We start from the raw sequence: 140,005 nt of genomic DNA on the forward strand, positions 1-140,005 counted from the left end.
TAGCTGTTCTTGGCAAAACATTTCCCACAAATGGGACAGGGATACAGATTTCCATCTGCGTTCTGTGGCAGAAGGTCCAGTCGGTCGCTGGGAGTTCTGGTTTTCTTTGGCTTCAGTGCCTCCTGGTTCTGGTTCTGGATCACTGGGCGGTTCTGGTAGAGAAGCTGGTAGCTGCTTGGTTCAGGTTCGTCATCGTAGTCCACAGTCACCATGATGGCCTCGGTCTCCTGCTTCAGCACCAGCGCTCCGTCCTGCCTGGAGCAGACGTCGTCAGGCGCCGGTTCTGGTGCGTCCCGGTCCGGACTGGAACTGCTGTCCCGATCGGCGGGAAGCTCCTCGCTGAAGAAATGATGCTGGAGCTCTGGAGGAGACCAGAGGAACGCCGACATTAATGATGTCACACAACGGCTCAAACCACTAATACATAGAAATGCAAATGACTACAGTTGGTGATTAATCAATAACTAAATTAGTTGATTATTTCAATAATCGATTCATCGTTTCAGCCTTAGTTGATATAGGTATAATCTGATGCTACAAGCTTAATATTTTCTGTGTTTGACTTCTAGTTCATAAATACATCCCAGTCAATAATAACCAGTAGCTTTACCACAGTGAAGTAATTCTGTTCTTCCTGCAGAACAACTTCTGGGTTTAAGTTGTATTTAAGCTTTAAATACAGGCTTAAAACCCAACTGCATAGAGCTTTGAAAAATAAATTCACTTTAGTCTGGATTAAAACATATCATTGTTTCCCTTTATTCTGCCAACTTAATGTAAAGTGTTTGATTTTCATTTTCATCGTGTAAAGCCCTTTGCCTCGTTAGTGAAAATGTGCTACATTAATAAACTGGCTTACTTGGATGTGAACAGGACAGTGTGTAAGTTTGTCTGCTTGTGGTAAACAGCGATGTTCCAGTAAACAAGAGTAATTTAAGCATAATTTTCATCTGTGGCAACAGAAATCTGCTCCTCAGAGAGGATTCAGAACATTTTGCAAACCGTTTTCGTCACACTGGCAGTATTTTTGATCAGGCATCAACGCAGCCACCTGGCCTTTACAAACAGCCGCGTGGATTTCATCAGTTGATCTGGGCACCAGTTGATCTAACACACCGGAAGTCACCAGCAGCCGCAGATATAAACTATTTTTCAGTTTATAACGAGTCTTTACGGCATTAAAGCAGAGACTCGGTGAACTGAACCGGTTCTATTGGTGAACATGATTCTTCACTATCAGACTTAAACAATGAGCGGATATGCGTCACTCTTACTGCTGACAGCAGTTAGCATCACGATAACACGGGAATCTCGCTGATTTCTGAACGTCAGGTGATGTCTGGAGTCACGGCTGCTGTCAGGTCGGACCCAGCCGGACCTACCTGCGGGGTTCGGCTCGGTTCGGGGTCTCCAGGTGAGGTCCAGCAGTCTCCGCTGCCGGTCGATCTCCTCCTCGTACTGGACGATGGTTTTTTCCAGCTGGGTGAAGATTTCTTCAGCAGCAGCAGTTAGTCTCTCTCTGATAAACTCTCTCAGAGGCTCAACGGAACACATTGTTGCTGAACAGAACCAGAAAACTCCTGAAAACTCTGACACACACCAGAAGCTAACTCAGCTAACCGCTACACCGGAAGTGACGACACAATTTACTTTAAGCAGCTGTGTATATTTCCGCCCCCTGCTGGAGGAAAGTGGAGCCCGAATGCGACTGAATGCTAATTAAAAACATTTTAAAAATGTATTTCTGCCTCCTGAAATAGAGAAATAACTTTTAATGCTTTACATGTGTTATTGGTACGTTTAGAAATTATATTTAAAAATCTAATTCTAATATTTTTCTCTTGAAATCCAATTAAAAAATAATTCATTCATTCTAAAGAGAAGTTAAATGTTGTCGTAACTCATGTCTTAAAGGATCTTCAAAGAAATTGGTGGATGGTGATGCTGCGGGCAGGAAGGATCTCCAGTAGCAGTCCATCTTGCAGCGAATATGAACAGGCCTCTGACTGAAGACTGTTGCTGTGAGACGATCTCATGACCGTTCCATGGTAGCATGTCCTGGATGACCATCAGCTGTTAGCTCGCTATGTGAATCCTCATCAACAACTCATCCAAATAAATCTCTGACAGATTCTCTTATCATTTAGGCTTTTAGTAAATACATAATTCTGGTGATTCTGACCTGAAACAACAGAAGTTTGGTCTGATTTAACTTCAGACAAGGAGCAAAAATAGTGAAAGTGTTTTTGTTTGCTGTATGTAAATTTCTGGTTTCAACTGTTTGCATTAGAAGCTCCACATTTATTCATGGACATCAAACCCAGAAGGAGTAATGGTTCTTTTTCTTTATTTGCAGTGTTAATATTTTCACTTTTATCTCCTAACATGTTTAAATGGAAAATTATGAACAAAAGGAAAAACTTTCAAACTTTCCTACAGCGTCTGTAATTATTGCCGGCTTGAATGTCTCGTTCTTAAACATGACATCAGCAGGTGTAGATGAAATAATTAGATAAAACTTAGATAAGATTTATTTATTTATTAAATTGTACACAGGAGTTTCAAACTGAGAAAAAACTTTTGTCTAACTTTAAATACTGGTTTATTATGAACACTGCTGTATTTTCCAATACACAATTTATTTCTCATGTCCATGAATTCCTTTCTTTCTCAGGATCGGTCGACCTGAAAATGGCACCGGTCTATATTCTGAGTATATTCTACACATACTTTAGTGCATCATTTTCACTTTGTCAGGATATTTAAACAAACTGAAAACAAAAATTCTGTGTGATGGGTACAGAATCCTGGCTGGAGCTTTCCTCATTCCTCCCGGTCCAGTTAAAGCCCGCCTTACGCTGCCCCCGGTGGCGACGTGAGGCTAGTGTTCAGAGCACTAAGTGTTTGACATGAGAAAAATGAGAAATACATAAAGTAAATCAAATGGGTTAACAACGGTGAAATCAGGAGAGATTCAGAGACGAGGCAGGAACTATCCTCCAACGGTCAAATTTATTCCTACAGCTGCATTTTTACACAAGGAAATCAGAAACACAAAGAAAAAACAACAAAAACCTTGAAAACCCAGAAATCCTAATGAGAAAAAACCTGGTAAAACAGCCATTAAACATGAGACAGCAGTAAGAGACGGTGTTGTGATGCCAGTAGCTCCTCTCTAATCGGACCGAAATCAGCGTTTCTGTTTCCTGTTTACACAGGAAGTCCTTAAACTCTGGTCATGTTGATAAATGACAGTAGAGTCGAACAAATCACGACTTCCTCACATAATTCCAGACTTTAGGTGACGTCAAGTTTAAGGACAAAAACCAAACACTGGAAGGAAAGGAGATGGCATTTAAAGCCTAAAAATATTATTATTATTACTATTCATTTTAATTCATGTTAAATACTTAAACAATTTCATCGTTTCTCCCACACCAACACAAAGAGGAAAGGTTTGGTTGTCACCATAATAAAATATTAAATTTAATACAGATACCAAGAAAAATAATCTACCATTTTTAATAGTAATAATTTTAGCAGAACAAAACATACAAATAATTATAACATTTTCACTTTTCATAATTAGGGTAAAACTTAGAAGTCTGGGAGAACTGAGCCCTATTTCTAAAAATATCTGATTTAAAAATCTCCCCTCTGGTAAAGAAAACAAAGCATGAACGTTAATAATCTTTATGAAAGTGTTTACCTTTGATTCAGTTATGCAATTATTTTATTTTATAATAGCCTATATTTACTTTTTCTTTTTACATTTCTCTGTCAATTTATTGTTGATATAAATAAATTTTTACCACTGAGGGATGAATACAGGATCATTCTAGACTCAAATAAATTAATTTTCAAAACAAACATGAATCATACGCATTCAAAACATGTTTTTAGTGTAAACAAGGCCCTGGTCCATGTAGATCCAACCAGCAGCAGCTCTGTTTCATTTCTGTCTGAATATTTTCTTCAGTGATTAAGTACAGACTCTTCAGGATTTTATGATTTTTATGGCAGTAATTTAGAAATATTTGCAAGGAATTTTGCGATATTTGTAGGAATGATTGACGGCAAATGTGACTGACTCACCATATCAATCAGGGACCATTAATTAAATGCACATAATGACTTTTCTTCTGGATGTTGTTTCCCTGTTAGGAAAACTTAAAACTTCCAGCAGCTTATTGGGGAGGGACGGATGTAAACAGCTGCCATTGTGTCAATTCTCAGGCAAACAACTGATACAAATATATCAAACAACCGATTATTTTTGACAACCCTAGCAGGAGGAATGGTTCAACGTACCAAACAAGAGCGCTTATAATGGGCTCCTTCTTTTCCTCACTAAATGATATTAGCAACACCTATTACCACAGTAACTCCAATCATATTGTAAAGGAAAAGTTCATCCCAGTCACCATCTATCTGCTGCATGTTTGCTTATTCTCAAATGTGCCGATGTCTGAGAAAGAAACAAGACGGACGTTTAACGTTTCTTGCCTGTGTGAGTTCTCATGTGAACATTCAACAGATCTTTTCTGCTGAACTTTTTTGGACAGGTTTGACATGAGAATGGTTTCTCACCGGTGTGAGACCTCATATGATACGTCAGATGACTTTGTTGGTTGAAGGCTTTTCCACAGGTTTGACATGAAATATGCTTTTCGCCCGTGTGAATTTTCATGTGACGAGTCAAACCATTTTGCATGTTGAAAACCTTCCCACACGTCTGACATGAGTAAGGCTTTTCACCTGTGTGAGAAGTCATGTGAAAATTCAAAGAATTCTGGTGGGTAAAAGTTTTTCCACACATCTGGCATGAGAAAGGTTTCTCACCCGTATGAATTCTCATGTGAACTGTCAGCCGAGCTTTAACGCTAAATTTTTTTTCACATATTTGGCATGAATAAGGTTTCTCACCAGAGTGAATTCTCATGTGAAGAATCAATTGGCTTTTCAAACTGAATTTTCTTTCACAGGTCTGACATGAGAAAGGCTTCTCACCTGTGTGCAAGTTTATATGGAGACTCAAGCTACTTTGCCGATTAAAAGCTTTTCCACAAGTCTGACACAAGAAAGGCTTCTCCCCAGTGTGAGTTCTCATGTGGTCCCTCAAAGTGCTCTGCCTGATATAAGCTTTCCCACACGTCTCACATGAAAAAGGCTTTTCACCTGTGTGAGTTTTCATGTGGTCCCTCAAAGCACATTGCAAGGTGAAAGTTTTTCCACAAGTCACACAAGAGAAAGGCTCACCTGTGTGAGCTTTCATGTGGTATTTCCATTTACTTTCCACAGTGAAAGCTCTTCCACAGAACTCGCATGAGAAAGGCTTTTCTCCTGTGTGGGTTCTGACGTGGCCTAGCAGCTGACTATGCCACATGAAGGTTTTTCCACAGGTCTCACATGAGAAAACCTCACCAGTGTGAGTTCTCATGTGCTGCCTCAATTTGCTTTTCTCGGTAAAAGCTTTCCCACAGGTCTGACATGAGAAAGGCTTCTCCCCCGTGTGACTTCTCATGTGTTCTTTCAGTTTACTTTGCCAGAGAAACGTTTTTCCACAAGTCTGACAAGAGACCAGCTTTTCGCCCGTGTGAGTTCTCATGTGGTAATTCAGTTTACATTTGTAGAGAAAAGTCTTTCCACAGATCTGACATGCTAAATCCTTCTGACCTTGGTGAGAACTCATTTGAAGAACTAAGTAAGCTGGAGTCAAACCGTACATGAGGCAGACCCCACTGTCCGCCTGTTTTAACTGCTGAGGTTCAGATTCATCCTCTTCATTGTTGGTCTCTGCAGTATCTGGTGTCTTCTGACCCAAACTGGAGTTCAAATCCTGGTTTTGTCCTGAAGGGATAAAAAGGCTTGTTACTGAGAATGTAATAACTCAAACTTTTCATTCAATTAAAATTTAAATGCTTTGGAATGCACAAAAGTAGAATCAAACATTGTCTCTTTGACCTCATTTTAAAAGAACAGTGTTCATCTTGACCAGAAATATGACCAACAGAGACAATTTCACTGAACTCCAATCCAGAATCGCACGGCATTCTGGGGGATGTAGGCAGAGGGAAGACTTTTATGGCTCAAAAACACTGAACGACTATAGACCCATTGCTCTGACCTCTCGCATTGTGAAGGTTATGGAGAGGCTGGTTCTGGTACATCTGAGGTCACAGCTGGATGCAGACCAAGACCCTCTCCAGTTTGCATACCAGCCCCATTTAGGAGTGGATGATGCAATTATATACCTGCTGCAGAGGGCCTGTTCCTCCCTCGACAAACCTGACACCATTGTCCGCATACAAGGTGGCACCTTGTGGTACCAGTGTTTTTCAGTCTGCCTGCTAGCTTAGTGTTAGCTTAGCTTCCTCCTCCCTGCATGAAACGCTCCTTCTTCATGAACATTTCCTCTCCTTTAGCAGCAGCAGCAGCAGCAGCAGCAACAGCAGCAGCAGCAGGAGCAACAGCAGCAACAACAACAACAGCAGCAGCAGCAGCAACAGCAGCAGCAGCAGCAACAGCAACAGCAGCAGCAGCAGGAGCAGCAGCAGCTGCAGCTGCAGCAGCTGTTAACCTGAACTCTTCCTCAATCTGTCCCTGGTCACGTCTCTCTCATCATCCTCCTCTGACCATAATGAATCCCGCAAACACTAACTTCCCCTCCATCTCAGCTCCAGCGGGTAAAGTTTGTGTGATAATTAACGGAACAAACCCTCCGCCTTCACTTTGGAGAGCCAGCTGTTTACATTTTAAACCAGTTCTTTTATCAGCCAACAGTCTGATGAGCTTTTGTTGCTTTTTCAATTTGCGGTGTTGAGAATGTTAATGTTACCCTTTATAATGTTCAAAGCAATCTCACACAAAGTTTGAAGGTCGGTTGAGCAATGTGCCAGAATATCTTCATGTTTGAGGAGAAGCATCCTTGTTCTGCCTTCAGACATCCTGACTAGTTTCAGGCAGACATTCCCGTTCTCCTGTAACGTTCTGGGCAGGTAGGAGTGAGATCGATGATAAAAATGACATCATCCAAAATGACCAAGAGGCTTCGATTCACTGGAAAAGGATTTTCAAAAGAATGAGGTATTCCTTCAACAAATTTTATATTTTTATTCATCTTCTACAATTCAGGATACATATGTTGAAAAAGAGTATAAATCCAAACAATGTCATCCGGTACAACATCCATCACAATTCAGTTACAATTCAGTAAAACACAATGAAAGTTTTTAAAGACCCACTTGCTCCCACAATCATACATGAGACAGGTTTCTTCAATCTACAAGATTTCTCTTTGTTTTCTTGTTAAAACCTTAAAAACCAAAGGGTAGAGTTGATCCATCAGTAAAAACACTTCTCTTATCAAACTTAAGAAATGCTGCGTATTTTAACAGGAACTCCTCTTCTTCCTGTTTGCCGGAGCCTTCCAGCTCTGATGCTGTCAGAATCCACCGATGCCGTGAAGTCAGATCACCTCTTTCTTTTGTTTTCTGGTTGGTTCAGCAGTTTTTTTGGTTCTGTTGCCATAAATCCCTGAGATGTGCCTCCCAGCTCATCAGTTAAATCCCTGAGGTAATTCCCAGGTCTAGTTTTCATTTAATGCATTTTCTTGACTATCAGGAGAAGCTGGAGGTTGATTCACACAAAGAGCCCATTCTGTTGGTCTAAAATAATCTGAACAGCATCAGGAATTTCTCTTAATTCTTCTACAACATTTCTCATTTCATTTGGATCAACTCTACCCTCTTGGCCTCCCACACTTAGCAGGTAGAATCACACGAATCCCTTGAAATGACATTCAGGTCACAGGAGACGCTGTGTAACAGAGTCCGAGTCGCATGAAGCAGCAGAGTGGCCTTTGTTTTATCAAAACTATCAAGATGGCGGACAGCGTTTCTTCTGCGCGCTGAATGTCTTCCTGGAGTTTTCCCCAACAGCAGCAGAGACTCTAAAAGATAGAAAAAATTACATTTAAATACATTAATGCAATTAAACCTCCAGTAGCTATGACTTCTGATGTTACTAAATAAAATAAATTGAAATAGCACACCTGAGATTAATCCATTAATTAACGACAGTCTCCTGTGCAGTTTCCGTGCTCTCTTCCTCTTTTCCACGGACCTGAAAGCTGAGAAACATTCAGAACTTTTATTACACAGGCAGGAAGGTTTTATGTAGAAACAGCTTTAGCTAAAAGCATCGCAAAGTGGTAACAGCCTGGAATTAACATAAGCAAAGCAGTTTCTATTACACACACACAGAGACACACACACATCATTCCCGGTTACAGTTAACCTATTCATTTATTCTTTACTTCGTATTTCTGACTGTGATGATAACTAGTATAAAAACGTACTCCGTAGAGGAGCGCTGGTTCCAGCTGCTGGCCGGTTCGGTCCGGCTGGCGGTGCCGGTCCAGCAGACGCCTGATTGGCTGGAAGTGCTGCTGGGTTTCCAGCCTCCTCAGCGCTTTCATCACAGATTAAATCTACAGCAAGACAAAAACACAAACAATAAAAATCAGTTAGTTTCCTGAGCAATCCAAATAATTTGTTTCCTGCCATCAGTAATAAATAACAGTTTTACACTTACTCTGTACTTCAGTATGAGATGCATACATGTATATATAATTTGAGGGATTTATTTTAGTAAGAACTGCCACTTACTGTTGATAGTGCAGAGAAGTCCTAAGAATCAACAGATGAAGACCTACTGAAATTAGCCTGCTTGCCTGGAGAGTTGGATATTATTCAGAATGATGCTGCTTTTGCAAATGAAATAAATTAAACCATCGGCGGTACCGGAGCAGACATTGTCCTGTGAGTTGTGACTCCTCAAGACGCGCTTTTTGTTGGCTCTAGTGCCCTTTATTTAAAAGTAGTTTGACAGGAGAGAGGGTAACGAGAGAGAGGGGGGAAGACATGCGACAAATGTCGCCAGGCCGGGAGTCGAACCTGTGACCATCGCCATGAGGACTAAGGCTCAATACGTGCGTTGTGCTTTGCCCCCGACGCGCTGTGCTTTTAATCACTTTTTAAACGGATGAAGGAAATTACAAACTCGTAGTCGGCACTAACTAGTTGTACATATCTTACATTAAATGCTTATTGTTTAACCTTTATCCTGAAACGATTGTTGTTTCTTTCTATGGATCCCCTACAGAAAGACATCACGCACACTAGAGGTCTAGTGTGTGTGATCCCTCCTGCTCTTTGTCGCCTGCAGGAGGACAAAAAGCTGCTAGCTAAAGACGACTAGCATTGGTTTTAGCCGTTATCAAAAACTTATGCCTGATATGTAAAAGGGAAACAGATGCAGTTCTTTGATGCTAATTGTCAAAACTACAACTAGATTAGATCAGGAAAAAGTTAAATCAAGAGAAAAAAATATTAAGGGAGAAATACGTAGCTCATTTAAGCTAGCTTGACTATGACTACTGTAACATGTAGATGTGATGTGGAATTCAGAGTGTTTCAGTTCAGTTTAAAAAAATGTAAAATGGCGACCCACACAAACTGACAGATCAGAAGAGCAGGTGTTTAAATGAGCTAACCAACCACCACTATGTTAGCCTAGCTAATAGCAGCAGTAGCTAATCCACCACCGCTGTGTTAGCCTAGTTAATAAGATAATTGCAAAAACATAACGCCTGAAAACAAAACTGTAACGGACTGAGTGTTCTGTTCTTTGTGTGGAAAATGTTTTGAGTGATTTTGGTGTTTAAGCCTGATACATAAAGTGTTGGTGTTGTCGGTTGCTATGGCAACGAGTCTCTGTGTATCATAGCTGACACAGAGAGTGCAGCAGCAGCATGGAAATGAATTGTCTTGGTGGCCTCCAGCATTGTGCGCGTGCACAAAATTTCCAGATGTAAACGATAACATGCAAAGGTCCACAGAGGTGTGTGTGTGTGGGTGTGTGTGTGTGTGTGTAAGCAGGGCAGAGGTTGTGGCCTGGGGTCGCCTCTCCCCCTCTAATCCTGTTGTGTTTAAAGCCAGAGGTCATTAGAAAATCCCAAAAACCTCTAAGGGAGGAAAGGTGATCTTTGTTGATCGACTGAATCTGTTCCAATATCAGGCAGAAATAATCCGAGTCGAACTGCAGTGGATGGCGACGGGCCGCCGCTCTACAGCACTAATGTCAACGCTCTGACCAACAGGCTTGTTTTTACAGCGGAGCGGACACTGGTAAATCTGGACAGGTTAGCGGTCGGCTCCCGAACTGGTTTTGAAACTCTTGATGGTCTGAACCCAGTATGAACCCAGTCTGTTTACCAGGTCTCTGTTAGCACAACTAGAACTCATGGTGGAACCCCCAGCTATCTGACTCTAGTTAGTTAGCCCCAGCTAACAGTGAGTTAGCTGGGGCTAACGCTAACTGACTAGCAGTCAGTCTAGATTCCTCAGATGTGATTAAATGAGAGCAAAGAACTCTGAGAAAAACCGTTACCTCTGCTGGATCCTGAGCCTTCATCGTCACTTCCTTCCTGCTTAATGTCGAGTTCCTCCTCTTCCTCCTTTATCTGCACCATTTCTTCCTCTTCCTCCTTTATCTGCACCATTTCTTCCTCTTCCTCCTTTATCTGCACCATTTCTTCCTCTTCCTCCTTTATCTGCACCATTTCTTCCTCTTCCTCCTTTATCTGCACCATTTCTTCCTCTTCCTCCTTCACCTGCAGCAGAGTCGGTTCCACCAGATCTTCCATCTTGGATCCAAACTGCAAATTGCTGCTGGAGACAAACCCTCGTTAATAACTATCTGAATACTTATTCAGTCATTTTAAATTGTTTAAAAATATGAAAACTAGCATACTAGTTCAAATTCAAATAATCTTGAATTTTGTAGCACGGGAGCTAAATTATTTCATCTTATTTTGCAGCAGATCATCAGACTGCTGAGCATCAGGGCCCAAAACGGTAGGAACGGCCCTGACTTTCTATTTAAGATTTTAAAAAACATCAGATTCATATTTTTCTGCTTTGGGTTCAATACAAAGCTCCTTTACGGATCGAGTTCAGCTTAAAATAACTTGAATATTAAAATTATAGTTTCAGAAAATGAGTTTCATCAGGTTGAAAAACATCTGCAGATCAGAGATTTTGCTCTGAGATGTTAATTAAATATTCATATTTACTGTTTTATCACACATAAATCATGTTAAAGCAGAGAAATAGAGCCGAGGCGTCTCACTTTACCGCGCAAAACTCTCGATGGTCAGCCGAACAAAGGAGCTCTTTGTTCAGTTGATGGTTCCGTTCGGTTCGGTTGATTCGATGCGGCTGGGTAGCAGTCACTGCTCGGTGCTGGAAGGGAGAAGTTGTGTCACCAGAACCGGGTCAGGAAAGCTTCGGTTCTGAGGAGAAGAAAAACCTGGCGGTTAGCTGAAGGCTAGCGGACTGTTAGCTCACATCAGAACAAAGATCAGGCTGGAAACTAACTTCCGGTCGGTTAGGTTCCGATTTAACGCTCCAAAAGTAAAGATTCAGAGCCAGAAAGTTGCCTCCAAAAACACGAACCTGAAAGGTTTTCCTCAGCAGACCCGCGCCACACGCTGCTGGCCAGAGAGCTAACGCAGGAAGCTCAAGTCTACTTCCGGTCTCGTGAGAAATTCTGCCCCCCTGTGTCGGGAGTGCGCACTGCAGCCAGAGAGGCGGATCCAACCGATTCACGGCGTTTCTGATCAATTTATCGGTAAACGAGCTATATGATCATGTTGTTGTTGTAACTTTCAGATTAATCGATAGCTGTTGTTAAAACAATGATAAATCTGGTCTTCTGTGGGCTTCTTCTTACACAGTGGCTTTTGTTTTAATCACCAATTAGTCGTTTTCTTACTTTTGTCATGTTCACTTTAGCCTAACAAATATCAGTAACCAAACACATCCAAAATATTGTGTGTATCTATAATTTCTTTTTATTGCTGATATCCTAGGATGGAAGTTAGCTGATAGCAGGACACGCAAAATTTGACTTCCTGAAAAGACGAGACTGTAGGCTTTCTGACAAATGCCGTTATTTGAACTGTCTTGTTGCTGAAAATGTGCTATATAAATACAATTACCTTACCTTAATATAAAATATGACACATTACTGGATGAAAAGTATTTATAGTTGCTAATTTTTTAAATGCTTAATATCATTTATTGGTCTAAAATAATAAGTCATAGCATTTGGATTAAATAATTCAAAATACTTATGATTCTGAGATGTAAGAGAACATAATGCTTATCTTTTCAAATGAGAAAATTAACTTTCTTTCAGCCCGAAGCTCACACTTTGTAATGTTTTATTACTCCATGCAACCAAAATTAACCAATCATCTTGAGATTTAGGTCACTCAATCCTACCATCACACACAACTTGAGGATTTGGCCCTTCGGCCAACAGAGAACAGATCTGACTGCTTTGCATGTTCTCTCTAGGTTTGTGGCTTTGCTCAATGTGGAAACCAGCCCATCCTCCTGATGCGCTTATAAGATCCATACCTTTGTAACGTTCTTAAAGATTAAAGAAATATCCCAACAAAACAGGTTCAAATTTATGACCCAATAAAAATAATGATCTCAGTAATTATTGTTTCAACAAGGTGTTGCGCAATTCGGTTTCCATTAACAACAACAACAGAAAAAGGAACTCAAAGACCGACTGACCATCAGAGCAACATCAGCTCACCAGCCTCCGCTGTGTTCAGGGAGCGTGGATTAATAATCTCTGATTAATAATCGCGGATTAATAATCTCTGATTAATAATCTCTGATTAATAATCGCGGATTAATAATCTCTGATTAATAATCGCAAAAAAAATATCAAGCCTGAAAACCTGGTATGGTGACAGACTGTTTTGTTTTTAACGTAATCTCTGCTCGGCTTGCGGGCGCAGGTGGTTGCCACGACAACGGGTGTGCTAAACGACAAAGAGTAAAAAGGTCATCATGGTTTAGAGCTGATCACCTGTTCAGGTGGTTCTGTTTACCTGTGGCGCGTTCAGCCGCGTTCAGAGTTTCTGAACGTTCAATAAACGACAGACTTGGACTAATGACCTGGTTCCTTTGTGAGTTTATGGCACAACAAACATCAAATAGGACAAATATATTTCATTAAGTATTTAACAAACAAATGGCTCCTACGGCGATAATTATATGAAATTAAATTGTCTAATTTTTTTTTAAAATAGTTTGGTGTTCTCTGGCGTCTTGCTTTGAGCTCAGAGCCTAAAACAGGGGTCCCCAATGTGGGTCCTGGAGGGCCGGCATCCTGCACGTTTTAGTTCTCTCCCTGGTTTTAGTGACAACCTTTTCAGCATGTCAATGTTCTTCTTAGGCCTTCTAACGAGCCACCATTGGATCCAGGTGCGTTAAACCAGGGAGAGACTAAAACAGGGGTCCCCAAAGTTGGTCCTGGAGGGCCGGCCTCCTGCATGTTTCAGTTCTCTCCCTGGTTTAACGCAGCTGGATCAAATGATGGCTCGTTAGAGGCCTAAGAAGAACACTGACATGCTGAGGAGGTTTTTGGTGCCACCAGGGAGAGAACTAAACATGCAGGATGCCGGGCCTCCAGGACCCACTTTGGGCTCCCCTGGCCTAAAAGGAGCGTTATTGGCTTTTCCTCCATCAAACGATATTTATTTTCGTCTCTTATTTAGTCAAAATATTGATGTTGATGAGACTTTATCCAAAATGACAAAGGTTATCAACCTTTATAGCTCTGCTGCTGAAAATGAGGAGCAACATTCACAAATGACATTGAAATCAAATCCAGTCCAACATCTGAGCTGATTCCTCTGGATCCTGTTGGAGGAAAAATATCCCAACTTCACAAGATGTGCTTTAACCTAACAGAGCTCTGTGGTTCCTCCTGTCAGTCTGAAGTTTCTCATATTGAGGTCAAAGTTCAGATCTACCATAACTGACTGACATCTGCTGCTCTCAGGTTTGTAACCAGCTTGTGACTGAGAAACCAGTAACCTGCTCCCAGTGTCAGAATCTCACTGAGGAAGAAACTGCATCAGGTTTTCTATCACTTTAATATTTCTGCTATAACTGATGGATATGTGCATATAAAATAAGACAATACAGTTTCAATGACAATATTTATATCATCATGTCATGAGGTAGATCTCACCCGGCTGGCGAGAGAAAGTTTTTGCACCCCTGGTACAGTTGATGTGGGATGTTCAGCCAATCGGGTTAAAAATTCAAATTGGATCCAAAAGTGAAAAAAAACATTACAGCAGGCCTTAGTAGATTTTATTTAGCATTTTATTTTAAACATATTTGTTTGAAGGGTTTGAAAATTATTTTTATGGATCTGGTGTTTTAGTTACATTCAACCTGGTGATGGATATGATAAGTATGAGAATGTTCTGGAGAAAGAAGACGTGGAGGAGACAGACCCAACCTACTGGGTTAACCTGCCGGGCCACAAACAGAATCCACTGGCCGCCTGCCACTCAGAGAAAAGATTTTAAAATGCTTCTGTTAGTTTGTAAATCAATAAACGGCTTATAGCTGTTAGGTACCAGGCTGGTGGGTTCTTTTCAGATCATCCACCAGAGGGCGCCTGATGACAGCTGGTTCTTGGAGGGTGTGCCGGCAGGTCCTAACCAGACGCACCTGTGGGGAATTGCCATCTCCTGGTGGAGTATATGAGCAGCTGACTGCCAGCACATCTTCGCCAGAGTGTTTGCCTGAACTGGAAGCCTTCAGGTGAACTCGAGTCATCCCTTCTTTGGAAGGAAACCTCCAGAGGCGCTGTGAAAGTTCTAACTGGGAGCCCGAGCCTCACCATCACCTTCCCAGTTACTTACCGGTGCAGTCCTCAGTTGGCAGTCAGCTCCATTACTTCTCCGTGCGGTCTAAGCACAACCTGTCCACCCTCCGACTCTCTGCCCAGCTGTCGCCTTTGGACATACCCACCTCCTGGTGCCTGGCCTTCCTCCTCCTCTGTTCGGACCCCGACTCCCACAAATAAGAGCTTCATAACCAGTTCAACGGAGTTGATTCGCTGATCCTGTACTCACCATATCTCTCTCCCTCAGTGAGTGGCTGAACCCGGAACCCTTTATTGATGCCAAGTCCAACTACCCGTTCTGAGTTTTTGTGAATAAGGAAAATAAATCCTTTTGAACTTTTACACCAGTCTCTCTGTGAGTGTTTCTGCATGTGGGCAAAGAACGTTAAACCCAACATGACAATAGCACCAAAATACCTTAAAGAATTGCTGTTATAACTTCCAGACTACGCGGGTCTTCTGGTTCTGGTATGCTCTGCAGAACCAGAACCAGAACGAAACAAGGAGTAGCAATATTCAGCCAACCTGAAGAAGACATTATCTTTGTTTTTATTAGGAAAATACGTCCAGTAAAGTGTACATTTCTGTTCATGCTACAATAACAAAGAATAAAAAGCCCAAAATGAATATAAACTTAGCGGGACAAATTATAAATACAGCAAAGTGAACTATAAACTAAAAATATGGATGAAGAAGACGAAGACGAATCTAGGCTCACCGTCAGATTTCTGAGTTTGTCTCCAGCACTGGGCGGTGGGGGGCGCTGTTTCTAACCGGAGCAGGAAGTAGCCCTGTCACTAACTTCCGGTTAGCATGGTTAGCCGTTTCCCAGAGAGTTTCCAGGTGTGTTGTGAGTCTGCGCAGCAACAATGTGTTCCGTTGAGCCTCTGAGAGAGTTTATCAGAGAGAGACTAACTGCTGCTGCTGAAGAAATCTTCACCCAGCTGGAAAAAACCATCGTCCAGTACGAGGAGGAGATCGACCGGCAGCGGAGACTGCTGGACCTCACCTGGAGACCCCGAACCGAGCCGAACCCCGCAGGTAGGTCCGGCTGGGGGAGCGGGCTGCTACTGGGCTCAAGTTAGAACCGGGCTGAAAGGTTCGAGGGACGAAGATTTCCGATTTTACTCTGAAGGTCAGAAAGTTTCACCAGAACCACGAGATGTTCGGTCCAAACACAGAAAGCAGATCAAAATAACTGACTCATCATTTCACATTTTGACTGATTTATTGATGTTCATCTGCATTTAAAGAGAAATATTTATACCAAAGTATATTAATACCAAAGTATATTAATACCAAAGTATATTAATACCAAAGTATATTAATACCAAAGTATATTTATACCAAAGTATATTTATACCAAAGTATATTTATACCAAAGTATATTATACCAAGTATTTATACCAAAGTATATTAATACCAAAGTATATTTATACCAAAGTATATTAATACCAAAGTATATTTATACCAAAGTATATTAATACCAAAGTATATTATACCAAAGTATATTAATACCAAAGTATATTTAATACCAAAGTATATTATACCAAAGTATATTTATACCAAAGTATATTAATACCAAAGTATATTTATACCAAAGTATATTAATACCAAAGTATATTAATACCAAAGTATATTTATACCAAAGTATATTTATACCAAAGTATATTAATACCAAAGTATATTTATACCAAAGTATATTTATACCAAAGTATATTTATACCAAAGTATATTAATACCAAAGTATATTTATACCAAAGTATATTAATACCAAAGTATATTAATACCAAAGTATATTTATACCAAAGTATATTAATACCAAAGTATATTAATACCAAAGTATATTTATACCAAAGTATATTTATACCAAAGTATATTAATACCAAAGTATATTTATACCAAAGTATATTTATACCAAAGTATATTAATACCAAGGTAATAATTCTAGTTGTAAACGACACGTTCAGTAAGAAACATCAGACCTGTTAGATTATACTCGCTCACATTTCTGTGTTTTAAACATACAGTATATCTGCAACAAGTTAGTCGATGAACTATTAGGTCCAACTAAGATTTTTTTATTTTTACTTAACAGAATAAAGTCTAATAAATTTTCAACGTGTGTTTGACATCATTCACACTAGAAAGAGAATAAAGTTGTCCGAAAATAAAGTTGTTCAAAAAAGTCATAATATGAAAATAAAGTCATAATAATTTTAAAGTCGTAATAATATGAGAATAAAATAATATGAGCACAAACTCGGAATAATACAAGAAAAATTGTAATAAGTGAATAAAGTTGTAAAATACGAAAATAGTTTGACAAAGTCTTGATCATACGAGAGTAAAACAGCAATTTCCTGAGAACTTAAAAAAAAAAAGAATTACAAATTAAAATGAGCAATGTTTAGTATCTTATACATTTATTCTTGGGTATATGTGTTAAAAGAAAAAGGAAATATTTTATTGTTTAACATGTTTCACGTCTCCAGCTGAGGGTCATTGATGCAGGAGATTCCAGAAGAGCCAGAAAGTTAAAATCAACCAAAGTTTATTAAAAATACAAGATATATCTTTTAGATCCACTCACACGTCACACATGCATACAGATACCTAAAGGCAATCCCAGGGAGATCTGAGACGGATCCAGGACTAGTTGAACACGTTGGCCTTAATGTGTTCTAATTTTACTACAAGCTAAAATATAGCTGTTTGGTTTACGCCAAAACTCATAATTACTTTAAAAATGTTCATATTTTGTTATATTTGTTACCGATGGAGGTCGACATTTTTTCACCGATGGGTTGATGACGTCATCAGGTCCGTTCTGAACCGGAGTCTACAGAGGAAACACAGCAAGGCTAACTTTATCTTAGCAGTTGTTCATCATATGGAGTTTGACTGCTGTCATTTTAGATAATGCCACACTGTGTCACTATCAGCTGTAATTAAAAATATAAAATAAAATAAAACTTGAGACGAATCTGTATAATTTCCCACATGAAAGATAGGAGAGCGCAGTGCGAGAGCCGGAGAGGAACAACAACGAAGGACCTGATCTGGACCCTGGACATTTCTATACAGCACTTTGAGCCATTTATACCAGCAGAACCAACAAGACTCTAACAGGTGATTGTTACCTTAACTAGCTAAAAATAAATGCCGTGCTGCCGCTGAGACAGGCAGAGCTGGAGGCTCTTTGAGATGCTAACAGGAGCTATACTGCCTGGGTACTGACATCACCGATCCGACCAGATCCATGGAGGTTCTGTGTTGCTGTTACCACCACACCGGACTCTACACAGCTGATGATGCCGAACCGGATGCAGCGCTAAAAACGCTGGGAGAAAAAGACAAGCAGCGCTAACGGAGCTGTTACTGCTGGAAATGCTAACAGAGTTATTACTGTTGGAAATGCTAACAGAGTTATTACTGTTGGAAATGCTAACAGAGTTATTACTGCTGGAAATGCTAACAGAACTATTACTGCTGGAAATGCTAACAGAACTATTACTGCTGGAAATGCTAACAGAACTATTACTGTTGGAAATGCTAACAGAACTATTACTGTTGGAAATGCTAACAGAACTATTACTGCTGGAAATGCTAACAGAGCTATTACTGCTGGAAATGCTAACAGAGCTATTACTGCCGGAAATGCTAACAGAGCTATTACTGCCGGAAATGCTAACAGAGCTATTACTGTTGGAAATGCTAACAGAGCTATTACTGCCGGAAATGCTAACAGAGCTATTACTACTGGAAATGCTAACAGAGCTATTACTACTGGAAATGCTAACAGAACTATTACTGCCGGAAATGCTAACAGAGCTATTACTGCCGGAAATGCTAACAGAGCTATTACTGCCGGAAATGCTAACAGAGCTATTACTGCCGGAAATGCTAACAGAGCTATTACTGTTGGAAATGCTAACAGAGCTATTACTGCCGGAAATGCTAACAGAGCTATTACTGCCGGAAATGCTAACAGAGCTATTACTGTTGGAAATGCTAACAGAGCTATTACTGCCGGAAATGCTAACAGAGCTATTACTACTGGAAATGCTAACAGAGCTATTACTACTGGAAATGCTAACAGAGCTATTACTGCCAGAAATGCTAACAGAGCTATTACTGCCGGAAATGCTAACAGAGCTATTACTGCCGGAAATGCTAACAGAGCTATTACTGCCGGAAATGCTAACAGAGCTATTACTGCCGGAAATGCTAACAGAGCTATTACTGTTGGAAATGCTAACAGAGCTATTACTGCCGGAAATGCTAACAGAGCTATTACTACTGGAAATGCTAACAGAGCTATTACTACTGGAAATGCTAACAGAGCTATTACTGCCGGAAATGCTAACAGAGCTATTACTGCCGGAAATGCTAACAGAGCTATTACTACTGGAAATGCTAACAGAGCTATTACTACTGGAAATGCTAACAGAGCTATTACTACTGGAAATGCTAACAGAGCTATTACTGCTGGAAATGCTAACAGAGCTATTACTGCCGGAAATGCTAACAGAGCTATTACTGCCGGAAATGCTAACAGAGCTGGATCACTGGTACTGAATGTGAAACCACCACCAGTAACAGCTGTTGCCGAACCGGACACAGAGCTATAGTTCTTACCGGACCACACAGTGACCAGGTGAGTCTCTTTCATTGTTTCATTATGAACCTGAAGGCAGCAGCAGCTGCTACAGCCAACTCTTCCTCTTCCTCTGTTTGCTCCTCCTCATCTTCATCACCTCTTGTTATTTCTAGTTCTGATCGGTTTCAATTCGCTCCGGTTCAAATTAAAAAGGCTTAAAAATGTTACTCATCACTGTTTGGCTGGAGGAGCCAGGCAGTTGGACCATTACACGTCATTTACCCAGAATGCATTGCAGCGTGAACAACATGGCGACATTCCTGTGAAAATATTTTATTATAATTTATAAAAACTAAATTACCTACAGTATTATAAGTGTATTGTTTTACTTGTAACTTAAATATTTCCCAAATAAAGTTGATAGTTACAAATAATCAGGATCCCTTGAAGTCCTTTGTGTGTCTCCTCTTACATAACAAGCCCCGTTTGTCTTGCTCTGCTCTCCGCCTCACCCAGCCTCGCTCTGAGACCAGGCTCATCCAACCCTATTGTCCAAGGACTGCGGTAATAAAAAATAGTTATTGAGGGCTATAGAGCAAAGATGTTGCTTTGATTTGTACCCACAGATTCTGTCCTGGGATGAAGTTATAAAGCCAACTACCATTTGGTCCGTCTCCCCTTTCATCCTCTTTTACTTCCTGTCCTGTAGTTTACTTTGTTGTCCCCCTTTTCATGGCCTCTTAAATCTGTAAATGCATCTTAGAGCCGATCATGGCCAAATGCAAGCAGAGGGCGACAGAACGCAGAACAGAGCAAGGCCCACTTGTGTTTTCCATGTAAGTAACAAAGTAAATGTGTGATTATGCATCAGTATAACATTCAACAAAGATCATTTAATAATATATTCTCTACACACCTGAGCATCAAATCATTGAGTGTATTTAGATGAAAGAAATACAGACTTGCCCTCACATCAGATATAATGTGTTTATTAATATTAATTCATGACTTTTAAGGAAATAAAAGCTGCTCTAGAAGTAAATGCAACTAATCTGATTAACGGGTCAAACCGGTTCTGATGAGATCCAGATGTTTTTCTTCTCTCCTTCAGGCCTCCAGCAGCATTGTCTCTGCAGTCAGAAGGACGTTTCCATCCAGAACCAGGAGAGGATCTCTGGACCGGAACCTCTGAATGAGGAACCAGAACCTCTGCAGATCAAGGAGGAGCCAGATGATGAGTGCAGCAGCCCGGATGAGGTGCAGGTCGTCCTGAAGGAGGAGGCTGATGCCAGTGAGGAACCGGACCTCGTTGATTTGAATCCAACCAGAGCCCAGAACCTCCCTGGAGTCATTCTGGAGGCTGAAGAACAGGAAGGAACCAACAGGAACAAAGAGCGGCATCCAGGTAGGGAGGCTAGAACTCCCAAAACGAATCAGAACCAGCACTTCTGTAAAACCTGCTCTAAGGGTTTCAGCCAGAAGCGCTATCTGACCAAACACATGAGGGTCCACGCCGCAGAGACGCCCCTCACCTGCCCCACCTGCAGCAAGAGCCTGAAGAACCAGCTGAGCCTGACAGTCCACCTGAGGAGCCACTCAGGTGAGAAACCGTTTCCCTGTGCTGCCTGCGGGAGGCGCTTCGCCCACCAGCTCAGCCTGAGTCTCCACCAGAGGGTCCACTCAGGTGAGAGGCCATACAGGTGCCAGGTGTGTGGAAGGAGCTTCCTGAGCAGCAGCAACCTGACGTGTCACCTGAGGACGCACACAGGGGAGAAACCCTTCCAGTGTCTCACCTGTGGGAAGTGCTTCAGCCAGAGGGACAACCTCAAGAGACATGCGAAGATCCACCGTGGAGAGAAGCCTTTCTGCTGTCCCACCTGTGAGAAGAGCTTCTACCAGAAAGGTCAGCTGACGGCCCACCTGAGGACTCACAGCAGCGACCGGCCGTTCCGCTGCGCCGTCTGTGAGAGGGGCTTCTGCGACAGCCACGATCTGTCCACTCACATGAGGACCCATACGGGTGAGAAGCCCTTTGAATGTCTGACCTGTGGAAAGCGATTCAGTCAGAGAGGGAATCTAACCATTCACCTGAGGACACACACAGGTGAGAAGCCCTTTGAATGTCTGACCTGTGGAAAGAGTTTCTGCCAGAGGGGCAACCTGACGGCCCACCTGAGCACCCACAGCAGCGCCAGACCCCACGCTTGTGATGTCTGTGGCAAGGGCTTCAGCGAACACTGCGACCTGTCCACTCACATGAGGACCCACACAGGTGAGAAACCCTTCCAGTGCCTCACCTGTGAAAAGAGCTTCAACAATAAGTTCAACCTGATCGCCCACATGAGGACGCACACTGGAGAGAGACCCTTTCAGTGTGGGACCTGCGGGAAGAGCTTCTGTCAGAGAGGGAATCTGAACGTTCACATGAGGACACACACAGGCGAGAAGCCGTTCCTATGTCTCTCCTGTGGAAAGCGCTTCCAGAGGAAAGGTAACTTAATGGCTCACATGACCACACACAGCTAGCCGAGGACTTTAGTATCTCCTTGAACACTCTGCTCCGCCTGGAGGCGTCTTCTTCAGCAACACCTGGAGGTGAAATGACTGACTGGACTGATCTATAGGTGGGTCTCCAGGACCTCAGCATGTTCCCATGTCTCTGTGGTTCAGAGATGGACTAATTGTCAGGTTCGGGGGTCTGAAAAGTTTTTTCTTGTAGCTCTCTGGGTGCCTATAATCCATAAATAACAAGATATACTGATATATGAAGAATTGATTTCTCCTGTTTCAGCATCTTTAGTATAAAAAGTTTTTTTTTTGTATAATTGTATTTGGAGTAATTTCAAGGTTGCTTTATCTAGCTGTTAGCTTCCTTTTAGCTCCAGCTTGTTAGCTTCCCGTTAGCATCAGCTAACTGATAGCATCCTGTTAGCTTCAGCTTGTTGGTTTTTTGTTAGCTTAAACTAACTGTTAGCTTCCTGTCTGAATTAATTAAAGTAGTCTTCTTAACAGAGACAAACAGTTATAATATAAACTTTTAGAGGGTTTTATTTAGTTCATACGTCGTTGGAATCTGTTTCCTGCTTCCAGTCAATTCATCTCCTTGTCCCAAATGTCCTGACTCGAGTCCCAAATAACAAACTGGAATTACTTTTGAAGCGATGATCAGTTCAGTAAAACTGAAAGTGTTAAACTGTTACGGTTGGTGTTACGGTTGGTGTTATCCAGCTGAGCTGAATGATTCTTCGGGATAAGCAAAGTGTTCTTAGCTGAACTTATGATAACCAGTCAGCTGTGTGTGTGTGTGTGTTGATCATTTGCATCTGATGATTAAAGTTAGAATTCAAAATCAATAAATCATCAGGTCTAACCACATTAGGTCTCATCATTCTTATGAACATGGATGTGAATTGTTCACCTGCTTCTTTATCCATGTCTTCATTAGTTCTGCAGTGTCAGCAGCAGCAGCCTGGAGCCTCTTTCACTTGGATGTTTGACAAAGTTGAACATCCTCTGGTAAAATGCTTCAGACGGCCTGCGGAGGGCGCTACAAGGCTGCTGCATCGCTGACTGTTCCCGACCGTCTTTAGTGACGAAGGGATGATATCCAGAGTTCAACCCTGACTGGATATTTCTCTCTCCTCTCACAATAAAACTGAATCTTAGTATCGACATATTGATTCATTGATTGATTGGTTTCAACTTCTGTTGACGTAAGCTGATTAGTTTTCCTCCCATGCACTAACAACACATCAGGAACGGATGTATAGAAGACCTGAAACTGACACCAATATTTAATTTGAGGGATTTTATCATCAATCCCACCAAAATTTCTGCAGCAGTCTAATGGTGACCTCTGACCTGTCTCCACCTGGATCTTCTGGGGTCATTTTCCAGATGTTTCCACCTGGTTCTACAGAGAACTGGTGCTAAATGTCCCAGAGGAGGCCCATCTGTCTGGTTTCCACTGGCTAACTGGACCCTTGGTACCGCTCGAGGCCGGCCCGACCCGCCTCTCAACCACAGAGGTTCAAGGTCATCTGACAACTTCTGTAACTGGAATATAGACTTCCTGCTGAGTGTTTGACACTCCAGTCCAGTAGGTGGTGGTAAAAACAACCAGAGGAAGGTTTTCCAAGTTGCAGCAACCTCATGTCAGATTCTGCCCCGTGTCGGGAGAGCGGACTGCAACCAGATCCGATTATTTTCACAAAGCTTGTGATTGATTCCTCGGTACAACGACTCAGATAGTCCCGTCAAGGTTGCAAGTTTCATTTCCACCAACAGCTGCTGTTAAAAACAACAACAATAAAACTGTAAAGTAGATAAATAAATAAAACTGGTCTTGTGTTGGGCTCTTCTTACAGTTTTGATTTGTTGCAGTTTTTTATTGCCAAGAGAATCCGTCTTTTTCCTGCATTTGTCATGTTCACTTTAGCCTGACAAATATCAGTCACCAAATACAGTTTTCTAACACATTGTGTGTATTTATATTTTTTTATTGCTGATATAAAAGGATAGAAGCTAGCTGATAGCACGAAAAATTAGACATCCCGAATTGTCATTGAAACTGTATTGTCTTATTTTATATGCACATATCCATCAGTTATAGCAGAAATATTAAAGTGATAGAAAACCTGATGCAGTTTCTTCCTCAGTGAGATTCTGACACTGGGAGCAGGTTACTGGTTTCTCAGTCACAAGCTGGTTACAAACCTGAGAGCAGCAGATGTCAGTCAGTTATGGTAGATCTGAACTTTGACCTCAATATGAGAAACTTCAGACTGACAGGAGGAACCACAGAGCTCTGTTAGGTTAAAGCACATCTTGTGAAGTTGGGATATTTTTCCTCCAACAGGATCCAGAGGAATCAGCTCAGATGTTGGACTGGATTTGATTTCAATGTCATTTGTGAATGTTGCTCCTCATTTTCAGCAGCAGAGCTATAAAGGTTGATAACCTTTGTCATTTTGGATAAAGTCTCATCAACATCAATATTTTGACTAAATAAGAGACGAAAATAAATATCGTTTGATGGAGGAAAAGCCAATAACGCTCCTTTTAGGCCAGGGGAGCCCAAAGTGGGTCCTGGAGGCCCGGCATCCTGCATGTTTAGTTCTCTCCCTGGTGGCACCAAAAACCTCCTCAGCATGTCAGTGTTCTTCTTAGGCCTCTAACGAGCCATCATTTGATCCAGCTGCGTTAAACCAGGGAGAGAACTGAAACATGCAGGAGGCCGGCCCTCCAGGACCAACTTTGGGGACCCCTGTTTTAGTCTCTCCCTGGTTTAACGCACCTGGATCCAATGGTGGCTCGTTAGAAGGCCTAAGAAGAACATTGACATGCTGAAAAGGTTGTCACTAAAACCAGGGAGAGAACTAAAACGTGCAGGATGCCGGCCCTCCAGGACCCACATTGGGGACCCCTGTTTTAGGCTCTGAGCTCAAAGCAAGACGCCAGAGAACACCAAACTATTTTAAAAAAAAATTAGACAATTTAATTTCATATAATTATCGCCGTAGGAGCCATTTGTTTGTTAAATACTTAATGAAATATATTTGTCCTATTTGATGTTTGTTGTGCCATAAACTCACAAAGGAACCAGGTCATTAGTCCAAGTCTGTCGTTTATTGAACGTTCAGAAACTCTGAACGCGGCTGAACGCGCCACAGGTAAACAGAACCACCTGAACAGGTGATCAGCTCTAAACCATGATGACCTTTTTACTCTTTGTCGTTTAGCACACCCGTTGTCGTGGCAACCACCTGCGCCCGCAAGCCGAGCAGAGATTACGTTAAAAACAAAACAGTCTGTCACCATACCAGGTTTTCAGGCTTGATATTTTTTTTGCGATTATTAATCAGAGATTATTAATCCGCGATTATTAATCAGAGATTATTAATCAGAGATTATTAATCCGCGATTATTAATCAGAGATTATTAATCCGCGATTATTAATCAGAGATTATTAATCAGAGATTATTAATCCGCGATTATTAATCAGAGATTATTAATCCGCGCTCCCTGAACACAGCGGAGGCTGGTGAGCTGATGTTGCTCTGATGGTCAGTCGGTCTTTGAGTTCCTTTTTCTGTTGTTGTTGTTAATGGAACCGAAACACACAGAATTGCGCAACACCTTGTTGAAACAATAATTACTGAGATCATTTTTTTTGTTAACGTTTTGGACCTCAGTGAATATTTCGGTAATCATCAGAAGGACCGGCTGGTTTCCTAACCGCCGAGATCGACGTATTGAGCATCTCTGAACTGTACCAACTCTGATGAAGTCTTGTTCAGATGTTCTTTGCTATCAAAAGTCTATATGTGCTGTAACATATATTCTATGTAAGAATGGACTAGTTGAAGTCCAAGCCTAAAATGAACTGAGAATGACCAGCTGATCTGGTTTAATCAACTTCCAGCCCAGAGACAGAGACGACTGTCCTCCCTGTTTTCAGCAGAATGAATCGTCCTCCTGTTGAAAACACGCACCACTCCTTGCCTTGGTTCTGAACCAGAACCTCCACCCTGACCCTGCCCTCCTGCCTTAAAAAGGTCAGGAACAGACCACCCAACCCATTCATGATCCCAATGATCAAATAAAAGTCCAATCTTCTATTCTTGTCTCAAACTTTGGAGAAAGGTCATTGCTGCTGACCTTAAGGACCATCTCTGACAAAACAACTCTGGTTTCCACTCTGTCCACTGCCCTGAAGCAGCTCTGCTGGGAGCTGTGGACCACAACACCCTCTTTCATCTGCTTCACCATCGGATACTCTTTTTCTTTGGTTGGTTTATGCTGCACCTGTAAACTGAGCGAACACACCTGCCTTGGAGAGAGACTAGTGGAGTCCCTCAGGGGTCACTTCTCATCTCTTTCCAAAGCTACACTGATGACAGTTGTACAGTATATCTGTATATGTCTGCAAGAGAAGATGTGGCTCTGCCACAACTTTCTGCAACAGAAAACCTCCAAGACAGCAGCCATGATGGCCGCCACCCCGCTCCTAACCCTGCCTTCAGTTATCAGCATGGAAATGCTGCTCCTTACCTTGGAAGAGGCTCGTACCTATTGAGCAGCGGTTGCTACCTGGAGGCGTGTGCTGTGTTGAAGTTTTAAATTTACCCAGTTGCTAACATTTGTCCATGATGGGTTACCGCCAGAAATTGCCTACACTGTAAACGAGAAGAGCCGATCCAAACGAGGCGGCTGCTAGTGTCAATTCAGTGTTTGGAAACATGACCAACACGGACTGAACGGCTTCCTTCTCTTCCGCCGCTGCCATCGATAAAACTACAGGCAGACTACAATTATAAAACAAGAGAAAATCAACATCATCATTCACAACTTCTTCTGTTTGCTGGTTGAAATTCTACTAGAGGAATCCAGGTCAATCGGACGGACCACCGAAGGGACGGTTGAATTGAGTACGAAGAAAGTGGCCAGGCTGGTTTTGACCCCATGACCTCTAAAACCAGCCAGACACCATGGAGGACGGAGCTTTCTCTGCTCCTCATCTCTGGAAAGTCACTCCGATACTTTGAGGAACCAGAAATAACCACCTGAATCTTTTACATACAGTTTATATTATTTATACTTTAAATGTTTTTTCTCTCAGTGCAGCACAAATAAAATGAATTTTTATTATGAATTAATGAAGAGGAAGCAGACAAGTCTGTTCTGGCCACCAGGGGGCATAAATGAGGCCTTCAGAAAGGAACCAGAGAATCTGATGGTCAGTTGGTGGATGAAGATCAGGAAGCCTTCACCACTGATACATTCCTCGGTTCCTGCAGCCGATCTAGAACCCGACCAGAACCCAAAGACTTATATTGTCCAGATTATCATCATTAGTTTCCTCCTGGCGGATCTTCCTCCTTCTGCTTTAAGGTTCCTCCTGAAGGTTGGTCCTCCTGATCCACTGGAGCTGCAGAGCTTCCAGAGTGGAGGTCCTGTGTTGCACCATCAGGGACGGATGGACGGGAAGCCTCGTTCACACGTCCTCCTCCGTCCTTCCTGCCCCTGGTTCCTCTCCGTCTCCTCAGGCCCAGACGCAGCAGGCTGCGGTGAACCGTCCATTCAGACATCTTCTTCTCAGAACCGGCGTTGACCTCCTCTGCAATCTGAGCCACGGTGGCCTTCCGGTTGGACTGGACCAACTGGGTCAGCCGTCGCTCTCCGCTTTCATCGATGAGTCTCCTCCGTCCATGACCCAGTCTCTGATTCACCAGCTTCCCCTCTTTGGACCACTTCTGGAAGGTGCTGACCACCGCGGCCCGGGAACATCCGACGATGGACGCCGTCTTGGAGATGCTCTGACCCAGACGGCGCGCCATCACGATCTGACCCTTCTCAAAGTCGCTCAGATCCTTCCCCTTCCCCATGTGTGCCTGCGGGTAGATGGACCGGACCGCTCCTTATCCACCCCGTCCAGAACCAGGCGCCATGGCAGACCCTCTCCCTGTGTCTGCTGCAGCAGGAAGACTTCCTGATGTTCTGCAGGGCTCCAGCTGCACGTTCTGCAGAGAAACAGGAACCAGACATGGAACCAAGAACATTGGATATCTGCTAAATGTCAGAAAAGCAGCGAGAACATTTTCTAGAGATTTTTTGTATCTCTCTTCAAATTCAGAAGTTAGCAAACATGTCCTCAATGTTTAGTAGCATTGTCTTTAAATTGTATGTCTTGTGTCAAAACATTTGGGTTTCCTTCCTCAAGCTTCTCTTCATAGTGTACTGGAGTTCTGCTCCATTACTTCTGACAGAACAGGTAGAACTGGGTCAGGTTTGTAGGCCATCTAAGATCTGTCCACAACTTCTCCACAGGACTGAGATCAGGACTTTGTGACGGCCACAGCAGGACATTGACTTTCCTCTTCTTAAGCCACTTTCTAACCACTCTGCATGATGAGGGTTGTTGTCCATCCAGAGTTTTAACTTCCTACTGATGTGTTTAGATGTTGCCTTAATATTTTCACATTAGGTTCTTTCCTCTCGATGCCACCTAGTGGATGAAGTTCTCCAGTTCCTCTCGCAGCTTCCCATCATGCTGTGACGGTTCCACCCTGATTCTTCACAGATAAGATGATACAAGTAAAAAAATGTTGTTTTGTAAAAATGTAACCATGTAATGTGTGGGCTGATTTTTGCTGAATTTCCCACTGAGTCGAACCAGGAAGCAGAGTTTTCCAGGTGCATCATTAAAATACATCCAGAGGTAAACGGCTAACTAACTCAGTGTCAGTTAACCTATCAGAGGTTTGTGGAAGACAACCCAAAATATTTGACCCACATCAGACAAATACTGAGGAGATTTATGCAAACGTACAAATAAATGTTCTCACTTCATTTTCTGACATTTACAAAAATAAATCATTTTGTTGATTCTGATCTAAAACAAGAAAATTTTGTTCTGATTTAACTTTTTGCGTCTTTTACTGGGTTTATGTAAACTTCTGGATCTTTGCTCACCTTCTTCACCATGAGGACGAACCTGGAAGAAAAGTGGCGTCCTGCAGGAACTACGGCATCCCTGCAGGGACAAACAGACAGAAGCTCACTTTTACATCAACATGGACAGAGCAACGCCTCCGTCTAGAGGACTTTACAGGTATCCACCTCACACGTTTCACCTGATGTCTGGATTATTAAACTCCTGGTATCGGACCTCGTGTTCATAAGGAGGACATTTAGCAGAAACATCTAACATCCTGAAGACAGCTGGACTTCTGGAGCCTCCAGAAAGCAGAGAAGTGACGCGCTGACCTCTAAACTCTGAGGACTGTCCTCCTGAGGGACCACAACCACAGCTTCAGCCACACTGTAGTTAATCTGGTGAGTCACTGAGGGACACTGTCCTCTTTAGAAGACACATCTGTGTCCAACCTTCAGCTTCCTGGCTGATGTCTTTAGATGTGGATTCAATCATTCGCCGAATGGTCTTTCCTCACGGTAGCATCTATGCTGTCGTTCCTGCTGTGAAGCAGCCCCACAGCATGATGCAGCCACTCCAAGGCTTCACAGGTTGGTGTCCTCAGACTCTTAAAAGCGGTCATTAAGGTCAAACACCACAGATCACAGGGCCTGTCTCAATTTCTACACCTGATCAACGTCTCTAACTCAATTACTGCTCAATTCTAAAATACAATATAATTAACAATGACTCCATTCATTTGTATAAAACGTATATTACTAAAACAGAGATCAATAATATTAAAATATAATATTTACATTTTTCTTACATTATACATGTAGTAGCGCGACGTGCCACCAGGGGGCTTTGCGTTAAATGTCGTTTAAACTGGCTCCACAAAAACCGCTAATAAAACTGATATTTACCGTTAAAATGGGAAATGAGCCGCCCCGACTAGATAATAAAGCAAACCGTGAACATTTCAGAGTGATTGCTAGAAGATAAATGGAGACACTTAGAAAGAAAACAGAGGAGGAGCAGCGGAGGCTCCATATTGAACTCACCTCTCAGCAGCAGGAAAAGGAAAGGGAACTACGGGAGCTCAGAAGGCACAAGCGGAGCGAATCTCCTACTCAAAACAAGTTGTTATAGCTAAACATCCCGAACTTTACAAAAAGGGGCTTTTAGTTATTGATTTGATCAGAATTTGTTGAATTGTATGTAAATGTGACTCATTAAAGGGACAGTGCTGACTTTTTATTTTAAACTAAATAAAAAGGCTTCAAAGCATTTACAATAATTAGATTTCCCCTCTTTATTCTGAAAATGTTTATCACAGATTTGAAAAGTTGAAAAATTCCTCTTCCATATTTCTTATCAATCTTATCAATCAAAAATGATGCAAAGGAAATCAATTTTTGACCTCTTTATTATAGATGTCAAATAGTATCTTGATACATTCTCAGATTCAGAGAACAACAAAAAACAATAAAGACGAAGAAATATTTGTAATATGTACAATTTAAATGTATTTATATTTTTTCTTATTTCAGGTTTTTATCATTTGCTGTTTTTTGTTATCTCTTGGATGTGAAATACTTTTTCAATGTTGTTGTAATATTGGAGCTTAATGATCCAGACATCAGTGGTCATAATGTTCTGCCAATAAGGTGAAACATCTGAGGTAGTTATGTGTAAAGTGAAGGATATTGTTTCTCTGGATCAGAACCAGAACGGGCCTACAGCTCTCGGACCTGAGGGTTCTACTGGAGGTTCTGGATGATGAGACTCGGGTTGAATGTCCTTAATGTCTCGGGTTCAGCCCTTCAAGAACTTCAAGAGAAACAGCTCATGGTTGGCCTTGACCTGTCGGGTCCAGGGATGCTTTAAAACAAGGATAGTTGTTTGTGCACCTTTTCCCTCCATACTTTTTCCTTCCACTAAACTTTCTATGAATCACCTTGGATGAGCAGCCAGTTTTTTAAAGGCTTGTGCTTCTTGTGTATTAGTAACTGCAGAACCTTGTGGTTCTGGAGAACAGAACATTTTACAGTCTTTGGTATAAAATGATTTAACTTGTGTTTGTTTAAAGCTTATAATTTAAATAGTAAATAAAAATAATAAAAAAGTTAAAAAATTAATTAATTAAATGCTGGTGCCTATCTTCAGCTAACGTTCCGGGCAGTTCGCCAGTCTATCACAGGGTTTGTTTTTTTAATTAAAATATTTACGTCTCTGGGTGATTTTTAAACCGCTACGTCACGGCGCTTCCAGTTGACGTCATCTCTCCGCGGCAGCTCCAGAGCTAGCTAGCATAGCGAGGTTACTCAGCGCGGCTGACGTCGGGATTACCTGGCGGTTTTTCACCTGATTCCCGGAGACACCAGGTAGGAACCACCCGCAGATGTCTTTCTGGCTCTGAACCGGAACCAGAACCGTGTTAGTTTGACGGCAGAACCAGAACTTTGATGGGACCGTTAACTTTGGGGGCGATAGCACCGTGAGCTGGCGTTCGCGCCGAACTCCACCTAAAAACAATAAAAACTCCGCGGGACAGAAAACTGCGCCGAACTAAGAATCCATTTCCTCCTCCGGTTCAGACATCTGGACCTGCTGCTCGGTTCGGCGCGTATTAGAGGCTCTGGAAGTTTTCGGATGTTCACATCTAGAGGCTCCAGCTTATAGAAGAAGGTTAGCCAACCTGGAAACTGGGTCTGGCTCAGTACCGAACTCCTTCAGAACCGAGACACCTGCGGGTGTCGGTTCTGCTTCAGCTCAGAGCCAGCAACTGGTTCTGGATCATTAGCTGGGACCAGATGCTGATCCCGGGTCCGGTGGTGCCAGAACATTCTTACGGCTAATCGATGTGCGTGGCGTGGAGCCCACTCAGAACAACCCACGGAAACAGAATAAAAATATCAAATAAACCCACCGAGAGTCAGAAACTTGATGAAACAGCCGCTTTTAAATCCCAGCAGACTGAGCGCCTTAGTGCCTTGCTCTGAGGCAGATCAACGTAAAGCTGGAATCAAACCCACAACCTTTCAGTTGGAAGATGATTTCTCTCCCCACTGATCTGTCGTAATTCTCCTTTAGATAAAATCTGCTGTTTTGACATTAAATTGCTGGGTTTCAGATGACGTAGCACCGACGTCACCCAATGCAGATGGAGGGCCGGAAGTAAATGCAGCCCATTTATTTCTGTTGATCCAGCATCAAAATGTCTAAAGTCTGAGTCCTGTACGGTTGTTCCAACCGTTCTGATAGAGAGAAAGATAAACGTTATTTTCGTGTTTCGAATGTAGTGGGTCACAAGGGAGTTAATTTTAAAGAACTTACCGAAAAAAGAGGAGGAGAGTGGATCAACGATCTACAGTTAAAAACAGGAGGTGCAGAAACTAACAATGCCAGTTTGCAGCGCCGAGTTTCTAACAGACAAGGATCGCATCGTTTAAATTTTATTTTCAGATATTTTACTGGACAGTTACTAAGAAAGACAAGCATTCATATGTAAGGTAAGATATATTATTTCTATGCCTTAGCTTTGTTGTCCTCAGAATGCTAATGTTGTTAGCAGCTAGCTCAGTGCCGAGTCCCGGACAGAAAATATGTTTATTCAATGGGACTTTCATGCTAAATAAAAAAAAATAGCTACATAAATGAAATGTAACCTCCCCAGCCGTACAGCCACAGTGAGCTGGGACTGTTCCCCCACATGGTTGGTGTCCAAACACGAATTGTTGACCTACATTGGACCTGAATCCTACAACCACTCAACATTAACCTACAACTTCTGCATGAATTTGGTTTACAGAAGCTAAATAAATTATTTACCAGGAGATCCAAGCTCGTAGAAATAGCATGGGTTAGCTAACCGCGGAGTTAATTAAGTAATTAGTTATCATAGACTGATTACTTAAAAGTGATGACATCACTGGTGATGGAGGTTGTGATTTGAATACTGATGCGTTTAAAGACAGAACACGGTGGGAATTCTTAGCGAGTCCTTGATTAAATGTTCTGTGTTTTTTATGATCATGAGAAATGGTCACTTGATTTCTCATTGGGCTTAGCTTCAGAGATCCTCATCCACATGAGGCCCCGTCCACACAGAAACACTGCTGTAGTTACGCCCCCTCGCCTGTAGGTGGTGCTAGACATAACCAGGAAATTAAATATCATCAGAGTTGTTGATGGTGATCTCCTGTAGCAGTCAGTTTTGCAACAAATCTGTAGAGGAATCTGACTGAAGACAGATGATTTTCTGCAGCTGCCAATCTGCCTGCTATGCTCTCGTCAGGAAGTCGGGCAGAAAGCGCAGGTCAGATCCTTTCTAGAATTTTCTTCAGTTGCAGCTCCAACATGGGAGTCTGTGATTGTTTTTCTGTTTGGGGTCATAGGTCAGGTTAGAGGTTGTGCCAGCAAGGCAACATTTACAAAAAAACCCTGCTGTTTCCATGGAGACATGTTCCCGTTTGGATCAGCTCGATCCACACCAGTGAACTAACCCATTAGTCCTGTGATGAAGGCGCGTCCTCTGTCCCCTGTCCAGGTGTGGCTCCAACAGACCGTCCACCATGACGGACAGCAAGCGCCTCGCCTTCTCCATCATCCAGTTCCTCCATGACCAGCTGCAGGCCGGAGACCTGACCTCCGACGCCCAGGAGAGCCTGGAGGGTGAGTCCTGAGCACAGCCGGAATCAGGTCCAGACCGGTTCTGCTCCGGGTCTGCTGTCTGACATCTCCATGTTGTCTTCTAGTTGCAGTCCAATGTCTGGAGACGGCTTTTGACGTTTCTACGGACGACCAGAGTCTGGCTGTTCCCATGACGCTACCAGAGATCTTCGCCTCGGTCACGGCCAAGGTCAGTTCCTGCTGCTGGAGGAAGTCCAGAGGAACCTGATGGTTCTGATGGTTCTGTGTCTTCCAGTTCCCAGCCGAGTCCCATGCCAACAACAACACAGCGCCGAGTTCTCCAACAGAAGAGCAGAAAGCCGAGGCGGAGCGGCTGAAAACTGATGGTGGGCTCAGGTTGTGGTTGTGGTTCTGGTTCAGGTTGGTTCTGGAGGATCTGTCTCATGCGGATCTGTTTTCTTGTGTTTTCTGCTCTGCAGGGAACGACCAGATGAAGGTGGAAAACTTTGCAGCAGCTGTGGAGTTCTACTCCAAGGCCATCGCCCTGAACCCTCAGAACGCCGTCTACTACTGCAACAGGTGGGCCAGAACCCGGTCCAGCCGGACCTCCAGCCGCCCGGTTCTGACCCATGTCCTGCTGTGGTTTCAGGGCTGCGGCATACAGCAAGCTGGGGAACTACGCCGGCGCCGTGCAGGACTGTGAACGGGCCATCAGGATCGACCCGAACTACAGCAAGGCGTACGGCCGGATGGGGTGAGACCAACAGAAACATCTACATTCATATTTCAATCTAAGCTTTGAAGCAGCCGGATAGTTTACTTTGTAAAAGTGCAAAAACTAAATCTCATGACAACAATCTGATGCTATGATTTGAATCTTTCTGTTTGAGCTCAGTTTGTTCATCTATACATCCCAGCACATAATGACCAACTATCACTCATTGGTTTTAAGTTTGAATAATTAAGCCCCGCCCCTTCTCCCAGGTTCCACCAAATCTGTATCGAAACTCTTAGTGGTGCTGATATTTTAGCAGGAAGAGCGCTGTGTGAATGAGATTCCAGTTCAGGCCCCCCAACACCGGAGGTTGGCCACGGTCACATATAAAAGTCAAATAAATTTAAAGAAAAATGACCTAAAATTGACAATAAGTCTTTGTATGCTTAACTAAATATTCTTTGGGTACAAAATAATTTTTTGTATTAGTTTTCTTTGTTTAATAATGTCAGCAGCTTGGCGCCATATTTAAATTTTCTGGTTATTGATTCAGTTGAATTCAGAACTATTGAGGAATAACACGTGGCTGGGTTTGGGGCTCATTTACATAAACTTGATCAAGTTACAGCACAGACAGAACATCAAGTAAAGCCTGGCGGCCCATCAGGCTGATGATCCACTGGAGGAAACTCTGGTCGGTTGAAGCCAGGAGTTCTTCCTCAGAACCACTTTGATCCGTCCAAACATTCAGATGTTTCAGATAATTTCCGCTCAGTTTGAAGCTCCGCCTCCTCAGCCATGTTTCTTCCTCCTGACTCGCCCCTCTCTCTCTCTCTGGTTCTGGTTCTGGTGTCAGTTTGGCGCTGGCCAGCCTCAATAAGCACACAGAGGCAGTGGGTTACTACCGGAAGGCTCTGGAGCTCGACCCGGATAATGACACCTACAAGACCAACATGAAGATCGCCGAGGAGAAGATGGAGACGTCCAGCCCGGTAAGAACCGGACCGGGTCCGACCTGGGCTGGTTTTGTCTCTGCTTCATTCTTCTTCTTCTTCTGTTTCAGTCGGCGGGTCTGGGAGGAATCGACCTGGCTGGGTTGCTTAGCAACCCCGGCTTCATGAACATGGTGAGCTCTGACGGACCGAACGCACAGAAGGAAAGAAATGATCAGCTGATCGTCTGCATGCATGAGAGCAGGAAGACCTTATAGGGTCAGCTGGTTCTGGCCGGATCTGGTCTGGATTCTGGAGCGTTATGACGCTTTACATCTGAAAAACAAGATGAGTTCAGCCATTCTGACTCGCTCATTGGGAAGTGTTTGAATTGTTCTTGGAAAGGTAGAATAATGTAACACACAGAACCGTTTCTGTGACTGCCTCTAGTGGGTCGGCGCTGAACTGCAGGGATGGAGGGAAATGTAAAAACGCTGAGAAAAGCAGTAAAAATGAATTCCAGCTGAAGAGTGCAAGACGAGGAGTTCAGAGCTGCAGCCTGTTGATGACGAGGATGAAGGATTTCACAGTGGTTGAAGCTTGGGACCATGTCGATGCTCGGCGTTCATAATCTGAGGGAAGGAGGAAAAAACAGCTGCTGTCTGGTTCACACACTGGAGAACTCTTCCTCCTCCCGGCCGAATCAACGATAATAAATCTGAGCCACATAGAGTCACACCACACCAACATTAAGATTTCAGAAATCTTACAAAACCTCTCAAGATCACACGTGAGTTCAGAGTAAACAAACATGGCCGACTGCTAAGAAACCATGGCAACAGTTTGGGAACTTTGTTAACAGAAAAAATTATCCAAATTTTTCTCTGGCTGTTCTCCAACATCCACTGGACTTCCTGGTCCATCATGGCAGCTGTTTGGTCTGATTGGCTAACGCCACCTTCAACAGGCTGCGCTCTGGTTTATCTTCCGGTAACAAGATGATCCACCATGGGGAATATTCCTGATCCTGGACCAGATCAGTCTGAACACGCGGCAGGAAGATCCACTGAAAATATCTTTAGAGCTGATTTCCTGATTCTGAAATACTCGGATATTTCTCATGTCAAAAAGATGAGACTGGTTTCCTTTTAAAGCGAGGAAGATGATGATGAGCTGTGGAAATGGGAGTGCTTCAGCCTTCATCAGGATGAAAACAGAGCCAGCTCCATGTTGGCTCACATGACATCAGTTTATGAATTTCTGTCAGTGCCATTGAACTGACCTTGAATGGTGTGATGTGTTGACTGATGCTGCTCTCTCTGCAGGCGTCGACCCTCATGAACAACCCTCAGGTTCAGCAGCTGTAAGTTTCTCACCTTCATCCCTCCTCCTCCTCCTCTCCACCCCTGATCCGTTTCCATGGTTTCTCTCAGGATGTCCGGGATGATGTCAGGCGCGTACGGAGCGACTGGAGGAGGCGGGGGGGTCGGCGGCAGCGGGGGGGTCGGTGGCGGTGCTGGAGCGGGAGTAGGAGGAGGAGGAGTAGGAGGTGGAGGTGGTGGAGGAGGAGGAAGAGGAGGAGGAGGAGGAGTAGGAGGAGGAGTGGGCGGAGCCTCAGCAGCTCAGGGACCCGCGGATCTGTCCGGCCTCATCCAGGCGTGAGTTCCTGCTCCTTCAGTCAGGCCTGAAGGTCGGCACTGTTGTTGACTGCAGTCTGTTGCTCGGCCTGCAGGGGGCAGCAGTTCGCCCAGCAGATGCAGCAGCAGAACCCCGAACTCATCGAACAGCTGAGGAGTCAGATCCGCAACCGGACGCCCAGCGCCGGGAACGAGGAGCAGCAGTGACGCTTCTGAACGGTACGCATTGATTATTACTGATCAGATTATTATTACTGACCCTTAAGATTTAATTACTTTGAATTATTCAGTCCCACATCATGATGGTGCCACCACCAAGCTTCAGTTTTACTGCTGCCATACAAGCTAACTATTTAACTTGCAGTTTATTTTGAAGCTACAGATTTACTTAGTAAGTTTGAAACTGACATTTGATGAATACATAAAAAGGCAAAACATTAATTCTATTGTTTCTCTCTAAATAACCCAGATTCCTGCTGCTGGTATGGATGTGATGGTCTGATTCTCTCTGTCTCTTCCAGGTTGGACAGGTTTGGTGGAGGCAGCATCTGGTTTGATTTCCTTTCTGATTGGACTGTAAAACCCAAAGGACTTTAAGGAAATGTTTTGTTTTCCAATAACTGTGTAATGGCAGCATGAGCGAGTGTCGGCTTTGTTCAGGAACACCAACCCCTCTCTGCTCCTGCAGCTCTGTGTGTCTCTGCAGGGCAGCGTTTTCCACCATCACACCTTCCACAGCTTCAAATGTGTTTCATTTCCTCTGAAAGCAGCAGACTGTATCTGAAGAAGCATCTCTGCCTGTTTCTGGGTCTCTGGCTGGCTGAGAGGCAGTTTGAGCTCCGCTGTAAATGAGAGCGGCTCCTCCACCTGGAGCTGCAGGAGCCAGGCTGTTTGACACCTGTATTAAAAAGAGCATCTCACCATTTTACTCCTCTTCTTGTCTGCGGTCTGCTTGTTGTTTCCATGGTAACCGAACAGGCCGAAGGTTTCAGCGTCTCCCTCCTGGTTTGGTGATGACTGCTGGAAGCCATGATGGAGGAGTTTAAAGATCTGGAGCGAACCTGCAGGTTGGTTCAGACAGAAGAAGGACTTCATGAAATATAGATTTCTGTTTGTTGTTTCATCGCCTCAAAACTTAGAAGTATGTCGTTGCTCTTTTCTTTTGGGCAGTTGCTATAATGCGTAACCATGGCAACAATGGAGATATTTACAACCGGAAGCAGCCGATTGACATTTCAACAGCTCAAATAAAATGTAAAGTAAAATGAAGTTAAAATGCAGACCTGTGGAGAACGAGGACGTTCAGCATCAGAACAGGAAGCAGAACGCAGGTCTCTGGATGAGCAGCAGATTGTTTCTGCCTGGTTCCTGAATGTATGAACAGTTTATTAAAGAGGAGCTGCAAAAGCCAAGGAGGTGGATCAGCAGGGATCTGAACAACAGATGATGATTGTTCCTCTTGGTTTCTGTCTGACCCAGCTGGAGGATTCTGAATGCCGTGTTTCCGCTCAGCGGTTCTGTTTGGTTCGGTTCCGAACCGATCCGTACTGCTCAGTGGAAACAAGGCAAGACTCCTCTGGAGTTTGACTAGCCGGTGTGTTGGCAGGACATCAGGGTTACAGCATTTCCTTCAAAGTATTTCAAACATATTTTGAAAACCAACATTTAAAACGTATTTTCCATTTAAGTTAAATCTGCCTAATCAGCAGACAGTTTACTGTTACAAGAGGAGCAGATGTTCTGAAGTCTTTGTCTTGGTTTCATCGCTTTGCATCAAAACCGCAGGAGCTTGTTGCAGAAAATGTTCCAACTGAAAGAACCATTTCAGGATCCGGCAAGAAGAGGCCAAGCATTTGATTGTAAATGTTTGTAAAAGAGAAAAAAGGTTTTAATAAAAATGTTGAAGTAAAAACTTCCAGTTCTGCTTTAATAACAAAAGCTGGAACAAAATGACCGTCAAAACACCCATTTACGTTTTTAGGCGTAAATACAGGAAAAAAACCGCTTTAGAGCGGGGTTCTACGTCACTAGGAACCCACCAATCAGTGTGCACGTTGAGTCTGACGCTGAAACGGAAGTGTTTTGATGCACCTGCCAGAGCAGAGGACAGATGTTCGAGCAGGTAAACACGGTGTGGTTCTGTTTGGGGTGGAGCCGGTTCCTGTGGTTCTAAAGATGCTCCGTGACCTTCAGTAACTTGGTCCAGAACAGCTATTCTAACCCAGCGGACCGGTTCCGGGCCTGCCCAGTTGGCTGCTTTAGCTAGCTACTGTTAGCAGGACAGCTTACCGGAAGTAGGTTGTTGTGACGCTTTTAATTAATCTGGACTTTTTTCTGGACCGAAGAGCGCTGAACCAGCACCAGATGCTAATTCACCAGAACCTGCTCATTTGGACCAGAACCTGCTGCTGACAGGAAATAAAGAACAGAAATGTAACCAGTAGGTTCTGGGCTGGTTCTGTTCAGAAACATTAGACCTGGACCCGGAGCAGAAAGTGACAGCTCAAAGCTACTGAACACTCCTGCTGGGAATAAATCAGGAAGAAACCAGGAAATATGAATAAATCAGAGAAAAAAAAAAACAGGCTAACTCGGGATTAACACACGAAGTACCAGAGAAAGGTCATTTGACATTTCTACCTTTGGAGCCCAGAGATGGGTCGATTGACCTGAAGGATTTTATCTAGCAGGTGCTTTTGTTCTGTAAATAAGGCCATTACCTTATAAGTACCCTGGTAACGGCCTCAACGCATCTCACAGTTGCACAATTGTTCCTTAGACTTAGACTGACTTTGTTGTCATTTTGCATGCACAGGGTGTATACAGAACGAAATTTCGTTGCATACGGCTCAGGACAATGTTTGAGGTTCCAATGTTGTGAGTAAAATAAAATAGAGTATAAAATATGAATATAAATATAAATATAAAATATAAAGTGCAGGACTGACAGTAAAATAGAAGTTATTTAGCTCTGTACATGTGCAAGGTATGAAGTGGAGACCAGTTTTTGAGTGCAGTCCAGTTAAGAGTTCAGCAGTCCGAATTTCTCACCGTATCTCTAAGGGCGAGCCCAGACACCCTACGGGGAAAACCAATTTCGCTTGTATCTGTGGCCTCATTCTTTTCATGACCATAGATGAGCGTAGGAACGTAGATTGACCGATAAATTGAGAGCTTTGTTTTTTATCTCAGCTCTTCACTATGACAGATCGGTACAACGCTGCGCCGATCCGCCTGCTTTTTCCCAGTGGTAACTACAAACAACCAGTCAGAGCCAGGAGGAGCATCTTAGTGCTGTCAATCACTCTCTGCTAGGTGCTGCTGTTCCCCCCTTTGTTCTCTGCTAAGCTGCGGCTAGCATAGCCTGTCCTGGATACTAGGCTAGTTAGCATGGTTACAATGATGGCGGATAAATGGCTTTCCTGTAACAGTAAGTTGTTTCTTCTCCATTAGCATATTGAGCAGCAAGTACATGAGTTGATTGACAGTGCTAAGACCTGCCTCCTGGCTCTGATTGCACCAAATGTTTTTGGTGCATTTCTTCGGAAAGCAGCTCACGGAGAGGGTGGAAGTCAACGATCTTTTCACACATTATCTGGCTCATATCAACCTGTCACAACATGGTGACAGTTTGAAGAAATATGGAAAATATTTCCTATAAAAGTTACATACTGCAGCTTTAAATAAATAAAGCAAGGAAAGGTGAATTTCCTGTAGTCGATTCACTTCTTCCTTCCTATTTTGGACATGAAGGGCAGGAATTACATCACTTCCTGTTTCTATGTTCTATGTGTTGAGGTGAATCAGTATTAAAAATGTAAAGAATAAATACATTTTTCTGTTTATTATTTAATGGAAACTTTGAGGTTGTGCTTCAGTTTAGACCCGTTGGTTCTGGTTGTGACCCAGAATAACCCAGTAATCAGCTGCTTTGTGTCTCCACCAGTTTAACCTGTAGAGACGCTGCAGCTCCTCCACGCCCACCACACAGGAAGTGATGTCACTGTGCTGCTGGTAGCGTCTGCAGCTCAGGATGCAGCTCCTGGTGGTGAAGCTGCTGGGCCTTCTGGGCCTGTCCGCGCTGATGCTGGCCGGCATCCTGGTGCCGGTGCGCCTCCTGCTGGCCGACAGCGAGAAGGCGGGGCGCTACCATCGGGGCCTGGCGCTTGGCAACTGCTTCGGAGGAGGCGTGTTCCTGGCAACGTGCTTCAACGCTCTGCTGCCGGCCGTCAGAGACAAGGTACACACACACGCGCACACACACACACACACACACGTTTGCGCAGCTATCTTTTCGGGGACTTTCCATTGACTTCCATTCATTTCTACAGCCTAAACCTTACCTTTACCCTAACCATTACATACCTAACCCTAACCAAAACTCAATTCACACCTTAGTCCTAAATCTGACCCCTGACCCTAAAACAACGTTTCCCCTTGTGGGGACCAGACCGAAGTCTGGTCCCCACAAGGAGCAGCGGGTCGTAGTATATGTCAGGAAAATGGTCCCCACAAGGTATTAGAAACAAACGCACACACACACACACACACACACACACACACCAGCTAGGAGAAAATGGTTTCATAAGCAGCTGATTTCAGTAAGATATTTAAAGGGACGGTGTTTTCCAGGCACGTTGGGCCATTTTAAGGCACTATCAAGTAACTATTTTACCTTTAGCTCTAATAGAAATACTATGTATATCAAATATGACTTCAATATTTAACGCCTTGAAATTGGGCATCTGTCCCTTTAAGAACTCCTGCTCTTTCTGAAGCTCCGCCTTCAGGAAGTCGTCACAGCAACATTCCTAATAAAGCCAGTTTTGTTTTTTAACAACATTAATGCAGTTAATAAATGAAAATTCTAGTCATGATAAGAAATGTTCACAATAAATGATAAAAGATACAGTAAATGAACAGTTCCTCGTGGCCCCTTTGCTTCATAATGTGAAGATAATCCTCATCAAAAATCATCTGGAGTTTTGCCTCGACTCTTTCATGCTTCTTTACTATTTTCTCCAGTGTTTGTTCCACAAATATTGGTAAATTTGAAAATATGATTAATTATAGTTATTTTAGTGGTAAAAATCAACCTTGGCCCCTCCCCCTGCAGGCGGCCGGCGTCCTGCAGCAGCTGCAGGTGGGCAGCGACTACCCGCTGGCTGAGACCATGATGATGGTGGGCTTCTTCATCACGCTGTTTGTTGAGCAGGCCGTCCTGACCTTCAGGAAGGAGAAGCCGTCCTTCATCGCCCTGGAGACGTTCAACGCCGGCGGCTCGGAACCCGGCAGCGACTCGGAGTACGACGCCCCCTTCCTGGGCGGCGGCCATCGCCACGGACACTTCGGACCGGGCCAGCTGGCGGGGGCGGGGCCTCTGCGGCTGGCAGGCCTGGTTCTGGCGCTGTCGGCCCACTCGCTGTTCGAAGGCGTGGCGCTGGGCCTGCAGGAGGACGGTTCCAAGCTGGGCGGCCTGCTGCTGGGCGTGGCCGTCCACGAGACACTGGCCGCCGCCGCGCTGGGCGTCAGCGTGGCCAAGGCGGCGCTGGGCATGAAAGACGCCGCCAAGCTGGCCGCCGCCGTCGCCATGACGATCCCGCTGGGCGCGGCGGCGGGGATGGGCGTGGAGGCGGCGCGGACGCTGGCGGCCGGCGTGGCGTCGCTGCTGCTGCAGGGCCTCGCCGCCGGGACCTTCCTCTTCGTCACCTTCATGGAGGTCCTGAGTCCGGAGCTGGAGCAGAGGAACGACCGCCTGCTCAAGGTGCTCTGCCTCGTCCTGGGATACGCCGCGCTCGCCGCGCTGCTGCTCGTCAGGTGGTGACGGCCGGGGCGGGGCCCGCAGGATGGGGCGGGGCCACTCTGCTCTCTCCAACCGCTGTGGAGAGCAGGAACTACAACTTGAATAAAAGACCTCATGAGGGAACCCCTATTCCTGACCTTTGACTCCTGACTGTAAGACCTGCAGGTATTGATGGCGCGGTGCCTGCTGCCTCCTGCGGGTGGCGCTGGGCGGTGAACCCCGAGATGTTCTGCTGTTTTATTAATGTTCTAGATTAACATTTTAATTGAATCGAATGTTTGACCCTGAACCTCGTCTGGCAGGCTCAGAACCGTTCTGCAGGTTCTGACCAGAATGGATCAGAACTGGTTCCATATCTGAACCAGAACCTGAACAGAGCCACTGAGGGTCCCTCACCATCAGAACCAGGACCTCCACCCTGTGTGACATCACTTCCGGTTGTCCCTCCTGTAGATCTGTTTGAGTTCTGATCGGTGCTGATTTGTGCAGTGTGAAGTAATTGGATCAGAACCAGACTATGATGTGCGATCTGTCAGAACCTGGAGGTCCGGTCAGATTCTGTTTAATCCAGAGATGATCTCTGGTCATGTTGAGGTGTGTGATGAAATCATTCATCCTGTTGAGATTAGCAGAACAATCTGTTGAAGTTTTTCAGATTAAAGTTAGTGGTTTTGTTTTATTGTTTTAACAGGAGCTTGGAGTCCAGAACTGAACCGATTTATTTAAAGGGCCAGTATCGTGTAAAATCAACTGTTTTTAATATTTTTATCATGTTACATTATTATTCCCTGGAGTGTTGCCTTGATTCTTTCATGTTTGAGGAATCCTTTAATCTCCATGGCAACCGTCCAGCTGTTAAAAACACCTGGTTGGACCTAGCCCCGCCTTCGAGGTGAAGCTCCTTCCCCACTCAACTCCTTCAGACTAGCCAGCAGCAATTAGCAAACAGCTGCTGAGCTCATTATAGGAGCTGCTGCTCAGAGCAGCGCTGGTAGAAACGTTAAAGGGTTAATAGAGGAGGCATGTTGGGACGACTTCCTGGAGGCGGAGCTTCAGAAAGAGACAGAGGCCCAATTTCAAGATATTAAATCAGAAAGTAAAAGTCATATTTGACATATATAGCATTTTTGTAACAATTGAAGGTAACAGAGTTACTTTATTAAGCTACAAAATGTCTCTGTCTCTGGAAACTCATGATGCTGGCCCTTTAAACTGGGTGAGCAGGTCCAGTCCAGACTGTGTTTAGCCAGAGCATCGTCTGCTAGCATCAGCGCTGAAGCTAATCAGCAGAACCCAAATCACCCATTTCTGTTTCTCTATTTACTATAAAATAAAACTACAACGTTAAGAACAGATCAGCATGTTGTCATGTTTTTTGATTTTTACATGTTTCTACATCAACTTGCTTCACCCTGCCGTTCTCTAACTGTCATCCAGGACCGCACAAACTCACGTTGAGGGCCGTGAACAGCCCCGGCCCCCCCTCTGGGCCCCCTGGTTTGATTTAAGGTTTTCTTGCAGGAACCTGGAGACCAGAGTCTGGGTCACAGGACGTGACATCACTTCCTGTTGGTGAGTTGAGCTGTTGCTGAAGGAGTCGGTTTCATTGGCCTCTGATCACCTTCCTGAAGGAGTGAAGAGGAAACGCCGCCCCCCTCCGGTCCACCTTAAGCCTCTTAAGGCGGTAAGCCTCCCGCAGCCTGCTGTTGTTGATTGTTTCTCCCTCATGGAAGAGGCCGGCTGCCCCGCGCCTCATTGCCAGGACGACCCCACCACCTCGGAGGCCATGGACGAGCTTCTGCTGCCCGGCGGCGGCGGGGAGGAGGCCCGGTCCGACCCGGCGGGCCGGGTCAGGGCCTGGCTGAGGGCCCTCGTGGGCGGGGACTTCTGGAGGAACCTGAGGGGCTTCTGCCGGAGGAACGGGCTGCTGACGCTGTCGGTCATCGCCGTGGTTACCGGCTGCACGCTGGGCTTCATGCTGAGAGGAACCGAGCTGTCCACACAGGTACGGAACCTCCAACCGTGCCGGAACCAGAACCTCTCTGGACCCAGTGAGTCTGACTGCAGCTCTGCTTGGCCCAAACAGTTCTGGTTCTGCTGCAGCTTTACTGGATACTACACCGATCAGAACCAGAAGACTGGTACATATCTGTCAAAATGAAAATTATTCACAAAATGTTTTTCACTTTGTAACTCGTTACTTTCCAAACGTCTACAGTACTGAATATTTAGTTTATAAAATCTAAAAATGATTCAGACCTGATTTGGCAGGATTTCCTGACCTCTAAACAAAAACATTCTGACCTCTAAACAAAAACATTCTGACCTCTAAACAAAAACATTCTGACCTCTAAACAAAAACATTCTGACCTCTAAACAAAAACATTCTGACCTCTAAACAAAAACATTCTGACCTCTAAACAAAAACATTCTGACCTCTAAACAAAAACATCCTGACCTCTAAACAAAAACATCCTGACCTCTAAACAAAAACATTCTGACCTCTAAGCAAAAACATTCTGACCTCTAAGCAAAAACATTCTGACCTCTAAGCAAAAACATTCTGACCTGTAAGCAAAAACATTCTGACCTCTAAACAAAAACATTCTGACCTCTAAACAAAAACATTCTGACCTCTAAACAAAAACATTCTGACCTCTAAACAACTCTTACATTAAGTCATGTTGGTTTCCGTAGCAACCAGGGAGACGTTCCTGGAAGGACTGAATACTTTAAACTTTTATGTCATCTGAGCCCAAATAATCAGAAGAATTTTTTTCACTTCTCAATAAATAACTAAGCTGACCTTTGACCTCTGACCTGCGTACCGGCCCACTGAAAGCACAGCTTCAGCCTCAAACAGCAAGCTGACCCGGTTCAGAACCAAACAGGTTCCTGACGTTTCTGCTCCAGAACCAGCAGTCCAAATGAGCAGGTCATCAGCAGGAACCTGCAGAACAGGGTCAACTCCAGAACTTGGAAAGAAGTTCTGGAGCTGCTCCAATTAGAACCATTCCTTCTGACACTGACCCAAAAGTTCTGATGGAGTCCAGAACAGGAACCCCGTAGTTGTATTAGGAGGACCAGAACTTTAGCAGAACAGGAGGTTCTGGAGGCCTGAACTCGGGTCTGAGGACCGGACCAGAACTCTGGACCTGTTCTGATGTTGATCTGGTTCCTGGTTGGTTCTGTTGGACCTTCACCAGCAGAACTCTGGGTTTTGGGACTCCACAGGTCCGATCTGGTCAGAACCTTCCAAGGGGTCAAAGGTCACCTGGTTGTCCATCGTCTCCATGGTTTCTGACCTCTGGACGTTCTCCTGAAATTCTCTGATTAGCAGAACCAGAACCTGTACTGGACTGTGGACTAGAAGGTCAAAGGTCATTCTGTTGGATTTAACTGGGATGAGGGAACTGGATCCGTCCAGAATCTCCTGGTTGGATCCGGACCCATCTGGGTCCAGGGAACAGTTGGACCTCAGACCCGGATCGCCCTCACTTTCTGTTTTCGTTCTTCTAATTGGACCATCAGAACCGTTAGCGGTGGCGGCTAACAGGAAGCAGCTAGCGATGATGCTGAGTGCAGAAACCCGGGTCCATTCCTCATCTGGAGCAGGTTCTGACGGTTCTGGTGGGATGCTGGTTACCTGCTGGTTCTGTCAGGCCCGACCCGGTTCTGGTTGGATGTTTTGTTGATAAAATGACAGCAGGAGGATTAAAGGGGGATAAATGAATTACATCATTAGAAGAAACAAACTGCAGATCTGGGGCAGCGTTGGTCCTCTGTAGTACGGGGTTCCTCAGGGTCGATGTTGCCGCCTTGTATCTGCCGCCTCTGGGTTGCATCTTTAAAAAGCACAAAGTCTCTTTCTGCTGCTCTGCAGATCCGTTCAGATCTTTCTGCCTCAACATGACCTCCAGTCTGCTGGGCCGATGTTCCAGGATCGTCTTCAGGATGTTCAGACATTTTCTGGACCCAAATAATAAAAACTGAGATTGTATGTTTGGTCAGTGCCGTCCTCTCCTGGACGTGACGGTGTGGTCGGTCCCCCGTCCTCCTGCTGTCGTCCATTTGTGAAAACTCTGGGTGTGATTGTTGATCCTGTGTTAGAGTTGATTAGCATGTTAGCGCTGCTATCAAAGCCAGTTTCTTCCAGCTGAGGATCCTTGCTAAGATCAAATCTGATCTTCCTCTGCCTGATTTTGATCCAATCATTCATCACATTTAGATTATTTAACTCTTTGTACTCAGGGTTGCAGCAGAGCAAACAAAATGCTGCAGCTGGTCTGCTGACCAAAACCAGGAGGAGTGAATCTGTGGCCCCGGTTTTACAAACCCTTCGCTGGCTCCCTGCTGCTTTAGGATCAAATTTAAGGTCTTATTGATAGTTTTTAAGTGTTTTGGGTCCTCGGTACTGAAGTGAGCTCCAGCAGCCTGCAGCCCACCAGAACCCTGAGCTTTTACCGTCTGTCCCTAAAGCCAGGATGGAAGCAGACAGAGAATCTGTGGATCGTCTCCCTCTGGCTGAAACTAAAGAGAAAAGGAGGGAAAACTCCATAATCTTTGGTTTTTATTCACACTATTAGCTTTTGGAATCTGACAGTTTAATATTTGGCTTATTATTTTTACTAAACTTAATTTTATTTCTACTTTTTCATTTATCTACGATGTTTGTTGTGAAGCGCTTTGGTTGACTGAGGCTGGTGGAAATGTGCTACAGAAATAAACTTTGACTGAAGCTCTGAGGATCTGGTTTTGATCCGGTTTCAAAGTCATAAACAAGACGATTCGGTTTAACCTGGAGGTTCTGAAGGGTTAGGGTTCTGAAAACTCTGAAAATCTGACCCGGTTTCATCTGCATCGCTGTGATTTTTCTAGAATCGAGTTTTAAAAATGTTTAAATCGTGATGTTGCGTTCAGTTGCCCCCCCGTTATTTTGATACCTCATCAAAATGAGCCGTAAGTTTAATTTTAGTTTGTGCCTCTGAAAGAGACAGTGTCACTAGGAGAGATAGATCTAGGTCACATAGATCAGAGCAGGAAGTCTATAACTGTTTCCTGCAGGGTCAGCTAGCTACTGTTAGCTTGAAGAACACTGTCGGGTAGGTCAATGAACTATTCATTTCTTCACTTCTTTAACTTCCTGTGAGGTTCTTCCTGTCCCTGTAAAGGTGAGTGACCTTCGACCTCTGCCAGGACAGGCTGCACCTGCCAACCGCTGAGCTTTAACAACACTCAGTCCAAATCCAGCATCAGTAATCTGTCCCTGTAAGAGGCAACTGTGTTTTAATTGTGGAGCATGTTTAGCACACAAGGCTAACATCAGCGCTATGCTAGCATGCAGGAATTAATATGAAAGAAGAAGAAATGGATCAGAACTGGATCCTCCTGCAGCAGGTCCAGCTGAACACTTTACACCAGGTTGTTATGTTTTAATACAATAATTCGTTCAGTAAATCAAAAACAATCTGTTTGTCAGAGATTCAGGGAACATTTCCTCTAATCCTGGAAATCATCCAGCTGGTAGGAAAACCACTTTTCAACCGTCTGGAGGTCAGAGGTCAGAGGTCAGCCTGATCTCTAGCTTCCAGCTGTAATATGAAATGAAAAAATGAAGCTGTGCATTGACTCTAGATCTATGACTGTAGATCTATGACTCTAGATCTATGACCCTAGATCTATAACTCTAGATCTATAACTCTAGATCTATAACTCTAGATCTATGACTCTAGATTGTTCCTCTTTAGGTCCAAACATACCAACTTCAGTTTCTGTTCAGCTGCAGAAAGTTTCGTCTCATCCACATATTTATGTTTTGTCGGCATCTGTTCAGTGATTGAATGGGGTCAAAGGTCACCTGATGACATCATAATGTAGAGCTGTGTGTCATCTGCGTTGTCATGGTAACTGATCTTATTTCCTGTTAACCTGAGTCAGTGGGAGCATATAGATATTAAATAAGAGGGGTCCTAGGATTGAACCTTGGGGAACCCCACATATGACCCCTGACCTCTTTGATGATAAATTACCTATTGACACAAAGAAGTCCTATTGTTGAGGTTGGACTGGAACCAGTCCAGTACTGGACCAGAGTCGGACCCGCTCACTGACCATCAGAGCGAATCGTAGATGATTTATGAAGCATAACCTGAGCTGCTGGGATCACATAGATGTAAATAAATAGATTTGAGGAACCGCATATGATTTGTGTCTCCTTTCTAATTGTAGAAGCAGTCTGTCTATGTGGTTGGTTAACATTCAGAGGTTGCATCATTGTAGGAAAGACTTCCACTGTGATGCATTCATGTACCGTCCGAAAGCCTGAACTTCTATCAACTACACTAAAACATTTTCCACAGGGTGTATATTTTCCATTTCAAAGCATTTTCTGTGATAATTAGATATTTGTTAGCTGAAAATGTGTTTTTATCTGCAGAAGAAGAGTGAAACATGATTATGGTTTGTTTAATTCAGAGCTGATTAGAAGGTTTTACTTTGAGTAGACCCATGAAACACTCCGTCTCCGTTTTGTCCTCAGGCCAAGATCTACTTCTCCTTCCCTGGAGAGCTGCTGATGAGGATGCTGAAGATGCTCATCCTTCCTCTCATCACGTCCAGGTAGGAGCGAGCAGAACCGGCTCAGCAATCTGACCCAATGTTTAAGAACGGTCCAGTTCTGGTTCTGATCCGACTGCAGGCGCTGATGCAGGAAGAACCAGAACCTTTAGGACCGGTAGAACCGGGAGCCCAAACAGCTGGCAGACGATCCAGGCTGCGATGATGAATCTGTCCTGACCTTTGACCCCATAACCCTCATCACCATCCCTCCACCTCCGTGCTCCACACACGCTTGGAGGTGTTTCTGCTGTTCTGTCTGTCATGAGAACAATGGACTTCAGATGCTCTGGGGATGACCTTTGACCCTTCCCAACGTTAGCATTAGAGGGGCTGATGACCACCATGCTGAGGCTGCTCATCCTTTGCTTCATGTTCTTCCTGTGCTGTAGCGTTAGCTTTTGATGGGCTAGTATTGGCACTGAATAGACTAACAGCTAGCATGCCTAGGCTACCACCAGTGACTTGTGTTTTTTCCTTTAAAGGAAACTTTAGAAAGACAAATGTTTGGATACAGAAGCATTGGCAGTTTGTTCTGATAGTTTACTGTAATCAGCATAATGCATCTAAAAATGGCTGAAGGGCGACTCCACATACCTTTTCTGTACCTTCAGCATCTTTAATCTGTCGTAGTTTAACTACTTCAGTGATCAGACTCTTCAAAGTTAGACTAGATTATTCAATATTAAATCAGAACATATAAAACAGATTGTGATTCATTAAACCGATTTTTGATTAGTGGAAACTCAGTAGAGGTAATATTAGTGCATTCTTAAAGTTGGTCAGGTGACCAGCCTAGGCATGCTAGTTAGTACCAAGCTAATGCTAGCCTATTAGCCTAATGCTGCTACTATGGCTACGCTAGCCTATCTAAGCACGTAGCCATGTCCTTATCAGTCTATCTAGCTTGGTCTATAGCAGGGGTGGCAATCCGCTCGAGGGCCGCTATGCACTTTTAGATGTGCCTAACTTCACACACCTAGCAAAATGAGTCGTTAGCAGGTGAGACTTGACTGTCCTTAGGAGTGATCAGCCATGATTCAGTGTGTTGATCAGGGAGACATTAAATTGCAGGACACGCCTTGAGCCAGATTAGCCCCCCTGGTCTATAGTCTCCTGTGGTAAGGACGTAGCCACCGCTAGGTAGACTGTAGTCTTCATTTTGGCACTAATATCGTTCTGTAATTTAAGGGCTGATTTGGTGCGGAAGCGTTCCTGAGGCTCCACAGGCTGCATAACGGTTGTGTCCTCCTGTCTGTCCTGCAGCTTGATGTCAGGCCTGTCGTCCATGGAGTCCAAAGCGTGCTGCAGGATGGGCGTCCTCACCGTCACCTACTACCTGTGGACCACCTTCATCGCCGTGGTGGTCGGCATCGTCCTCGTTCTCATCATCAAGCCCGGCACGGGGACGGAGATGGAGAGCAACCGTCTGGGCGGCGGGCCGGTCATGACCTCGGCCGACGCCCTGCTCGACCTGATCAGGTGAGGGAGGTCAAAGGTCATCTTCATTGTGTGGAGGAGGTGGCATACTTTGTCTGAGTGATTTGCTTTCCAAGCATTGGAGGCCAACCTGTGAAGTAGACCGTTGTTTACAGCTTAAAGTCTTAAATATGGTGGAATGTTTTGGTGTTCAGCCATCTTTACTCTGATGCCCTGGAATAAAAACCCATTTTGAAATGATCTAATCAGCAAACAGATGACATGGTGGCTAGTTTTAACTTTGTCTTGTTTGGGATGTAAAGAGACATTCGTCTCCCTTCTAATGTCCAACCAGTCAGTCACCAGTGTTGACGATGTAACCTAGCAACCTGCAGCTGTATGAATGAAGCTGAGCTGATCAGTTTTATCCAGAAATGATGAGTCCAACAAGGGTCAACAAACCGTAGCAGCGCTGCAGCTCTTCATCCCCTCAGAGCTCCGGCTCATGGCGGTATTTTTAGTAATCCTGCGGGATGAGAGGCAGATTAACCGAGTCACTGATCTCTGCCGCCGCACGTTTGCAGACCTGGTCTGACAGGAGCTGCACGCGCCGGTTCAACACTTCACCGTCATCCTGGTGACCTCTGACCTCTGAGCGTGCAGCAGCCTGCCGCCTGTTTTTGTTGTGCTGTAAGAACTTCCTGCAGTTCCAGAGAGCAGAGGAAGCTCCTGCAGTTGGTCAGGACTCTGTGGGACATGGCTGGCCTGCAGGGGGCAGCACACACTGAAGGGATCTAAGAGAGGACAGCCAGAGAACCCGGGCACAGAGCGACACACAAGGGTCAGAACCGAACCGTAGAACAGTGGAACAAGGTGTGTTCTGATGGGAACCTCTGGGTCCAACATTGATGTGGACAGGACTCTGACCAGCAGCACCAGTCTGGTTCCAGTAATTCATGGACGCCTCAGGAAATGTAGTCTCTGCTGGGCTAAGGAGACGAGGCGGGGAGTGGACACAGAGACAGATTATTGTCCCTCTCTGGCCGCCGTACTTCATGTTTAACTTCAGGATGTTTTGTTCTGTGTAGTATTGAGTAAGAAAGGTAAAGAGCAGGGGAGCGAGCACACGGCCCAGTGGAGCTCCAACACTCATTGTGTCTGATGAAGATTTTCTGTTTATTTGCTAGCTCTTCTCTCCTTCATCCACAGAAACATGGTTCCCTCCAACTTGATTGAAGCCACGTTCCAGCAGGTAAACCTCCTCACAGGTTTGAAGCTTGTCAGTTCTGCTCCGTTTCCTTCCTCTAAACACCTGATTCTGCTTCTGCAGTACAAAACGGACCTGATCCCCATCCTCAGAGTCTCAACCAAAACCATCCAGCCTAACTTTGTCTACGTTGTCCCCGACGACAACGACCCTAAAGGACGGACCGTCTACCTGGAGCTGACTCCGCCCCCAGACGTCATCTACAAGACGAGTCCCGGCAGCAGCCAGCAGATGAATGTCCTCGGCATCGTTATCTTCTCCGCCACCATGGGTGAGTATGGCAAGGCATTAGGGCCAAAATGCACAACCAGCAGTGGCAAGAGGCTACGCCCATTCTGAGCTACTGATCTGATTAATCATAGATCACCACCGGTAACTTAGCAACCAAAAGGAGAGTACTAGCTAACGTTAGCATTTAATAAGCTAGCGTTAGCCTTGGCGTATACTTTGGAGAGGTTAGCAACTAGCATGCCTAGGCTGGTCACTTTATTAGATATTTATTTTTTTGTTTTCAATAAACCTGCTTGACGTATAATATCTGTAACGTGTTAGATGGACTGTAACTGATTTCAGCCTGGCAGTAATCAGATTACTAGCTGGATTCAGAATATAATCTGCTGCGCCACGTTTCCACCGCTGGGTGTGCAGTAGCCTGGATCTTTTTTCTGGGCTCTGACACAGACACACCCTGAAGTTTCCTCCCTCAGATGGAAACAGTTTTCCAACTTTTCATCTGTTTTCTGAGAAATGTAGAAATTTTGAAGCTGAAGTTGCTCTGATGATTGGCCTTCATCATGTCCAGATCAGAAGCAGCAGAGATAACCAAATGTTTACAAAGCGGACCTGTTCCAGAGGAACTTCAGAGAGTAAATGCTGTTTGGCTGCTGTGCAGGTCTGCTGCTGGGCAGGATGGGAGAACGTGGCGCTCCGCTGGTCAACGTCTGTCAGTGCATCAACGAGTGTGTGATGAAGATCATCAACGCTGCTGTGTGGTGAGTCAAAGAGTCAACCAGGATCAGTGGGTCCAGGCTTTCTGAGCTTCTCCTTGGACTGAGTCTAGATGTAACCAGAACTTAACTCAGGAGCTGAACCTGATCTTTGGTTCTGTTGTTACCACGATTTGTTCCCTTTCTTTGTCTGAATCTGAAAGATTCCCAAGAATTTCAGCTCCAATAAAACGATTCTCGGTCTTCTGAGGTTGAGCTGATCTGGAAAGATGCAATCTGTGATGTCACAGACCCGTCCCTCTGCAGGACTCCGCCCTTTTTGGCTCCGCCTTCAGGACATCGCTGTCTCCTCAGGTACTTCCCGTTTGGGATCATCTTCTTGGTGGCGGGGAAGATCCTGGACATGCAGGACCCAAGCACGCTGGGGAAGAAGCTGGGCTGGTACGGCATCACCGTCCTCACCGGCCTCTTCGTCCACGGCCTCGTCCTCCTCCCTCTCTTCTACTTCCTCCTCACCAGGAAGAACCCGTTCAGCTACATCCGGGGACTTCTGCAGGCCATGGTCATCGCGCTGGCCACCTCCTCCAGGTCAGTGCCGCTCCAGCCTCCTGCTTCCTCCTGAGCTCTGATAGAAACGGAGTGAAACCTCCATGTTCCTCAGCTCTGCCACGCTGCCCATCACCATGAAGTGCCTGCTGGAGAACTGCCATGTCGACCGGCAGATCGCCCGCTTCGTCCTGCCAGTCGGAGCCACCATCAACATGGACGGCACGGCGCTGTACGAGGCTGTGGCGGCCATCTTTATCGCTCAAGTCAACGATTACGAGCTGGACCTCGGCCAGCTGGTCACCATCAGGTGAGGAGTCTCACCTGGCCTGAGCAGAAACAGTTTGCGTCTCCGTGCAGACGAGGCGATTCGCCCGTATGCAGACGATTCTCTCATTTGTTCCTCCAATAAGCAGCTGGACTCTGACCGTCTCCCTCGTCTTCCAGCATCACGGCCACAGCCGCCAGCATCGGAGCCGCCGGCATCCCTCAGGCCGGATTGGTTACCATGGTGATCGTCCTCACCTCTGTGGGCCTGCCGCCCGATGACATCACACTGATTGTGGCCATTGATTGGATCCTGTAAGTGCTGAATATCTGTAACTATCGTTGTGTCAAGCAGAGACGGTTTCTTGTGTTTTGAGTCTGACGGCGCCCCCTTCTGGACCCGCAGCGACAGGTTTCGCACCATGATCAACGTCCTGGGCGACGCCCTGGCCGCAGGCATCATCGCACACCTGTGCCGAAAAGATTTTCCTCTGAGTGAAACAGGAAAGGTAAAAAACATTTATTAGCATCAGTCAGGACACGTAAAGCAGGGACCAGAACTTTTTACTGACCGGGTCCAGTCCAACCGGGTCCAACCGGGTCCAACGGGTCCATCTGGGTCCATCTGGGTCCATCCGGGTTCTGGTTGTTTTTGTTTCGGTCGTTCGGACCTTTCGTTCAGCTGTTTCTGATGGTTTCCTTCTCCTTTCATGTCGTCTCTGGAAACACAATCTGCTGACTTCCTTCATTGGTTCAGACTGCAGCTTAAGCTCCGCCCCTTTCTCTGCAGGAAGGGGCGGATCCGTTTATCCTCAGTCAGAGCACAGACTGATGCTGCAGACAAACTGAACTGGTCCTGTAGAGGAAACTTTGTGCTGGTCCAGATCACCAGGAAACTTCCTGCAGAGTTTAGAGGCTCCACAAAGTTTTAGTCAGAAAAACTAAAAAATCAGCAAAGATCAGATATTCCTTCACGTGTTTCTGCATTCAGCTGAATTTATGGAAAACAGAGAAATCAGCAGGAATGTTGTTCCATCCTGACCTTCTGAGTTCTAACCGGTTCTGTTTCCCTGCAGCCGGTTCCGTCGTACGGAACCCAGAACCGCCACAGCAACTCCTACAGCATCAGCGTTCCCATGACGGAGATCCACTGCCACCGCGACCCGCCGGGCGACCCGCCGGGCCCCTGCCGGGCCCACACCGTCTACTACAACATCTGCCAGGTGTGATGGACCAGAACCGGGTCAGGCAGCGCTCCTCAGACCGCCGGGTCTGGGACCGGAGAAGAACCGGAGCCGGACTCTCCGTTCCGCTCTTCGACCGGCCGGTCCTACTGGAAGTGAGCTCCAGACGGGGTCAAAGGTCGCTCAGACCGAAATGATCCGCCTCATCCTGCTGGTTGGGGGCAGGTTGTCTCTCCACTGGAACTGGGTCAGAACCTGACAGAATCCCTTCATGCAGACGGATCTTCTTTGTTTTTGTGGCTGAACAAAAAACAATGATCGACTCCGAAGCCGGGAGGATCTCCAGAACCGACCGGATCCAGAACCGAACGGGATCCAGAACCTGCAGGGATCCAGAACCGGCCGGATCCCGATTTGGGATTTAAACCTTGACCTTTGACATGCAAGGAGACTAGATCCAGAGTTCTGATCCGGATGCTTGTGTCAGCAGAACGGAGCGACCTGATTGGCTGGCGGTGCTGGCCCCGGTCAGGGGTCAAAGGTAATGAATAAGTCCAAGTGCTCTTTGTCGCGGCGCTCCTCTTCCTCGGCCGCCGTGCTTTAACTGCTCCTCTTGGTGATGTGAACGGAGAACTGAAGGATTCTGGGAATCTAACCGACGTTTCCGGCTCAGAGGTTCTGATTCTGTTCATGGGGACTCGGATCAGAACCTGAGGCGGTTCTTCGGTTCTCAGATGATTCAGCTCAGAGATTTTAATCTCATCGTATTTGAAGAGCGATTCGTTTCCAATGACTCTGACCCGCCTTAACGTGACCTCTGACCTCTACGTTCCTCTGCCAACTCTCAGCAGGCAGCCAGTTTGTGTCACATCTATGTTTTTATATCTGTGCTGGTTTTTATTGGATGGTTATGATGATGAAATGTTGTTTTTAAAGCCTTAACAGTTTAATTATTTCAGCACTAAACTTCAGTTTCTTTTTAAAGGTTTTTGTTTTTTATTCCTGACCATAAAGTTAATATTTATGTGTTATTTTTCACATCCATCTCTCGCCTGGAGGCGGGTTTTGTCTAGGACGTTTTGGTGTCAGAATATTGGTTCTGATGTTCAGATGCTCAGGTTTGAACTTTTCCATATTTTCTCCTGGTTTCTCTGACCAGCCAAATTAAACCTGAAATAAAAAGTTTTTTCTCTTCATTTGCTGATTTTCTACATTAAAACATTTTATTACAAAAATGTAACAATTTAATATATTCTCAGAACCAGAACTGACCTGAGTGTTTATGGGGACACACCACACTTTTCAGATTTGAACCATGTATTATTTTTTGGTTGGTTTCTCTGATAAACTCCAGCAGAAGGCCACAAGTATTCATACATAAACCGTTTCCATGGCGATGGGCTCGTATAAAATACAGGATCAATGAGACACGAGGTTTCCCATCATGCATCCTGACTACACACACACACGCGCGCGCTGGTCGACCCTGAGGTCATGAATCCAATAAGGCGTGTGACGGCCGCCTCCCGCAGCAACATGCTGCCGCCGCAGGTGATCCTGCTGCTAATCCGCCTCAGATTATAGCAGAACAGGTGGGATTAGAGAGGAAGCGGCCTGAAGAAGACCGGAACCCCGACAGGTCAAAGGTCACACTTTAAAGTCCTGAAGCTCTGAGATGAGAAGGAACCTCAGAACCTGGTTCTGTTTGGTTCTGCTGAGTCCAGCCTGCAGAGACGAAGCTGATCATCATCATCATCATCATTCCTCAGTGAAGTCAGCGAAGGCGGGAAACCAGAGCCTCTCCTTCCTCTCCTCTGCCCGGCGACCTTCACTGACCTTCTGCCTCCGTCGGACCCGGTGGATCCAGGCCGCCTGCGCTGCGGCCAGACCCATCATGCACACCTGCAGGAGAGAGCGGGAGGTCAGCGGGAGGTCAGCGGGAGGTCGCTCGGCGGCGGTGTCGGTACCTCCAGCAGCAGCAGACCGGCCGTCAGCCCGGCCACCAGCAGCAGGTTCTTCTGGGCCCACAGGACGATCCGCTGCAGGCAGCCGGCCGTGAAGATGTGCTGCCGGGCCGCCGCTTCCTGCTGCTGCTGCATGCCGTAACCACACATGGTGTTCAGCACCGTCTGCAGGGGCAGGAGCAGGTGCAGCACAAAGGTGCAGCACAAAGACAGAGATTTAGCAGTGAGTCTCTGTAACCTGCAGAATTCTTCTCAACCAGATAAATCTGTTTTCTCCAAGATGCTCTTATTATAATCATTAAACACTTTAGATCTGAATGCAGTTCAACATTAAAACTCTTCCAGTCAGTTTGGGTCAGGATGAAGAAACATCAGGAAATGTTTTGGGTCAGAACTGCAGGAATAGATTTACATGTTTATAGATATTCATTACAAGAACAGTTCAGATTAAATTTATTGGTAAAATCTCTATGATTTAGCAAAACGTCATTACTGTCCATTAAGTCAGAGACAAATAAAATACCTTTCTCATACCAGTCAGTTTTAAAAATAGATTTTCTATTTACCAATATCGATCTATTATTGATTTGTTATTGATCTGTTATTCTACACTATGGATCCATGTGGGGTAAAAGTACGGGTAAATATTTTCCAAAAATGCAAAACTTGTTTGTGAAAATTAGACAGCAAAATATGAATCTTGGTTGATTCATAATCACATTTGCGCAGGAAATCCAGGCTTATTAAATAAAACTTTATGAAACCACGTCGACAAAAAGAGACAAATTTATTCTAAATCAGAGCCTCAACATCTAACGCTCCATTTCCTCCCTCATCATCATATTTCATACGTGCAGTACGACTTAAATGGTGAGTTTTGTTCCTCCACATCTAAAGATTATTGAATATTGAATCTTAATATTATTGTCAGAGATAAAAACAGAATAAATAGATGAATTAATCTGGACTCTATTTCCGCTTTGGATAGCAGTTTGTCCAAAAATATTCAGATCTCTAATCGACCAGCGGCTCCAAACATCGTCCAGTGTTTCCCTCTGATAGTTTTATTTTCAGATCAATATTCCAGATATTTTAATGGATGAGCAGAATTCATAGTTATTAATACTGAGAGACCAGATGGGAAACATTAAAATGGATTTCAGAGTTATGTCTCCCAGAATTTTATCTCTTCGAAAATTGTTGTATTGTCAGCAGATTGACTTATCTTGAATTCCTTATCAAAAGTTTTAACACCATGCAAATGAGATTTTTTCATAATTAGTAAGGTTAAGCATTTGAGTTGTTAAAATAAATAATTGTGGTGAAATTGGTCGGTTCTGCCCGATTCCTCTTCGCAGAGAAACTGAGCTTCTTATTATATCGCTATAAAATAACCTGATTATATTACACAACTTCTCCCCTACGGCAAAATATTTTAAGGTTTTTATAATAAAGCAATGTTCCAACAAATCAAAGACCTTAAAGAAATCCAGGAATAAAATAAAACTGTCGCTATCAATGAAACAATCAATCATGTCAAAAATCAGTCTAGCACGGTGGTGATATTTCTTCCCTTTGATTGGCATTCATTAATAATCATAATAATCCACTGCTTAAGCGATTAGCATAAACAAGAGCTAATAGTTTATAATTTGTACATCAGAGTGACGGGTCTCCAACTGTCCAGTGATAAAGGATCTTTGTTGCTTTGGGGATCAGAGAATCAGACGTTTCATGGTGGGAGAGATTATTGAGCCTCAAATGATATTTTGTGTAAATATTTCCAACAGAAAGCATAAATTCAGCGGCTGACCCGTCCAGGCCGTTTGTCTTCCATTCTTAAGTCGTCTTCCAAAAGGTTTTAAAATCAGGATTCATTTTTTCAACGGATTCCTGAAGTTCATCAGAAAGGATTCAGAATACTGAGAACAATAAAGATTTCTATAGAAATTTCTAATTGCTATATGTATTAAATCCAGGTCTTCAGTGATGCTACCATTAATAATTAGTTTCTGAATCTTCTTTTTGGACCGTCTCTCTCTCCGTCCTGGAGCCAATGAAAGCCCCGTTTGATTTATCTAGAACAACTTGATCTAGTTGAGATGTGAACCCATCAGGCTGACTCAGCTCTTCAGACGATAAAACTGATTTTGAACTTAGAGATTTAATAAGTTGGGATTGTTTCCGTCTCCTCAGCTTTGAAGCAAGTTTGCCTCTTTATTGCTGCTGTCCGAACATTAAATTTAAACCACTCCCACTTATTGATCCATTACTGAAACATGAGGTTCAGGACTTGTGCACAGTCAACCGTTCACGGCCAGCAGGGGGCGCAGCTGCTGCTACTTACAGGGCATAGAAGTTTATTTAGCTTTGTTCCTACTGAATAAAGTTATATACTCGCCGATTTGGCGGCTGGACGACACCAGCTCATCGGTTACATCCCCGGTTTTTAACATAGAACAACATAAATGTGCCACGTTAGCTTTCGATGCGGAGCAGCATCAGTTTCTCTCCATGTTTTAGACCGAGCATGAAGGAAAACTCCTGTTAGCCACTGTGCTAGCCTTCTTTATGCCTGCACGTAAAGCCCACTACCGCCACCTCCTGGACATGAAGTTATCACGTTTAAGCAAGATAACTATCACGTTCATACAATTGATCACGTTATAACGTGATATCGCTCGAAATGTTTCCCTCCGTGACACCAATATGCTTCCGTAGAGTTTTACTTCCTACATGTTGCCGTTTTATTTTGGTTTTCCGTCCAGGTTTGGACTCTGAGGCTTAAGAAACAACCAAAACCTGCCCGGCGTTTCTGAGGGAACCGTGAGCGGAGCCGGTCTTCTGTGAAATTCTGCCCCTCTGTGAAATTCTGCCCCCTGTGAAATTCTGCCCCTCTGTGAAATTCTGCCCCTCTGTGAAATTCTGCCCCCCTGTGAAATTCTGCCCCCCTGTGAAATTCTGCCCCTCTGTGAAATTCTGCCCCCTGTGAAATTCTGCCCCTCTGTGAAATTCTGCCCCTCTGTGAAATTCTGCCCCTCTGTGAAATTCTGCCCCCCTGTGAAATTCTGCCCCTCTGTGTCGGGAGCGCGCTGCAGCCAGAGAGGCGGTCTGCCCGTTTCCACGGCGCTTCTGATTGATTTGTCGGTAAAACAACTCATATAATCATGTCGAGGTTGTAATGTTGACATGATTATGTCAAAATGGTCAAATAAGTAAATAAACTAGGAAACCTGTTTGGTGACTTTTAATTGTCAGGCTTAAATGACAAAAGTTGGAACCAGACTGATTCTCTTGGTGATTAAAAACCAACACAAACGGTGTAAGAAGACCTAGTTTATTTATTTATTTGACCATTTTGACATAATCATGTCAACATTACAACCTCGACATGATTATATGAGTTGTTTTACCGACAAATCGATCAGAAGCGCCGTGGAAACGGGCAGACTGCCTCTCTGGCTGCAGCGCGCTCCCGACACAGGGGGGCAGAATTTCACTCAAGACCGGGTCCAGTCGGTCTGACCTGGTTCTGCAGGTGGATGCAGCAGGAGAAGGGAACGCCGCAGACTTCCAGGCTGGGGTTGCTCTCAGAACACTCGAAGTAGACGTTCCGGGACCAGTCCTTGTAGTTTTCCACGCCGCAGCACTGGAACTGGAACACAGCAGCTCTCCGTTAAATCCACGCCGCACGTTGAGCTGCTTTGGTCGTCCAGCTCACCTTCTTCTGCACAAAGTCGATGGCGTTCTCCAGGTCCTGATCCTCCCTGTAGCGGACGACGCCCTTCATCATCAGCGTCTCCGTCCTCTCCATCACCTGCACAGCATCAGAGTTCACACCGGATCTCAACGTTCTGCGTTCTGCTGCTGGTGTTCTGTTACCAAGTCGGTAAAAACGTAAGTCACAGCTCCAGCAGCGACCTGCAGGACCAGAACCACAGCCAGGATGGACAGGAACTGCAGGAGGAAGCAGAGAGGAAGACACGTCAACAGGAAACCAACAGAAAACCAACAGGAAATCAACAGGAAAAAAGGAATAGAACAAACAGGAAATCAAACACAAAACAAACATGAAACCAACAGGAAACAACAGGAATCAACAGGAACAAACAGGAAATCAACAGGAAACACAACAGGACAAAATCCAACAGAAACAAAACAGGAAATCAACAGGAAACAACAGGAAATCAACAGGAAACAAAGGAAACAAACAGGAAATCAACAAGGAAACACAAGAAGAAACCAATCAAGAAACAACGAAACAACAAGGAAACAACAGGAAACAAAAACAAAGAGCAAACAACAGGAAATCAACAGGAAACAAACAGGAAATCAACAAGAAACAAACAGGAAATCAACAGGAAACAAACAGGAAATCAACAAGAAATCAACAGGAAACAAACAGGAAATCAACAAGAAATCAACAAGAAACAAACAGGAAATCAACAAGAAACAAACAGGAAATCAACAGGAAACAAACAGGAAATCAACAGGAAACAAACAGGAAATCAACAAGAAACAAACAGGAAATCAACAGGAAACAAACAGGAAATCAACAAGAAACAAACAGGAAATCAACAAGAAACAAACAGGAAACCAACAGGAAACAAGCAGGAAATCAACAGGAAACAAACAGGAAATCAACAGGAAACAAACAGGAAATCAACAGGAAACAAACAGGAAACCAACAGGAAACAAACAGGAAATCAACAAGAAACAAACAGGAAATCAACAGGAAATCAACAAGAAACAAAGAGGAAATCAACAGGAAACAAACAGGAAACCAACAGGAAACAAACAGGAAATCAACAAGAAACAAACAGGAAATCAACAAGAAACAAACAGGAAATCAACAGGAAACAAACAGGAAATCAACAAGAAACAAACAGGAAATCAACAGGAAACAAACAGGAAACCAACAGGAAACAAACAGGAAATCAACAAGAAACAAACAGGAAATCAACAGGAAACAAAGAGGAAATCAACAGGAAACAAACAGGAAACCAACTAATAGCAACGTTCCGCTAGGTGGCGCTCTCATGCTGCTCTCACTAACTCCTAGTTTCCAGTTCTGCTAATGCTCTATTAGCAACACTAATTTTTTATTTTAAATTTTACTCTTTTTGCTAACTGTGTCTAACGAACTAAATGAATTTTTCCGGGTAAGTTCTAAAGCAGATGTTTAGTAAACGTTCATTTGATCTGTGTTTTAACATCTGTGTTGACGTTTTGATTATCAACTGAATTCTTAGACATTTTTAACCATATTTAAGAGGCGTGTAGAATATGTAAATTATAATATCAAAAATTAAATTGGTGCTCAAGAGTGTGAGTCAGATATAATTTAAACTTAAGTTGGAGCTTTAGCATTAGCTTCCCCTAAATACTGTTCAGGTATATTGCTTTAGCTTTAGCATTAGCTTCAGCTTGAAGCTGGGTCCATATAGTCTTTTAGCATTAGCTTCCCCTAAATAATGTGTTGCATTTTGTGTTAGCATTAGTGAAACTAATGTTTATGACTAATGCTTTGGATTAGCACAGCTAACGTTTTAGCTGCTTTTCCATTTGTAGAAGGAGCTACAGAAAGATTTTGGCGATTCTCAGACATTCAGGTCAGCTGAAGGTTTTCATTCCTCCAGAATAATTTTGGATAAAAATTCCTTCAGAACAAAGACAGAGAGTCAAACCCAGACTTGTTCTGTTGTCAACACAGAGACTCCAACTGGATTCTGAAGGTTTTCTCTGCTGACTCCCCGTCGCTCTGGATAAAACGATAAATAATTACAATCAAGACAATCAAATACCGTCTTCAGCAGGCAGGTGGCGTTCCGCAGCGCTCCGAAACATCCCAGGAAGGTGATGAGGAACATCAACAATCCGACGACAATCAGCAGCAGCGCTGGATCCACGGTCAGAGTGTCGACTACATCTACACACACACACACACACACACAGTAGGTGTTTGCATGGACTTCCATTTATTTCTGTTGGTTCCCATGGAGACGGAAACCTCAGCAGGTAATTGGCCGACTGTTTCACCATCAGCAGGAAAAGTTGAAACTTGTCTGGATCTGGATCGTTTCCTGGTTTCATCTTCAGGAATGTGATCAGCAGAATTTCCTGGAAACGGACCCGGATGTTTCAGGGACGCTTTTCAAACCAGAAACCGTTGCTATGGAAACAGGACACAAACCCTGTAACGGGTTTAACTCTGTGCTGCTGCAGCATCCCTTCCTGAAACCTCCAGAAGTCTGAACCCGGTTCTAACTGGGTCGTGTTGTGAACAGAACCAGGAAACCAGCTGCTGCTGGAACGACCTTCACTGACCTTTCTCCTTGGCGACCTTGGCATAGATCCCGACGGCGATTAGGACGGCACTGACGACCTGCAGGGTCACACAGAGAGGTTCTGGTCAGGAACTGGACCTCAGAATTCTGCTGGTTCAGACACACAATTCTGGACTGGACCGACTGGTTCTGGTTGGCAGATGAAAACTTCACAGGTCAAAGTTCAGCTTTAACAACCAAACAGCCACCAGGAGGAGAAAGCGGCTGCACCGCGTTCCGCGGGAAAACATTCAACCCGGTTCTGAAGCGCAGTTTGAAGGTTCTGGAGGTTCTGTTTTACTGGACCAGAACAAATCAAACCTCCAGCGGCTGTTCTCCCGTTAATCCATCAGTTTGTGACCTAGAACTTTCAGTCCTCTGACCGGCCGTCACGGGTTCTGGTCCCGACCCGGTGACCTTTACCGCATCTCCATCCTGACTTCCTGTCGCCTCACTGACATACAGGAAAAACAAAACTACTTCCTCCTTCCAGCTGACATCTGGACCGGACCGGACCGGCTCGGACTTACCCAGAAACAGTAGCAGAAGAAGAACAAGGTGTACTTGACGCCGCGGTATCCTCTCATGGTTTCTGTCAGGAACATCCTGCTGGTTCCTGATCGGCAGCGAGGCTTGTGTCGACCTGCTGCGGCATTCCAGCTGCAGCATTCCAGCTGCAGCATTCCAGCTGCTCCTCCTCCTCCTTCACACCTCACACCTGCTCAGCCGGCCAGCACAGCGCCCCCGGCAGGCTGCATGTGGAGCAGCACCTTAGTGTGTTTTTAAAACGTTCCGTTTTTTAGAACCTTAGGTGGGCAGAGAACCCAAAAATGAAACTAACGTAAAAAAGTGTAGCAACATTTATATTTTTCAAAAAGTTACTAAACTAAATGTAATTCAGTACATTTGTAATTCCATCCTTGCTGGCCTGCCTGCTGAGCTGGACCCTCTCCAATTTGCCTACAAAGCAAAGAGGTCCACAGAGGACGCTGTATCCACTGCACTTCATGCTGCCCTGACCCACTTAGAGAAGCAGGGGAGCTACGTCAGAATGCTCTTCGTGGACTTCAGCTCAGCATTTAATACCATACTTCCCCAACGTCTGGTGTCCAAGCTAGCAAACCTTGGGCTCCCATCAGCCACCTGCAGTTGGATCCTGGACTTCCTAACCGGTCGCTCCCAGAGGGTCAGACTGGGCCCCCACACCTCCACTGCTCTGAGCCTGAACACCGGATCGCCACAGGGTTGCGTGCTCAGCCCACTTCTCTACACCCTCTACACTCATGACTGTGTCTCCAACCACCTCAGCAACAAGATCATAAAGTTTGCAGATGACACGACTGTTGTTGGTCTCATCTCAGGCGGGAAGGGGGAGCTGGAGTACAGGGATGAGGTGAAGCGGCTGTCAGAGTGGTGCAAAGTCAATAACCTGCTCCTCAACACCTCCAAAACAAAGGAGCTGGTGATCGACTTCAGGAAGAACAAAACGGACATCCAGCCTCTCACCATCAGTGGGACCTGTGTGGAGAGGGTCCCAGTGTTCAGGTTTCTGGGCATGGAGTTGGAGGACAAGCTAACCTGGAGCACCAACACCAAGGAGCTGTTGAAGAAGGCACAGCAGAGACTGTACTTTCTGAGAATACTCAAGAAGAACCGTCTCCCCTCAGACCTGCTGCAGGCCTTCTATCACTGCTCCATAGAGAGCGTGCTCACGTACAGTCTGTGTGTCTGGTATGGCAGCAGCACATCCGCGGACAAGAAGGCGCTCCAGAGGGTTGTTAGGGCAGCAGAGAGAACCATAGGCTGCCCCCTCCCCACTATGGAACAGATTTACACTTCCAGGCTCCACAAGAAAGTTTTGGACATTTTAAATGACTCTTCACACCCTGGCCATGGTCTCTTCCAGCTGCTGCCATCAGGCAAGAGATACAGAGCAATAAAAACCAGGACAAATCGCCTAAAAAACAGTTTTTACCCGATGGCAATCATGGCACTAAATTCAAAGGCATAAGAACTTCTGCTCTTGACACCACTTTGTTAAAAATGTCAATTCTGTTGAGACACCTCCAGGCGCTGCAACCATCTTCTGATGTCTATTTATTTCTCATTTTGTACTATTTATTTCTTTATCTTTGTATATTATGTATATACACATAACCTGCATCTTAACTCGAGTCGAGCAAATCTCAATCTGTAATCTGTTGATGACAATGACAAATAAATCTTATCTTATCTTATCTTAAAAGTAATTAGTTGCTACCCGGCTCAGAACCTGTCCAGGTTTGTGTTGCCTCGGATGAAAAAGTTCAGCTTCAATATAAACAGTCAGGAGCAGCCATGAACCTGGCAACCTGACGGACAGAAAACTAGAGAACAAACAGTTCTGTCAGAACCAACCGGATCCAGCCTGGTCTGACGTCATACATTACGTACCGCAGAACCTCTGACTTTCTGTTCCACCAATCAGTTCTCTAATAAATGACCAGGAACATCTCAGGTTCATGGAACCACATCGCCCCCTGCTGTTTTCTCCAGATGCTCCGATCAGATCAAATAATCAATTTCAAGCTCAAATTGACTTAAGCTGCGTGGCAGCGGATTAAACACTAAATCCCAGCTTCACTGTGACATAGTTTGGATTATAAATAATGTTTAGTGATGACCGCAGTGAGATTCAGATGCTGCTGGCCGCTGATGGTGAGGCGGGCTCCCTCTGCTGGCCAGGGAAGATTCTACATGCTGCATATAATTTACCGCAGCTGACATCTAGAACAAATAATAAATTATTTAAGGATAGATCTAAATGATAATTAAAATATAGAAATATTATTTATATAATGTAAAAAAGAAATAGCAGATTTCGGTTCTCAAAATAATGAAGAAAATAAATCACAACAATACATTTGAGCAGAAGAAATACATTTCTAATACTTACAGTAAGTAATGTACATATGTTAAAATATAACAAAGTACTTCCAGTGGTGATATATAGTATTTGTTTACTGTATGTAATGTCTCGTCCAGGTCAGAGGACAAAAAATACAAAAGGTCTGATTGTAACATTCATGAATCTCTCTGGTACATGTTGCTTGTATTGTGTTCTTACTTGTATCGGGTTGAGGGTCCAGAAATGGTACTCAAGTAAAAGTAGTGTTATCTTACAATAATGTTATTCAAGTACAAGAAAAATATATCGTGTTACTCAACAAAAATTTTCTCAAAAAGTTCTCAAATACAACCAGTTACTGCCCATCTGTGGTCATGTTCTCTGGTTTTTAGACTTTTAAAACAATTTTCTTACTGTAGCAGTAAAGTTTCACTCTTAGTTGTAAATAAAACCATTTAGGTTACACATTATGTTTGAAACAGAAGCAAAAACAAACTAAACTCCCTCTGGAAAGTTTCCAGCTAGAGGCGGAACTCAAGGGGCGGTCAGTGTTCCTGGTTGAACGCCGTTGAACGTACATCCGGCGGAAGTAAATAATATTGCGCTAGCAGCGTTAGCCTCTGTCTATCGTGTTTTTTGCTGCTTGAACTGAATCTATCAGTGTACTGGACTCTTGGGAAACAGGTGGAGAACCGAACCCGGTCCGGAAGAACAAGGTGGTTTAATTGCGGGCGGTTCCGATGAGCTAACGGAACCGAGAGGAGGATCAAGGATCTAGTTACTGCTGCGGAGGAAACAGAAGGTATCCGTGTTTATTGCCTTTTCTTTCCTTTTTTTACTGGGATAGAAATGAAAACTGCAGATACATAATCAGAATAAATAATAACCCAGCAGATGTTAAAGCAGAAACAGGAATATTTCAGCTTCGCCCCCAGGAGGTGTTTCAGATCTACTCCCTATCCTCTGCGCCTGAGGCCGATGTTTGTAGAAGCTAGAAAGATGCCTGATTAAAACACAAGGCCGATAACTGAATTTATTATATAAAAGGTGGGATTGTGTTATTTGCAGGGAAAATATTAAATTTTATTGATAATTCAGTTGTGTATTTGCAGTACTGTGAATATTTTTCCGTTCTTGCTGTTTTCTGTAAGTTACAAGTTTCTGTTCATTTAACAAATTGTAGCAAGAGAGAATCCGGTTTAAAAGATGGCTTTAGTACTATCTGGGGAAACGGCTGCCGTACGTAAGTTCCCATCATACTAAGTCACAATTTTACGGCAGAGACTTTAAAATAAGATAATATAAATATCTACAGCAGAGGCCACAAGTTTACATACAGCCAATAAGAAACGCGTGCACCTTTTTCCCTCCCCGCCTGAAGTGAAATCAGATCAAACGTCTCTTGTTTTAGCTATAAGGAGCAAAATGTTTGGGACTCCTGACTCCATCCATGATGTTTTTAAAGAGGGCTAAATAAAAGAACAGATGGGAAGCAGGACTGTAATTAGTTTTATAAAAATGAATGACTGACAACATGAAGGTCAAACATGGATATAAACATAAATACATAAAACACAAATAATTCAGACTAATTTTTAGTCTGTTTGCTTTCTTTTCTAAAGCTTCATTGTGTAACTTTTTCATTTAAAGTGTTTTCACAAATATGAAAAGTGTCATCACTTTGTGACAGTATCATATGAGACAGGTAATATGTGGGGGGAAAAATTGTTGGCTGTCAATCAAGCTCATGTATGCGCTGCTAAATGTGCTCGGACGAGAAACAATTTACCCGTCCAGGAAAACAGTTTATCCTCCGTCATCAGTGGCTATGCTAACAAGCTGTAGCATTCATGACGGGCTCTGTTGTAGTGAACCAGCTGTAGCATAGCTTAGAGAAGAGAGAGAGGGGGTGGGGGTGAGCAGCATGTACATGTGAGTTATTAACAGCGCTAAGGCCCTCCTGGTCCTGGTTGGTATTTCTGCTGTTAGCACTGGGAGGAGGCAGGCGAGTTTGATTTCCTGTCAGTGTCCTCTTCAGAAGCTGGAGCAGCGAAATCCTTTCTGCCATTTTTTTCTCTCCCATCCAGGGTCTTTTGTGTCCCTTATATGAAAATAGGCTGACAGGAAAGGAGGAAGGAGAGGGAGGAAGACATGCAGTAAATGTCTCCGGGTCCGGGAATGGAACCCGCGACGGCCGTGTCGAGGACTCAAGGCCTCCAAACGTGGGTTGCGCTAACCTTTCTGCCATTTAAAGAGCAAATGTTATTAGACACTACAGTACCCACAACTAAATAATTAGAAATCTGCAGCATGACTACATTGTCCTACATGATCCAAAAATGAGACACTGCTCCCACAGAGCCTGCAGCGCCTTCAAAATAAAAGCATGTTTTCAAATATGAAAGCAACATATTCAGATTAATGAGTATAAAAATTACTTGAGGAATATTTGGTTTGTAATTTCCATATTGGCTGTTTGAGGGAAAATAACGGACTGGATTCTCCTGACACTCCTTCATTTTGAGCTTATTGTTGCCACCAGTGATAAAACAGGCTCACCTCATCACTGTAAAACATTCCTTATAAATATTTCTACCTGGCTTGTTTGTTGAACTTTTTGACATTTTGTACTTTCCACAGGATCCTGTTAACAAGAAGAACTTCCTGTGTCTGAACATCAACTTCCTGTGTTTTGAAATGATCTAAGAAGAAAAAATCCCATCTCAGGTCTTTATGTTCACTAATTCACTTAATAAATGTTCAGAATTAGATGCAACTTTGAGGAATTAAGACAACTGAAAAAAAGAATAATAAAATTATTTCCCCCCAGAATTCTGACTTTAGTCTTATAATTCAGATTTTTTTTCAGAGTTCTGACATTAAAATATCAAAAGAACTTAAACTGAAATATTCTGAGATAGAAGTCTAAATTTTAAGATTAAAGCCAGAATTCAGAACAAAAGCCTAAATTCTTTTTTAGTCCTTTTGTGTATATAACAGCAGATTATTGTTTCTGTGATCTGCAGTAATAAAATGTTAAGGTTGCAATTTTATTTTCTCATGTCTTCCTGTGATTCAGCTCTGAGAGACTCTACTGTTGACCCAAAGATCCCAGATGACCAGAGATGAATAAGGAACAGGAGGAACCAGAACCACAGCAGACGAGGGAGACCAAGAAGGAACCAGAAGCTCAACTCAGTGAGGAAGAAGAGGATGAAGGGTTGCTTGTAGTGAAGCAGGAGAGCAGCAGCTCTGTGGTGAGCCCTGCTGACCTGGGAAAAGTCCATATGGATCTGGAACCAGAGCAGACGATGGAGATGAAGGAGGAGCTGGAGGACATCTGCTGCTATCAGCAGGTTGTGGTGAAGGAGGAGACCGAAACCTTCATGATACCAGTCCATGACACCATGGACCCAGAACCAAACCAGAACCAGTTCTCTCCTGAAGCCCACAACGCATTCAGAGCCCAGACAGACCAGAACCCACCTGAGAGATGTTGGACGCCCAGGAGTCATGAGGACAACTCAAAGTCAAAGAGACGTAAGGCAGATGTGTCCTGTGATGTGTGTGGTAAAAGTTTCAGGCAGCACAGGTACTTGATTGCTCACCTGAGGACTCACACAGGTGAGAAGCCTTTTTCATGTCAGTCTTGTGGGAAAAGTTTCCTCAGGCAGCCGGACCTGACTCTGCACATGAAAACCCACACCGGCGAGAAGCCCTTCCAATGTCCAGTGTGTGGTAAAGGTTTCATCCAGAAAACCACCTTAAGTTACCACATGAGAACGCACACAGGAGAGAGGCCACACAGCTGTGAATTTTGTGGAAAATCCTTCATACAGAGGAGTGATTTGACTTGCCACCTTAGGACTCACACAGGTGAGAAACCGTATCAGTGTGAGGTGTGTCAGAAATCTTTTGGACACAGCAGTGACTTCACTCGTCACAGGAGGACACACATGGCTGAGAAACCTTTCTCATGTGTGACCTGTGGGAGAGCCTTTAACAAGCAATCTAAGCTGAGTTGTCACCTGAGAGTTCACGCAGGCAGTAAGACGTATTCCTGTGAGTCGTGTGATAAATCTTTCAGGCGGAGTTGTGACTTTGTGCGTCACCTGAGGACTCACACAGGAGAGAAACCATTTAACTGTGAATTGTGTGACAAATCTTTCAGACAAAATGGTGACCTGACACGTCACATGAGAACTCACACAGGTGAGAAGCCATCTTCATGTTCAGTGTGCGGTAAAAGCTTCAGTGAGTACAGCAGCATGCTCAGACATATGAGGACTCACACTGGGGAGAAACCGTACATCTGCAAAGTGTGCGGGAAGCTTTTCCGCTTCGGCGGGCATTTGACCGTTCACTTGAGAACCCACACAGGTGAGAAGCCGTGTTGCTGTAACGTGTGTGGTAAATCATTCAGTGACTGCAGCAGCATGTCCAGACACATGAGGACTCACACTGGGGAGAAGTCGTATGCTTGTGAAGTGTGTGATAAGTCTTTCAGGCAGAGGAACGATTTGACCCGTCATCATAGAACTCACACAGGAGAGAAACCTTTCCAGTGTCTGGCTTGTGGTAAAGGTTTTGTCCAGAAAACAACCTTGAGGTATCACATGATGACCCACACCGGAGAGAAGCCTTACCCCTGTCAGCTATGCAGCAAATCCTTCAGACAGAGAAACGATCTGACCCGTCACCTTAGAACCCACACAGGAGAGAAACCATATAGCTGTGCATTATGCGACAAGCCTTTCAGACAGAGTAATGACTTGGCTCGTCACATGAAGACTCACACAGGTGAGGATCTAAGCCGTGTGGTTGATCAGTCAGATTAAGGTGGACTGATGTGTGAAGAACTGAACCTAGAGATGATCTGGAAACTTCAAGATAAAGACCATTTATTATTATTAACAGCTGAAAGTCAGTAGTGCGCAGCAGCTACTGTCGTTAGCGTAGTTGTCCTTGGTTCAATTCCTGGTCTCTGTTTCTTCTCCCTGTTTCTTGTCCACCAACGGTTCAATAACCAGAATCAAAATATCTGTAAAAGATTTGAATTTATGAACTTTCTCTTTCCACAACTGTCCTGAAATTGTCTAAGTACAGCATTTATGATTTCTAATTTCTATTTAGACGCTAGATTAATCTTTCTCCTGCCAGATACAGTACTGTGGCTTAGTTTAAAATCATTCCAATCTTTTATAAAACTCCTTTAACATCAAGAAGCTGTGGCCCAGGAGTTCAGAGATGAGTCTGATCCACTTTAATGTCTCAGAATGATAGTTTTTCTAACTGGTTAAGGTCAGGAAACCAGTGTGACCAGCAGCCAGTCTGGCCAGAGGCCGACTTTACTGGGCCGGGCTCCATGTGTCTGAACGGGACCTTCTGAGGTTCAGGCTGCTGCATTTGATGTTTATTCTGGTGTCTTCACTTTATTAATCCATGAATTAAATAAGTGCTTATCAACAGATAATCGTCTGATGTAATCATTTCATTTGTTGATTTAGTGTTTTTTAGATTTTAAATATGTTCATAAATACATCATCCTTTCATCAAGTTTGCAATTTCCCTGAGTCAGGAACAGCTGTCAAACATTAAAGATGGATTCATATATATATATATATATATATATATATATATATATATATATATATACAGTATATATATATACTGTATATATATACAGTATATATATATACTGTACAGTATATATATATATATATATATACAAGACTGGCTACGGATACCGACTCAAAAATGGGGCCAACATCAGCCACCTTCTCTACATGGATGACATCAAGCTGTATGCCAAGAGTGAGCGAGACATCGACTCACTGATCCACACCACCAGGATCTACAGCACGGACATTGGGATGTCATTCGGACTAGAGAAGTGTGGTCGGCTGATCACAAAGAGGGGGAAGGTCATCCGCACAGAAGGGGTCTCACTCCCAGAAGGAACAATAGCAGACATAGAGGACAGTTACAAGTACCTAGGTATACCACAAGCAAATGGCAACCTCGATGAGGTCACAAGGAAAGGAGCCACAGCTAAATACCTCCAACGAACAAGGCAAGTCCTGAGAAGCCAGCTCAATGGCAAGAACAAAATCCGCGCAATAAACAGCTATGCCCTGCCAGTAATCAGATACCCTGCTGGAATAATTAGCTGGCCAAAGGAGGAGATAAAAGCCACTGATATTAAGACTAGAAAACTACTAACAATGCATGGAGGATTCCATCCCAAATCCAGCACCCTGAGACTGTACACGAGCCGCAAGGAAGGAGGCAGAGGACTAGTGAGTGTGAGAACCACAGTCCAGGACGAAACAACTAAGATCCATAAATACATCAGGGACAAAGCCTCAACAGACAATGTGCTCAGTGAATATCTCAGACAACAGGGAACGGAGGTTGAGGTGCCAGAGATACCATCATGGCAGGACAAGCCCCTACATGGGATGTACCACCAGCAAATAACCCAAGTGGCTGATATCAGTAAATCCTACCAATGGCTGGAAAAAGCTGGACTCAAGGACAGCACAGAGGCCCTCATCCTGGCCGCCCAGGAACAGGCCCTAAACACCAGAGCAATAGAGGCCCAGATATACCACACCAGACAAGACCCAAGGTGTAGGTTGTGCAAGGAGGCCCCTGAGACAGTCCAGCACATAACAGCAGGGTGCAAGATACTGGCAGGGAAAGCGTACATGGAACGACATAACCAAGTTGCAGGCATAGTGTACAGAAACATCTGTGCAGAATATGGACTGGAAACCCCGAGATCAAAGTGGGAAACACCCCCAAAGGTGGCGGAGAACGCCAGAGCTAAGATCCTGTGGGACTTCCAGATCCAGACAGACAAAATGGTAATGGCGAACCAACCAGACATTGTCGTAGTGGATAAACAACAGAGGAAAGCCGTTGTGATAGATGTAGCAATACCAAGCGACTGCAACATCAGGAAAAAGGAGCACGAGAAACTAGAGAAATACCAGGGCCTCAGGGAGGAACTGGAGAGGGCCTGGAAGGTGAAGACCACAGTGGTGCCTGTGGTCATCGGGGCCCTCGGGGCAGTCACCCCCAAACTGGACCAATGGCTACAACAGATCCCAGGAACAACATCAGACATCTCAGTCCAGAAATGTGCAGTCCTTGGCACAGCCAAGATACTGCGCAGAACCCTCAAGCTCCCAGGCCTCTGGTAGAGGACCCGAGCTCAGAGGATAAGAACCACCCGCGGTGGGTGAGAAGGGAATTTTTTTATATATATATATATATATATATATACTGTACACACACAGTTGGTGACAACACTGAACATTATATACATAAGCTAAATTATGGAAAATCAGTTCATATATAAAATGTTTTTAACCATTTTATTGGCGACGTGCCGACAGGAGGAGCATGCTCTCACCAAACAGCAGCCAGTTCAGTTAGTGAGAGGTTGATCAGTCCAGGTGAGGATCAGCTGCTGCTGCCTCACCTGCTGCGCTTCTGAGTATTTGAATGGGAAAATGCGAAAATTCAGCGATTTTGAAGAAAAAATCATCAAAATCGGCTAAGCTAAATACAAAATAAATATTTCATAGTACAAACCACAGGGAGAAAATAGCAAGATAAATTATTTTATCATTATATATCATTTTTCCACTGATGACAGGTGAGACTCTGCTTGCCTCACCTGTCCACACCTCACTAATCTATACAGAGTTTCCCCCAGTGTTTTATAAGCCTGGCAGCCCGCCATGCTTTACTAGCCCCCCCACCAGGCCAGTTGGTGCTTGTTTTTCTTTTTAGAAAAATTAATAATCCAAAAAATGTACTATTATTTTATTATGTATTTAATCCAGATTGCAAGCTCCTCCGTTGCTCTGAGCGTTTCGTATTCCTAAAAGATACATTGAGTTTAAGCATCTGAAGCCGGGAGAGCGGACCAGTGGCGCAAAGTGGGTATGCAGTGCATGCAACGCAGGGGGCCGCTGCACTACAGGGGGCGCAAAAATGATTTTTTTTCCTAGTCACCATTTTATGTATTTAACAGCTGTTTGTGTATGAAATGATCAATAACAGAGGAACAGCACTGATTAGGCGTCTCGCCCATACAGGCAGCTTGGGCAGCGTCCCTTCTAGAATGGCTGTGGTTTTTTTCTTTTAAATTTGAATTGTAGTAAAGCCTCGACAACAGGGAGCTAAAGATGGCAGAAAAACTCTGGGGCACAAAACAGAAAACTGAAGAGGGGGGAGGATAAAGATGTTGGAGAGACGAAGAAAAACTTTTCAAAGTGGCTGAAAGACAGAAGGTGAGTAAAGTCAGAGTATCAACTAGAGAGTTGTAAATATTCAGGTTAGCTTAAGCTAGGCTACAATGACAGGTTGTTGTATTGAACCAAAACGGGACGCGATTTATTCCGTGTTGCTATAATGTCTGACAGACACACCTATCACACACACCTCAACAATAAGTGTAATAATAATGACCAAAACAAAACACAGGAAATATTAAGGTTCCGCCATTAAGCTAAATAGAACCCCGCCCCCACGAACTGACGCTGTTGTCATGGTTACCTAGAGACGGTTGATGCGCAGCCGCAGTGAGCTGCTATCAACCCGCGTCTTTTCAAAATGTCCACCGATAGAACACCGTCCTTAAAGTCAAACACAGACGGTGGTGGGAAGAAACAGGCTAAACAACCACAGTGACGTTTAATAGGAGCATTAAAATAAATGTGTGTCGATATTCAGTGGGTTGTTTGATATCAGACAGAATGGATCAGGAGAGGAACCGCAGACCCGTCAGAACCTAAAGAACCAGAACATCAGTCTCTTCATCCCTCAATCATTTCCTGAGACCGAAAACAATATAGATGGCAATTTATCGAACAAATCATACAAATAGATTAATAGTAAATCAATAAATATTGTGAAGAGATCATTTGTTAGGATTGTGTAGGAAAAATGTTGATATCTTTTATAATTCAGTGTTTTGTGGTCAATATTATTTCACCATTTTATTAATGTGGGTTGCCAGTTTGGACCAGGTTTCCTATCAAGCTATAAGAATGATAGAAAACATGCTAACAAAAAGCCTCAGACCTGCAGACACAGGAGGTTCTAGACAGGATAACAGACGAGGCTCTTTGGCTCAAATATATTCAATGATGCAATATTGCAGTTTTTTGTTTCATTCTTTTTTAATTGCCCTGTAGGCAGCAATTTATTCACATATATGTACATTTATTATTATTGATACTTTAATTAAAAATGAGTTGTACAAGTTTACCAGGAGGAAGACCCAGGACACGCTGGAGGGACGATGTCTCTCTGCTGGCCTGGGACGCCTCAGGATTCATCTGGAGGAGCTGGAACAAGAGGCTGGGGAGGGAAGACTGGGCCTCCCTTCTGAAGCTGCTGACCCCAGATAAGAGGAAGAATATGGATGGATGGATGGATGGATGGATGGATGGATGGATGGATTGTACAAGTTTATGTCATTGGGGAATGGGGGGGAGACACCAATAACATGTTCACATACACCTCAGAAAGTATGTAGTTGCGCCCCTGGGCAGGACTGGCACTTGAAAGCAGCACTCGACACCGGCCCACTACTTTGTGTGAGAAGGGAAGGGAGGCGCAGACAGCTGAGCGAAGCAGTGACTGGATGTAAATAGATGCTCTAACTGGGATGCACTCCCCTCCCAGTGTGGCGGAGGTGATGGGGCTGAGGAGAGAGAAGAGATGCGAAAGATCTGCTGTGTCTGCCCTGAAAATTCGACCTAGATTTCACTACAACACCACATCTACTTTTAATTCCTGGCATTTTAGGTACACGAGATTAGATCAGGCTGTTCCTGGTTTATCAAGGAGGGAGTTTACGGAGGCTGCAAGAAAAGCAGGCGCAGGAATACTCCACCCATGACATCATCGACTTTTGCAAGTTCAATTTCTCCCCAGCTTGGGGAACTAGCTGGTTCTAGCTGGTTATGATTACTCCAGAAAAACTGTTTTTGAAATTAGCTATTAAAATCTTCAGGTAAAAACATTCTTATGTGCAAATTGATTAGGAATCAATAGAAGATTCTGATGTTTTTCTCCAGTTATAGAGACGACGGTAGAATTTGTATGTCAAAAATATTTCATTTCCTCTTTTCAAGTACATTTGTGAGAAAGGTGATGACCAGTGAGGCATTTCTTATAAACTCGAATTTGAATGTATGTTACAATTTAAAAGAATTTAAACTCAGACTGAGATGATGTTCAGACATTCTGCTGGTAACATCTTTCCTTCTGAAAAACGTCCCCTGACATGATGCACAGCAGATTTATTGAGGACGACTTTGTAGGAATCATAAGAGTCTCTTTGTGTCGACTGTGTCCCCCTGTCCTACAAACTGCTGCCATTCTGCATCCTGTCTCTGCATCCTGTCTCTGCATCCTATCTCTTCTCCTGTCTCTGCATCCTGTCTCTGCATCCTGTCTCTTCTCCCGTCTCTTCTCCTGTCTCTTCTCCCGTCTCTTCTCCTGTCTCTTCTCCTGTCTCTGCATCCCGTCTCTTCTCCTGTCTCTGCATCCTGTCTCTTCTCCTGTCTCTTCTCCTGTCTCTGCATCCCGTCTCTTCTTCTGTCTCTTCTCCCGTCTCTTCTCCTGTCTCTTCTCCTGTCTCTGCATCCGTCTCTTCTCCTGTCTCTGGATCCTGTCTCTTCTCCTGTCTCTGCATCCCGTCTCTTCTCCTGTCTCTGCATCCCGTCTCTTCTCCTGTCTCTGCATCCTGTCTCTGCATCCCGTCTCTTCTCCTGTCTCTTCTCCTGTCTCTGCATCCCGTCTCTTCTCCTGTCTCTGCATCCTGTCTCTTCTCCTGTCTCTGCATCCCGTCTCTTCTCCTGTCTCTGCATCCTGTCTCTGCATCCCGTCTCTTCTCCTGTCTCTTCTCCTGTCTCTGCATCCCGTCTCTTCTCCTGTCTCTTCTCCCGTCTCTTCTCCTGTCTCTGCATCCTGTCTCTTCTCCTGTCTCTTCTCCTGTCTCTTCTCCCGTCTCTTCTCCTGTCTCTGCATCCTGTCTCTTCTCCTGTCTCTTCTCCCGTCTCTTCTCCTGTCTCTGCATCCTGTCTCTGCATCCTGTCTCTGCATCCCGTCTCTTCTCCTGTCTCTGCATCCCGTCTCTTCTCCTGTCTCTTCTCCCGTCTCTTCTCCTGTCTCTTCTCCTGTCTCTGCATCCCGTCTCTTCTCCTGTCTCTGCATCCCGTCTCTTCTCCTGTCTCTTCTCCCGTCTCTTCTCCTGTCTCTTCTCCTGTCTCTGCATCCCGTCTCTTCTCCTGTCTCTTCTCCTGTCTCTGCATCCTGTCTCTTCTCCTGTCTCTTCTCCTGTCTCTTCTCCCGTCTCTTCTCCCGTCTCTTCTCCTGTCTCTTCTCCTGTCTCTGCATCCCGTCTCTTCTCCTGTCTCTTCTCCTGTCTCTGCCCCACTGAGCCCAGAACTCTCTGCACCACAGAGGGTTTCAGGCGGAAAAGGCTCTAACTGCTGTTTGTGTGTTGATGTTGCAGTTTGTCCACCTGATCAGTAACAATGTGAAGCTACAATAGTTTTTACTAAAATTTTGCGTTGGGCTTGTGGAATTTCCTGCATACAATGTCACTTAAGCAAAACTCTTGGGAATTTTAGAAATTTGTCAAGCTGCTACTAAAAACCTAAATCTAATTTATTGGGCTTTTAAGTGACCATCCATCACACAATACTGTGTAAGTGTGAAGTGGAAAGAAAATTTGATTTTCAAATTTACATGAAAAAAATATTTTAAAATGTTTGCATGCATTTGTTGTCAGGCCCTCTGAGATATTAGAACCTGCAGTATCTAATTATAATGAATTATAATTGTACAAATTTACACAAATGGAGACTGATATTTTTGTCCATTCTTTGTGAAATAACTCATTTTCTGTTGTATTAATTTTCATATCCTGCCACATATTCTGAGTTAGATTTCTGTCTGTACTTTGAGTAGGCCATTCTCACTGAATAATATGCTTTGATCTAAACCATTCCATACCTCTGGCTTTATGTTTAGGGTTGTTGTTCTGCTGAAACGTGAACCTTCATTCCCAACTTCAAGTCTTTTGTGCCCTCTAACATGTTTTATTTCAGGATTGACCCGTTTCTCTAAAGAAAGAACCTCCACTGCATTCTGGGTACTGTAGTAACAGTTCAGTTTTTATCCTCATGTAAGCTCCTTCTTTTTTCTTCTCACACTTCTATAAAAGTCAGGTTTGTGAAGATTCTCATAAATCGCATGAAAAAGTTGATAAAATTGTTAAATAAGCTTCCGAGGAAGTTTCTAAGCAGATTAACGGAAATAAGTTGTTTTTACCTCTTTGACGACGTTCTCCGCCTCCTCTGAGTTGAATGAACCCTGAAAAACATCCCAGATCATCAGCAGTAAATTAACAGGCCGAGCAGTCAGACAACAGCTGGAAAAAATCTGATACTTCCAGTAAAACCTTACTGGCGCTGCTGGGAGCGGCTATGTTAGCCGGTTAGCTTCCAGCTAACTCCTCCCTTCTAACATCCGCAAACCAAAGTAAACTACCGGCTCCGACACCAACCTCGCTGCCGTTCTGATACTCTTCCATCCCGGCGAGCTGTCCCCGCTTCAAGCCGCCTTTCGACTCCGTTAACTGGAAGAAAACTGGGAGACGAACCGGTTTACTGGGAGAAACAGCCGAGTCTGGTCCAGACTTCCGGACAGCTGAGAGGAGGCGCTGCTGCCACCTGCTGGTGACTCCGAGGAACAACAACAACTTTTCAAATCTACTAATTCCTCTCTTTCTAGATTATATTTATTACATTCCATAAAAATATGTACAACTGTTTCCAACTTTCCACAAAAATTACATAACCCCGTACTATGTTTATTTATTATTTTCAAAGTACTATTTAGCCCTACATGTCCAAATCTTAACCTAGATATAATATCTTCCTCTTGTTTATTCCTATTTTCCTTTCTACACTCCCCCACTTTTTTTTGAATACTATAATAAAACCTTGCCTTCTTTTCACCCTCCCATTGTTCCTGCCACTTCTTCTTGTAATATATTTTACTTATACTCTTTATCTCACTTTTACTATACTTAACTTTCAATTCAATTTCACTTCTCTTACTCGCACTCTTTGCAAATGTATCTGCTAATTCGTTTCCAATTATTCCAATATGCGCCGGAATCCAAATAAATTTGACAGTAGATCTATGTATCCCCATTTTATGTATTGATTTATTTATATCTATCAATATGTCTTGTCTTGCTTCCGAAATAGAAATCATTTTTCTATTAACAGTAAAAATGGAATAAAACATGAAGTTTCATTCCATTAAAAAATATTTTTCATAAATAATTATCTCTAAATTAGCGGTTCGTTATTTCTTTACTGTCTGACCCAAACATGTTTCTGTAATTTTTCTATTTTTCACTTTGTATTTTAATAATTTCTACATGTACAGACAATCATAAAGATGCAGCAACATAATCTGATTGTATAATAAAATAAAAAAGCAAGAAAAGAAAATTGTAATATTGCATATTTTAACATTACAATAAAATTAATCTAAAAAACTAAGAGTGGAAATATTTTAAATCCAACCAAATTAACTGTAATATATCAATTATTTAAAATCCTAGGGAATAAGATGTGTAAAATAAAATGAAATTGAATTTAACAAAAATATTAAATCTTGAATAAGTTAAAGCCTATAAATAATGTAAGAAAAAAATCTAATAAAACAAAAGTAAACTAAGCTACATTGTGTATTAAAAACTTTCTTTATTTCAAATATTTTGTGAAATAAAATCATCTGTATAATTGAATACTTTAATTATTCAACTCTAATCTGTGAACAAATTTGTGATATTTTCTCATCTTCCATCAACTATTTTACTGATAACTGTTTAAAGTCTGGTTGTGTTTAAAATAAATTTTTTCAGTTTTCATCTCTTCCTCCATGTCTTTAACATCCAGGTTTTATTTTCAATAAACCGATAAAGCAGGAAAGTGTTGATGTTCAGGAAAAACAAACATTCAGCTTCATATCAAAACCTCTTACTGTCAATAAAACATCTAATATAGAAAAATAGACGTTTTTCAAAAGAGTGAGCTGACTGATGATGTCATCAGCCTCTGTGACATCATCAGTCACAGAGGCTGATGACATCATCAGTCACAGAGGCTCTATATGACTGGCAGGCAGAACTTCTCCTTCACTCTGCATCTCAAATCGGTTGGATCAGGTCAGCATTGTGACGAATCGCTTCGTACGATTAGGACAACTTTGAAAGAGAAACAAATTCTCAGGAATTTCTAGTATTTCTAAGGATCAGTTCAGAAATACTACATCATGTTCTTCCACATTGATTTTGGACTTGGATATATAATTACTACTGCAGTGAAGAAGTTCAGCAGCCGGTACGCAGCTGATGCTGATTTGGAGCAGAACAGCAGTGAAACGGCCGTCGAAACAAAAGAAGACTGCTTGGCTTTCACTGTTCCTGCTGACTCTTCTGTTGAAGAGCATAATATGAGTAAGAGCAGCGAACCCATCCCTTCCACCTTTGGGAACAGAAACGGATGTTCTGGATTTGAAGAACATCCTGAAGATGAAGTTTGTGCTAAAGAAATGAACACAATGAAGAACGAACATGGCACTGCGGACAGCAGCTGCAACGTGGGAACGACGGGAGATTTAATGGAAACCAGTAACTGTGAAGCAGCGAGTGTTTTGGTCAGCTCAGATCTGGCTGAGGAAGATTTGGCAGATCGTTGCTACCAAGACGACAGTCAAACAATTCCTTCTTCAGTCAACATTTGCAAGTTTTCCAACAACAGCTGGATGAATGCCGCCATGCGCAGCATCCTGAACCTCAGGAAAGCCAGAAAGTTTGTGGATGAGTATCCTGAGAAGATCTCTGGAGCTTTTTCAGCAACTCCATCACGCGCCAGTTTTCTCCATACAGACATGGAAAATCTAGGGAAACTTTTTACCCCAGAGGAAATCAAAGCAGTTCTGACAGAGATTAGTGAGAATGAACCAAATATGGGCTCAGGAAACAGGAACAAGTTAAAAGACTTTCTGAGGATTATGTTAGACCGGTTGAACCAGAGAGGGATTGAAACCGCGTGCATCTTATACAGTAATAACAGCTGTGAAGAAAGTGCTGAAATGCCAGCCATCTTGAATTTTGGTCCCATCATCACCCTGCCGGTCACAAATCCTGTGGACACCACCGCTTCTCTCCTGAACAACTGGATTTATTTGGCTTCCGGAAAGGATTGTTCTCTGTCCTCATCCAGCTCAGCGACAAACGTCTTCCTCCATGACACTGACGTGATAACCTTGCATCTGCCATGGTTCGGCGGTTGGGCGGACTCACCACACACCGTGATTCCTAGTACAACCATTAGCATCCCCATAAAAACTGGAACTCAGTTGTACCGTCTATCGTCAGTCATTTGTCTGGACAAGCTGAGTTCTCAGGCTGACGGCTTTTACACCTATCTGGTGTATGAAGACCTGCTGCTTAAGGCTGAAAATGACAAGGTCACAACCCCAGAAGCAAACAGTGTGTTCGACATTTGGCAGAACGGGTTCATGTACATCTATGAGAAGTTTTCAGAAGGTCAGGACGGACTCAGAGATGAGCTCACAGGTAGCTCTCAGGAGAGGAGCTGTGGCCCTGAAAACGCAGCTGATATGTGGACGATGAATAGATATTGTGGCGGGTCGACACCTTCGAGTCAACCAGACAATCTGTTGGAAAAAAACTCCACAGCGAGCAGTGAGAGCACCGGCGCTGAGGCTGAAGACACAGTCAGGGAAAGCACAGCCAGTACGCCGAGTCCCCATGCACTGAACCAGGAACATCCAACAAACGGTGATCTTGATCCAGTCATTTACGTTTGCCAGTATTTCAACCTCAGATGGGCAAATGTCACGATGCACAGCATTATGAACCTGAAAGTTATCAAGAAGTACATGGCTCAGTATCTGGCTCAGCAGGCCTGTGAAGCATCATCAAGATATCCATCTGGTGCCTCCAGGTACGACCCAGAGCAAGAAGATTTCCCATGGACCCGAAAGTCATGCAGTGTTCAGCAGTTTGACATCACAAAGTGCATGAAGTTTGTGAGCAAAAAGACTGAATTTGCAGCGTTATATACCGTTAATCCAGGTCAGAAGGTTGAGATCTCTTTTTTATTGAATGTTGTTTTGGTCTGGTTAAAAATGAATGCTGTCAAAGTAACCTGCAAAATGCAGCAGTTTATGACTTGTGCAGCCTGTGAGATAGATGAACTGGTCTCTACAAAGATAGGTGTCCTGATTAATTTGAAAAACACAAGACCAAATGACACCACAGCATCTCTCTTTGAACGCCATCTTCAGCAAGCGAGTTCTCTGGAGAAATGCTGCAGCTCTTGTAGAATAGAGAACATCTGCATCCTCGACACAACAGATGTGATCTGCATGTACCTGCATCGACAGCTCAGTGATGAAGACGGCGGACTGCTTCTGACTCCCAGTGCAACCATTGAAGCTCCGTTAGAAATGGGAACCCAATTGTTCTGTCTATCCTCGGTCATCTGCTGTGAAATCCAAAATTCCCGGATGTACAAGTTTTATACATACGTGATATGTGGACAAGCGGTATATAAAATTGAAGATGGAATGGTAACTGATGCAGATGAGGGCTGTGTAGAAGACATGAAGAGAAGAGGATTCATCTACTTCTACGATAAGTACGCAGAAGGAGAGGAGAGATTTAGCTTTCAGGAAAACAATTTCAAGTCTGGAACTGAACAAACTAAGCCAAAGGTGGTGAACTATAGATACAAAGGTAAGGAAAGTTACCGAAAAAGAAAAAATTTAGTCAACCTTTGTGAAAAACTGTGCACGATTTATTTCTTATTTCGGATGTTTTGTTATTTTTTGTTGCCTTCATTTACTTCTACTACATTCTTTGACTTTTCGTTCAGTGAGTATGATTGGATGGCCTTTGGTTTAGCCATCATTTACATTATTTCGCTGATCATACCAGAATCACCAAAAAAAAAAAAAAAGGTGAAAAGGTGAGCCCAAATGAAATCAGCAGCTGTTCTTGAACCCTTTGGAGTAGATGCAAAAGCTTGGACTCTTTATGAAGATGTCAAGCTAGCTTTTATTTCTGCAGTCAAATAATTACTTCTACTATATTCTTAGCCTTTTCTCTCAATACGTTTGTTTAGTTTGTCCTTTCTTGTGCTGTCATTGGCTTTATTACTGTATTTGTCATGATGTGGTGGAAGGCGGTGAGGGAAGCGCAGCAGTTGAAATGAAATGACGATTTAATGGTGAGAAATATCCAAAACAGTCTGAAGCACAAGCCAATCAATCCACAACCAGGCAGCACGGCTGAGCAGAAGCAAAGGCTCAACACCGGTAGCAACTGGTGATATGAAGGACGAAGAGACTAGAGCCACAGACGTGCGACAGACAACACTGTTTAGACAAGGAACAAAGAACACAGGTGGGGTTAAATACACAAAGGGTAATCACAGAAACGAGACACACCTGGGAACAATCAAGGGGAGACAAGACAACACGGAGACTCAGAGACAGAAACTCAAAAATAAATGCACAGAAAACACAAATCTTGACAGTATTAAAGTTAGTATTAAACTAAGCACCTACATCTTCTGCAACTGGTGCGTAAACTTTATCAGTTGTACTGGTTCTCTGTGGGGGCTCCGGCTGCCCCAAAAATCTAAAGACTTTTACGCTAGGTTGAGTTGCAGTGGAGCAGTTTGCAGTGCAAGGCGGCAGGGATGAAGTTCAGTGCCTCCAAATCCGAGGGTTTTGTGCCGGAAAGGGTAGAGTGCCTTTTCCAGGTCAGGGGTGTGGGGTGTCCTGCCCCAAGCGGAGGAGTTAAAGTATCTGGGGATCTTGTTCATGAATGAGGAAAGAAGGGAGAGGGAGATGGACAGACTGGATGCAAGTCTGACTCTTAATAAAATGATAGAAAACTTGGATTTAATCACACCCTGAACTCAGTGGCGCAAAAAGTGGGTATGCACTGCATGCAACGAGTAGGGGCGCTGCACTACAGGGGGCGCAAAAACGATGTGGGGAATATTTTTTCCTAGTCAGCATTTTATATACACTGCTCAAAAAAATAAAGGGAACACTCAAATAACACATCCTAGATCTGAATGAATGAAAGAAATATTCTCATTGAATACTTTGTTCTGTACAAAGTTGAATGTGCTGACAACAAAATCACACAAAAATCATCAATGGAAATCAAATTTATTAACCAATGGAGGCCTGGATTTGGAGCCACACACAAAATTAAAGTGAAATAACACTACACGCTGATCCAACTTTAATGTAATGTCCTTAAAACAAGTCAAAATGAGGCTCAGTATTGTGTGTGGCCTCCACGTGCCTGTATGACCTCCCTACAACGCCTGGGCATGCTCCTGATGAGGTGGCGGAAGGTCTCCTGAGGGATCTCCTCCCAGACCTGGACTAAAGCATCCGCCAACTCCTGGACAGTCTGTGGTGCAACGTGACGTTGGTGGATGGAGCGAGACATGATGTCCCAGATGTGCTCAATCGGATTCAGGTCTGGGGAACGGGCTGGCCAGTCCATAGCTTCAATGCCTTCATCTTGCAGGAACTGCTGACACACTCCAGCCACATGAGGTCTAGCATTGTCCTGCATTAGGAGGAACCCAGGGCCAACCGCACCAGCATATGGTCTCACAAGGGGTCTGAGGATCTCATCTCGGTACCTAATGGCAGTCAGGCTACCTCTGGTGAGCACATGGAGGGCTGTGCGGCCCTCCAAAGAAATGCCACCCCACACCATTACTGACCCACTGCCAAACCGGTCATGCTGAAGGATGTTGCAGGCAGCAGACCGCTCTCCACGGCGTCTCCAGACTCTGTCACGTCATGTTCTGCAGGTTAAGTTTTGTATATGTTTCTCCTTTGAAATTATACATTTCATAATTTTATTCTTAAATTACCCTCCATAAATAAAAATCTTTAGGAAGGGCTAAAGGAAGAGTATATTTCTACCAAAAAATTCAGAAATTCTGAGATGAAAAGTTCTAGAAAAAACCTGAACGTTTGTATTTGAAAAGTTGAAATTGTTTAACATTTAAAATGCTGACTTTTGTTTTCTAGAAAGCTTTTGACTGAGTTCGTAAATGTTGTTTTTTCTACAAAATGTCTGTTTTTGGCAGAAAAGTCCTTTTTATATCTGCAGTGGCTGTAATGTGCTGTGTGGCATCAACATAAGACTCAGAACTGGGAAAAATGTGAAAATTGGTTAAATTCAATTATGTTCTCAAAAATAAATACATTAAAATAAATAACTCAAATTAAATGTATTGTAAAAAAATAATTTAAAATATAGCTTTATAATCTCCAAAGTCATTTAAAACTACAACATGACAAACAAAGAGTCACAACAGTTTATCTTTCGGTGAACTAAGACGTTTTATTTTAATTCTTCTCCTCATGAGACTCTTGTTCCTGTCGGAACCATCAGATCCGGTCCGGGTCCGGTGGCTGACGGCTCGCCTGCAGAGCCTCCAGCAGCTCTGAGTTTTTCAGGTTTTGGTTTGTTGAAGCCATTAAGGAGAATCCTGATCCACTGGATTCACTGGTCGTTAATGGGAAGAGGCGCTTCAGCTCTCAGCGCTGGAGACGGAAGTATTTTCACATTAAAATGTCTCCAGTACTGCCAGGTTTCTTCTTCTGCTCATTATAGCATATTAAACAACTGACGGCACATCACTGCCACCAAGTGGTGGAAACTTGTATTGTAACTCAGCACCTGAATTGTGACGGTAAAATCTCTGGTTTCTGTAAACTTCACTACACAGCGACCTGCTGGTAAAAACCTGGGAGTTTCTTGCAGACCACTAGGTGGCGCTGGAGGCCAAAATGCAGGCCCTCTGGTTAAGAATGGGTGCTTTAAAGGTTACCAGTCTGGATCCCACCCTCTGTGCAGCTCCCTGGCTTCCTTCAGTCTTCTACAAACTCTCAGTGAAGATCCAGTTTCTCTTCTCATGGCTGCTCTTCCTCCTCCTTCATCTGCCTCAGCTGTTCACCCTTCTGCACACTCACCGCTCCTCAGCTCCAAACCTCCATCAGCCACATGTGGATCAGACATTTACCAAAATCGACACAATGCAGTGTTAGTTTTTACGGCAAATTTTTATTTACATTTAGCCAAAAGAAATTGTTGTAGTCAACCATGTTTAATACAATTTAGTCAACTAAATCTACAATCTAGTCAACATAATTATATGTAAAATGTAAATACCTTTTCATCAATTCACTTGAAATAACACAAAATGAATTTTGTTTTTGCCCAGTTGTGGCATAAAGTTATTGTCTGAAAATACAATTCATACACAAACAGATTTAACTTTATAAATGTCTATTTTTCTGATCTTGCCTTCAACAATAACAGAATATTTCAACCAGTAGGATGAAAATCTACACAGTGTCCATAACAAATTTCATATTGCATTCTTGCAGAAACATTCTTCATGGAATATGTTACCATAAATCAAACCTATTCAACATAAAAATTTTAACTCAAGAATCAAACCACAGTATTTTACTAAGAGTAAAAGAGAAAAGTGAATCAGTCATAGTATCATGCTTCAGCCAAACAGGCCAAACAGGATGGAGCAGCATTACTGATGCGCTTCAGCTTTGACTGGCAGATTATGATAGGCAGAAATATCAAACATGTTGGATGTCTGAGAGGAACACAAACAGTTTTGTGTCAATTAAAACTCCGACATCTTGGGCGTGCCGTGGTGGCGTAGCGGTTAGCGCCACCCATATTTGGAGGCCTTGAGTCCTCGTCGCGGGTTCGACTCCTGGACCCGACGATATTTGCCGCATGTCTTCCTCCCTCTCCTTCCCTGTTTCCTGTCAGCCTGCTGTCATATAAGGGACACTAGAGCCACAAAAAACCCTGGAGGGGTAAAAAAAACTCCGACGTCTTACTCATGTCATTTTTGTTGTCTCATCGTCATGGAAAAGGTTTACAAAAACATTGGCACAACCCAAATACAACGATTATACAATCAATATTCATTAATAATAATTAAGTGTGCTTAAGTCATAATTAGGAAATGCGATCATTTTCAAACCGATTCCATTCTTGAGGGTGAAATACATTCTGAGTATGAATTTAAATTGGACAGGCTGGTGGTCGCGGTTTCCTCTACATAGAGGAGCGTTCCCTTTCCAATAGACAGTCCTGTCACTATGGAAGTAGAGGTCAATAAAGGGCAGAACATTCTTATATATATATATATATCAACATAGCAAACAGCACCTAATGAGTCTGGTTTACCTCCAAACATTGGACCCATCTCTGTCAGTAAATGTCAGCAGAAGTATACACAGAATTGGCTTACGGTTGGAATTTTTCCCCGTTGGACCGATTTGCACAATTTCAACTGATGGCAGGAACCACTTCAGGACAGCATTGAGCAAACAGGCGAGAAGGTTAGCTGTTTTGAGGGGTTTTTGGAATCCCATTTATCTTTATGTAGTCTCTGGCCAACCTCTCCACCAAATCAGCTACTTTTTCCTCCGTGTGGTGCACAGTGTTGCTAGCTTGCCCACCAATGTAGAGAGGTGGCTATCTGCATCTGTTAGGCGGCTTTTGGTGGTTTCTAAAAACTCTGAGGTGTCTGCTCAGATGGTTTCATCTCAGTCAGATTTTCAGCGATCTGCTCCGTCACTGTGGCTTGTGTTTTGGCTGAAAGTTGGGCAACCACGTCTTCCACTGTCGTAGTTCTGGCTTCTGCTACTGCTAGCTCAACTAGGTTAATAGTTTCTTCACTGTCAACAGAGCGGACATTCATTTGTTTTTCAGCTTGTTTGACAGATTGGTTCTGTGACGATGTCATCATCCCTTTCTACTTGGTAAACATGTCAACCAAAAGATCACATATGTGGAAAAACAAAGGTACATCAGGGAAAAGTGTGGAGCTACGGTTAACAAGCTACATTCTTCGCCCGGTCACATGACTTTGCATGACTTTAAAGGATTCTATTTTGTGTGAATTATAACATGGTTAGTCAAACTTTTTTTATGACTGAAACCTTTGCCACAGGTTCCACATGAGAAAGGCTTCTCACCTGTATGATTCCTTATGTGGTTAGTCAAATTACGTTTCGCATTGAAACCCTTTCCACAAATTACACATGAAAAAGGTTTCTCACCTGTGTGAGTTCTCATGTGGCTTGTCAAACTTCCTCTTTGATTGAAACATTTTCCACACGTCATACATGGAAAAGGCTTCTCACCCGTGTGAGTTCTCAAGTGCCTATTTAAGTGTCCTTTTTGATTGAAACTTTTTCCACAGGTTATACAAGAAAAAGGCTTCTCACCTGTATGATTTGTCATGTGGTTAGTCAAATTACGCTTTGTATTGAAACCCTTTCCACAGGTTAAACATGAGAAAGGCTTCTCACTTGTGTGAATTCTCATGTGGCTATTCAAATCATTTTTGTGCCTGAAACATTTCCCGCAAGTTTTACATGAGAAAGGCTTCTCACCTGTGTGAGTTCTCATATGGCAATTCAAAATATGTTTTTGATTGAAACTTTTCCCACAGGTTAGACATGAGAAAGGCTTCTCACCTGTGTGAGTTCTCATGTGGCTAATCAAATTACCCTTTTGATTAAAAGACTTTCCACAGGTTAGACATGAGAAAGGCTTCTCACCTGTGTGAGTTCTCATGTGAACTGTTAATCCACAGTTGAATTTGAAACTTTTATGACACACTTTGCACTGTTTCAATGTTTTATCCTTCTGAATTTTCTTGCCCTTCATCCTTTGCTCTTCATTCTCACTTCTGGTCTTCTGTTTATTTCTGTGGGATCCCGAGGCTTCATTAGTCTTTATTCCCTGGTGATGATCTGCTTCAGGGATGTTCTGGAAGATGATTTGGGTTCCATTGAGCTCCGGTTGTTGGTGGTTTGTTTCATCATCAGAAAGCTTTAGGATTAAGATCTCAATCTCCTCCTTTGGGACTTCCTGGTCTTCATCCTGACTGATACCATCAGCCTCAATGTTTGCCATCTGCTCAAGTCCTGATCCATCTTCCTGCTCCTTTATTTGTTTAAGTTCTAGTTCTACTGATTCCTCTTTGATTTGGTGAGATACAGAATTGGTTCCCATTAAGGTATCCATCTCTTGGTCCACTACATCCTGGTTTTCATCCTGACTGATGTCTTCAACCTCAATCTTTACAATCTGCAGAGATCCTAATTGATAATCATCTTCCTTCATTTGTTGCAGTTCTAGTTCCTCTGGCTCTTCTTTGATTTCAAGAGATGCAGAATCTCTTCCTATTGCGTTTTCCATCTCTAGCTTTGGTGCAGTAAGGTCTGGTTCTGACTCATGCTCTGGTTCCTCTGCTCTCCCTTTGGTTTTCAGAGATTCCCTCTGGTTCAGAAAAGAGATGTCTTGTTGGTTGAGGATAAAATGATGAGCAAGAACATCTTGCTTGATAACAGACATAATGTGTCAAATCTGAAAAAATGAAAACAGAAAATGGAATATTAAAATTTTAGCTTAGCTGATTCTCTGTCCATCTTTTATTGACCAAAAAAAGGAGCATCACAGCTGAAAACATTTTCAAGATACAACTGATTCCAGGAGCTCACTGATAATAAAGATTCAAATTTTCTACAGGTGCTGTCTCTAGAGTCAAAGTGAACTCAGCATTAAGGTAACAACCTGGAGCAGATGAACAAGGACACTTGGAAAGATGATGAGAGCTGTTACTTTTCAGATAAATAATTGTATTTTTTATCATAGTGATTTTTTTGGTAGTTTGATTTAAATTTTCCCAGCAAATAATCGAGAAGGTTGAAGGTCATGCAAACGCAGAAATGCAGATTCATATTCATATTCAGTCTGTGGACTTTGATGGAACCCTGGTCTAACTTTGACTGAGTTTAGTATTGAATTGATAGTCAGACTGATCTTTTGATGAACATTAATATAATTTAGTCCAGCATTAATCCACACAACAGACTTAATTCATTTTTAAAGGGTTTTTTGGCTCTAGATTGAGGATTTAGTCACCTGCCATATCCCTGCACCACCAACAGGCATGTTGATTCATTTTAATAGTTGTCACTAGGCCTGTCGCGATAAACGATAAATCAATTAATCGTACAATAAATTAAAACTATCGACGTCATTGTAATTATCGGCATTATCGTCTCTTCCGGCCTTTTTCTCTTTCTGTTAATGACACTGAATGAAAAAAGGCTCAACTCCGGTGCTCTCCACTGACCCTCCTTCCTCATTTCCTTAGTGTAAAGCCCAGCGCACACGACACGATCTTAGAGCTGTCGGCCGATTGTCGGCCCATTTTCAAAACCTGACAGACCCACATTAGCCGACAGAAATCCTAGCTATAACGGTTCGATCGGGTTCGTTCCTGCCGTGTGGTGTCCAACAATGGGCACAAAATAATGGCTACAAGTTCAGTGAACTAATTTTAAAACCAGGCATTAATCAATGCTTTACTACAATCTACCTGCAATGCATGTGGCTAGTGTCAGCGTAAAGTCCTGACTGAATGAAAATCATTATAACCTATTTACGTCACGTTAACGAAGAACAGCTGAAAAGTTACCGGGTTTATCAACTGCGGTAGCAATTTCGCTCCAACTCCTCCTCTTGTCATTTCTATATTCTTTGCATGTTGAATAAACATTAATGTTGTTTCCACATATCATCTCCAATGTCCGCTGGACTTCAGGTTGCGCCGTTTCAGCTGTTTGGGATTCCCCTCCGTAATTTACTCTCAGAAAGCAGGAGGAGAATCCCCGCTTTCTGATTGGCTACCTGTCACATTCAACAGGCTGCGTTAAAGATCCCAGTCGGGGAAAAAACCCTGATTTAGATCAGAGTGGCAACGACGATCTACCGTAACACACCACACAATCTTAGAAAGACCAACGATCTAAGATTGTTGTAAGGGGAAAAATAGGAGCAAAAAATCATGTAGTGTGAATTATTGCATCAGGTAGTCGATGTGCCCATCTTCTCTATTTAAATCTAATTATTACTGAAGGGCAACATAATATACAGACTTCATAATCTGAACTCTTTTGGTTGAATGCAGTATTTATTTCCACTTTGGCTTTATGGTGTTTAGTTTTTTTTCAAGTGAGTTTTTTGTTAATGGAGACTGAGAATCCATTTTATTTTTGTTTTTGGTTGTTTTGTTTATTTTGTTTATCATTTCCAGTGTTTAGTGTTCTTTTGAAAATAAAGTGTATCTATCTTTGGCAGGAAATCACCTGCATTATTACGTCATTTCCATTAAATCAGTGTAAAAAAGGTCTTCAAACAATATTATCGTTTATCGCAATAATTTTTGAGACAATTAATCGTTGAGCAAAATTTGTTATCGTGACAGGCCTGATTAAATACAGAGAAATGTCTCCTTTTATTATTCTTTTTATTCCATATCATTGATTTTACATCATGCATCATTTCAATACAATCTGTGAAAAAAAACAGACAAAGCAAAACTGTTATGGCAATTTATTACAAACCATCACATAACTAGACATTAATCTTTATGGAGTTATTTTTCCTTAACATCCCTTCTGAAAGAAACTGACAAACTACTACAGGAACAACAGACTACTAAAAAGAATACCAAAAGCAACAAACTTTGATATTCCCATTAACATATTTGTAAGAAAACAACCCGCTTGAGAAGAAAGAGTAGAAGACAACAAGGTTCAATATGTATATTTATTTAAAGACCTTTCACAAAATGTCAAATACAAAAAAAATCATTTGACAGTAAGAGTTTCAACTTCGATCTGCCTTGTAGATAAACATCCCACTGTTGAGTACATGCCAGGTCTAAACAATGTGAGAGCACCAGAAAGTCTGAAAATCTGAGCACAGACCTCAAAAGTTATAATATTTATCTGCAAAAGTAGGTTTAATTATTCAAAAATTTGCACAAATGTAGGAGAATTTAAATGTCTTTGAATTCAGCAGCAACATTAATAACAATAAAGCCTTCCGACTTGTATGGGTAATTTTAAACAGTTTCTAATTACATTTTTACAAGTTTCAGTAGGTAAAATACAGAGACCTTTATTACACGTATGAAATGGGAAAGGATTCTATTTTGTGAGTTGTAAGATGCTTAATCAAACTATGTTTACGACTGTAACCTTTTCCACAAGTGCCGCATATGAAAGGCTTCTCACCTGTGTGAGATCTCATGTGGCACGTCAAACTACATTTTTGAAGGAAACCTTTCCCACAGGTTATACATGAAAACGGCTTCTCACCTGTGTGAATTCTCATGTGGTTAGTCATACTACGTTTTTGAAGGAAATTTTTCCCACAGGTCATACACGAGAAAGGTTTTTCCCCCGTGTGAGTTCTCATGTGGCTAGTCAAACTACGTTTTTGAATGAAACTTTTTCCACAGGTTAGACATGAGAAGGGCTTCTCACCTGTGTGAGCTAGCATGTGGGTATTCAGAAATCTTTTTTGATTAAAACCTTTTCCACAGGTCTTACATGAGAAGGGCTTCTCACCTGTATGAATCCTCATGTGGTAAGTGAAACTATATTTTTTATAGAAACCCTTTCCACAGATTATACATGAGAAAGGCTTTTCCCTTGTGTGAGTTCTTGTGTGTCTAGTCAAGCTACGTTTTTGAATGAAACTTTTTCCACAAGTAAAACATGAGAAAGGCTTCTCACCTGTGTGAGTTATCATGTGGCTAGTAAAAGTAGATTTTTTATTAAAACTTTTTCCACAAGTTCCACATGAGAAAGACTTCTCACCTGTGTGATATCTCACGTGGCTTGTCAAACTACGTTTTTGAATGAAACTTTTTCCACAAGTTAAACATGAGAAAGGCTTTTCACCTGTGTGATTTCTCATGTGGCTATTCAAACTATGTTTTTGCATAAAACCTTTTCCACACATTAGACATGAGAAAGGCTTCTCACCTGTGTGAGTTGTTATGTGGGTACTCAAAAATCGTTTTTGATTAAAACCTTTACCACAGGTTAGACATAAGAAAGGCTTCTCACCTGTATGAATTCTCATGTGGCAGGTAAAATTTGATTTTTTATTGAAACCCTTTCCACAAATTATACATGAGAAGAGCTTCTCACTCCTGTGACTTATCATGTGACTATTTAAACTACGTTTTTGGATGAAACTTTTTCCACAGGTTATACATGAGAAAGGTTTCTCACCTGTGTGCGTTCTCATGTGAACACTCAAATTACGTTTCTGAACCAAACCTTTTCCACAGATTGAACAAGAGAAAGGCTTCTTCTCACCTGTGTGAGTCGTCATGTGGCGATTCAAATCATGTTTGTGACGGAAACATTTTCCACAGGTTATACATGAGAATGGCTTCTCACCCGTGTGAGTTCTCATGTGAATAGTCAAACTAAACTTCTGAATGAAACATTTTCCACAGGTTAGACATGAGAAAGGCTTCTCACCTGTGTGACTACTCATGTGGCTATTCAAATTATGTTTGTGATTGAAACATTTCCCACAGGTTAGACATGAGAAAGGCTTCTCACCTGTGTGAGTTCTCATGTGGCATTTCCAACTAATTTTTTGATTAAAACCTTTTCCACAGGTTTTACATGAGAAAGGCTTTTCACTAGTGTGAGTTCTCATGTGGGTATTCAAATTATGTTTGTGATTGAAACATTTCCCACAGGTTTTACATAAGAAGGGCTTCTCGCCTGTGTGAGTTCTCATGTGAACTGTTAAATCACTATTACATTTAAAAAATTTTCCACAAACTTTACATTGTTTACCATTCTGAATTTTCCTGCCCTTCATCCCTTTCTCTGCATCATCACTTTGTCCTTTGGTTTTCTGAGCCATTTTCTGTTGCCAATCATCTTTACTGGATCCTGAAGCTTCATGAGTCTTTATTTCCTGAAGCTCTACTTTAGAGAAGTTCTGTAAGAGGATTTGGTTTGCAATTACGTCTGGTGGTTGTTGTTGGTCTGTATCATTATCAAAAGCCTCTAGGACTAAATTATCAGTCTCCTGCTTTAGTATGTCCTGGTATTCATCCTGACTAATGCTTTCAGCCTCTTTCTCTGCCATCTGCTGAGGTCCTGATCCATGCTCCTCTTCCTTCACTTGTTTAGGTTTCAGTTCTCCTGGTTCCTCTTTGAGTTCAACAGGTGCAGAATCTCCTCCCATTAAGGTATCCGTCTCCTGCTTCAGTACATCCTGGTTTTCCTCCTGATTGATGTCTTCAATCTCAATTTTTACCATGTGCTGAAATCCTGATTGATCATAATCTTCTTTAACTTGTTGCGGTTCTAGTTCCTCTGGTTCTTCTTTTAGTTCAAGAGGTCCAGAATCTGTCCCCATTATAATATCCATCTCTTTAGTACAATCTGGTCTTCATTCAGCAAAGGTTCAGATCCATACTCTACGTGTCCGAGTTCTGGTTCATTGGCTCTCCCTTTGGTTTTTAAAGATTCTGTTTCAATCTTTTCCAGAACAGAGATCTCTTGTTTGTAGAAGACAAAACACTGAGCAACATCTAGCTTAATAATAAAAATAATGGTGTGGGAAATCTGAAAAAAAGAACAAAAAATGTAATATTAATTTTAGCTTATTTTCTGTGTTCATCTTCCATTGACCAGTTGCTACACCAGAAGCTTTACAGCTGCAGATCATCAACATGTTGCATATGCAACCGACAGGTGGAGCTCACCGTTTAACTGAGTTTTTTGTGCAAACACTAAGGCAGACCGAGGTTTCTCTACAGTCTTTAGACACGACACAACCTAAAGGCAACTACTGATACTCGGGTTTTCTCAATTCCATTTTTTACCAGAACGAGTACTTTGGTTTGCCAATATGAGTTCTGAAATACAGTAGTTAAGAAGGTGGTAAAGGTAATTTTATTTCTATAGCACATTTTCAGCAACAAGGCAATACAAAGTCTTTTACAGGATTTAAAAGGAAATACAAACCAAAAGAGCAAAAGAAGAAAAAGCTAATAATGTTGATCCAAAGTAAATAAACTAGATACTCTTACATAGATCTCACAATAAGTTTTGAAAACAAATCCATCTTATTTAGAACAGGTCAGCCATTCTTCTTTTTAAGCCTACAGTCCCTCTGAATGTCTTAAATCATAAATAGTGCATAACATACATTGTTCAGTTTTTAAATGCTTTATCAAATTACTCATTAAAGGATGTGACTTTAGCTAGAGTTTAGATCTATAGCCTGAGCCACATCCCGAAACTCAGGCCAGGTCAAAGTTATTTGCTTCATCTGCATTTAATAAGCCTAAAATACATACACAGAGAAAGCCAAAACAGAATGAGCAATAAAGTTGTGTTAATCTATTATTGAGTAAGCATGAAGCGCATACAGCTCCACCCTGCTCCGCTCCTACCAATCACTGGATGCCCTGGCAGGACGTTTGCAGTTCAATACACTTTGGATTCCTGGGCAAGTGGAAGGTAGTGCGTCTGTCCTTACTGTTGGTCGAGGATGTTGAAGATGTGAACACAACTGGAACTTTTAATAACAGGATTTCTGCTTTTTGGAGTTGGCGTTTACCTGGCATATCGTGAAATCCAGAAAACACAGGCAGCTGTTCTGGGCATTGAGAGGCCGCCGTCTGAAGGAATGTGCTGCAGACTCGGATGCTGAATTCTTGCTGAGAGTTTCAGGACAGCTGCGGCCCCTGGAACTTGCTAGTGAGATGGAATCGACCTTGACTTGCTGGTTCGGTTGGACTGACCACTTATTTGGCTGTTTGGATTTCACCATTGAGAAAGCCGTCAATACTTGACATCTGTGGACTTGAATCAGGGATCTACTGAGGCCCCTGATGATCCATCAATTATCAAAGACTATGGTAGGGGGGGGGGGGGGGGGGGGGCAGTGTTCAGACTTATTTACAAATCCACACACTGTATGGTTATAAACACACCTCACCGCCATCACTGCCTCCTCTCCTTATGTTGTCTATTTATTGCTGTCATGGTTTTGTGCAACCCTACTATGTGTCAAATAGAAAACAATGTGAGATATGATTTTTCCTTAATGTGGTTATTCTCATCTAATGAAAAGGTGTCACCCCCAGGGCTGCACCTGTCTACCAATGTCTTAAATGTTTCTTTGTTTTTTGTTCTTTGGATGGGCTGTACTGAAATGTGAATGAATCATTCACTTATTTATTCAAACTTGACAGCCAGGATTTGTAGAAAGAACTATTTGGATCATTAACATAAAAAGTGTTTCATTGTCCCTTAACTCTTTAACCAATCAATTTATCAGCACCAGTGATTAGCACGTTTATCCCTGACTGAGTGAAAACATCCATTATTACACCAATTTTTTATTTTTTAACGGTCCTGTTTTTCATTCACAAACCACGACTCCTGGCTCGCTCGCCACATAACGCCGCTTTGGGTTCGCACTACCATCTGTTTTAGTAACTAGCTGGTACTTTGCACTGATCAGAACTATGACCAGCATGGAGTCATGATCTGACTGAGAAATATGCTATAGTGCAACTAGTATTTATTCATGATCATAATAGCCATTGGGTATTGAATTTAATGCAGAGGTCAATGAAAGTGTGTTTCTGTCAGGTTGTTTTAGTCAACAGGTGCAGCCACAGTGAAGCAGCAGCATTCAAACCGGAAATTAAAGGAAGTGGGATTTGGTTCAGGCAGTCAGGTGAGTTACAAATGTAGAGCAAAAGTCAAGAGGAATGCAGAAATCTCTGACAATAAGATTCTTGTTTTCTTTTACAGACATACTTTTCTTAAAACCCTGAATAACGACAGCACTCCTCCAGTACTCTGCCACGGAGCTTTTAAAGATCCGCTTACATCTGCATGGATCACCACCATCAGCTCGGCTCCTAACACCAGGAGATTTTCCACCTGCCCTGGCAGAAATACACCCATCAAGGCTCTTGCTGGATTTTCTGCTGTGACGTACATAACTCCATTAAATCTACCTGGTCTGCTGTTTGTCGTCCACCTAGGAACACCGGTCACTGCGTTGAATACAGTGTGTTTGCCCAACTGGCTCGGTCAGCTATTGCGGTTGTCAATCACAATAAAAACATCAACTTCGGTCTCTTCAACATCCACTTGTTCATGAGTAAAGGGTATCTTGTGCAGGATATAATCTCTGACCGAAAGATTTTCTGTGCTTAACTGAAACGTGGCAACATCCGAACGACTTTGCACCACTCAACGACGCTACTCCTCCAGGGTTTGTTTACATCACTCAACCTTGTTTTTCTGGCAGAAGGGGAGGTTTAGCAATAATCTACCGCGAGAAGTAGAGGGCAGGGCCTGTAACTGTTCCTGTCTGTCATTCATTTGAAGCAACTGTATGCCATCTCTCTGGGCCAACTCCCACTAAAATTGCCCCCTTGTTTAATTTGTTGCACAGGAGATATTACCCACTGACTGCAAAGTGGATTAATTACTAATTACTAATTAAATATTTAATAATTGCTGCACACAACAAAAGCCTCCATGGCCTCCTAAATAATCTTGCTCCACTTTAAACCAGATCTGTCTCATTCACTCATACTGCACCTTGGTTTACTTCCACTCTTAGTAAAAGGACGTCGACTCACTGTGCACAAAGACATGGATTCCAATCATATTCTTCACTACAAAGATTCAATTTCTACAGCTAAATCAATATTTTATTCCACTTTTCTTATTCCCAGTTCTAATAAGGGTAACTCCAAAGCCTTATTTTCTGTACTTGCAAACATTACCAAACCACTAGATTCTCTCCCACCTGTATTCCTCTGATTTTTGTAACACTTTGGTATCATTTTTCTCTTCTAAGATAGCACATATCCACCAACTCTTACTCAAATATCATCTGTTCCAGATGTCCCTACTAATTCATTTATGGTCCTCAGTCGATGACGTCACCAAATTAATTCAAAAATCAAAATCTTCAACTCATCATTTAGATCCTCCTCCACCAGTTCTTGTTAAAGCTCCATCTCCTCTCCGTCATCACTGACATCATATATTCTTCCCTTTCTCTGGTGTTGATCCTCTGACCAGCTGCTAGAACCCAAATACTTCAGAAACCTGGTCTAGATCCCAATGATCTCAATAATTTTCATCCCATCTCAAATCTTCCATTCATGTCTAAAATTCTTGAAAGAGCAGTTGCTGTTCGACTTCATTCTCATCTATCCAGCAATAATTTATATGAACAATTCCAATCTGGTTTCCGTCCACAGTACCGAATCAGCACTTCTTAAAGTTACCAATGACCTCCTCCTTGCTGGTGACTCTGGTTTATTATCCAAACTCCTTTTGCTTGGTTTGACTGCGGCCTTTGACACAATCTCTCATAACATCCTCCTTGACAGACTATCCTCTCTTGGTATTGTAAATACATCTCTGAACTGGTTTCAGTTGTTCCTCTCAGGCTGCACTCAGGTTGTTCAGTTAAAACCATTCACCTCTCATCCTGTTCCCGTTATCTCGGGTGTTCCCCAGGGCTCTGTCCTGGGACCCTTGCTGTTTATCATTTACTCTCTCCCCCTTGGTTAAATTTTTCTCAAACATAGGATTCAGTTTCACTGCTATGTGGATGACACCCAGCTCTATGTCTCAACCAAACCTAGTTCTTCCACTTTCATCCCTCACTGATTGTCTTCTTGAAATAAAATGCTGGTTCACTCTTAACTTTCTTAAATTAAATTGCAATAAAACTGAACGTTTCTTAATTGGTACTAAATCAATACTAAGGAAACTTAATAACTTCTCCATTTTAGTTGATAACTCCTCCAATTTTCCCTCCCGTCAGGTTAAAAGTCTGGGTGTCATCCTCGACAGCAGTCTCTCCTTCTCCTCCCATGTCAACAGCATCACTCGGTCAGCCTACTTTCATCTGCGATATATTCATCGTCTCCGTCCTTCCCTCACTAATCTGCTGTTCTGGTCCACAGTCTGGTCATTTCTCATTTAGATTACTGTAATCTTCTTTGTTCTGCTACAGAAAACTCCATAAATTACAATTAGTTCAAAATTCAGCTGCTTGTATCATCAATCCATCACATCACACCTGTTCTACCACAGCTCCATCAGCTTCCCAGCTCATATCGCATCAACTATACAATACTCCTAACTTTCAAAGCGGTTCATAACCTCGACCCCACCATATTTTTTGACCTCCTTCATGTTGCTACACCCCCCCATATCCTCAGACCTTCTTCTTCTGTTCATCTCGCTGCTCCCCCTGCTCGTCTTGTCACTACGGGAGCATTCAGCCAATCAACAGCAGCTAAATGCTCTGCAGAGCATTCAGCCAATCAACAGCAGCTAAATGCTCTGCAGAGCATTCAGCCAATCAACAGCAGCTAAATGCTCTGCAGCATTCAGCCAATCAACAGCAGCTGTTCAAGTAGCTTACGCTCTTTGATTGCATTGTCTTTTTAAGTCTTGTTTTGTACTTAATTTTTACTGTACATTTCTATTTTGTGTTTGGTTTTATGTTAAATTATGCAAGGTGACCTTGAGAGTCAAGAAAGGCGCCTACAAATAAAATGTATTATTATCATTAAACTAAAGTGATTTCTTTATTGGATCAGACATGACAATGAGTAATTATTAGATAAAAAGACAGTTATTATTAATATTAAGTTTATTTGATGGGGACAGACTGAGCAGAAACAGTCCCATGTTTGCGTCACAGTGCAACAGCAGCAGTTAATTCGCAGCACTTGTCCCAAGATGGGCTTTTAAACAGTACCTCTAAAAAATTGAAGTGATAATCATTTAAAATCATACAACATAATGTTGACAACATCTACAAACAGTGAAACATAAAACATTAAAAATGGATACCGTTCTGTTTCTGACATAACCAGAGCTTACGATTTCCATGTGAAGCTGCTCTAGATCTGCTGCTGCCTGCAGGCTCTGAATGCAATGGCTTCATGGTGGAGGTGCAAATCTGTTCAAACACCTAAAAATCTATTTTAAAAGGTTATGACTAATAAAATTGGGAAAGGTCAGAATGACAAATTTAGCCCAAATGTGACAGTGATGGAATCTGATTGGCTTTTGATATAAAATCTTTAAAGCCGATTATAGAGACTTGCTAATGTTTGACTAGTCTGAGACCAGACAGCAGCTCCATAGAACTCAATGAGAGAATCATTGAGTTCAAAAACATCTCTGCAGTGACGTGTTAGACAATTTCTAATCATTTTTAAAACAGCTTATATTTGATCTAACAGTTTTGCTGATTTGATCAACATGGCTCCTAAAATTTATTTGAACATCCAAAATTATTCTTAAATATTTTTCTTGTTTTACTTGTTCAATAAGATCCCCATTGATCTGGATATTCAAGGACTGTAATGACGTTTTCTTGATTGAAAAGCAAAAGCACTTTGTTTTCTTTGTATTGAGAGTTAAGCAAGAATCCTTCAGCCATGATGATGATCTCTGCAGGCTGTTCTGAAGTTTTTCACTGACTACAATATAATGTTCTTGTCTGATGTATAAACAATGGTGTCATCAGCAAACATTTGCAGGTTAACTTCAGGACAAATTTCAGGAAGACTGTTAACATACAGACTAAAAAGGACCGGACCGGAGATAGTTCCTTGTGGAATCCCTGTTACTATTTTACAGAAGACAGATTTACTATTATTAATGACAAAACATTGTTCACGATCTTTCAGAAATGATTGAAACCAAGACAATGACCGTTCTGAGAAATTAAATGATAAAAGCCTTGAGATCAGTAAATTGTGGTTCACCGTTTCAAAAGCCTTTTTCAAGTCCAGGAAAACTGCACCAGTGATTTGTCAAACTGAAGAGGATGCAGAAGATTGTTACTTTCTAAATACAAAGTTGTTCCAGAATAATTTCCTCCAGTATTTTTAACAATGAAATGGAATACAGAGAAAAACTTTAAAACTACTTAAAACAAGACAAAAACAAAAAATGAAGCTAAACATGAACCACGAATGCAGCTGGACACAAGTCAGTGGACAAATATGAAATATGCATGCTGCTTTAAACTCTGCTTTAGAAGACTGACAAATATCCACCAAAACTCTTCAGTGAGAAACTTTAAATAAACATAAAAGGACGACTCAAACGTCTTATTTACTACTTTATCCAGATCTGACACAAGTTAATCAAACTCAACTCAAATTTTAGGTGAAGTTCAGAAAAGGATCAACGGAAAGTTTCCACGTCTTCCTACATCCAGGTACTCTGCCGCCATTTTGGTAGTGTGGAAACAGCTTTTCACTTCTTTAGCTATGTTTCCATTGTGAAAATTGGAATTACAAAAATCTATTTGCTTTATGGAATTTAAAAAGATTTTGAGGACAAAGTGGTTTCTCAGCTGTATCAAAATTTGTGTTTGTCTCAAAGCTGCAAGGGAAACATTTTCCAGCATCATGAGTTGTGAACAACAACCAAATGTTACGAAGACGAGACAAAGACAACAGGAAGAGGCAGGAGGACGGTGGCGCGTGAACAAATTTAGTCAAGTGTGATATTAATTGTGTTTCTTGTTCAATGGGAGCATTACAATTGTGAAACTGTTTTTTCGACAGTGGAATATGGAGTTTTACAAATATTTGTAATAAAAACGCAGCTACTGCACAAAGGAGAACTGCAATGGCTGAATGTTGTTGGATTCAAGGCGGATAGTTAAGAACGTCACGATTCCATTTGATTCAGTATTACTCTAAATCCTTTGATACTGAATTAAATGTGAACAGATTAATAAGCGTACAATAGTGTCATAAACACACTAGCTTTAGCAAGATGCTAATTTCCCATAAAACAAACAGCATACAAAAGCCCACAGTTCAAATCAGCATACAATTTCATAACTAAAAAATATATGGAGTCAAAAAGAAACTTTTAATATACCTATATCAAAGCGCAAGTATCTTAAAATATTTACAAAACTATATCTATAATGTCATGTTCTGTTCATACTGTTTTTGCTTCTAAATAGTAGAATTAGTAATAAATGATATTCTATGACTATTTTGTTTGTTATTCATCTGTTAAACACAGAAAGGTCCAGAGATATAAACGAGCAAAACAGAAGAAATATTACAAATAGATTCTGTCATCCACAGGAAGCAGCCAAATGGAAATATGAAATATGTCATGTAAGAAATTTACATTTCTGTTGGCTGTCACAAACAAAGCTGTTTAAAAAGCTCCTGGAAGATTTATAAAATTGTAACACAGATTGCAAAGAAATAGTTTTCTTGATAATTTGAGTTCTTAGTCAGACTCATCCTTCATAAAGTAAAAATAAAATAACCAAGGAGTCAGAAACTTTTTCAACTCAAACATCAACACAACAAAAAGTCCCTGAGCTGCAAAACAGATTTTATTTTAAATATGAACTAAATTAAATAGCTTTTTTTTTTTTTTTTTACAGCAGGGGCACAAACAAGTAATTGAGTTTTGGTGAACTGTTGAATAATAATTTTTCTGGAGGTTTTCAGAGGGAGAGCAGGATGGTCTGATGTTCTCCTATAAACCCAGAAATGACTTTGCTCCTTTCGGATCGATAGATCAGCTGATCAGAAGAGTTTAGATCAAACCAAACAGAGCAGATCGAGCTGTTCCTGTTCTGGATCCTAAACTTTGGATCATCAGTCAGGCGACTTTGCTTCGTGTCATCAAGTCTCTTTTTAAAAACCTGCTTCTCAAAAGCATTTGGTCCCGTTTATGTCTTTTTTTTCATGGTCTTAGTTCGATTTTACGCATTTATTTTATGTTATTTCTAATCTTTGATTTGTCTTGTTTTTACACAGCACTTTAGACTTTGTTTTTAAAATGTACTACATACATTTAATCTGGATTCAAGAATCACATTCTGTGTTTTATTTAATATTTGTTTGCATAAAATAATGAATCTCCTGTTTAAACATTCAGACTGATCAAAAACAATCCAGATTCATTAATGCAGCAGAAACCCGGTTAAATGAAGGTGTGAAGCAGAAGCCGAGTTAAAGCTGGGATCAGGAAACATTACCTGATGGTGGCGCTCTTCCTCCTGCGATGTTGAATATTTCAGCAGTTAGTCTGATTGATTCTCGCTGAAGATTGAAGATTAACCGGAGATATTGTCACTATAGACTCTGAAATATTCAGCTCACACGGACAAACCGTCTTCTAACCGACAACAGGCACAATGGAGCCTGGAAGCTAACGCTGCTAGCGCCTTGCTGGTTACTTCCGCCGGAAGTCTCACACGGAGATGTCACCCAGAAACAGATTATGTGCTTTAAGTTCCGCCTCCAACTACAACTATCAAATTTTGTTCAGATATTACACTGAACAAAAATATAAAGCCCCGTGTCAAATATAAGAGTTTTATGAACATTTGGGTTACGCAATATATAGAGAAACTCAAAATACATTTTCAGTAATTACTGATCTTCATATCAGCATCGATGACATCGTGGTTCGGCCGTTTGTAGCGGATCGACAGTCCTGATCGGGGTCAGGCTGAGGAATCTGATTCTGACCCAGTTGGCTTCCCGTAGGCGGTTACAGACAGTCTGAGGTTTGATGCGTCTGTTGTTCAGACCAATAGTCTCATCAGCTGAGTGTCGCTGGTCTGAGCCGATCCTCAGACGGACGAGCCGATGTGGCCGTCTGGTGCTGAGCGGTCAGACGAGGATGAGGAGGATCTGCAGTAGAGCCGGTCTGTTGGAAACCAACTCTTAAAGGGCCAACGGTCCGATAACGGACCATTATCGGACCGTCGGTACGACGTCCTGCATCCAATATGCCAACGGCTCCCACATAACATCTGAGGCTTTCTGACTTCTGACATAATGTGACATTTTGGGGCCTTTTATTGTCCAGACCAAGGATTGTCCAGCTGTTGCTCATTTCGTCTGACCGCCCAGTGGACATGTCCCACAATGCACCGAGTAAAACAACAACTCACTGAGTAACGCTCACTGACAGGAAGTTGGATTAAATATTATACACAGTTCAAAAGAAATATTACTTTGGTACAATAAAATGTCAGCAATGCTCATTTACAGTTAACTCCACATGGCAACAACATCTGACATGAGGCCTTTAGATTTTTGTTCGGTTTTGTTTTTTTGTCTGTTGTGACACAAGTTGAGCAACTTCAATACTGAGTTTAGCATCTGAACTAATTGAAACTAGTTTTATCCAACTAAAAATAAAAACACAGAATTAGAACCTCCTTTTCATACACAACTCTATAATACAGTATAAAATGTGTATATTATATTACACGATATTTATTATTGAATTTGTTATGATCTGAATTAATTACTGAAAAAAGGAGGCAAAAAGTGACGGGAACTTAACAATAGAATAGAAATATTCTTTATTATAAACAGTGTTGTATAGTAACGAAGTAAAAATACTTCACTACTTTACTTAAGTATATTTTGGAGTACTTCATACTTTCCTCGAGTATGAAAATTTTTGATGACTTTCACTTTTACTTCACTATATTTCCGAACTTAATTGCGTACTTTTACTCCGATACATTTTCAATGTGTGGTTTAGTTACTCGTTACAAAAAAGCGAGAGAGAAACACAAGTGTTTTGACCCCACCTACTGATTGACTGCAACAAAGTCGGTAGCCTGCTTGCCTGGGCTTGTTCATCACCACCAATAGGATACACCTGCTTCGCTTCTCCCATTAAACACAAAGCAAGTCTCGCAATCAGCAGCAGCCACATGGAGGAGGAGACGGAGACCACAACGACTGCAACTACGTCGGACACGGCTCCAGGGGAACCACCAGCTGGTGATGAGAGCCCATGGCCTTATTTAAACACAATATACTCTTTCGTGGGTGTTAAAGATTCGTCGTACCGCATGCAGTTTATGTTATCCCTGCCTGAAGATGTGGAAATTCTATCTTACAAAAACTCCCCGTCCAACTTGAAGAAACACATCGAGGTAACGTCTTATGAAATGGTTATAATCCTCCTGTTTCAGTAACTATAGCTTGGTCACTAGACACTATTGTGAAATCTTGACCATAAATGAACTTTGTTTGGCATTGTTTCAGTTCCATACGTGGTGTATTTAGCTTAGGCCTAATGTTGACTGTAGCAGGCTACCTAGACTCCTCTGTTCAAGGGGGGACAGAAGCCATAGCGATAGCAATTTAGACTAAATTTAACGAATATAGGAAAGGCATGCAAGTTCAAAACCAGGTTTACAGATGCCAATAAGCTGCATTTCCCTCCCAATTCTTTTTTTCTTTTGCATAATGACCAGTTGTGTGCACCACCTACTGACTGTAGCATTGACTGATTCACTGATTTGTGAAGTAGAGTAATCGTAACAGCTCTTTTTCTTCATGTTGGCTGCATTTTCTGTACAATTTATTTTTCTCATTTTCAGCACTGACCTTACTTGAAGGGAAAACTTAAGGCTTACAAAAACTTTGTATTTTCTGTCCTGGAGGGTTTACTAAGAAGCTGGTTCAGTTGTAAAGCAGGTTAAGTTAACCTTGTGCTATAGGTAAAGCACCTAATTTTCTTAACTAAATGATGCCTGCAGGTATATCTATTAGCAGGTTTAATTTTGCCTGCACTTGGTTGGGTACATTATTTTAAGTGTATTTGACAAGTTTACCAAAATATAAAAAATGTCATTCAAACTGCATTTGCTTTGTTTTACTTTTTACTTGTACTTTTCATTACATTACTTGAGTACATCCATTTTTACAGTAATTTCCATACTTAAGTACAAGAAGTTTCAGATACTTTAAGACTTTAACTCAAGTAACATTTCAGTCAGTGACTTGGACTTTTACCAAAGTCATATTTTGGAGAGGTACTTATACTTTTACTTGACTCTGAGATTTCAGTACTTTATACAACACTGATTATAACAATAAAAAGTGAAAACTCAGGTGTAATAGCAGCATCAGATATATAAGTTCACACAAAAGTTCCAAAAGTGCTAAGAAAAAAAATAAATTAATAACACTAGTAGTAATAATATCTTGCACAATGTTATTACAAGCAGAAATATTATTGAAAATGAGTGAAAAACAGAGCAATAACTGTAAATACCAGCAGTGTGTATTCATGCGGGTGTCAATAAACACTTTGACCTCAACGGACTCAGAACAAACTGGACTGAAAGACGTCAAAACGGTTTATCATTAAAAAAGACAACTAACTATTGAAACAAAGTATTTTCAATCGTTTGAATCGATTGGCCTGTAATTCTGCAGCAGTGATTTGTCCATCAGTGGTCTGATTTTTTTACTGTCCAGTCAGATCAGATCAATGACAGAAGAGCTACAAGGAAAGCTGTGGGAGGAGTTTCATTTATTGACAATTTCATGGTTGAGTTGGTTAATATCACACATACATTCCAATTGATCCTAGTTATAAAACAGTACAATAAGCCCAGTTAATTATTCAAAGTAGCTTAAAACCTTCCCAAGGAAACCCAGCAGAGCATCGAGTCATTGATATGCAGCGTCACTCCTGGACCAGCAGGGGGCGACAGCAGAAAATTGCTTGCCTTGTGTTGTTGACTTTACAGCAATCCCTCATAACAAGCAAGTAGTGGCTTTCAAAAGTGTTCATACCCATTGAACTTTTCCATATTTTGTCACATTGAAACTACAAACATAAATCAATTTTATTGCAATTTAATGTGAAAGAAAAAAACAAAGTGGTACACAATTATGAAGCAAAAAGAAAATTATACATGGTTCCACACCTTTTTTACAAATAAAAAACTGAAAACCACTTTGTGCAAAAGTATTGAGCCTCCCTGAGTCGATACTTTGTGTTTGTCTCAACCAGCTTTGCACATCTAGGGACTGAAATTTTGTCCCATTCTTCTTTGCCAAACATCTCAATCTCAGTCCGATAGGATGAAGAGCATTTTCAGATGTTGAGACAGATTCGATCAGTTTAGGTCTGGACTTTGACTGGGTCATCCTAAAGACGCCCATATGCCCAGGGGTACTTCAGTCCAGAGGTCCGCGGGTTAGGGTTAGGTCAACGCTGACGTCCGCTGACATGTCCAAGCAAAGATCCATTTTTATGAGCGCGTACTTGGTGTCGCACAAAAAGCTGCCTGGTAGAAACGGTTTTCACATCAAACTGTTTTACATGTGACACCGAAGAGATAAGGTCAAGAGTAGGGATTACACGACTTCACATTTTTCAACATGATAAAAGTCGACTAGTCGCAGTGACAGAAACATAAGCAAAAATGTTTCTCAGCAACTTACATGCTTTATTCGCTATTTTCTCGCAAATATAGAAAAACAATCACTCAGACTAAATTTGCAGCATCAAAAGAACAAAAACAGAACATTATCCCAGACTCTTTGTCCGATAAGTTGGACAGATCTTAGTTCGACCCCCCCTGCCGGAGCACATAATTCTGCCCCCCTGTGTCTGGAGTGGAAACTGCAGCCAGATCAGAACATTTTCACGGCTCTTCTGATCGATTTCTCGGTAAAACGACTCGCATAATCATGTCAAGGTTGTAACTTTGTTTTATCAACAGCTACTGTTAAAAACAACAACGAAATAAATAAATAAACCTGGTCTTATGTGGGATTCTTCATACAGTTTTGTATTGTTTTTAAATAGTCAAGAGAATCCATCTTTCTCCTACGTTTATCATTTTCACTTTGGCCTGACAAATATCAGTCACCAAATACTATTTTCCAACACATTGTGTGTATTTATAATTTTTTAGTGCCGAGATAAAAGGAAAGAAGCTGCTAATAGCAGGACACAAAAAATTAGACTTCCTGAAAAGATGAGAGTGTCTGGAAAATCCTGTTCTAATGTAAAATATGACAGATTACTGGACGAAAGAAATCCTCCCTTTTCAGAGAAGAAAATAAATGTTTTATTTCAGCTTGAAGCTCACAGTTTGTAATGTTTTGTTTCCCCATGGGACAAAAATTCACCAATCATCTTGAGATTTCGGTTGCTCAATCCTAACGTCACACACAGCTATGTTTGAGAATTTTAAAACATTTGCTCCTTATTTTCCAAAGTTACACAGGGAACCAAATATTTCAGCTGTCATTAAATGCTAGCTTCAATGTGTGGGCTACCACTAGCACGATGAACTACTAGCATGTTGAATGTGTGCACTGAGAAACGTGGAGTCCTAAACCGATGTCCCACTGAACTGTAAATATGTAGAGCGTAAGTAAGGAACCATGAGGCTTTTATTTTGAAAATTTCAGTAAGCTTCATTTTGAAAGGCCACAAAAATCAAAATGTAGCAGTAGTTGGGTTATACCAGTCATATAAAAGCCAAAGTAGCAATTACTTGATGTGTAAAATAAAAGGCTTTTATTTTGTAGGGTACATTCACTTCTATTGTAATTTAAAGGCATAGTTTTTATTTGCCATGGTAAGTTGAAACGGCAACAGAATTAATAGCCCCTTCTTGAGATTGAGTCACACGTTTCGGTGTATATTTTGTGGGAGTGCACTCAAATATGAATGCTTTTATTTTCTAGGGTCCATTGATTTCTACCGTAATTTAAAGCCATAGTTTTTTGCCAACTACGTTGCCATGGTAAGTCGAAACGCCAACAGAAGTAATAACTTCCTCCTTGAGACCAAGCCGTACATTTTGACATATATTTTGTGGGGTATCACGCAGCGGTTCGGGCTGCATCAATGGTGACAGAGTAAAAATAAGTATTAAACAAGTGCCTGCCATGCATTGTATGGGGCAGGCCCCAAATATCAAGCATATTTTTCATAATGTAATGTATTAACTTTTATAGAAACTAAATAAACAATTACACCACAGCGAACTCGCAAAACTAAAGAGAACATACAAAGTACTCAGATCTGGTTTCTGTTGGTGTGAGACTTTTATTTTGCCAGGCTGTGTCCCACCATCAAATATACACCATCAAATAAGCATAGAATTACAATCAATAGATCGGTCCTTATGGATCGGGCACATTGTCACCGATACCCAATCTAGATTTTTTTCAATACCAAGTCAAATATTATTATTGGATTGATGCGTCTCTAATTATATCGTCCCAATCCCCAAGAATCCCAACCCAACCAGACTCAATAACTACCGCCCGGTAGCCCTTACCCCCATCATTACCAAGTGCTTGGAGCGGCTGGTCCTAGCACACCTCAGATCCTGTCTCCCCCCCACACTAGGCCCCCACCAATTTGCATACAGGCAGAACAGGAGCACAGAGGATGCAGTCTCTATAGCGCTGCACTCTGTCCTTTCTCACCTGGACAGTAAGAACACTTACGCCAGACTGCTGTTCTTAGATTTTAGTTCAGCATTCAACACTGTCATCCCATCACAACTCATTACCAAACTCACAGACCTCGGCATCAGTCCACTCATGTGTAACTGGTTGCTCGACTTCCTGACCAGTCGACCTCAACATGTCCGGCTGGACAACCACTTCTCATCCACCATCATCATAAACACCGGAGTGCCACAAGGCTGTGTGATGAGTCCCTTCCTCTACTCCCTCTTCACCTACGACTGCAGACCTGTCCATGGCTCTAACGCCATCATCAAGTTCGCAGACGACACCACGGTGATCGGCCTCATCAGAGATAATGACGAGGCCGCTTACAGGGAGGAGGTAGACCGTCTGGCTGAGTGGTGCGACAAAAACAACCTGCAGCTGAACACCGAGAAGACCAAGGAGCTTATCGTGGACTTCAGGAGGAACGCTGACCCACATCCACCCATCCACATTAAGGGGACAGTGGTGGAGCGTGTGGACACCTTTAAGTTCCTGGGAGTCCACATCTCCGAGGACCTGACTTGGACGACCAGCTGCTCCAAACTCATTAAGAAGGCCCATCAGCGCCTCTTCTTCATGAGGACCCTGAGGAAGAACCACCTGTCCTCAGAGATCCTCACGAACTTCTACCGCTGCACCATTGAGAGCATCCTCACCAACTGTATTACATCTTGGTACGGGAACTGCTCCGTCTCCGACCAGCAGGCGCTGCAGAGGGTGGTGAAAACTGCCCAGTATATCGCCGGGGCACCGCTCCCTGCCATCAAGGACATCTACAGGAAGCGGTGTTTGAAAAGGGCCGGGAAAATCACAAAGGACTCCACTCACCCAGCACACACACTCTTTTCCCTCCTGCCCTCTGGGAGGCGTTACAGTAGCCTACGGACCAGAACCACCAGGCACCGGAACAGCTTCTTTCCCACAGCTGTCACGCTTTTGAACGCCTCCTGACATAAAACATAAACTATAAGGACTGTACTCCCCTATCCTCTCATACAACAATAACACATGGACTATCCTCACACACACACACATCACGGACTGTTTTCTTCACACACACATACAACCTGTAAATTTTATCTGCCATTATTTATCTATAATCCATTCCCTAACATTCTTGTATATTCTGTATAATCTGTATAATCTGGGCATATAGCTCCCATATTTATATTTATACACAATATCTACAGATGTTGGACAATGAAACTGAAACACCTCTCATTTTAGTGTGGGAGGTTTCATGGCTAAATTGGACCAGCCTGGTGGCCAATCTTCATTAATTGCACCTGGAACCAATAAGAGCAGAGTGTGAAGGTCCAATTAGCAGGGTAAGAGCCCCGTTTTGCTCAAAATATTGCAATGCACACAACATTGCAAAACTCCACTGGCTCCCTGTAGCTCAAAGAATAGACTTTAAAATCCTGTTGTTAGTTTATAAATCACTGAACGTTTTAGCACCACAATACATTAAAGATCTGCTTTTATTGTATCAACCTTCCAGACCTCTCAGGTTCTGGTTCTGGTTCTGCTCTGCATCCCCAGAACCAGAACCAAACGAGGAGAAGCAGCTTTCAGCATCTATGCACCACAAATTTGGAACAAACTTCCAGAAAACTGTAAAACAGCTGAAACACCGACTTCTTTTAAATCTCAACTAAAAACCCACCTGTTTAGGATTGTATTTGAAATGTAATCAATTACAAATTTATTGATGGAACTTGACTTAATGATTGATTCTATATTGCATTGTGATTCTGTGTTTGTAATGATGTAAAGCACTTTGAAATGCCTTGCTGCTGAAATGTGCTATACAAATAAAATTTGATTGATTGATTGATTGATTTGATTGAACATTATGGGTGACATACCAGAGTTCAAAAGAGGACAAATTGTTGGTGCATGTCTTGCTGGCGCATCTGTGACCAAGACAGCAAGTCTTTGTGATGTATCAAGAGCCACGGTATCCAGGGTAATGTCAGCATACCACCAAGAAGGACGAACCACATCCAACAGGATTAACTGTGGACGCAAGAGGAAGCTGTCTGAAAGGGATGTTCGGGTGCTAACCCGGATTGTATCCAAAAAACATAAAACCACGGCTGCCCAAATCACGGCAGAATTAAATGTGCACCTCAACTCTCCTGTTTCCACCAAAACTGTCCGTCGGGAGCTCCACAGGGTCAATATACACGGCCGGGCTGCTATAGCCAAACCTTTGGTCACTCGTGCCAATGCCAAACGTCGGTTTCAATGGTGCAAGGAGCACAAATCTTGGGCTGTGGACAATGTGAAACATGTATTGTTCTCTGATGAGTCCACCTTTACTGTTTTCCCCACATCCGGGAGAGTTACGGTGTGGAGAAGCCCCAAAGAAGCGTACCACCCAGACTGTTGCATGCCCAGAGTGAAGCATGGGGGTGGATCAGTGATGGTTTGGGCTGCCATATCATGGCATTCCCTTGGCCCCATACTTGTGCTAGATGGGCGCGTCACTGCCAAGGACTACCGAACCATTCTGGAGGACCATGTGCATCCAATGGTTCAAACATTGTATCCTGAAGGAGGTGCCGTGTATCAGGATGACAATGCACCAATACACACAGCAAGACCGGTGAAAGATTGGTTTGATGAACATGAAAGTGAAGTTGAACATCTCCCATGGCCTACACAGTCACCAGATCTAAATATTATTGAGCCACTTTGGGGTGTTTTGGAGGAGCGAGTCAGGAAACATTTTCCTCCACTAGCATCACGTCGTGACCTGGCCACTATCCTGCAAGAAGAATGGCTTAAAATCCCTCTGACCACTGTGCAGGACTTGTATATGTCATTCCCAAGACGAATTGACGCTGTATTGGCCGCAAAAGGAGGCCCTACACCATACTAATAAGTTATTGTGGTCTAAAACCAGGTGTTTCAGTTTCATTGTCCAACCCCTGTATATCTCTTGCTATAACCCCTTATAGTCCATACATACATAGTCTTGTACATCTGTAAATAAATATTTATATCTCGTAGAGCACTTCTGGATAGATGCAAACTACATCTCGTTGCTTGTACTTGTGACAGTGCAATGACAATAAAGTTGAATTCTATTCTATTCTATTCTATAAGAAAACTGAAATGTTCAAATTATAGCAAAAACAATACCTTTTCACATGGACTTTATATGGTTTATTTTACAAGTTTCAGAGAAGAAAATACAGCGACTGAGAACGTTGCTACAAGAGATAGGAAAAGTTTGTATTTTGTGCGAGTTCTAACACAGTTAACCTTTTTGAAGCCTTTTTAACGCAAGTTCCACGTGAAAAAGGTTTCTGGTGCAAATGTATTTTAATCAGCTTTATAAAATACAGATTTCTTGTGAAAGTATACAAATAGTTATATAGCTGGAAGTAGGCCATTGAGAAAAATTATAGAAAACTACAGTACAGACCAAAGGTTTGGACACACCTTCTCATTGAATTCAATTAGAAAGTGTGTCCAAACTTTTGGTCTGAACTGTATATACAAAATAAAAAGTTCAATACATTAAAATTGAGAAGTTGAGAATATTTTTATCTAGAAAATGGTTATCTATAGCCCATTTAAACCCTGCAGACTTTTTTGAGCCCTTCTAATGAGACATATCTCCGTTGTGAGTTTTCATGTGGTTACTCAAACTACATCTATGACTGAAACCTTTTCCACAGATTATACATGAGAAAGGTTTCTCACCAGTGTGAGTTCTCATGTGGCTATTCAAGCTACATTTTTGAGTGAAACCTTTTCCACATGTTATACAGGCAAAAGGTTTCTCACCTGTGTGAGTTCTCATGTGCTGATTTAAACAACTATTTTGGTTAAAATCTTTTCCACAAATTGTACAAGAGAAATGCTTCTCACCTGAATGACTTCTCATGTGAAAAGTCCAACTACGTTTTTGAAGGAAATCTTTTCCACAGGTGAGACATGAGAAAGGCTTCTCACCTGTGTGAGTTCTCAGGTGACCAGTCAAATTGCGTTTTTGAATGAAAGCTTTTCCACAGGTTGTACAAGTGAAAGGTTTCTCACCTGTGTGGATTCTCATGTGACAATTCAAACTATATTTATGAGTGAAATCTCTTCCACAGCTTACACATGAAAAAGGCTTCTCACCTGTGTGAGTTCTCATGTGCTTTCTCAAACAACTACCTTCAATAAAATGTTTTCCACAGGTTAAACATGAGAAATGCTTGTCACCTGAATGACTTCTCATGTGAAAAGTCCAACTACGTCTTTGAATGAAACCTTTCCCACAGGTTAGACATGAGAAAGGCTTCTCACCTGTGTGAGTTTTGATGTGTATAGTCAAACTATGTTTTTGAAAGAAACCTTTTCCACAGGTTTCACATAAGAAAGGCTTCTCACCTGTGTGAGTTCTCATGTGGTGAATCAATTTGTTTTTCTGAATGAAACTTTTTCCACAGGTTAAACATGAGAAAGGCTTCTCACCTGTGTGAGTTTTAATGTGGCGAGTCAAAATATTTTTTTGAATGAAACTTTTTCCGCAAGCTAGACATGAGAAAGGCTTTTCATCTGTGTGAGTTCTCATGTGGCAAGTTAAACTACGTTTTTGAATGAAACCTTTTCCACATGTTATACACGAGAAAGGTTTCTCGGCTTTATGAATTCTCATATGGCAAGTCCACCTACTTTTTTGAATAAAATCTTTTCCACACGTTAGACATGAAAAGGGCTTCTCACCTGTGTGAGTTTTCATGTGCTGGTCCAAAAAACTTTTTTGAGTGAAACCTTTTCCACAGGTTAGACATGAGAAAGGCTTCTCACCTGTGTGCATCATCATGTGTCTATCTAAACTTTGTTTGCGACTCAAACATTTCCCACAGGTTAGACATGAGAAAGGATTCTTATTTCTATGAGTTTTCATGTGACTTGTTAAATCACTACTGCATTTGAACTTTTTTCCACACACTGTACATTGCTTATAGTTTTTACCTTTGTAAGTTTTCCTACCCTCCATCCCTTTGTCTACATTGCCACTTTGACCTTTGTTGTGAGTCTTTATTTTCTGATGATGATCTGCTTCAGGGATGTCCTGAAATAGGAATTGGTTTCCTTTGAGTTGTGGTTGTTGGTCTGTTTCACCAACAGAAGTCTTTGTGATTAAATTATCAGTCTCCTGCTTCAGTACATCCTGCTTTTCATGAAGGTTGATGCTTACAGTATCTTTCTCTACCCTCTGCTGAAGTCCTGATGCATGCTCCGCTTCCTTCACTACTTTAGTATCTAGTTTGTCTGGTTCCTCTTTGAGTTCCACAGATCCAGAATCGGTTACTGTTAGGGTATCCGTCTCCTGCTTCAGTACTTCCTGGTTTTCATCCTGACTGATGTCTTCAACCTCAATTTTTACCATCTGCTGAGATTCTGATTGACAACAGTCATCTTTCAATTGTTGCAGTTCTATTTCCTCTGGTTCCTCCTTTATTTCAAGAGATCCAGAATCTGTTCCCATTAAGGTGTCTGTCTCTTGCTTTAGTACAATGTTTTCGTCTTTCTTCACATTTAGCAGAGGTTCCGATCCATACTCTTCTTCTTTTACTTGCCTAAGTTCTGGTTCTTCTGTTTCCCTCTGGTCCAAAACAGAGATCTCTTGTTCGTTGAGAACAAAATAGTGAGAAGCAACATCTTGCTTGATAACAGACATGCTGTTGAGGCAAATCTGAAAAAAAGACAAATAGAAAATATAACGTAAGTTTTAGCTTATTGCCTCCCAGATGAATTTCAACATTTTCAGGATCCAACTGATGGTCGAAGTTCACTTTTCGACTTTAAACTCTTCTGTACAATTAAGGCAGAGAAAGGTTTCTACACATTGTCTTCAGAGTTAAAGTTAACACAGCATTAAGACAACTATCGATACACAGCCTGAAACAGACGGACAAAAACACTTCAATAGAAAATGTCAAACCTTCCTGTAATCTTAGGGTTGGCACTGACATGTTTTCTGGTTGCAATCGCATAGAAATGCTCCATAAACTACTTTGTTACCTCAAGACTTTTTGACTTAGTCAGGACCTTCAATTTTGACAAAGTCGCCTAAAGCTGCAGAACATGGGCTGGAACAACCAAAGAAGAAAAAAACATTTTGTGGTCACTTTACTGATAAAACTGAGTTTTCTTTTCAATATTTTTCAAGAAATATTAGAATATTACATAGTTTTCATCTATCGCTGATTTTTGATTCCCGTCTATCTGGATCTGGAAGAAATTTGCTTTATAAGCTTGAATTGCTTTTTTTTCTCTTGATGTGAATCTCTGGTAAATTCTGAGCTTTAATTAGCTTGGTTGGCTATCAATTAGCCACAAGCTAATATTTGGCGGCGATGTGTTTAAAGCTAGATTGTAATTTCATTTTGAAAGGGGAAAAAACCAGTCAGGGATACTGGTTTATGGGTGAGAATGCATGTTGTCTCAGGCTGTTTGGTATGTGAATTAGCGATGCTTATTATAACTCACAAAGGCTGTTCTGCTGTTGTTGCACCTTTTCGTTCTGAAATACTGATACTGATAAAGCATGTGGTGACAGTGAGTTATTTATTCCACTGTATGGAATTCAATAGTGCCGAAAAGAAGATATTGATGTAAATTCAGTGAATATTATGTTGTGATGTTTTGTTGAGCTAAAAGACAAAAGTTATTTATCACAGCTTGGAATAATTGTATCTACACAGAGTGAGGAGACAAAGTTTCACTAATGCCCCCTTTTCAGATGTTGGTGAACTGCAGACCATCGCGGTTCTTCCTGCAGCCTCTGAGTTGGAGGATCTCATCAGTGTCCGTCTTCCTGACCGCCGGTCGGTTTTTACCTCCAGGATGTCCAGAGACCTTCAGCTTCTGGAGCAGGAACCACATGAGCTCCATGTGCTGATGAAACATTTCTAATTTAAAATGTGTCTGATGTTCTTAGAGTTGAAGTGCATTAACAATCTGTTGTTTTTCACTTCAATATGTTTAATTATGATTCATCTGATGTCCAAGTTACACTGAGAACAAATAAAACTGTATTCCTTCTAATCTGACTGGTTCTAGTTTTAATCAAACCTTCATGTTTCCACTTTTTAGTCTCTAAGAATTAAAAGTTTAAACTCTTAGTCTTATTTATCACTAATTAAGGTTCCAGGTTTTGGACACATTTTCTCTCTTTCTTACGTTGAAGATTCTCCAGGCAGACAGATAAACAGAGTGGATAGAAAGATGATGTAGAAAGTAGAAATGAACATGACTTGTATTTTGGGTTTTTGTTAATAGCAGCCCTGATAATAATGTGAAAATGTTTGGTTTGCTGAATAATGTATTAATAATGTGTCAATGACATATTTCTACAACATAATGTTATTTTCACTCTGTCTAAAGCTCCTCTCGTTTTGGGAGGATTGTATTAGGACCTTGATGCCAAACAAACTACAGTTTGTACAATAATGTGAGGAGAGATTATAAAAAAGAGACTTTGTTCACTGAGAGAAAACAGCATTTATTTTCTTCTTTTATTTGCCTCGGCTCTTCATGGAGCTCTGCCATCAGCTGGTAGCTGCTTCCTCCTGAAGGAGATCCAGTTGTTGTTCTGACGGTTCTCCTCATCGTTCTCCATCATGTCAGCCATGTTCCTCCTCTTCTGTTCTCTGGGAAAAGTAATCAGATGTTAGAGCTTGCAGCACATAAATGTAGATAAATAACAGAGTTACTAATGTGGGAGTTACAAACACAGAAGGAATTATTAAAAACAGACATGTTACTTTATATATATGCAAATACTTTTTTTACCATCCAGACCTGAACAATTATAAATAACTGCAATAGTTGTATAAATTAAAGACAAAACATAATTAAGTTTTAGACCTATGCAGACATACAAAAAGCAGACAGAGATATCTCCAAACTGCTCACCTGGCTGGAGAGCAGCAGCGGCGTTAGCTGCATCTGTTCACCGAGGTTTTCATTCTCTCCACTACGTTGACAAAAATGACTCGTTCCTCACTGCTCCATCAACATACCGCTGAATATTGGAATGCGAAGCAAAGAAAAGCCGACATTTTGTTCACGGCTTGTTTGTATCTTCCATCACTTCCGTGTTGCAGCGAGTTGAAACGTTGCGCCTCGTTTTCTTTCTCTCTTTGCTGCTCCGTCTGACCGCCTGGCCATCTGACCGCCTGGCCGCCTGACCGCCTGACCATCTGGCCGTCTGGCCGTCTGACCGTCTGGCCGTCTGGCCGTCTGACCGCCTGACCGTCTGGCCGTCTGACCGCCTGGCCGTCTGACCGCCTGGCCGCCTGACCATCTGGCCGTCTGGCCGTCTGACCGCCTGGCCGCCTGACCGCCTGACCGTCTGGCCGTCTGACCGCCTGGCCGCCTGACCGCCTGACCGTCTGGCCGTCTGACCGCCTGACCGTCTGACCATCTGGCCGTCTGACCGCCTGGCCGTCTGACCGTCTGGCCGTCTGACCGCCTGACCATCTGGCCGTCTGACCGTCTGGCCGTCTGGCCGTCTGACCGTCTGACCGTCTGGCCGTCTGACCGCCTGGCCGTCTGACCGTCTGGCCGTCTGGCCGTCTGACCGCCTGGCCGCCTGGCCGTCTGGCCGCCTGACCGCCTGACCATCTGACCGTCTGGCCGTCTGACCGCCTGACCGCCTGGCCGTCTGGCCGTCTGGCCGTCTGACCGTCTGACCGCCTGGCCGTCTGACTGCCTGGCTGTCTGGCCGTCTGACAGCGCCCTCAGGCCATCAGTAAACTGGAGTGAAGCTTGCGTCACAGGCCCGGTTGGGCCCGTCTCCGAAGCAGGACCCTAAATAGCAGGACCAGCCCCGAAAAGAAGCCGGTGGAAAAGTTCTGAAAGCGAGTAGAGCCGGGCCGGACCGGACCGGACCGGGCCAAGCCGAGCCGGTGGAAAAGAGTCAATAGAATTGTATATTTTATAGTAAACGATGTTCCTGCTATATGCAGGTTGTTTTTTTGTTTTTTTGGTGTTGAGGGACAACGTGTGAAGAACGGCGAGTCAGGATGCAAAGGAGCGGGTTCACTTTGTGTCCACGACGATCGGGATGTGGTTAAAACTAACCCGGCAGCTACAACTTTGGCCGATACCAGTTTTTTGTCTGAGATGTTGCTCAATATATCAAGAAAGTTTCTGAATTGGCAACAACGAGGTGACTGTTGTTAACTGTAAATGTGCAGACGTGACCTGGTGGCCCAGAAGTTGATTTTTACACGTTTGCTGAGGTTGATGACATCGGTGGATAAGATCGGCTCCACATGTAAAAATCAGTCGATCTCAAAATAAAGGAAATCAGCACCAATAAATCGGTGCACCACTACTTACCAGATTAGTAGATTTTACATGTATAACCTACAGTAATATTACTGTACTGTTTTTACATCTAAAATAAATATTTCTCAAATAAAGTCGATTGTTGCAACTAATCGTGGATCCCTTTCAGAGAGGAAGCTCAACTTAGGCAGAGCTCCCGTTTCAACACAACACTTTCCCCCTTTTTATAGACGGGAAAATCTAACTTTTCTTGTCACAATGTTTATTATATTTGTATTATTGGGTTTTGAAATTACACTGCAGACACTTAACTTTGTTCAGTGGTGGTTAAGATACGTCTTTTTGTAGGATTTTATAAAAAACATGAAGTCAGATAACTATATCTTAGTAATTTTTAGTTCTCTAACTCAAAAGAAAGTTTAAAAATTCATTTTTTAGGCAAAAGAAAAGATAACAAAATAACTGATGTGTGTAAAACTACAGCTGACAAGTTTAAAACAGTTTCAACTGAGTTAAGTATAAAGTTATGTAGAAAAATACACACATGTATTTTCTGTTACCAAACTAAAGTAAGAGACTAAGATTTAGATTAGATAAATATACCTAAGATCTAAATAATATTAACGTCAGGCTGTAGTGAACTTAAATTCACAATCTGTACTTTTAAAGCCAAGATGCTCTTAACACTAAAAAAGCTTTAAAATCTGTTTTCACAAACTGAATAAAGATTTTCAAACTGCAATAATTCTGCCCAGATTTGATGTGATTTCATTATAAAATATGGATTTTTGCCACAATAGAAATGTAAAATCAAAATGTGTCTTTACTTTAATCTTTTGTTTGTATAAAATTATGAAGCTCAATTTTAAACATTCGATGTTTTGTGACATTTAGAGTGGATTGAAATAAACGGGATTTCATTAAATGCAGCAGAATTCCAACTTCAGCAACGAGAAAGATTTAAATTGTAAAACAGAAACTAACAACAGGTCGAAGCCTGGATCAGCAAACTCTACCTGGAGGCTCCGAGAGGATCAGGCTGATGATCGATCCTTCCTCCTCCGGTGCTGCTGAATGTTTCCGCAGCAGTTAGTCTCTCTGATCGATTCTCTCTCTGATCGATTCTCTCTCTGATCGATTCTCTATGAAGATTAACCGAAGATATTGTTACCGCAGACTCTTAAACATTCAGCTCACCCAGCAAAGCCGCTTTTTAACCGCCGATAAACACAAAGAAGCCTGGAAGCTAACGCTGCTAGTTCAGTGTTGGCTACTTCCGCCGGAAGTGTCACAAGAAAATCTACCCCAGAAATAGAAAATACACTTTTAGTTCCGGTGTTGCACCATATTCTGTGAGCACCGTATATTGTGACGAAAGGAAAAATAAATAATAAGCCGAACAACGAATAAAAATTAACATTTGACCACTAATATTATGACTGTTATGGAAATACAGACAACGACAGAATATGATAGGTCTTGTCAGATATTGCTGTGTTGCAGATGACGTAGCACCCAATGCAGATGGAGGGCAGGAAGTAAATTCAGCCCATTTATTTCTGCTGATCCAGCATCAAAATGCCTAAAGTCTGACTCCTTTCTCACACATTGTACGGTTGTTCCAAAAGTTCTAATAGAGAGAAAGATAAAAGTTAATTTCGTGTTTTGATGGTAGTCGGTCACAAGGGAGTTAATTATTAAAAAAACTTACAGGAAAAAGAGGAGAAAAGTGGATCAACTATCTACAGCTAAAAACAGGAGGTGTGAAAACTAACAACGCCAGAGTTTGCAGCGCCTGCTTTCACAAAATTCAGATGAAGGTCCAGAAGTGAATTTCTCCGGTTCAAAACAAAGCTAAATTGACCACAGTGAGTAGCTAATTCCCTAAATAGGCTGGAACAGACAAGGTATCTAGAAAAATATGCACATATTTAGGACATGATCCGTATTATCTGTGTAAAAAAGACTTCTCTTATAATCTTGAGGATTTACCCGTATCCAGGCGATCGACATAACTAACTATCTGGAGCTGCAGAGTTCATATTATACCAAGAGCCAGAAGAAAGTTTGAAAAAGCCTGGAGAATACAAACATTTATTGGGTCACGCATTAGCTTAGCAGTGGCAGCTTCCGGCTTCAGTAACAGCCAGGCCGCAGTAGAACAGAACCAAAAGGAGAAATCTGATGAACTGTTTTTGACCAGAGGAAGAGGAAGCTCTGCAGGCTATGAAGAGCTGGAATGAGGACATGGACAAAAGTTCTCCAGCAGAACAATTCACTTTTGTCTTCAAAAAGAAGAAAAAAAGGATTATAACAGGTCATATTACTAAAACATTTTTCAAAAACCGGCAGCAGCTCTGATATTTCATTTTATGCTGACAACTTTTTATCTGTATTTCTCATTTTAAATTAAAGGCAAAGCCGTTCTCCTTTTCTATCCTTTAATGGCTGACATATTGCTTCTGTTTGTTAATCCAGATCGTCTACCGCTTGATGACTGGAAGGTGGGGAAGGTTTGGACTGAGCCGCTGCTCTGAAACAAGCAAAGGATCTCCAGTTTAGATCCAGAGGCTCTAAAATCTCTGCAGGTGAAGGCAGAGCCGGTGTAACGCTGCGTCCATCAGGATGAAGAGCAGGTGGCCGCTGCTTTTGAAGAAGCAGAACTCACAGAACCCCAAAAGGGTTCACTGCTCTCCCCAGGCTCTGTTAAAGCTGACAACTAGGACACATCCAGAGCTGAAGATCCGAACCGCATCTGTCTACAGACCAGTGACCGGTGTGAGAAACAGAACTGCTCCAGTTGCACCGTCTGCGGGAAAAGTATCGCTCAAGGCCACATGCTTGTTCACATGAGAATCCACACAGGTGAGATGCCTTTCACATGTACAATGTGTGAGAAAAGCTTCAAAGTGAAAATCAGCCTGAAGCATCACATGTGAACGCACAGTGGAGAGAAACCGTTCATCTGCAATATCTGCAGAAAGAATTTCACCCAGAAAGGGCAGCTGATGTGTCGCTTCCGAATCCACACGAGCGAGAGGACGTTCACATGTTACACGTGTGGAAAAGTTTCCGTCAGAAGTGTCAGCTGATTGACCACACACACAGGAGAGAGACCTTTCCAATGCAAGACCTGTGGAAAAAGATTAAGTTTAAACAAAACCCGGAAGCATCACATCACAATCCACACCGGTGAGAAATTGTTCACCTGTGAGACATGTGGAAAGACCTTCCGGCTCTTAAACACTTTGAAACTTCACAGGAGAAGTCACACAGGGGAGACACCTTTCATGTGCAAGATGTGTGGGAAGAGCTTCTGTTCCTTTGAAAACTTATGGAGTCACATAAAAATCGATACCGATGAGAGGCAGTTGACTGTAAACTCTGTGTAATTCAGTTCAATCGCAATGAAACTTTAAGGGCTCACGTCAGAACTCACACAGGCGAGAAACCATCTTTGTGTAAGACGTGCGAAAAAAGATTCTGTTCAAAATACAGCCTGAAAATTCATTCCAGAACTCACTCAGGCGAGAAGCCTAACGACTGTGAACTCTGTGGAAAGTGCTTCACGGCAAAAAGTGGTTTGAGTCACTCAGGTGTGATGCCGTAACCTTGGCAACACTTTCTCATTCACTGGACTTTGAGAGTCTGTAAGAAGTGTAACAGGCGGCACCACCAGGTGGCGCTCCCTCCACAGCCTGAGCTTCTATAAGAGGGAAGCTGGAAGGTGGAGGCCAGGTGTTCATTTCCTGTGTGTGAGACCAGGTGTGTGTTTGGCCCACGCTGTTTGCTGGCTGTGTGCTGCATTATTAATGACGTTCCTGTGGGAGCGTAGCGTTACCTGGGCGTGTGGTTGTTGTGGTTGTTCGATGCCGCAGGGCTGCACCCGATCTACTACATCAAGGTTGACCTCAGAGGTCTAGTTTATGCGATGCAGGTATTCAGTGTTTTAATGTTTTAGATTGACTTGATTAAAGTGATTTAATAAGCATTTAGTAATTTTTGTATTTTTGTTTTTACAGTTTTATCACTGCTTCCTTCTAGAGTTTGATTTTCTTGTTAGTGCGTCTAGTTTGGGTTGTTTGTCTCCTCTCAGTGTTTGTGATCAGACTGACAACCTAACATTTATTGTTTTGTCCTCCGTCTGTCTTTGGGTCACTTCCTGAATACTCAGGTTCTAAGTGGCTGTTGATCTAAAATATCTGAGACCTGATTCTGTTGGTGTGATCTCCAGTTTGGATGGCATGTGATCATTCTGCAGTGAATCTTAAGTTTGCAGTGAACATTGAGGTGGTTTATGCGGGTTTGTCCGCCTGAAGTGGTTTTTAAATTTGGGTTGAACATTATTGGATTGACAGTGAATGGATAAAGTTAACATGTAACCTTTTTATTTGTGTAACAATAAATATTGTTAACTTCATTCTGGTTGTTGTTTATTGCCCTTCGGCTTGACGGAGTTGTAACAGAAAGACACTAAGATTCAAGCTGCTGCTCTCGTTCGTTTCCAGAGCCGCTAGCCCCGTTTTAAATCCTGTTAGCTGCACCTGACTGTGTTCAGTCATTGATAATTCAGCCAATAAACATTAAAGGACAATAATCATTCTCAACCCATTCAGATTTAGCACCATTTTGTAAACATGCAGTTTGTTTACACCAGCATGCATTGGTGAATATAAATAATATTACATGAAGTTTATTAATTTATAAAGGAACCAAAAACCAACAGAGCCAGGCAGTCGGCTGCTCAGTTAAAGACTCATGCATGTATCTTGATCATCCATCCATTTTCTAACACCTTGTCCCAAAGGGTCAGGAGGAGCTGCTGCCTCTCCAGCAAACGTTCCGGGCGAGAGGCGGGGTCACCTGGACAGGTCGCCTGTCTGTCGCAACACAGAGACAGACAGGACACACAACCATGCCAACCAACACACACACACACACACACACACACCTAGGGAGAATTTAAAGAGACCAATTAATTGGGGGAGGAAGCCAGAGTACCCAGAGAGAACCCACTATGCACAGGGAGAACATGCAGACTCCATGCAGAAAGACCTTCTTGCTGCAAGGCAACAGTGCTACCAACGGCGCCACTTTGCAGCCTGAGCCTCCATTCATCGCTTCCTTTCTGTTTCTGAACACATCCTTCAATGAAATAAAAAGATTTCTGCTCTTTGCTTCTCAATAGATATAATGAGGCTGATTAATTGATTTTCTGCTGCTGAGTCTTCAACAAGACATTGGATGGATTTAGTTCAATTCAAGGTATAAACTCTGAACCTGAGAAGAATTAAAATGTTCTTACTGGTTACTGGATCCGTCACCAGCAGGGTTTTGAACCGGCAGCTCCACAGCTGAGCTGAAAACAACGGCTCAAATTATAAAATCTACCAGCCTGAGGAAAAGATCCAGAGAAACGCAAAGAGCTGAAAAATGTTGAGTTAGAATGGAAGGAAACAACATAGAAATGTATAACATTTACTGCTGATGGCATTTTTAATGTGGAAAATGGCTTTAAATTAGCTGAGCTGCAGAAACTCAGCCAACGTTGAGCTGATTTCTGCTCCTAAGGTTTCAGCCACATGGTGCTGAAGTTGGTGTCTGAATGGTAGTTTGACCTTTGGCTTCTTTCTGCTGTTTCACTATTTTCCAGCTCAAAATCTAAAATGCATCTCAAGTTGTCAAAGCTGTAATAAATTATTCTAAAGACAGTTTTTTGCGGTCACTCATAAACAACCATGGAAAGCTTTGTTGTATTTATAAAATAAAGTGTTGATGTTCATATGTAGGGTAGGAATTTATTTACTTTTTAATAGTTCAGTCCAGTTCAGACCAACGTGGTCGAGCTCCTTCTCTTATGAAAATAAACATTTTCTTTAAAAGACTTGATTATTAAACGTTTTAACTTTAGATGATTTGAAAGGTGGTTTGGTTTATGATGAACAAAATCACAGGGAACAAATAAAACTAAAGCAAAATTAAAGGACATAAATAATTAACTTTCTGCTGAAAGTCCAGATCCAGAGCTGCAACGTCTTCCGTCCAGCAGGGGGAGACACTATAAACATTCAACTCACCAATTCATTTATTTATTATTATTATTAATATGAACATAAACAATCAACATCAAAACGGTACCATGACGTATACATTGTCTTCACACTACATTCTTACAAAACACAAATAACCCAAAATTAATTGAAAATGTAGCAGAGCAAATTGTACACAACTTAAAAAATTCACTGCATTAAAGTACAAATGTTGTTTTAATAACTTAAAAGCATTTTTGACTCCACAAAACAAAAAGACTTACAAAACAAATTTAACTCATTCTTCCTCTGTATAAAATAAGGAATGGTTTAAAAGAAGTGACATTTGTATGCAATGATTGGCTAATAGGAAAACATTAATGTTATGGTCATTCATCAAAACACCAAGTTTTTCAGGTCAGAATCAGTTCTGGGTCATTTTTCATTTCAGACCAGCAGACTGGCTATTTTGGTAGCTTGGAGTAAAAAAGGCAAAGATCTGCAGCACAGCTGCTTTCTGTGGCTTTTATTTCACAGAAAAAAGAAATCCGGGTTTCATTGGGTCCTTTAATTAGAATGCTGCCGAGACAATCAGCAGCATAATGCACAGCTTCTTAGAGAAGAAAAATCTGATTTATGGTTATTTATTTCTGAACTGAGAAGAGAACGAAGCAAAGCTCGTCAGCTGCAAAACTAAAACAAGAAAAAAATGGATGAAGTTTCTGTGATGCTGCAATACAGGTGAGGACCTGAAACCGGATGCAAAGGAGTATCACTCCATACTGGAGGGATGTGACGCATTAAATGGCCTGTAATTCATTTATTTGGCTTAAATTGTGTCTTCACAGAAGAGCCACGGTATCTTCCGGATTAGTTGTAAGAAAGTCTCTCCGGTAAATCGGGTTTTAAACACAAATAATACCGAAATACTTCTTCTGCTACTTTTTCTGAGACGTTTTTTCACTCAGTTTGGTAAAACAACTCCGCCTAAAGTCAGGCGTCACACCGGAAACTGGCAGCAAGGTTTCCGGTGGAGGAAAACAAAGGGGCTAGGAACGTTAGCTTCCTATAGCTCGGTTAGCCTCCTGCTAGCAGCCGCTTCCCAGAGCGTGTCCAGGAGTTTTCTGGTTCTGTTCAGCAACAATGTGTTCCGTTGAGCCTCTGAGAGAGTTTATCAGAGAGAGACTAACTGCTGCTGCTGAAGAAATCTTCACCCAGCTGGAAAAAACCATCGTCCAGTACGAGGAGGAGATCGACCGGCAGCGGAGACTGCTGGACCTCACCTGGAGACCCCGGGTCAGCTTACAGCGAGCAGGTTCGGAGCCGAGCGAGTTTGCTGTCGGTTCTGCTGGGAGATAAAGTTTAAGGAGACCTGGAGGTGAATTTATCAAGGCTTGATTCGTACAGTTACCCCCTGCTGGCCAGAGGCAGTAAGACAGGCGGTGTGGAGAGACGCAGAGTGGTCACTGCAGGGCAAACGGCCGGTTAAACATGGCAGCAAATAAATCCAAAGCTGGACATTTAGGAGTTTTACCTTCACCGTACTTTGTACTTCAGAAACTCTACCCACCGGAAGTGATGAAAAACAAACAAAAATGCAACAATAATGCACAGACCGAGAATTTGTCACAGTGAGACCTCTTGTTTCTACACCAGCTTTGTTCTAATATTATTTTCTATCTGCTGAGATTTAGAGACCCAGAAAACAAACACTAGATATTTTCAATGGAAGTTCTTTATTCTAACATAAAAATGCATTGAAGGTTTTGGCTGCTTAAGGTTGTTTTGTTAAAGAAAATGAATCTGTGAAAGTTTTTCATCTGCCATAATTTTCTTATTTTTTCATTTTAGTCTTTAAAATCCCAGAATTTGCTCTTGGCTTTCTGTTTCTGCCTGTCTGAGGTCGTCGTTGGTCTGATGCAGTGGGTCAGGACGGTTCTGGGGAGCTTAACGGCCCGGACCGGTTCCATGGTGCAGCTGAAGCCGTGCGGCTCCATCGTTCCTCTGGAATAACTTCAGTTTCTGTTCAGATGGGAAACGTTTTGGCTCATTTACCTGCTCTCAGCATCTGTTCAGTGATTGGATGGTTCATTACCTGGTGAAATCATAATGTATCACGTGTGTTGTCATGGCAACTCATCTGAGTTCCTGTTCCAGCTCCGTCAGGTTGGTGGGGATCAGCTATGAACAGGTCTGCACTTTGACTAGGCCTCTCCAGAACCTTCGCCTCGTCTTCCAACCAGACCTAAGTAGCTGCTTTAGCTACTTAAAGGAGGCTGAATGTTTATGAAATCACTTATTTCATGTTGCAGGTTTTATTTATCAGGATTTTGTAGAAATCCGTTTTTACCATGTCCACCTAAGATTTAAAAAAAATCCATAAATCACAATGTTTGTGTTACTGCTGCTAATCAGTTCTTGAACACCTGTGAGAATCATTGTTCATATTTGTAGTCTATGCTTGCCATCACAGAGGCATTTCTCTGCTTCAGCTAACAAACCCACAATCCTTCACTGCATCAGTGTCACATGACCATCAACGTTTGGATCCATTCGTCCTCTTATGAATTGTCCTGGCTGCTGCTGCTGCAGCTGCTGCTGCTGCTGCTGCTGCTGGTGGTGGTGGTGGTGGTGGTGCTGCTGCTGCTGCTGCTGGTGGTGCTGCTGGTGGTGGTGCTGGTGGTGGTGTCATGCTGTGGGCATTTTCTTGTTGGGATTCTAACCGAGTGAAAAACACAATAAAAACAAAACCTTAGTTTTAATTCACACGTTTGCTTGAAGTGTTGTTTTGGAGCGAAACCAGGATGTGGAGGCCAAGTTAATGTATAAAATATTCAGTTACTGTTAAAACTTATTTGTTTAATTAGTAATTCAAAAAGTGCATTTGTAGTTGAGGTTTAGGTTGAATTATTATATTACATGTAGGTAATTTCATAATGTTTTATTGTGAATAAGTGTTTTATTAGAAGTTTGCAATTTATGCAAATGAGGTGTGCCGCTGGAGGGAAGACGAAGGAGAGAACAGACCAGGGAAGGAGCTGCAAGTAGATCGACGGAGCCACACGCTTTTTCAACCGTAGTTTGTTTTTGTGGAGGTTAGCTAACAACCAACTGCTCTTGCAAAAGAATTACGCAAAACTGTGGAATAAATATTTGTTTTGCATCTTTACATCGGATTGCTGTGGAAGTTTTAATTTCTGAGAAATTAATCTTGTGGCAACACACAGGGAATGGTTAGCTGCTTGACTAGCCAGTTGGTTATCAGCTGGAGTCACGTCGGCTCAGCTAGTTCTAGACCCGCGGTCCAACAACGAGTCCTCTCCAATGCAGAAAGCTTCTGTTAACACAGTGTCACATTCCAGTGTGGCTTGGATAAAGTGTGGCGTTGTTCTGAGCCACAGTGATCAGTTTTCTTTGTTTTGCTTGCAGACGTCCCGCAGCATTACATCTGCAAGGAGGAGGAGGTTCAGAAGGACCAGCAGCCCCGCAGCCCGACGGCGGAGGTGCATTTGGATCAGGAGGAAATGGAATCTGTGCAGATTAAAGAGGAACACGATGAGCTTCGTGTCAGTCAGAACGCAGAACTGGTTCTGAAAGAAGAGACGGATACCTTAAAGGTGAGTCCTGTTCCTGAGCAGGACCGCCCCACAGAGCCACGACCAAACAGCGACCTCAAACCGGCGGCTTTTATGGGTCCTGTTTCTGATGACGATGACCTGAGAGAACCAGAACCAAACACGGACCAGAACTCTGCTGATGCCGAGTACCAGAATCAGGAAGAAAGCAATGAAGACGACTCTGGATCCAGCACAGAAGAGTCTGAGCAAGACAAGGAAAGTCGCAAAACAAAACTAAAAAGGCACCGAAAAAGTGACACCAATTATAATCTGTCATCTTGCAAAATTTGTGGAAAAACTTTCACTCAGAAGTATCTGATTGCACACATGAGGATCCACACAGGTGAGAAACCTTTTAAATGTTCCACCTGTGCCAAAAAGTTTATTCTCAAAAGTCATCTAAAAAACCACATGAAGATTCATAGCGGTGAGAAGCCTTTCTCCTGTCAGACCTGTGGGAAAAGTTTCATTCAGAGGATGAATTTAACTCTTCACATGAGAACGCACACTGGCGAGAAGCCCTTTCCATGTGAAATCTGTAACAAGACCTTTGCTAGCAGGAGTCAGTTAACTACTCATGTGAGAACTCACACAGGAGAGAAGCCTTATGCTTGTAAAACCTGTGGGAAAAGTTTTAGTACCAGAGGTACTTTGATTAGTCATATGAGAAGTCACACAGGGGAGAAGCCTTTCTCATGTCAGATCTGTGGACAGAGTTTCACTCAGAAACCAGGTCTCAAAGTTCACTCACGAAAACACACAGGAGAGAAACCATTCATGTGTCAAACCTGTGGAAAGAGTTTCAATCAGAAAAGTGCCTTGCTCACACACATAAGAACTCACACCGGTGAAAAGCCCTTTTCCTGTTTGACCTGTGGACTGTGTTTCATCATGAAGAGCAGTTTGACTCAGCATATAAGAACCCACACCGGAGAGAAGCCTTACTCTTGTCAGATCTGTGGGAAACGTTGCAGTTTAAAGGGTAATCTGAAGTTTCACATGAGGATTCACACAGGGGAGAAACCATATTCATGTCTTACATGTGGAAAAAGCTTTGCAGTAAAATGTCAATTAACTCGTCACATGAGAACTCACACAGGTGAGAAACCCTTTTCCTGTCAGACCTGTGGAAAGGGTTTTACCAAGAACCTTTATTTAATTGCCCACATGAAAACTCACACAGGCGAGGCGGTTTAACCGAGAGTTCAGCATGGCAGCCTCACTTCCGTCAGACTGCTCCAGGGCAGCTGTGGCTACGATGTAGCTCACAATCATCAGTGTGGAATGCATGGGTGTCACAATAGTCGCTGTGATTGAGACGTCTCGGAAGAAAATTAATTCCACTTGATTCATAGGAGACGTGCAGCTAAAGCTCCAATTTGGGTTTTCCTGGTTACCTGCTGCAGCTCACTGCAGAATCAACAAGGTGAATAACGACTGCAGGCTGCTGAAAACTGGACACAGTAATGTCCCAACTCTTGACTTCTCCCAGTGTCTAAGGCTACGTTCACACAGTCAGTCTTGATGTTCAATTCAGATTTTAAATTGAAATTCTTTTATTTTTTGATAAAATCCACTTTTTTCTGTGTGGTTGTTTGTGCCGTAGACATAATAAAGAGTAGACACGTCATGCACCGCTCTAGCCTGTTGTCGCTGACAGGGCGGCCATCTTGGATGGACGTCATGTTTGGCAGGTGCTATGAAGTATCAGCGCACTTAATAACAACTCGCTAAATACTAAACAGATTTTCATGCTTTTTTGTTGTAAACCTTATTCAAACTTTTATAGCTACATGTACAAGGACATTTACTTTTTAAAGTATTTTTGAATTTGATATGTGGTTCAGCATATTTAAATATGCTTACTGGGGAGAATAAAATATCCTGATTTGATCTATGATGGTTATTTTACAACCACATAGACACAAATAGATTTTATAATTATTTATTTAGTAATGGCAATACATATTTATATAAATATACAAACATAAATTAATACAAATATATATTAAGCTATACATTTTATATTGAAATGCACATGTTTATACATTTTATATATATAAAGATTTACAAAATCCCGGTTAGCCTTCATAGCGGGGCTGAACCCGGTATTACACCGAGTTCTATAGCTAATATTAGCTGGCTTTTTGCTGGTGGATATAAATACAGTTTAGTAATATTATATTCACAAAATTCATCCATCCATCCATTTTCTAACACCTTGTCCCTTCTGGGGTCGGGAGGAGCTGCTGCCTCTCCAGCTACGTTCCGGGCGAGAGGCGGGGTCACCTGGACAGGTGGCCAGTCTGTCGCAGTATTCACAAAATATAAACGGTAATATGACCATCTTACTTGTGAATCGTTATCCCCCGAGATCTCACGTCAATAGTCCGTTGATATGAACAACAATATCCAGCGGTGCTGAGGCTTCTGCTGCTGTTTTGGTTTAGCCAAGTAGGGACGACCTCTCCAAGATGGCTGCCTTATTTCCTGCACCAATGTGGGTCTGCGCTTTATTATGTTTATGTTACTAATTAAATGCACTAACATTTATACTAATATTTCAGGTTGTCAGTCCACCCCCTGCTTCAGCGTAAAGTAATGAAACAAAGTTTCAAAATAAAAGCCTGTTGGACTCAGAGGCTCTATTTAAATAGTTTTGGTACATTCCTACTTCTGAGAAAATTTGAATTGATCAATTGAAAAAATCTGCCTGTTGCATTCTGAAGTTTGATCAAATTCTTTATTAAATAAATGTTTGTCTTATTTTTGGTGAATTTTCTCCGGCGTCAGAGATGATTTCTGCTTCAACAAATTATAAATACATTCTAATCCTGCAAGATGGATGTTTTATTGAACACCATTTTATCTCCAGTTTACATGAAATAATTTTAAATGCATTAAATAAACCTTTTGTCTGTTTATTATCCTGTTCATTGTTTCAGTAGAAGCAATCCTTTTTAATAAAGACCATTTATTATTTATTACCATTTATTCACCCTCGTTTTCTCTGTAGCTAATAAATCTGTTACGTTTAGATCTCAGTAAAATCATTTTCATGCAGTTGAATTCCTGAATATTTAATTTTCTGCATGAAAACGTTTGATTTCATCCTTCAGCTGAAAGTCATTGGAACTGAGAAATGTTTTTATAAGTTTAATTATCTGCTTGAAAAAAAACTTTGAAGTTATTGTTTTATCTGTCTTAATTTATCAAACTATCTTAAGCAATTTTCACGTTTGAATGAATTCAGTTGCATTTGGCAGCCATGTTTCCATCAGCGGTTTGCTTTACTTTTATGACTCTGCATTTGTTTCTTCTGTATCATTGTGGGGAGTCCAGGAAAACAAAGACACTGATCAGAAATCCTAAATGTGGAGAAAAGACCAAATCAGAAGAATGACAAACATTCAAGTTGATTAAATATTATCAGGTAATTTATTTATGTAGCACATTTTCAGCAACAAGACAATTCAAAGTGCTTGACATGAGTTAGAGGAAATACAAACAAAAGAAAAGAAAAAAGTAAAGAACTACATATTGGTCCCTCATGTTTAGTAAGAGTAAGAATCTGTAAACTAGCAGCTTCTTCTCTTGATTCAAGACTTGATCAAACTGGATGTTTGATGGTCCTGAATGTTGATCAAAGTAATGAGTCGTTTCTCTGGACTCTAACTTTGTTCTAATTCCTTTTCTGGGCTGCAAGATAATTATAAAAATACTCCATAATTAATAAGTCAGAAGTCTTGGATGCTAGTCTTAGCTTAGCTTTGCTTCCCCAGAACCAAACAAGGACAAGCAGCTTTCAGCTTCTATGCACCACAAATCTATAACAAACTTCTAGAAAATGGCAAAACAGCTGAAACACTGATTTCCTTTAAGTAAAGGCTGAGACCACCTGGTTAGAGGAGCTTTTGATTCATAAATGCAACATTGATCAACATATTTGTTATATATTTGCTTGATGATTTTGATAATGTCATTTGACAAATGTAATAATTGCAGTGTTTATAAGTTTATTGCGTGTTTCATAATTAGTTACTGTGTTATGTTTTTATAAAGGACTTTGAACCATCTTGTTGCTTAAATATGTTGTTCAAATAAAGTTGATCAGTCAGTTTAACATGTTAATGTATTTAGTTTATTCAGGATATAAAGTCGGAATAAAAGCTGCTCAATTCAACTTGCAAAAACTCTGTTTTATGTCTCTAAACAAGTTAAAGTCTTTGGAGAAAAGAAATACTTTTAATTGGAGACGGAAGTTTTGTCGTTGTCTGTTTACTTCCGGCGGAAGTAGACAACATGGCGCTAGCAGCGTTAGCTTCCAGGCTTCCTCGTGGTTATCGTCGATAAAAAAGACGGTTTCTGCTGTGAGAGCTGAATATTTCAGTCTGCAGCAACTAGATCTTCGGTTCATCATCAGAGAGAAACCAACAAATGTCCAACAACATCCGGGAGAGGAAGAGACGATGTCCGGCTCAGAGGCTGGATCCCCGCCGGAAACCCAAACCTTCGGAACCTCCAGGTAGTTTTCGCTGTTTCCGGATTTATTGTCTTGATTTAAAGATTATTGTGCTGCAATTAATGGATGCGATCATTTTAACTCTCTGGAGGTTGAAATCTGAAACACCTTGAATGTTTAATCTTAAGTTTTATTATTTCACACAAAGAAAAGCTAAAACAGTTTGTGATTTATGAAACTATTATTTGTTTCATAAATCACAAAAGCTTCACGATGTCGCGATTTTAGAGGTTTAAGGGACAAAACCACATAAAAACCGATTCATGTTCAAATCACATCAATACCTCAAACCTGATTGATGTAGTTAGGAAACTTTCATTCATTCTGGAAACAGATTTTAAGACCTTTTTATTGCTGAAAGCGTCTTAAAAAGGTTTATCCTCAGAGCTCAGACAGCCATGTTTCCAGGCACAATTATTTACTGAGAGTAGATTGGAATATTTCATATTTTTGGGCTTTACCTTCATTGTCAGAGGCAAAACCATCCGTTCATTTTCATCCCCTTTGCATCCATTGCATGTTGTAGATTAGAGGGTGAACTGGTCCCAGGTCAGCAGTTACACGTTGATAATTCTCTTAAGGGGGACATATTATGCAAAATCCATTTTTTAGCCCTTAAATACATTTTTTGTGTAGTTTTAGAGAATTAAAATGTATTCTCTCCTGATGCTGCTTAGATGTTTTTATATTCTTTTGGGGTTATATTTTTCATTTTTTGCTTTTGCCTATAACACTTTTTGTCTTTGTTTTGGAATAAGGTTGTGATGAGGTTCGATGATGACTTGGTCAAACAGAAATGACTGGCCAAGGTCAGAAATCACTTTAGTGGAATTTATTTAGCTTTTCTTCAGGTGAACAAAGGTGGCAGGTGCAGAATATATACAAATATATATACCAAGGCAGGTTAAAATCAGACAAACAGCAAGACCTCCAGTGTGATTTCTCAGGAGTCTGACCACAGACTGACCCCCTGTGGAGCAGAGACCTGCTTTTAAAACCACAGGCTCCGCCCACAGGAAGTCCAAACAAGCAAAAAAAAAAAAACTAAACAATTACTTCTAACTCAAATAAACTCTTAAAGTATACAAAATAATAATAATAATGATAATAATAATAATAATGAGATAAAATAAATAAACTTGTAATCAAAAATACAATACTCAGTTTAATAGAAAACATTCATTACGTTCTGATGACATCACTACGTCATCATGTGACTCCCTCCTGGCGCCACAATCTGGAAACAACCTGCTGAAAATGGAACCGGGAAAATGTTTAAAGCTGAAAATAAAAGGTTAGGATGAATTTGAACTGAAGCAGGAACACCGAGCGTTCAGCACCATGAACCGCGTCGGTTTAACTGCAACAAAAAGTAAGTTAGCAATTGTGTGTGTGTGTGTGTGTGTGTGTGTGTGGGTGTGTGTGTGTGTGTGTGTGGGCATGCTCGCATGCTGACACGGACTCCACACCAAGTCCCAGTTCATGACGGCTCCTCCATCACAAACTGGGTCTCGACTTTCAACTGATCATTTTTGTGAATCCGACATTTTTTTTCCTTGCAGTGATTTTCTAGTCCAAGTTCAGTTTTGCCAAAGTTGCAAGTAGACAAGTCTAAATGTTTGGTTCCAGCGTTTAAACGCCGGCGTTTTCTATTGAAAGATGTTGACAGGAAACGTAAAATATTCCTGGGTAATTATGATACTGGAAAACATTGCAAACAATAATAAAACCCGCAATTATAGTTTAAAAAAAAACTAATAAAGAAATGAAAATAAATATCATTTATTTGCACTTTTATTAAAACCAAATTAAATCATCAGTTAGTGGATCTTAAAACATGATGTAATGCTGATCACATTTAGAGCCGGCCCAAGGTATAAATGAACTAAGAGAATATCAAAGCTGTTAAATTTGATTTAATGGTTTCAGCAAAGATCAATTAAATTATTTAACATTTAATTGCAAAGCTGGAAAGTTTACTTGGTAAAAGTCCAAAGAACAATCTTCATAGTTAGATTGATTTGTTACCATAGCAACAATCTGATTCTCTCAGTTTAATCTTTGAGTTTTAGTTGCATTAATGCATTTTAGTAAACTATAATTACATATAATTACACTGGTCAATTAAACTAGGACCCCTCTCCCAGATTTCACCGAATCTATGTTGAAATGCTGTTAGTGGTGCTGATGGGGCCCCTAACTCAAATTCTGCTCAAGGCCTCGTTCAACCTTGGACCGGCCCTGCATGATGAGCTAGACCTGCTGCACTGCGCATCTCTGCTGGATGCAGAGAGGCAAACGGGAGATTTAATTTATGCCACATTAGTAGCTCTTCCATTTCGTATCTATTGAGTTTTTAATAATCGCCACAGAAACTGTTTTGGTTGCCCGAACCTCATGGGAGGAGTTGTTCTGATCTCCGAGTGGCTGCGCAGCAACTTTAAATAGACAAAGTATTTGATGTGCGTTGTGTCGCCGCAAAAAATAAAACAAAATATAAACAAACCAGCGTTCTGCGCTAGTCATGAGGCGAGTGTGACAGCTCCTCCTCCGCTGAACCACCGGTCCATTACGCTCCGGCTAACCGGGAACTCAAAGGTTATCAGCACAGACAGTGCAGCTCACGCCTTCGCTTCACACTGAGCTGCACCAGCAGAACAAACGCAGTGGATTTAAACTTGACTCCTACCTAAGGAACATTTATCCTGATCCTCACAGGCCAAATTTCTACTGTTTCTACCATGTACCGTTTATATCACGCATTCCTAGTTGACATCTTTAAAAACTTTAAAATGAAAAGGTTTTCTACTGGTATCTATTTGTGTTGCTGCTGTCAAACCACAAAAATGGCCGAACGGGATGAAGTAGAACCTCAAGAAGTCAGTGAGATCAAATCAATTTGGACGTTTTCTGCATCAAATTTCAGGATAAGGAAGCAAAGTTAATAAAAACCTTTTTACTGAGCAAAAGGCACAGATGGAAGCAAAATATAAGCGTCAACATTTCTCTGTGCAATTGCAGTGCAAATCTAGGCCAGCAGAAGTCCAGGCAATGCCTTGTGAATAAAAGTTAACCAATGGAATCAAACAGCTCAACCAGCAACTCATTGACTAGTTGCTGGCAAAGCAACTAGTCAATGAGACATGAAAAAGCAACCTATTGACCTAAAATTTCAAAATAACAATTCTGCTTTTCTTTTTTTTTTCAGATTTGCCACAACATTATGTTTATTACTAAGCATCATTTTATACCCAACCAACCAGAGGCTGCTGATCTGGACCAGAGGGAAATAGAATCTCCACAAACCAAAGGGAGGGAAGAGGAACCAGAACCGACAGAAGCCAAAGAAGAGTATGGATCAGAACTGCTGCAGTTGTCAAGAAAGAAGAACTCGAGCAAGAAACACATCCTGTAATGGGAGCAGATGGATATGTATCTTTTGAAATAAAAGAAGAACCAGAGGAACTGAAACAGATGGAGGAAGATTATCATCAATTGGAATCTCAGCAGATGATTGAGGTTGAAGACATCAGTCAGTATGAAAATAAGGCTGTACAGGAGACGGATACCTTAATGAGAGGAAACTCTGCACCTGTTGAACTCAAAGAGGAACCAGTAGAACTAAAACCTAAGCAAGTGAAGGAAGAGGAGCATGGATCAGGACCTGAGCAGATGGTGAAGATGGAGGCTGAAGGCATCAGCCAGAATGAAGACCAGGATGTACAGAAGCAGGAGACTGCTGGTACAGACAACCAACTACCAGAACTAAATAGAGACCAAATCCTCCTTCAGAACTTCCCTAAACATGAAGATCATCAGGAAATAAAGTTTCATGAAGCCTCAGGATCCAGCAGAGATGATCAGCAACAGAAGAGAGCTCAGCCAGCCAGAGGACAGAGGGACGAAGTAGAGGAAGGCATGGAGGGCAGGGAAATTCACAAAAGTAAAACATGCAAACAATGTAAAGTGTGTGGGAAAAGTTTCAAATGGAATTGGTATTTAACAACTCACATGAGAAGTCTCACAGGTGAGAAACCTTTCTCATGTGTAACCTGTGGAAAAACGTTCAAGCAAAAATGTAGATTGAATCAACACATGGTAGTTCATTCAGAAGAGACGCTGTTTTCACAAAAACCTTTTCTACATGTTATAAATGAAAAAAGTGATTTAACTGACCACATGAGGAATAACACAGGCGAAAAACACCTCTGTGGAAAATCTTTCAGCCAAAGTCTTAAATGGGTTGAACACAGAAGTAGTCACTTTGGTAAGAAACCTTTTCCATGTATGACATGTGGGAAAGGTTTCAGTTACCAACATAATTTGACTGTACACATGAGGACTCACACAAGTGAGAAGCCTTTCTCATGTTTAACCTGTGGGAAACGTTTCCTTGAAAAGAGTAGGTTGAATAGCCACATGAGAGTTCACACAGAGAAGAAGCCATTCCCTTGTCCAACCTGTGGAAAAGGTTTCAGTCATAGTCTTAAATGTATTGGGCACTTAAGTAGTCACCCTGGTGAGAAGCCGTTTCTCTGTATGACATGTGGGAAAGGTTTCCGTCGTAAAAGCAGTTTGATTCGTCACACAAGAACTCACACAGGTGAGAAGCCTTTCTCATGTCTAACATGCGGAACATTTTTCAGTCAGGAACATAATTTGAAATGCCACATGAGGATTCACACAGGTGAGAGACCTTTCTCATGTGTAAACTGTGGAAAAGGTTTTAGTCAAAAAATAGTTTGAATCAGCACATGAACGTTCATTCAGAACAGAAACTTTTCTCATGCATAAGCTGTGAAAAAGGTACCAGTGGTACTTTAACTTGCCATATAACAGCTCACACAGATGAAAAACCCTTCTCTTGTATATCGTGTGAGAAGAGTTTCCGTTACAAACATGTTTTGAAGGTCCACATGAGAATTCACACAGGTGAGAAGCCTTTCTCTTGTATAACATGTGGGAAGAGTTTCAGACACAAAAACCATTTGAATAGCCACATTAGAACTCACACAGGAGGGAAACCTTTCACCTGTGGAACCTGTGGAAAAGACTTTTATGAAAAAAGTCATTTAACTGACCACATGAGAAGGCACGACCTGAAGAAAATGTTCCATTGCAACACCTGTGGAAAATCTTTCAGTGAAAGAGATGAGCTGATTGGACATATAGAAACATACACGTTTGAGAAATCTTTTCCATGTATGACATGTGGAAAAAGCTTTGGTTGTAAAAGTAATTTGAATGGTCACATAAAATCTCACACAGATTAGACTTTCTGATGTAAAGCAGTGGAAATAATTCAGTTACAGAAGTAGTTTAAGTAACCAAGTCAGAATTCACACAGATTAGAAACATTTCCCGTCTCATCCTTGTTGTAAATGAGCTGCTGCAGCTGAAACGTTGCTCTGCGCACACTGCAGTAGCTACTATGTTAAAAATATATATTAATCATTGAATAAGCCTCCAATTAAAGACTAGCCATGTTGCAGTCTGTCTGCCTGCTCTGTTGGTTCTACATACATGTACAATCTTGTGTTTGCATCACTGTTAATATGTTTTTGTTTATGACATTATCATCATATGATTCCTCAGTCAATATGTTGACACTTTTCAATTCAGACCCGTCTGCTGGGCTTCATTTCCACAATATTTCCTTCCTATCCGCCTCATTTTTAGTTCCACTTGTTCGCTCTGTCAGTCAAACGCGTTTCTACATGAACCTGTTGAACGTGGGTCATGGAAAATTATACTGAAGGTCAGGGAGAGTCATGGAATAGTCATGGAATTTTCTTTCTAAGTTCCAGTGGGACCCCTGTGTTAATCTAACTAAAATAGTTAATTTCATCATGTACAGTTTTTTCACAGCCAGTAGAAGTTTGTAAACCAAACTCTGGCTGAAGTTATTACTTTTTTTGCATACAGTTAATGGGATCTTTGACATCTAATTAATAGTTATATTGTATCCATTCTGCAAATGTGTTCATGTGTTAGCCTTAATCTAGAGCATATATATGTGTATATAGGAGCTAATATTACAGGCACATATGGGGATACATATCTAGTTTGTTCATTAAGAAGTTAGTTTTTAAACATTTAAAAATGAGTTAATAGTACATTTTTGACTTTTAAAAATTAACACCCATTTTTTTCTTTTATGTAGACTAAAAAACTCCAATTACTGTACATTTTTGACTGTGTGACTAGAAGTGGATATTTATTGTGCCGTTGATTATTTACTGTGATAAAACTCCATATTGTTCTCCTCTGTCCAACATGTTGCTTTGTTTATTGATTTATCATTTGACAGTAAATCACAAGCTTTTAATTGAAATTCTACACAGGATTGGTCTCTAGCATCAAGCTACCATGTGGGCAGCTGATTATTTGTCAAACAGAACCCAGAGAGTTCAACTCTCTGGTCTCACTTCTTCTACTCTCACTATTTTAAATGGCGTACCTCAAGGCTCAGTTCTGGGTCTGCTTTTATTCTCTATTGATATAAATAACTTGTGTGACAATCTGTCAAATGCTTTTTACCATTTTTATGCAGATGATTTAATAATATACTGCTATTCTGCATCACTATCGCAGGCCATACAGTATCTGCAGTCTGATTTTAATGTAGTTCAAACACGTTTACAAACTGAAGTTAGTTTTGAATGTGGATAAGACAAAAGCAATGATTTTCTCACATGCTAGAAAAATACCAGAAACTTCCCTATTGCTGACCACTGCTGCTGGAGCACAAATCGAGTTTGTCAGTAATTATAAATATCTTGGTTTTATTCTAGATAATGAACTCTCTTTTAAAAATCACATAGCAAATCTACTACGGACATTGAAAATGAAAATTGGGTTTTATTATCGAAATGGATCTTGTTTTACACTCAAAGCTGGAAGAAAATTGGTAGCAGCGACATTCCTGCCACTTTTGGATTATGGAGATGTTTTATATATGAATGCTTCGACCAAATGTCATCAATCATTAAATACTGTGTATCATTGCTCTTTAAGATTTATAACCGGTAGTAGACGTCTGACACATCATTGTGATTTGTACGCAAAAGCTGATTGGCTCCTTTAAGTGAACGGAGAAACAATCATTTAATGATCCTGATGTATAAATCTTTACTCGGTCTAACC

At 42.2% G+C, this 140,005-nt stretch overlaps 13 protein-coding genes and 2 long non-coding RNA genes across 27 annotated transcripts in view; 8 read left to right on the forward strand and 7 right to left on the reverse strand.

Annotated features, from left to right (window-relative positions):
• LOC116725811 (zinc finger protein 250-like) overlaps positions 1-1,618 on the reverse strand; it is a 2,777-nt gene extending 1,159 nt beyond the window's left edge. Inside the window, exons 1-2 of the mRNA XM_032572196.1 lie at positions 1,383-1,618; positions 1-361 (exon numbers count right to left, since the gene is read on the reverse strand). The exon at positions 1-361 is cut by the window's left edge and continues 1,159 nt beyond it. Of these exons, the coding sequence (XP_032428087.1) occupies positions 1-361; positions 1,383-1,554 (533 nt within the window). The 5' untranslated portion in view covers positions 1,555-1,618. The remainder of the gene's footprint in view (positions 362-1,382) is intronic.
• LOC116725823 (uncharacterized) lies at positions 1,613-2,652 on the forward strand. The gene is made up of 2 exons (XR_004340489.1): positions 1,613-1,794; positions 1,915-2,652. It is a non-coding gene; the product is annotated as an uncharacterized LOC116725823 (long non-coding RNA).
• Positions 2,653-2,993: 341 nt separating this feature from the next.
• On the reverse strand, positions 2,994-11,635 carry LOC116725766 (gastrula zinc finger protein XlCGF57.1-like). 6 transcript variants are annotated; one of them, XM_032572133.1, is made up of 6 exons: positions 11,520-11,635; positions 11,199-11,356; positions 10,453-10,730; positions 8,360-8,491; positions 8,054-8,131; positions 7,090-7,951 (listed from the first exon to the last, which is right to left on the reverse strand). In XM_032572133.1, exons 3-6 carry the CDS (start codon positions 10,706-10,708, stop codon positions 7,764-7,766), a joined length of 654 nt encoding a protein of 217 aa, XP_032428024.1. In that variant the 5' UTR covers positions 10,709-10,730; positions 11,199-11,356; positions 11,520-11,635; the 3' UTR covers positions 7,090-7,763. The 6 variants fall into 6 exon arrangements, with proteins under 6 accessions (XP_032428018.1, XP_032428020.1, XP_032428022.1 ...); XM_032572127.1 differs by lacking the exons at positions 7,090-7,951; positions 8,054-8,131; positions 8,360-8,491 and adding an exon at positions 2,994-5,850; XM_032572129.1 differs by lacking the exons at positions 7,090-7,951; positions 8,054-8,131; positions 8,360-8,491 and adding an exon at positions 2,994-5,850 and having other exon boundaries at positions 10,453-10,733.
• A 3,811-nt stretch (positions 11,636-15,446) lies between these two features.
• Positions 15,447-22,585, forward strand: LOC116725767 (zinc finger protein 501-like). Its single transcript, XM_032572134.1, has 2 exons — positions 15,447-15,834; positions 20,508-22,585. Exons 1-2 carry the CDS (start codon positions 15,663-15,665, stop codon positions 21,920-21,922), a joined length of 1,587 nt encoding a protein of 528 aa, XP_032428025.1. The 5' UTR covers positions 15,447-15,662; the 3' UTR covers positions 21,923-22,585.
• An 8,476-nt stretch (positions 22,586-31,061) lies between these two features.
• Positions 31,062-37,658, forward strand: sgta (small glutamine rich tetratricopeptide repeat co-chaperone alpha). Its single transcript, XM_032572180.1, has 12 exons — positions 31,062-31,198; positions 33,364-33,488; positions 33,572-33,675; positions 33,742-33,832; positions 33,926-34,025; positions 34,096-34,200; positions 35,018-35,153; positions 35,225-35,287; positions 36,419-36,456; positions 36,527-36,751; positions 36,826-36,949; positions 37,252-37,658. Exons 2-11 carry the CDS (start codon positions 33,389-33,391, stop codon positions 36,935-36,937), a joined length of 1,074 nt encoding a protein of 357 aa, XP_032428071.1. The 5' UTR covers positions 31,062-31,198; positions 33,364-33,388; the 3' UTR covers positions 36,938-36,949; positions 37,252-37,658.
• Positions 37,659-37,684: 26 nt separating this feature from the next.
• LOC116725809 (zinc transporter ZIP3) lies at positions 37,685-43,283 on the forward strand. 2 transcript variants are annotated; one of them, XM_032572193.1, is made up of 3 exons: positions 37,685-37,797; positions 40,677-40,970; positions 41,847-43,283. In XM_032572193.1, the coding sequence occupies exons 2-3, from the start codon at positions 40,764-40,766 to the stop codon at positions 42,552-42,554; spliced, it is 915 nt and encodes a 304-aa protein (XP_032428084.1). In that variant the 5' UTR covers positions 37,685-37,797; positions 40,677-40,763; the 3' UTR covers positions 42,555-43,283. The 2 variants fall into 2 exon arrangements, with proteins under 2 accessions (XP_032428084.1, XP_032428083.1); XM_032572192.1 differs by lacking the exon at positions 37,685-37,797 and adding an exon at positions 38,752-38,852.
• An 805-nt stretch (positions 43,284-44,088) lies between these two features.
• Positions 44,089-55,974, forward strand: slc1a8a (solute carrier family 1 member 8a). Of its 2 annotated transcripts, XM_032572111.1 has the most exons (11): positions 44,089-44,538; positions 49,072-49,151; positions 50,415-50,630; positions 51,777-51,819; positions 51,898-52,105; positions 52,727-52,826; positions 53,136-53,369; positions 53,443-53,637; positions 53,775-53,909; positions 54,001-54,103; positions 54,671-55,974. In XM_032572111.1, the coding sequence occupies exons 1-11, from the start codon at positions 44,260-44,262 to the stop codon at positions 54,821-54,823; spliced, it is 1,746 nt and encodes a 581-aa protein (XP_032428002.1). In that variant the 5' UTR covers positions 44,089-44,259; the 3' UTR covers positions 54,824-55,974. The 2 variants fall into 2 exon arrangements, with proteins under 2 accessions (XP_032428002.1, XP_032428001.1); XM_032572110.1 differs by having other exon boundaries at positions 51,777-52,105.
• Positions 46,384-64,529, reverse strand: LOC116725825 (uncharacterized). Its single transcript, XR_004340491.1, has 2 exons — positions 64,498-64,529; positions 46,384-46,883 (listed from the first exon to the last, which is right to left on the reverse strand). It is a non-coding gene; the product is annotated as an uncharacterized LOC116725825 (long non-coding RNA).
• On the reverse strand, positions 56,078-63,989 carry LOC116725805 (tetraspanin-33). 2 transcript variants are annotated; one of them, XM_032572188.1, is made up of 8 exons: positions 63,599-63,989; positions 63,070-63,127; positions 62,547-62,671; positions 60,664-60,699; positions 60,464-60,559; positions 60,269-60,397; positions 56,746-56,907; positions 56,078-56,680 (listed from the first exon to the last, which is right to left on the reverse strand). In XM_032572188.1, exons 1-8 carry the CDS (start codon positions 63,749-63,751, stop codon positions 56,537-56,539), a joined length of 903 nt encoding a protein of 300 aa, XP_032428079.1. In that variant the 5' UTR covers positions 63,752-63,989; the 3' UTR covers positions 56,078-56,536. The 2 variants fall into 2 exon arrangements, with proteins under 2 accessions (XP_032428079.1, XP_032428077.1); XM_032572186.1 differs by having other exon boundaries at positions 60,625-60,699; positions 63,599-63,987.
• Positions 64,530-66,005: 1,476 nt separating the features above from the next.
• LOC116725762 (gastrula zinc finger protein XlCGF57.1-like) lies at positions 66,006-71,428 on the forward strand. Of its 3 annotated transcripts, none has more exons than XM_032572119.1 (3): positions 66,006-68,177; positions 68,596-68,682; positions 69,035-71,428. In XM_032572119.1, exon 3 carries the CDS (start codon positions 69,081-69,083, stop codon positions 70,791-70,793), a length of 1,713 nt encoding a protein of 570 aa, XP_032428010.1. In that variant the 5' UTR covers positions 66,006-68,177; positions 68,596-68,682; positions 69,035-69,080; the 3' UTR covers positions 70,794-71,428. The 3 variants fall into 3 exon arrangements, with proteins under 3 accessions (XP_032428010.1, XP_032428011.1, XP_032428012.1); XM_032572120.1 differs by having other exon boundaries at positions 66,006-66,757; positions 68,043-68,682; XM_032572121.1 differs by having other exon boundaries at positions 66,006-66,757.
• A 14,753-nt stretch (positions 71,429-86,181) lies between these two features.
• On the reverse strand, positions 86,182-103,362 carry LOC116725775 (zinc finger protein OZF-like). The gene is made up of 2 exons (XM_032572146.1): positions 103,115-103,362; positions 86,182-89,554 (listed from the first exon to the last, which is right to left on the reverse strand). The coding sequence occupies exon 2, from the start codon at positions 89,540-89,542 to the stop codon at positions 88,067-88,069; it is 1,476 nt and encodes a 491-aa protein (XP_032428037.1). The 5' UTR covers positions 89,543-89,554; positions 103,115-103,362; the 3' UTR covers positions 86,182-88,066.
• Positions 91,574-100,921, reverse strand: LOC116725747 (oocyte zinc finger protein XlCOF6-like). Its single transcript, XM_032572091.1, has one exon. It carries the CDS (start codon positions 94,445-94,447, stop codon positions 92,162-92,164), a length of 2,286 nt encoding a protein of 761 aa, XP_032427982.1. The 5' UTR covers positions 94,448-100,921; the 3' UTR covers positions 91,574-92,161.
• Positions 103,363-112,546: 9,184 nt separating the features above from the next.
• Positions 112,547-119,956, reverse strand: LOC116725750 (gastrula zinc finger protein XlCGF57.1-like). Of its 2 annotated transcripts, XM_032572098.1 has the most exons (3): positions 119,708-119,956; positions 113,691-115,086; positions 112,547-113,522 (listed from the first exon to the last, which is right to left on the reverse strand). In XM_032572098.1, the coding sequence occupies exons 2-3, from the start codon at positions 115,069-115,071 to the stop codon at positions 113,002-113,004; spliced, it is 1,902 nt and encodes a 633-aa protein (XP_032427989.1). In that variant the 5' UTR covers positions 115,072-115,086; positions 119,708-119,956; the 3' UTR covers positions 112,547-113,001. The 2 variants fall into 2 exon arrangements, with proteins under 2 accessions (XP_032427989.1, XP_032427988.1); XM_032572097.1 differs by having other exon boundaries at positions 112,547-115,086.
• Positions 119,957-124,831: 4,875 nt separating this feature from the next.
• LOC116725768 (zinc finger protein OZF-like) lies at positions 124,832-131,324 on the forward strand. Of its 2 annotated transcripts, none has more exons than XM_032572135.1 (2): positions 124,832-126,035; positions 128,150-131,324. In XM_032572135.1, exons 1-2 carry the CDS (start codon positions 125,864-125,866, stop codon positions 129,532-129,534), a joined length of 1,557 nt encoding a protein of 518 aa, XP_032428026.1. In that variant the 5' UTR covers positions 124,832-125,863; the 3' UTR covers positions 129,535-131,324. The 2 variants fall into 2 exon arrangements, with proteins under 2 accessions (XP_032428026.1, XP_032428027.1); XM_032572136.1 differs by having other exon boundaries at positions 125,901-126,098.
• A 1,334-nt stretch (positions 131,325-132,658) lies between these two features.
• LOC116725784 (gastrula zinc finger protein XlCGF57.1-like) overlaps positions 132,659-140,005 on the forward strand; it is a 7,893-nt gene continuing 546 nt past the window's right edge. Inside the window, exons 1-2 of the mRNA XM_032572159.1 lie at positions 132,659-132,862; positions 136,068-140,005. The exon at positions 136,068-140,005 is cut by the window's right edge and continues 546 nt beyond it. Of these exons, the coding sequence (XP_032428050.1) occupies positions 136,274-137,605 (1,332 nt within the window). The 5' untranslated portion in view covers positions 132,659-132,862; positions 136,068-136,273 and the 3' untranslated portion in view covers positions 137,606-140,005. The remainder of the gene's footprint in view (positions 132,863-136,067) is intronic.

This window comes from Xiphophorus hellerii, chromosome 9 (genome assembly GCF_003331165.1).
Source record: "Xiphophorus hellerii strain 12219 chromosome 9, Xiphophorus_hellerii-4.1, whole genome shotgun sequence".
Taxonomy (NCBI): Eukaryota; Metazoa; Chordata; class Actinopteri; order Cyprinodontiformes; family Poeciliidae; genus Xiphophorus; species Xiphophorus hellerii.

What these genes read in the sequence shown, in the direction of transcription:
- LOC116725766 (XM_032572127.1), bottom strand. Translation starts at nt 10,708, where the DNA reads ATGGAAGATCTGGTGGAACCGACTCTGCTGCAGGTGAAGGAGGAAGAG. An exon ending in AGGCTCAGGATCCAGCAGAG is followed by an intron (nt 5,851 to 10,452) that starts GTAACGGTTTTT and finishes TTATCCCTTCAG; the next exon opens with GACAAAACCAGGATTTGAAC.
- LOC116725767 (XM_032572134.1), top strand. Translation starts at nt 15,663, where the DNA reads ATGTGTTCCGTTGAGCCTCTGAGAGAGTTTATCAGAGAGAGACTAACT. An exon ending in AACCGAGCCGAACCCCGCAG is followed by an intron (nt 15,835 to 20,507) that starts GTAGGTCCGGCT and finishes TCTCTCCTTCAG; the next exon opens with GCCTCCAGCAGCATTGTCTC.
- sgta (XM_032572180.1), top strand. Translation starts at nt 33,389, where the DNA reads ATGACGGACAGCAAGCGCCTCGCCTTCTCCATCATCCAGTTCCTCCAT. An exon ending in TCGCCTCGGTCACGGCCAAG is followed by an intron (nt 33,676 to 33,741) that starts GTCAGTTCCTGC and finishes TGTGTCTTCCAG; the next exon opens with TTCCCAGCCGAGTCCCATGC. An exon ending in ACCCCGGCTTCATGAACATG is followed by an intron (nt 35,288 to 36,418) that starts GTGAGCTCTGAC and finishes CTCTCTCTGCAG; the next exon opens with GCGTCGACCCTCATGAACAA.
- LOC116725809 (XM_032572193.1), top strand. Translation starts at nt 40,764, where the DNA reads ATGCAGCTCCTGGTGGTGAAGCTGCTGGGCCTTCTGGGCCTGTCCGCG. An exon ending in TGCCGGCCGTCAGAGACAAG is followed by an intron (nt 40,971 to 41,846) that starts GTACACACACAC and finishes CTCCCCCTGCAG; the next exon opens with GCGGCCGGCGTCCTGCAGCA.
- slc1a8a (XM_032572110.1), top strand. Translation starts at nt 44,260, where the DNA reads ATGGAAGAGGCCGGCTGCCCCGCGCCTCATTGCCAGGACGACCCCACC. An exon ending in ATCATCAACGCTGCTGTGTG is followed by an intron (nt 52,827 to 53,135) that starts GTGAGTCAAAGA and finishes CTGTCTCCTCAG; the next exon opens with GTACTTCCCGTTTGGGATCA. An exon ending in GGCCAGCTGGTCACCATCAG is followed by an intron (nt 53,638 to 53,774) that starts GTGAGGAGTCTC and finishes CTCGTCTTCCAG; the next exon opens with CATCACGGCCACAGCCGCCA.
- LOC116725805 (XM_032572186.1), bottom strand. Translation starts at nt 63,751, where the DNA reads ATGCTGCAGCTGGAATGCTGCAGCTGGAATGCCGCAGCAGGTCGACAC. An exon ending in TCTTCTGCTACTGTTTCTGG is followed by an intron (nt 63,128 to 63,598) that starts GTAAGTCCGAGC and finishes GTGACCCTGCAG; the next exon opens with GTCGTCAGTGCCGTCCTAAT. An exon ending in TCGACTTTGTGCAGAAGAAG is followed by an intron (nt 60,398 to 60,463) that starts GTGAGCTGGACG and finishes GCTGTGTTCCAG; the next exon opens with TTCCAGTGCTGCGGCGTGGA.
- LOC116725762 (XM_032572119.1), top strand. Translation starts at nt 69,081, where the DNA reads ATGAATAAGGAACAGGAGGAACCAGAACCACAGCAGACGAGGGAGACC.
- LOC116725775 (XM_032572146.1), bottom strand. Translation starts at nt 89,542, where the DNA reads ATGTCTGTTATCAAGCAAGATGTTCTTGCTCATCATTTTATCCTCAAC.
- LOC116725747 (XM_032572091.1), bottom strand. Translation starts at nt 94,447, where the DNA reads ATGGATATTATAATGGGGACAGATTCTGGACCTCTTGAACTAAAAGAA.
- LOC116725750 (XM_032572097.1), bottom strand. Translation starts at nt 115,071, where the DNA reads ATGTCTGTTATCAAGCAAGATGTTGCTTCTCACTATTTTGTTCTCAAC.
- LOC116725768 (XM_032572135.1), top strand. Translation starts at nt 125,864, where the DNA reads ATGTGTTCCGTTGAGCCTCTGAGAGAGTTTATCAGAGAGAGACTAACT. An exon ending in GGTCAGCTTACAGCGAGCAG is followed by an intron (nt 126,036 to 128,149) that starts GTTCGGAGCCGA and finishes TTTTGCTTGCAG; the next exon opens with ACGTCCCGCAGCATTACATC.